This window comes from Cervus canadensis, chromosome 24 (assembly GCF_019320065.1).
Source record: "Cervus canadensis isolate Bull #8, Minnesota chromosome 24, ASM1932006v1, whole genome shotgun sequence".
In the NCBI taxonomy this organism is placed as follows: domain Eukaryota; kingdom Metazoa; phylum Chordata; class Mammalia; order Artiodactyla; family Cervidae; genus Cervus; species Cervus canadensis.
This window is the reverse complement of record NC_057409.1, coordinates 23036405-23180583: the sequence shown is the minus strand read 5'-3', so window position 1 is coordinate 23180583 and position 144179 is coordinate 23036405. Positions and strand designations below refer to the sequence as shown.

General features: G+C 40.7%; 1 protein-coding gene across 1 annotated transcript; it reads right to left on the bottom strand.

Moving 5' to 3' along the window:
* Positions 1–64079: 64079 nt before the first annotated feature.
* On the bottom strand, positions 64080–130725 carry AP1S3 (adaptor related protein complex 1 subunit sigma 3). The gene is made up of 5 exons (XM_043445766.1): positions 130506–130725; positions 83779–83957; positions 81856–81964; positions 73233–73370; positions 64080–66993 (listed from the first exon to the last, which is right to left on the bottom strand). The coding sequence occupies exons 1-5, from the start codon at positions 130614–130616 to the stop codon at positions 66958–66960; spliced, it is 573 nt and encodes a 190-aa protein (XP_043301701.1). The 5' UTR covers positions 130617–130725; the 3' UTR covers positions 64080–66957.
* Between the last annotated feature and the right edge of the window lie 13454 nt (positions 130726–144179).

The following is a 144179-nucleotide window of genomic DNA, read 5'->3' as shown; positions in this document are numbered from 1 at the left end:
CCAACCATCTCATCCTCTGTCATTCCCCTTCTCCTCCTGCCCCCAATCCCTCCCAGCATCAGGGTCTTTTCCAATGAGTCAACTCTTCGCATGAGGTGGCCAAAGTATTGGAGTTTCAGCTTCAGCATCAGTCCTTCCAATGAACACCCAGGACTGATCTCCTTCAGGATGGACTGGTTGGATCTCCTTGCAGTCCAAGGGACTCTCAAGAGTCTTCTCCAACACCACAGTTCAAAAGCATCAGTTTTTTGGCACTCAAAAGTAGATAGAAACTGGCTAACCCAACTCTTACAGGTAAACATTCCAAGACCTTAAAAGGTGATACTGTGACCTCTTTGGGAGTGTGGTGAACTACATATGAGCTCACAGGGAGGTGGTGAGCTACATATGAGGACTAAATTGACTAAATTTATGCTTCCATAAAAATGACCCAAATAACAGGTTAAATACAGATTCCTGGAGTTTATCAGGGAATTGTTTTAAGACTTCCCTGTTAGCTCAGATGGTAAAGAATTTGCCTGCAATGGAGACCTGGGTTCAATCCCTGGGTTAAGAAGATCCCCTGAAGAAGGGAATGGCAACCAACTCCAGTATTCTTGCCTGGAGAATTCCATGGACTGAGGAGTGTGCTAGGTTACAGTCCATGGGTCAGACATGACTGTGTGACTAACACACACACACACATACACATACTACATATTTTAAAGGTGCCCCAGCTTTTAAAAATTAATGGAAAGTCAATTTGCAAACATTGTCTTTGCAAGTAAAAATGTCATAATTAAATCAACTTTTAATAAACTAATCTATAACCATCAAATGACATTTTAGCCACAAAACCAAAGAACATAATCGTTACCTTTAAGCAATCTTGCTACAGAGATACAATAACCATATTTGAAATAGGTAAGATTTAAACAATCTATGAGATATTTTTGTCTTTAAATCAACCAGTTCAACATTTTTTTCAGTCACCTAGCCTACCTAATTGAGCAGCTGTTTTGAGTTATACACATACCACTTCCATCTCAGTTGCAAATAATATAAAATTGAGGAACAGAAGTCAACTGGTATGTGGACTCCATAATGACATATATTCACTATTCATTACTGAACTAATTAGGCTAATTGCCTTCTCAGAAATCTAGACCTGAATATACTGTAAACAGTGACAGTCTATTCCCACATGACTAATGCTACAATTGGACTTTAATCAGCAGTTCCATGATGCTCTCAAATTCAAACCTCAAGTTTGGGCAACCTTTCTGGGCAAAAGCATTAACAAAGTTACAGGTTTTAACCTTAGGTCCTCGCTAAGGGTTTTTCAACTTTCAGTGGCAACATGGCCTCGTGCCAATTGTACTAGAAGAGTTGAAGACCTAGGTCAGTGATTTCCACGGTGTCCTTCTTTCCACCAGAATGGGAATCACCCCCAGGACCACCAGACACAACTTTGAAGTCTGCATTCTCACAAACTACACAGGTAATTCTGATGTGAGAGAGAACACTGCTCAAGATCCTATTTTAAACTTTGTCACTGGAGAAGGAAATGGCAACCCACTCCAGTATTTTTGCCTGGAGAATCCCCATGGACAGAGGAGCCTGGAGGGCTACAGTCCATGGGGTCGCAAAGAGTCGAACATGACTTAGCAACTAAGCTTGCATGCATCATGGCTCATCTAAACATAATTACCTCCAGAAAGCCCTACCTTATAATATCATCACATTGAAGGTTAGGGCATAACTTAACGAATTTGAGGGGAGGGGACACAAATGTTTAGTCCTTGCACTTGCTCATTCTCTTGATAAGAACTAGCTGATGTTTCATAAAACAAACCCTAAGTGCTGCTGGCTCTAGAAGTTGACCATCCCTGAAAACCAAATGTTCATATAGGAAAATCTCAAAGAGAAATTTAAAAATCACAGAAGGTAATCTAAGATATAATTAGTTGCTTATTCATTCATTCTTTTGGCCAATGCATATTAAACAGGGTCAAGCAGTACATGCAAGGGGTCTGAAAATAGTGTTTCATGAAAGATTTCAGCGCAAGAGACTAACTGCTTTTCTCTCTGAAAAACTTCCTGCATGCTGCTGACAATTGTTTGACAACTGACCCTGCACTTTCTCTTCTCCCTCTAGTGGTGAGGAGAAAACAGTTAATTTTTTATTTGAAACCTTAAAACTCCAGCAGATGTTTTATCTTATTCATGTAGAAATATCTCAGCTTGATCTATTAAAATAAATCACTAGTATAATTTAGATAACAGTCATGCTAAGCATCTTAACCAGGACTGCAATGTTTAATATTGGCAAGAAAATAATTGATTTCATCAATAATTCATGTGGACAAGCAGGCCTGGTAGAACTTGTCCTCTTTGGAAACTAAAAATAAGAAAAGAGATGGCTAATATTTTAGTGTCTGGGCTAAGAATGTGAAGCATTTTATGCAAAATAAAATGTTTATCATGAAATAACAAAATAAAGTTCAGAAGAAGTATTAGAAAGCATAACTGAGCCAAAAAATAAGATACACATACATAGTAGAAATGGGGTAAGTTCATATATCCAGTAATAGCACTATCAGTCTTGTCACTTCAGTCGCTCAGTTGTGTCCAACTTTTTTGTGACCACATGAACTGCAGCACGCCAGGCCTCCCTGTCCATCACCAACTCCCAGAGCCTACCCAAACTCATGTCCATTGAGTCGGTGATGCCATCCAACCGTCTCATCCTGTGTCGTCCCCTTCTCCTCCTGCCCTCAATCTTTCCCAGAATCAGGGTCTTTTCAAATGAATCAGCTCTTTGCATCATGTGGCCAAAGTATTGGAGTTTCGGCTTCAGCATCAGTCCTTCCAACAAATATTCAGGACTGATTTCCTTTAGGATTGACTGACTGGATCTCCTTGCCGTCCAAGGGACTCCCAAGAGTCTTCTCCAACACCACAATTCAAAAGCATCAATTCTTCGGCACTCAGCTTTCTTCATAGTCCAACTCACATCCATACATGATACTGGAAAAACCATAGCCTTGACTAGATGGACCTTTGTCAGCAAAGTAATGTCTCTGCTTTTTAATATGCTGTGTAGGTTGGTCATAACTTCCCTTCCAAGGAGCAAGCATCTTTTAATTTCATGGCTGCAGTCACCATCTGCAGTGATTTTGGAGCCCAAAAAAATAAAGTTTCCACTGTTTCCTCATCTATTTGCCATGAAGTGATAGGACCAGATGCCATGATCTTAGTTTTCTGAATGTTGAGCTTTAAGCCAACTTTTTCACTCTCCTCTTTCACTTTCATCAAGAGGCTCTTTAGTTCTTCTTCACTTTTTGCCATAAGGGTGGTGTCATCTGCATATCTGAGGTTATTGATATTTTTCCCAGCAACCCTGATTCCAGCTGTGCTTCAGCCAGCCCAGAGTTTCTCATGATGTACTCTGCTATCAGTCTTGTAAGAATCCTAATAGCTAACTAACTAGCAGTTGATAAATTATGTAATTGTCTCTTATTTTAGTTTTTCTGTATTTTTCAGTGAGGAAAGCTTGATATGGTATGTATTAACTTCGAGGTAACATTCTCATTATTGTGGTCACAATTTGCCATATAGTGGAATTGTATCTGATTGCATTAGGGTGTTAGGGGTGGTAGAATGATGTTTTAGGAAGAACCAGAGTGTCAAGATTGAATTTCCCAAATAGATCATTAGCTCCTTAAAGTTAGAGACCAACTTTCATGTGTCCTTTTATCTGTCACAAAATTAGCTGTGTCTTGATATGTTCTTTAAGTAATTTTGAATCATTTAACTACAACTACATCCCTGGCCTTTCCCAAACAAGATATAATACTATCTAATAAAAGATACATAAATTTGCTTTTAAAAATACATGCTTTTAGGGACTTCCCTCGTGTTCTAGTGGCCAAAATTCTGTATTCCTAATGCAGGGGACCCAGGTTTGACCTGGTCATACATAGAACTAGATCCTGTATGCCACAATTAAGACCTGGTGCAGCCAAATAAATAAATTTTTTCTTTTAAAAAAATAAAAATAAAAAAAATAAATAAACTTTGTCACTAAAGGTATTGGCCAGCATAGATAAAGTACATAATATCTCACATCTTGGTTTGCCAATCTATACATGGAAACGACATTTGAATCTTCCTTTCTCCTGGAAACATTGGAAAAGTAACATTAGGGAATTACACTTAAAAATTAAAACTGAGGATTATGTTTAAAGAATGGCATAACCAGGTTAGCATTAGAAAAATCTGGATCCAAAACCCAGCCTACTGCTTAGTCATTGAATTTATATCTCAATTTCATTCCTGCAAAAAGGAGATAATAATGCCAACCTCATAAAATTACATGTCATTAAAGGAGATATTATAGGCAAATTGCTATCTTGTGATTGCCACATTGTGAATACTCAAAAAAAAAAAAAAGCATAGATATTACTAAAGATGAGGAAAGCTACAAATTTGGTGGGGTTTTGCCAAGTAAGTGGGAGAAATAAAATTACATTGTCATAGCCATTAATATTTTTGGAATGTTTGTTACCAACTGCATATAACTAGCTCCTCCTGACTGATACAGAAGTCACTTGATGGTGGAATGTTTTACTTTTAAATAAAGGAATTGTTTTATTTATGAACTTTGGTCATTATGGGTATAAAACCCTTTAAACTGTGAAAAATCTACAAGGAAGATACACACCACTTCTCTACTTATAAATAGAATTTGCAGAGGCAAACATGGAGAGCCCTTGGCAGGAATACATCTCTTGCCAGATGTTCAGTTTCACGTTTAACCAGATGTCCTGTTGGTTTTATTTTTTAGTCACAATTCATTTCTAATGTTTGTGAAGATGAGATCTTGAGACTCCATGAGAGCAGGCCTCTTTCAATGGGTGGTTTGCTGCTATCCTGGCATCCCAAGCGCTCTAGACAGCATTCTATCTGCCCAGCTCCACCCATGCTTCTACTGAGTTAGACACCAGCAGCTCACTCCCCATTTGTCTGCCAACCCAGCAGCTCTCAACAGTTCCTCTCTGAGCCTGGGAGGACCCCTTGAGTCTTGTCAACATCTGTCGCTGATGAGGAGTTTGTGTAGAAAGACACTGCCTAACATGTGTCAGGACGGAAAAGTGATGATAGGAAACCACCAAGAGTAAATCGTAAAGGCTATTACTGTTGCAGATCAACACCACTTAGGAAAACAGCAGAGGGTTGAAAGAACACAGAATTTAGAGTCAAATAACAGGCATTTGAAAGCCAGTTCCTCCAGTCCTACCAGTAATGTACCTAATATTTATTGAGGACTCTCTGAGTACATTACATGCATCCTCTCATTTAACCTTCACAACAACACATGAGATGAATTCTACTGTGCTCTGCTCAGTCGCTTCAGCCATGTCTGACTCTATGCAACCCCGTGGACCATAGCCCACCAGGCTCCTCTGTCCATGGGAGTTTCCAGGCAAGAATACTGGAGTGGGTTGCCATGCCCTCCTCCAGGGGATCTTCCTGACCCAGGGATCAAACCCACATCTCCTGTGTCTCCTGCATTTCAGACAGATTCTTTAACATTGAGCCACCAGGGAAGCCCCAGTTCTATTGTATCATCACCCTGTTTTTCTAGATTGGGGAGCTGAGGAAAAATGAGGCATACTACAAACAAAAATGTTGCTTTCAGTCCACCAGTTCCTCTTTTTTAAACTCCTATGATGGCGAGTTCTTCTGTGTATCTGCAAACTATATTCAGGGAGCCAGGAGTCTGAAATGTCCTTGTAATTAATTTTTGGTACAATCAAGGGACAGTGGGTCAGTTAGGACATGCCTACCATCACGCAGTGACATTTACTAAAGGTGAAACTTATGACATCAGCAAGTATTAGATAGAATTGGGCAGAACTGGACAGAAAATAAGGCTGCATCATTTTCAGGCTAAAGTGGGTTTATCAGTATCTTCACACTGCATTAAATGAGCATTCCTTCAGAAATTTTCCTCCAAAAGTGTTTCATGAAGATAAAAATAATTTAAATAGCCCTAGATGTCTCACCCTACCCACCTGAAACCTTCAACAGCACAATATCTAAAGGAAAAGGTCCATAACCCTTAACCAGGAATCGCAGGTCCTCACAATGTGCCCCAAACACACCCTTCTGGCCACTCTTAACCTTCCCCCCAAGCATGTACACTGACCCTGGGTCACGCAACCTTGTCCCTCTGTTACCAGAGCATGCCTTTGCCGATTTGTTCATGCTATTCCTTCTACCAAGTATACATCTTTCCTAACCATTGTCTGTCAACACAATATCCATGTATGCTAGCGTGCTATGACTGCTATAACAAAATGTCACAAACTGAGTGGCTAACAATCCCCAGAAATTTATTGTCTCATGATTCTGGAAGCTAGATGTCTCAGATCAAAATGTTAGCAGGGTTGGTTCCTCCTCCAAGTTGTGAGGGAGAATCTGGTCCATGCCCTTCGCCAGCTTCTGGGGGTTTTCTGGCACACCTTTCCTTATAGGTGAATCATCTGGATCCCTGCTTTCACATTCCCATGGCATTCTCTCTGTGTGTCTGTGTCCAATTTCCCACCCCCCTTTTTTTTTCATTTATTTTTATTAGTTGGAGGCTAATTACTTCACAACATTGCAGTGGGTTTTGTCATACATTGACATGAATCAGCCATGGAGTTACATGTATTCCCCATCCCTATCCCCCCTCCCACCTCCCTCTCCACCCGACTCCTGTGGGTCTTCCCAGTGTACCAGGCCCGAGCACCTGTCTCATGCATCCCACCTGGGCCAGTGGTCTGTTTCACTTTAGATAATATACATGCTATTCTCTCGAAACATCCCACCCTCGCCTTCTCCCATAGAGTCCAAAAGTCTGTTCTGTACATCTGTGTCTCTTTTTCTGTTTTGCATATAGGGTTATCATTACCATCTTTCTAAATTCCATATATATGTGTTAGTATGCTGTAATGTTCTTTATCTTTCTGGCTTACTTCATTCTGTATAATGGGCTCCAGTTTCATCCATCTCATTAGGACTGATTCAAATGAATTCTTTTTAATGGCTGAGTAATATTCCATGGTGTATATGTACCACAGCTTCCTTATCCATTCATCTGCTGATGGGCATCTAGGTTGCTTCCATGTCCTGGCTGTTATAAACAGTGCTGCGATGAACATTGGGGTGCACGTGTCTCTTTCAGACAATTTTCCCCTTTTTTATCAGGACACCAATCAAAGTGGTGTCAGAACCCACCCTACTCTAGTTTGACTTCATCTTAACTAATTACATCTGCAACCACCCTATTTATAAATAAATTCACATTTTGAGGTACCAAGCCTGATGATTTTAAAATAGCAATTTGGGGAAATACAATTCAATCCATAATACAATTGTTCAATTCTTACATCAAAAATGACCACTTCATTTAAAAATACCCTCTTCCCAAAAAGTCCCCAAACTCCAAGGCAAGATGTAAGTGTCTCTCCTCTGGATTTATAGGGTTGTATCACCGTTGATGGAACTGAAGCTCCAATACTTTGGCCACCTGATGCAAAGGGCTGAAACATTAAAAAAGACCCTGATGCTGGGAAAGATTGAAGGCAGGAGGACAAGGGTATGACAGAGAATGAGATGGTTGGATGGCATCACCTACTCAACGGACATGTGTTTGAGCAAGCTACAGGAGTCGGTGATGGACAGGGAAGCCTGGAGTGCTGCAGTCCATGGGGTCGCAAAGAGTTGGACACAACTGAGTGACTGAACTGAACTGATCACATTGAATGACTTTCAAGTGTCTTATGGTACATCATACCATATGTCCATATGCATGGTTTTTTTCCTGAAGATGGGCTTTATGTCTTGCTCATCTTCAAATTCTCTGCATGAATAATATCTTGACATAGTCAGAGCCTAATCCATGCTTGCAGAATAGAACTTTAAACTCTTCTTTATTTTCATGTAGTCACTTTTTCATTCCTTACTTTTCTACCAAGAGGTCACACCCCAGAGGGTGTTCATTCCCTTGCAATGTACATCACTATGAAGCTGAGCTGGTGACATACATGAAACAACTAATCACATGATGTTTTAGAAACTTGACCATATCAGCACAGACATCTCTTACAAGTAAAACCAGGTCCAGAATACCAGGCTAGTGTCTTACATAGGTAATTATTATTGTTGTTGTTCAGTCGCTAAGTCGTGTCCTACTCTGTGGCCCCATGAACTGCAGTATGCCAGGTTTCCCTGTCTTTCACTATCTCCTGGAGTCTGCCCAAACTCATGTCCAGTGAGTCTGTGATGCCATCCAACCACCTCATCCTCTGCCAGCCCCTTCTCTTGCCCTCAATCTTCATAAATGATGAGTACGAACACAATATAATAGCAATCTATTGAATGAAATGTATTTTTAAAAGCTTTGATAAGATTCACTGGAATTGAATGATATTGATAAATTCACAGTCCTAACATTATATCATTTACATCCCAATGATGTCATTCCTTGACAAAGCTTTTCAATATTTCTTGTTCTTCAGCTCCCAATCCCTAAAATAAAGGTGAGCATCCATCATGGCTGCCCATCTCAACAGCAATTTGAGATGCTGAATACTTTTAAGAGTGTAGCATGCTTTTAAAAATCACTAAATGCAGAATATAATTTCCATAGCTAAAATATGTTTGTCATTAGCACCAGTTATTAGTTCATCTATTTTAGTAAGTCTTTTCCTTAGAAACTGACTTGGCCTTCATTAAGCACATTGAACCCAAATGAAATTGGGGCCTTGTAATTACCAGGGAAAGGAAAGATCAATTGAACTGATACTGTTCCATAAGGCGGTCCTTTTCATTTCTTTCTTGTGAATCATATGAACTTCAGGGACCGTTCACACCCGTGCTTTTCATTAAGGAACAGGTAATGCATTCATTTAGCTTTCTCTTTATGACTCAGTCCAGGAAACACTCTGATCTAGCCCCTGGGGTTTTGAAATAAACAAACTACTTTCTCATCAATATTGAGATAACCTCAGAGAAGCTGGGAGATAGGTTTTATCCAGCAAAGGAAGAAAACAGAGCATTTTGCAAAGACAAATATATATATAGCTACAGTACGCTGATAGCAGTCATCTGCCAAGGTGTATGACCCCTCTGGGTGTATAGGCCAGGAGGGCAATTCTCTCTGACACAGTAGCTTCTGGGGTCACTCTGAGACGGAGGCTAAGGACTGTTTGACCACCTGAGTTGGGAATACTGATTCTCACTGTTCTCCTGATACAGGCAGTAAATCACCTATATGTAATGTACCCACATTGTCATTTAAGGCATAATTAGTTTCTAACTACAAGCAGAGCAATGCCTGGGACTGGGAGGGAGTGAGGGGCAGAGTGGGACAACATATATGTGTGTGTGTGTGTATATATATCCTCCCATCCCCATAACTAACTACATACTTCTTTCTGTTTCACAATCTTGCTTTATCTAAAATATTCTCAGCATAACCTTCCTTGTTAACACACTACTCTTTTCTTATAGCTTGATTGAGGTATAATTGGTATAGAAAAAACTGCATATATTTAATGTATACAATTTGATGAGTTTGGACATATGCATATACCTGTGAGCTCATCACTACCATCAAGGTAATAAATATATCCATCACCTTCAAAGGGCTTTGCTAATGGCTCAGACAGTATAGAATCTGCTTGCAATGCAGGAGCCCCAAGTTCAATCCCTAGGTCAAGAAGATCCCCTGGTAAGGGAATGGTCCCCACCACTCCAGTATTCTTGCCTGGAGAAATCCATGGACACAGGAGCCTGGCAGGCTATAGTCCACGGGGTCACAAAGAGTCGGACATGTCTGAGTGACGAACACAACAATGTTACCTTTAAAATTTTTCTCCTGCCCCTTTGTGGGTTTTTCCTTTGTTGTTTGTGTGTAAGTGTGAGGTAAGTACACTTAACATGAGATCTACCCTCTTAACAGAGTTTTTAAGTGTGAAATAGAGTATTGTTACCTTTAGGCAACACATTACTATTAAAACGTGAAAAGGAGCTAGGTTTGCAGAATGTGCTCAAGGAGAAAGACTTTATCCTGATCTTCTCCTATCCATGCTTCTGATTGTCACTAACAGATCTTAAACTGTCACTAAGTCAGGTCATCACTGTCCTAAAGAAGGAGAAACTATAGAAAGCATTCTTTAAAATAAATTTGTATGGGACTTCCCAGGTGGTCCAGAGGTTAAGAATCTGCTTTGCAATGCAGGGGACATGGGTTCCTTCCCTGGTTGGAGAACTAAGTTTCCACATGCTGCAGAGCAACTAAGTCCATGCACCACAATTTAGAGTCATGCACTACAACAGTGAAAAATCCCTAATAATGCAACAAAGACCCAATGCAGCCAAATAAATAAATAAATATTGTTTAAAAGTGACTTTGTATGGACTGTTGGAACAAACTGAGATCCAAGCTCTATGGACCCAAAGTCTTATCCTTTCCCAGAGAAGACTTATTACCTCCAAATGGCATTCATTCAGATTAAGACAGCAGGGGTTTTGTTCACTACAAATAAGCACAAATACTGTGCTACAATTGGTGCTTTTGAACTGTGATGTTGGAGAAGGTTCTTGAGAGTCCCTTGGACTGCAAGGAGATCCAACCAGTCAATCCTAAAGGAAGTCAGCCCTGAATATTCATTGGAAGGACTGATGCTGAAGCTGAAACTCCAATAATTTGGCCACCTGATGCGAAGAACTGACTCATTGGAAAAGACCCTGATGCTGGGAAAGATTGAAGGCAAGAGAAGGGGATGACAGAAGATGAGATGGTTGGATGGCATCACCAACTCAATGGACATGAGTTTGAGCAAGCTCCCAGAGTTGGTGACGGACAGGGAAGCCTGGAGTGCTGCAGTCCATGGGGTCACAAAGAGTTGGACAAAACTGAATGACTGAACTGAACTGAATCTATACAATCTATTCTTTGCACGTGTTGAAATCTCTCAATTCCATAAAATCTTGCACACATTGTTCCCACTCTTTCCTTGTCATTCAACCAAATTTTCTCCAAGATTTCCTTTTCTCTAACATAGGAAATGGAGATTGACTCACTCTGCACACAGACATCAAACTACTGTCTTTATTATTCTGATTACAATACAAGAATGAATTCAAGTCATCTACCTCTCAGACTCCTGACTCTGTGTTTTAATCCAGCCACCATGTCCTCTTAGGAATGGCTTTGTCATCCCATCTCATCAACTGGCCCTTGGGACTTCCCTGGTGTTCCAGTGGTTAAGACTCTGTGCTCTCAATGCAGGGGCTACAAGTTTGCTCTCTTAACTTGGGAAGATCCCACATGCTGCATGGCATAGCTAGAAAAAAAAAAAAGCAGTAGCCATTCTTGCTGGTAGAGGATATTGAGACATGACAGAAGAAGAAATTTTTTAGTGCAAAAACTAAATCCAGGAAAGGGTGGGAGAATTGTCTGGTGACTTGAAGAAAGTAACAACTGAAAGAGATGTTGACTCAGTTTTCAAGCTTGATCTTTTTTTTGTTTGTTTGTTTGTTTGTTTGTTTGTTTGTTTTTTGAGGGATTTTTTTTTTCCAGTGGGTTTTGTCATACATTGATATGAATCAGCCATGGATTTACATATATTCCCAATCCCGATCCCCCCTCCCACCTCCCTCTCCACCCGATTTGAACCAGTCCTAATGAGATGGATGAGGCTGGAGCCCATTGTACAGAGTGAAGTAAGCCAGAAAGATAAAGAACATTACAGCATACTAACACATATGTGTGGAATTTAGAAAGGTGATAACGATAACCCTATATGCAAAACAGAAAAAGAGACACAGAAATACAGAACAGACTTTTGAACTTTGTGGGAGAATGTGAGGGTGGGATATTCCAAGCTTGATCTTAATTATGGGAAAATTTCAAATCATTCTAGCTACGAAGTTAGTTTCCTTGGATTGTGTTAGAGGCAGAAAAAGGAATGTGAAAGAGAAAGTTTAAAGGAGGACAAGTGTACAGGAAAGGAAAATGAGGAGAAAGAGCCTGAACCATCCAGTCATTGTTTAATGATAACTCACGGTGCTGCCCATGAGTCACTTATATATTTGAAAGAAAATGGAGATGTACTTAGATACCTTCCTACCTAGTTAAAAAGAACATAAGGTACTTTGGAGTTCATCTTAAAACCTTTTGTGTGGATATGATGAACAAAGAAGAGCTATGACTCAGTGATTAACTAGAGGAAATGAGTCATAAGATGGAATACGTAGCTGTTTGAGCTTCCTCACCAAAATCAGCCAATATGACATTCAGTTTGTAAACTTCCTGAACACTATTACTACTGTTCATATATTGATTTTTCAACATAACATACATTTCTTGATCCTGTAACTTTCAATCCAACTTGGTAATGAAATAGACTCTCAAAAACCAAAGGAGATCTTGGTTTTATTTTCTTCTGTCTTTCCTTCCAAGTAAACATCTGCATTGATCATGGAATTTATTCAAATTATAGCAAACTCATAAACACAATTAAATAATCTATGCTCTCATCCTGTGGGGCACAAAAATTCAAATGTATTTAAAAGAAGTTAAATTAACTATTTCAAAAAGCCAGTCATGGCAACTTCGTGCAGCTGCATCATAAAATGCACAACCTCAGGGTCTACAAAATGTTTCAGTTTATCCAGTGACATACAAAATGCAAAATTTTTCATTTTAAAGGGAAAGATGATGCTAAATTTCCATTGTGTTTGATTATTTTATGTCCATCCAAACACTTGGGTTTATATTCACAATGAATAAACGTTTCTTTTGAAAGCAAAGTGAGATCCTGAAGGTAATGAGAACATATTTTCCTTTTCTTAGTTTTATTGAAGTATAACTGACAAATAGAACTGCACATAAGGTGTAAAAAAACTTGAGGAATTGATAAACTGTATTATATGTTGATAACCATAATCAAGTTAATTAACATATCCATCACCACAAAAAGCTACACTCTGTGGATGTGTGTGTGTGTGTGTGTGATGAGAATGTTAAAGATCTACAAAAATTCTTCAGATTTCAAATATACAGTATGATATTATTAACTATAGTCCCATGCTTACATTAGATCTCTAAAACTTATTCATAACTGGAAGTCTGTACCTTTTGACCAACATCTCCCCACTTCCTTCCCCTACCTCTGACAATCATGCTTCTATTCTACTTTATAAGCTTGATCTCTCTTCCTTTAAGATTCCACATATGAAGATGATCATACAATATTTTTCTTTCTCTTTATGGTTTATTTCAGTTATAATATTATCTAGGTTTATACATGCTGTCACAAATGGCAGATTTGCTTTTTCTGGCTAAATAGTATTTAACTGTATATATTTAACCACATTTCTTTATCCATTCATCTGTCAAGACATGGAGGTTATTTCATATCTTGGTTATGTGAATAATGCTGCAACAAACATAGAAGTGCTTGTTTTCTTCAGATATAAACTCATTAGTGGGTTTGCTGGATCTTACAGTTATTATATTTTTTTATCTTTTGAGGAAACTGTACTGTTTTCTGTTATCATACCTCTACATTCTCACCAACAGTGCACAAGTGTTTTCCCTTTTCTCCTCATCAACACTTGTTATTTCTTGTGTTTTGACAGCAGCCATCCTAAGAGGTGGGCTTCCAAGATGGTACAGTTGTAAAGAGTTCACCTGCTAATGCAGGAGGCACAAGAGACACAGGTTTGATCCCTGGGTTGGGAAGATCCACTGGAGTAGGAAATGGCAAACTGCTCTGGTATTCTTGCCTGGTAGGCGCCATGGACAGAACCTGGCAGGCTACAGTCCATGGAGTCACATAGGATTGGAGATGACTATGCAACTGAGCACACAGCGCACACATCCTAACCTAAGGTGTGAGGTGATACCTCACTGTGGTTTGGATTTGTATTTCCCTAGTGATCAAATTGCCAATATCTGCTGGATCATCGAAAAAGCAAGAGAGTTCCAGAAAAAACATCTATTTCTGCTTTATTGACTACGCCAAAGCCTTTGACTATGCCAAAGCCTTTGACTATGTGGATCACAATAAACTGTGGAAAATTCTGAAAGAGATGGGAATACCAGACCACCTGACCTGGCTCTTGAGAAACCTGTATGCAGGTCAGGAAGCAACAGTTAGAACTGGACATGGAACAGCAGACTGGTTCCAAATAGGAAAAGGAGTACGTCAAGGCTGTATATTGTCACCCTGCTTATTTAACTTATATGCAGTTACATCATGAGAAACGCTGGGCTGGAAGAAGCACAAGCTGGAATCAAGATTGCCAGGCGAAATATCAATAACCTAAGATATGCAGATGACACCACCCTTATGGGCAGAAAGTGAAGAGAACTAAAAGCCTCTTGATGAAAGTGAAAGAGGAGAGTGAAAAAGTTGGCTTAAAAATCAACATTCAGAAAACTAAGATCATGGCATCTGGTCCCATCACCTCATGGGAAATAGATGGGAGACAGTGGAAAACAGTGTCAGACTTTATTTTTTTGGCCTCCAAAATCACTGCAGAATGGTGACTACAACCATGAATTAAAGACTTACTCCTTGGAAGGAAAGTTATGACCAACCTAGATAGCATATTAAAAAGCAGAGACATTACTTTGCCAGTAAAGGTCCATCTAGTCAAGGTTATGGTTTTTCAGTGGTCATGTATGGATGTGAGAGTTGGACTGTGAAGAAAGCTGAGCGCGAAAAATTGATGCTTTTGAACTGTGGTGTTGGAGAAGACTCTTGAGAGTCCCTTGGACTGCAAGGAGATCCAACCAGTCCATCCTAAAGGAGATCAGTCCTGGGTGTTCATTGGAAGGACTGATGCTGAAGCTGAAACTCCAGTACTTTGGCCACCTCATGCGAAGAGTTGACTCATTGGAAAAGACCCTGATGCTGGGAGGAATTGGGGTAGGAGAGAAGGGGATGACAGAGGATAAGATGGCTGGATGGCATCACCGACTCGATGGACATGAGTTTGAGTAAACTCCGGGAGTTGGTGATGGACAGGGAGGCCTGGTGTGCTGCGATTCATGGGGTCGCAAAGAGTTGGACACGACTGAGTGACTGAACTGAACTGAACTGAAGTGATTATAAGGTTGAACACCTTTTAATGTACCCGTTGGCCATTTGTATGTCTTCTTTTGAGAAATGTCTACCCATGTTATTTGCCAATTTGGCTTATTTGGGGTTTTGTTTTTTCTTTTGATATTGAATTGTTTGACTGCCTTATACATTTTGTGTATTAACGCCTTAAGAGATGTATATTTGCAAATATTTTCTCCTATTTTATAGGCTGTCTTTAAACTTTTTTGATTGTTTCCTTTGCTGTGTAGACTCTTTTACATTTGATGATGTCTTGCTTGTTTAATTTTTGTTTTTGTTGCCTGTGACAAGAAGATTTATCTCTATGTTTTCTGGAATTTTTATGGTTTCAGTCTTACATTTAAGTCTTTAATTCATTATGAGTTAATTTTTGTGAGTGGTATAGGGTAGGGGTCTAGTTTCATTCTTTAGCATATGGCTGCCCAGTTTACCAACACCATTTATTGTAGAGATTGTCCTTTTCCCATCATGTGTTCTTAGAGCTCTTGTCAAAGATTAGTTGACTACATATGTGGGTTTATTTCTTGGCTCTCTATTCTGTTCCATTGACCTAGGTGTTTGTTTTTAATCCTGGTACCATACTGTTTTAATTACTATAGCTGTTTAATATATTTTGAAATGAGGAAATGTGATGCCGCCAGCTTTGTTCCTCTTTCTCAAGATTGCTATGGCCATCTAATGTGTCAAAAAAATGATAATGACCCAAAGAATCAATAATCTAAATCAGAAATTGGCAAATTAGCATATTATATAAGAGATCAGATAGTAAAGACCTTAACTTTAACAAGTCTTACAGCCTCTGCACAACTACTCTGCTATTATAACACAAAAGCAGCCATAGATTGTATTTAAAATAATGGAGCATGCTGTGTTCCAATCAGTTCAGTTTAGTGGCTCATTCGTGTCTGACTCTTTGAGACCCCATGGACTGCAGCATACTAGGCTTCCCTGTCCATCCCAGAGCTTACTCAAACTCATTTCCATCAAGTCAGTGATGACATCCAACCATCTCAACCTCTGTCATCCCCTTCTCCTCCTGCCTTCAATCTTTCCCAGCATCAGGGTCTTTTCCAATGAGTCAGTTCTTCACAACAAGTGGCCAGAATATTGGAGCTTCAGTCTCAGCATCAGTCCCTCCAATAAATATTCAGGACTGATCTCCTTTAGGATGGACTGGTTGGATCTCCTTGCAGCCCAAGGGACTCTCAAGAGTCTTCTCCAACACCACAGTTCAAAAGCATCAATTCCTCAGCACTCAGCTTTCTTTATGGTCTACGCTCACGTCCATACATGACTACTAGAAAAACCATAGCTTTGACTAGATGGACCTTTCTCAGCAAAGTAATGTCTGCTTTTTAATATGCTGCCTAGGTTTGCCATAGCTTTTCTTCCAAGGAGCAAGCATCTTTTAATTCCATGGCTGCAATCACCATCTGCAATGATTTTGGAGCCCAAAAAGTAAAGTCTGCCACTGTTTCCACTGTTTCTTCATCCCTTTGCCATGAAATGATGGACTGGATGCCATGATCTTAGTTTTCTGAATGTTGAGTTTTAAGCCAACTTTTTCACTCTCCTCTTTCACTTGCATCAAGAGGCTCTTTAGTTCTTCACTTTCTGCCATAAGGGTGGTGTCATCTGCATATCTGAGGTGATTGATATTTCTCCGGGAAATCTTGATTCCAGCTTGTGCTTCGTCCAGCCAAGCATTTCGCGTGATGTACTCTGCATATAAGATAAATAAGCAAGGTGACAATACACAGCCATGACGTACTCCTTTCCCAATTTATTCCATGTCCAATTCTAAGTGTTGCTTCCTGACCTGCATATAGATTTCTCAGGAGGCAGGTAAGGTGGTCTGGTATTCCCATCTCTTGAAGAATTTTCCACAGTTTGTTGTGATCCACACAGTCAAAGGCTTTGGTGTAGTCAATAAAGCAGAAATAGATGTTTTTCTGGAACTCTCTTGCTTTTTCAATGATCCAGCAGATGTTGGCAATTTGATCTCTTATTCCACTGCCTTTTCTAAATCCAGCTTAAACGTCTGGAAGTTCTCAGTTCACATACTGTTGAAGCCTGGCTTGGTGAATTTTGAGCATTTCTTTGCTAGCATGTGAGATGAGTACAATTGTGCTGTACTTTGAGCATTCTTTGGCATTGCCTTTCTTAGGGACTGGAATGAAAACTGACCTTTTCCAGTCCTGTGGCCACTGCTGAGTTTTCCAAATTTGCTGGCATATTGAGTGCAGCAGTTTCACAACATCATCTTTTAGGATTTAAAATAGCTCAACTAGAATTCTATCACCTCCACTAACTTGGTTCGTAGTGATGTTTCCTAAGGCCCTCTTGACTTCACATTCCAGGATGTCTGGCTCTAGGTGAGTGATCACACCATCATGGTTATCTGGGTTATGAAGATCTTTTTTGCATGGTTCTTCTGGGTATTCTTGCCACCTCTTCTTAATATCTTCTGCTTCTGTTAGGTCCACACCATTTCGGTCCTTTATTGTGCCCATCTTTGCATGAAATGTCCCCTTGGTATCTCTAATTTTCTCGAAGAGATCTCTAGTCTTTCCCAATCTGTTGTTTTCCTCTATTTCTTTGCACTGATCACTGAGGAAGGCTTTATCTCTCCTTGCTATTTTTTGGAACTCTGCATTCAAATGGGTATATCTTACATTTTCTCCTTTGCCTTTATCTTCTGTTCCAATAAAACTTTACAAAAAACATGTGGTAGGCCAAATATGGTCCATAGACATAGTTTCTGACCCCTGTTCTAAATTATCAAAGGTGACTTTGATCACTGAAGCCATGAAATTAAAAGACACTTGCTCCTTGGAAAAAAAAATGCTGACAAACCTAGATAGCATATTAAAAAGGGAAGACATTACTTTGCCTACAAAGGTCCATTGAGTCAAAGCTATGGTTTTTCCAGTATTCATGTATGGATGTGAGAGTTGGACAATAAAAAAGGCTGAGCACCAAAGAATTGATGCCATCGAACTGTGGTGCTGGAGAAGAATCTTAAGAGTCCCTTGGACAGCAAGGAGATCAAATCAGTCAATCCTAAAGGAAATCAGCCCTGAATATTCATTGGAAGGGCTGATGCTGAAGATAAAGTTCCAATACCTTGGCCACCTCATGGGAAGAGCTGACTCATTGGAAAAGACCCTGATCTTGGGAAAGGCTGAAGGCAAGAGGAGAAGGGGATGACAGAGGATGAGATGGTTGGATAGCATCACAAATTCAATGGACAAGAATTTGTGCAAACCCTGGGAGATGGTGAAGGACCTGGAAGCCTGGCATGTTCCAGTCCATGGGGTCACAAAGAGTCAGGCACAACTGAGCGACTGAACAACAACAATGAGAAAATGAAAAATATAAAACAGCAAACTTTAGGCATTAGAATAATCCATAAGACTTTAGTTCTCAAAGAATAACATGCTAAATGTTTTTCCATCATGTTTAACTGATGGCAAAATCTTGAACTAGTAGATGGATTCAAGGTATATTTTGGCAAGAGAACCAACAGCAAATAGGACCCACTAATATAACAGAGGAGTCAAAGATGACTCCAAACTTCTTAGCATAAGTAAATGATGATGCCATTTAATGAAATAGTAAGTAGGAATATACTTTTGGATGGGGGTAGAATTAAAATTCTAGATTGGAATACTGATTTTGAAATATCCATAAAACATCAAAGTAGAACTTTCAGGTAGGCTGTTGAATGTACTCAGAGAAGAGGTTTCAACATAAATTTGGGAGTCATCAGCTCATAGACAGCATTTAAGCCCTAGAAATGAATGAAATTATCTAGGCAGAGGATGTAGAAAGAAAAAGGAAGATGAGGAAATATCTTGATGTACTTTCTGAATCATCTAAGAAAGAGTTAATCATGTTCAGCATAGTTAACCAGTGCCAGGAGAGTTTTATTTTTCCCAATCTTGGTGAATTTAGAATTTGTTAGTGGCAATAAATACACATTTCTATTGTACAGTTTTTTTTCAAATTTATTGAATCACATACCCCTTTTCCAAGAACTATCTTGGGGTATAAGTTCATCTAAACAAAATTTAGAAAGGGCTGATAATTGTGATTAGTATAATACAGTTAATGTAATATTTTTAATAAATTCATTTTATTTTATTCATCACCTCTAGATTTCTAGTCAAAGAGGAACTATTAGCCTTCCCAGCACAAAGAAAAGCAGCTGATTTCAAATAATCTCTGCAATGCAACTTGCACTGTATTTACATATATAACTTTCACAATGCACTACTGCTTGAGTGTTACCTGCCCAGAGATATAGGTAAATTCCTTGTAGTTTAATAATGGGAAGGAAACCAAAACTAAAAGTCATCTTTTAGTTTGTCATCTACCCAAACTTCTGATCCTGTCAGCTCAAATTTCAACTCAGTTCTTTAATCCGTGAGACTGCCATCCTTTAGAAAGTTATAAAAACTGGAATTTTACCCCGTGCCATTCTCTCTTTTTTTTTTTTTTTTTTTTTACAAATATTGACTCCACTCCATTTCTGCCTGCCTTTGTTCAAGCAATGTGTAGAGGAAAAGGAAATAATAGATGAGAGAAGAACAAGAGAGCGCAAATCAATGGATTTATCACAGTCATTCCATTTTCTGGAGAATGGGAAAAGAGGTGGTGTATTCTGCTTTTAATATGGTTGAGTAGCTCCTCTCAGACCAACCCTCCAGTAAATAATAACCACATATTCAGGGCAAAGTATAAAACACTATTAACAGAAGATACTGAAGGGTGAACAAAGGCAGGCAGAAATGGAGTGGAGTCAATATTTGTAAAAAAAAAAAAAAAGAGAGAGAGAGAGAGAGAATGGCACTGGGTAAAATTCCAGTTTTTATAACTTTCTAAAGGATGGCAGTCTCACGGATTAAAGAACTGAGTTGAAATTTGAGCTGACACATACTGCAGGAGAGACCAAAATTTCCAATTCAGTTTAGCCAAGTTACCAGCCTGATTTTTTTAAGAAATCCATATTCTTCAAAAGAACATAATAGAACCAAGAATTTCTATAACACATTCTTCACAATGTTGAGGATACAATACAAAATTGCTCAACATACAAAGAAATAGAAAAACATGGCCCATTCTCAAGAGAAAATATAATAGAGACCAGTCCTGAGAGGATCCAGATGTTGACATTAGCAGATTAGGATTTTTAAAGCAGATATTATGGTTATGCCCAAGGATGTAAAGGAAAATATTCTCACAGTGTGTGAATATTAGGGCATCTCAGCAGAAAAGTAAAAACCATAAAAAAGAATCAAATATAATCTGGAACATGCTATATCTGAAATTAAAGTGTTATCAAATGGGTTTAGCATCAGAGTAGAGATGACAGAGGAAAGATCAGCCAGCTTAAAACCAGATCAATGGAAGTGATACCATCTAAAGTAGAAGGATTTCCATGGAGGTCTAGTGGTTAAGAATCTGCCTTCTAATGCAGGGGATACAGGTTCAAGTCCTGGTTGGGGAGCTAAGATCCCACATATCTCACAGCCAAAAAAACACATCGTAAAACAGAAGGAATATTGTAAAAAAATTCAGCAAAGACTTTAAAACTGGTCCACACCAAAAAAAAAAAAAATCTTTAAAAAAAATTTTAAGAAAAGATGAATAGAAATCAGATGTGAGAGAATAGCATTGAAACATATATATTGCCATATGCAAAATAGGTGACCAGTGCAAGTTCAGTGATGAAGCAGAGAACTCAAAGTTGGTGCTCTGGGACAACCCAGAGGGATGGGGCGGGGAGGGAGGTGGGAGGGGGTTTCAGGATGGTGGAACACGTGTACACCCATGGCTGGCTTATCCATGTCGATGTATGGCAAAAAATATTGTAAATATTTTTTGTAATAATAATACAAATATAATTTTGTAATAATAATATTTTTGTAATATTTACAAAAATATTATAAAGCAATTAGCCTCCAATTAAAATAAATTAATTAATTTTAAAAGAAAAAAAAGAAAATAACAAAAGAAGCAGAGCATCAGGGACTTGTGGAACAATATCAAAAGGGCTACTATACATATAATTGGGAGTCTCAGAATGAGTGGAGGGTAAACATGATGTAGAAAAAATTTCTGAAAAAATAATGCTTTTTCCTTTCAAATTTGGTAAAAGTAATAAACTTACAGTACACACTAAGCAGAATTAATTCAAAAAGAACTATTCCTAGACCTATCATAGTCAATCTGGTGAAAACCAAAGAGAAAATCTTAACACTAGACAAAGAAAAATAACACAGATTACACAAAGGAACAAGAATCACTGACTTCTCATCAGAAGCAATGATCTTTACAGTGTTGAAAAGATGCAAAGTTTTATCTCCAGCAAAATCATTCCTCAAAAATCAAAATCAAAGCCATTTTCAGACAGGAAAAAAACTAAGATTTCTTGACCTGCCAACATGCACTGCCAAAAATGTTAAAGAAAGTTCTTCAGGCTGAATGGAATGAAAACCTAAATCTTCAGGAAGTAATAAAGTGCATTAAAATTGAGAAATGTGTGTAAATATATAACAATTATTCTTCTCTTAAATTTAAAGATACATGTGGCTCTTTAATGGAGGAGGGCATGGCAACCCACTCTCCAGGTATTCATGCCTGGAGAATCCCACGGACAGAGGTCACAAAGAGTCAGACACAACTGAAGCAACTTAGCAAGCACACACAAATGGCTCTTTAAAGAATCACTTTCATCCAAATATTTGAAGACAGACTGAATTTTTCATTCTAAATCTAAATGTTGTCAAGCTTAGATCTTAAAAGATCATCACATTTTTCCTGGCATGAAACTGACATTTGGATATAACATAGTTATTATTTTCTGAAATTAAATACATGTCTTCTATCAACATTTACTTGTCACATTCATTTTATTTGCATTTTTTTCTCCCCTTTGTAGAGAAATGTATCTAGAGTTAATAAGCTTAGCAAGCTTCTAACCTAATAGGATTATTCTCAGAACATCTCTTTGGAAAGGGAGACATTTTCGTAATGGACTATCATTTAAAGAGATTTTTGAGTTGTGAATCAATGAAGCAATAAATAATGAACACACTCCTGTGTTGTTAGAACTCCTAGGTTTCAGGATATGTTTTTCTTCATTAACTCTGCTGACATTTAACTTAAAGTAAGATCAAAGCATGTTCATATATGGGTAAAATTCTTAGAGAAAAACAAAGTTTATGTCATTGTTGTTTAGTCGCTAAGTCCTATCTGACACTTTCTCGACCCCATGGATGGTAGCCTGCCAGGCTCCTCTGTCAAAGGGATTCCCCAGGCAAGAATACTGGAATCAGTTGCCATTTCCTCCTCCAGGGAATCTTTCCCACCCACAGACTGAACTCATGTCTCCTTTGTTGGCAGATGGATCCTTTACCAATGAGCCACCTGGGAAACCCCAATAAAGTCTTCTGAAAAAAACTATAATGTTAAACACTTCCAAAAAAGAAAAGCATAATTTAAAAGTTAAGCTTAAAGTGTGTGTATCACAACAAACTGGAAAATTCTTAAAGAGATGGAAATACCTGCATCTTGAGAAATCTATATTCAGGTCAAGAAGCAACAGTTAGAACCAGACATGGAACAATGGACTGGTTCCAAATTGGGAAAGGAGTATATCAAGGCTGTATATTGTCACCCTGCTTATTTAACTTATATGCAGGTTACATCATGAGAAACCCTGGGCTGGATGAAGCACAAGCTGGAATCAAGATTGCCAGGAGAAATATCAATAACACCAGATATGCAGATGACACCACCTTTATGGCAGAAAGCTAAGAGGAGCTAAAGAGCCTCTTGATGAAGCTGAAAGAGGAGAGTGAAAAAGCTGGCTTGAAACTCAACATTCAAAAAATTAAGATCATGGCCTCTGGTCCCATTACTTCATGGCAAATAGATGGGGAAACAATGGAAACAGTGACAGACTTTATTTTCTTGGGCTTCAAAATCACTGCAGATGGTGACTGCAGCCATGAAATTAAAAGAGGCATGCTTCTTGGGAGAAAAGCTATGACCAACCTAGACAGCTTAGACATTTAGCATAAGCAGAGACATTACTTTACCAGCAAACGTCCATCTAGTCAGAGCTATGGTTTTTCTAGCAGTCATGTATGAAAGGGGAGAATTGAACTATAAAGAAGGCTGAGCACTGATGCTTTTGAACTGTGGTGTTGGAGAAGACTCTTGGGAGTCCCTTGGACTGCAATATCAGACCAGTCAATCCTAAAGGCAGTCCTGAATATTCATTGGAAGGACTGATACTAAAGCTGAAGCTCCAATACTTTGAACACCTGATTCGAAAAACTGACTCATTGGAAAAGACCCTGATGCTGAGAAAGATTGAAGGCAGGAGGAGAAGGGGTTGACAGCGGATGAGATGGTTGGATGGCATCACAGACTCGGTGGACATGAGTTTGAGCAAGCTCTGGGAGTTGGTGATGGACAGGTAAGCCTGGCATTCTGCTGTCCATGGGGTCGCAAAAGTTGGACACGACTGTATGACTGAACTGAAGCTTAAAGTGCATTCAAATACTGGTGGATAAAAGAATGAGATTATATGTCAATGCTATTTAAAATCTTGAGCAAAAATATCAAAAATAAAGTCATCAAAATCATATTCAGAAACTCTTCATAGTTTCTAGAGGCAAGCAAACAACAAAAAAAAATTTTCTGTGTTTTTGCATTTGCCAGCTAGATATTTGGTTTGGATGCTCTACCAACACCTCAGCATCTGTATTTCAGCATTAAAGTTATCTTATGAGGACTTCCCTGATGGTCCAGTAGCTAAGACTCTGTGCTCCCAATACAGGCAGCCTGGGTTCCATCCCTGGATTGGAAACTAGATCCCACATACTGCAACTTAGAGTTCACATGCCATGCAAAGATCCCACATGCCTAAGACCTGGCGCGAATAAACAAGAACTGGCTGCTATTGAAAACACCAGTACCACCAGTAGAAACTACTGCTTTTTTTTTTTTTTTCTGCTCTAGGTCTTCGTTGCTGAGGGTGGGCTTTCTCTAGTTTTGTCTCTTGGGCTCTAGGGCATGCAGGCTTCAGTAGTTGTGACACACAGTCTTAGTTACTGTGTGACATGTGGGATTTTCCAAGACCAGGGATCGAACCCGTGTCCCTTGCATTGGCAGGCAGATTCCTAACCACTGGACAACTGGGGAAGTCCCAGAAAACTATTCCTGTGTGAGATTGAAGATACAGAAAGAGTTGGAGAGGGAAAGGGGAATTTATGGGGCTGTCGGGGCTGTCAAGCCTGTCAAGGAACTTTTTACATTGCTTTTTTTGATATGAACTTTCTTATATCTGAAATTCCTTTTCAAGTGTGCATGAGGTGTGTGGTGGAGGAACTCTGTTCCCCTTTAAATCTGATTATCTTATTCACAGATTGGGAAGAGGGGCCCAGAGACTAGGCTGGGATGGCCTGGAGAACAAGGAAGATTGTTCCCTGCGAGAGTCCTGGGATAGAACGTTTCACCCAACCATCTCTTCATCTCAGCCACCAGCATCAGCAGGGAGCTTTCAGCCGGAGTCACAGCTTAAGGGGCCACACTCCTGGGTGAAGCTGGCAGGATCTGAGCTTTTAGCCTGTCAAGATCCATACTGGCTGGCACAAGAACAGAGATCCCTTCTAAAATTGAACATGTCAGCCAAATTAATCCTATTAAACTCTAAATGACCCTCCACTGAGGGAAGCACATTAAAAAGATTGTTGCTATATTACAATCCCTTCTCTATCATAGAAATCTTCTTAGGAAAACAGAATTTTCAAAAATGTCATAGAATGTCAGAGGTAGAGGTCATCTTAAAAGACTATAGACTGCCTTAGTAATCATCCCATCCTACCATTTTATTTCACAGATGCTTGGCACAAGTAGAAAGAAAATTCATCAGATTCGTGAATCACCTTTTTTCCCTTAATTGAAACATAAAATGCATATAATATATAATTGGGTTTATGAAATAAATTCTGAGCATTTTTAGTTCCTTAAAATAAATCTCAATATAGTCTAATGTAAAACCTCTTTAAGGATAAACTTGAAGTAGATTTTTAGGCAAAATGCTCATCTATACCACTCCTATGTTGATGCAAATGTCTTCTCTGACCAGATTGATCTTTTCCCTGCCATTAGAATAAGCTTTACAAAGCATTATCTCTCTGAGCGCTAACTCATTCTAGATATTTTTTTCACAGCTTGAGTCTACTACCTTCTTTTCTATGCCACTATACATATCTTGACTTCTTTCTTCCTGTTGACTTTATTAGAGGTTGAATTTTTAACATGGTAGAAAGTTCTTCTATGGCAGCTTTCAGGCTTCAATCAAACTCTAGGAAAAACAAGCAAAGTCCAGCATGAGATATGTGCGTGCACAGTCGTTCAGTCATGTCCGACTCTTGCAATCCATGGGCTGTAGCCTGCCGGGATCCTCTGTCCATGGGATGTTCCAGGCAAGAAGACCAGAGTGAGTTGCCATTTCCTCCTCCAGGGGATTTCCCGACCCATGATCGAACCGGAATCTCTTGCCTATCTTGGATTGGCAGGTGGATTCTTTCCCACTGAGCCACCAGGGAAGCCTCCAGCATGATAATAACATTACGTCTAATACGTACAGCATGCCTAATGAGTGTGAGACAACTTACTAAGCAAATTACTTCATTATCATGATACCTGATTTTATCCAGAGTTGAGTGATATTAAAATCTCCATGTTGCTTACAAAGGAAAGAGACTCAGAGTTAGGAAATTGCCCAAGTTCGCATAATTAGAACTAGTAGAACCAGAATTTTAATGCTAACAATTTATATCAGAGCCCTCTCTCTTACTCACTGTGCAAACCTACCTATAAATGTATGACCACCATAGTGAGAGACAAAGCTGGAAAGTAATTTGTGACTTAGACTTATTATGCATGTGCTCTGTTGCTTTAGCCATGTCCAGCTCTTGCGTCCCCATGGACTGTAGCCCACCAGGCTCCTCTGTCCATGAGATTCTCCAGGCAACAATACTGGAGTGGGTTGTCATACCCTCCTCCAGGGGACCTTCCCACCCCAGGGATTGAACTTGAGTCTCCTGTGTCTCCTGCATTGGCAGGCGGATTCTTTACCCACTGAGCCACCTGGAAGGCTTCAAATGTGCTACAGGACTGAATATAAGAGGGGCATCCAACCCATCTGGGGAGCTCCAGGAAAAATTCATAAATGAGTTGCCTTCAGAGCTGAATTTTGAGTCACGTACTATGGCCGACATATTCTCCAACCAGTGGGAAGATCATAGAGGAAAGAACAGAGGTATAAAAGGGTGTGGGGCACTTTTTTGATTTAACAATTATGATTTGTAAGTGTCATCTTAAAAAAAATCAGTCCACTGAATTATGTAGAAATAAATATGCAACAAGTTGGCAAAACAAAGTATACTTTAAATATGTTTCAGTAGATAGCTCATCTGAAATTCTGGATTTTTCAGTCACTTTATTCTGATGCTGTGGGAGCCAACTGATTCTTAACTTTAGCTGGTGTAAGACTCAGAAGCCTGGCTTCACTGCAGATTCCTGCTGCTACATAATCTTCTCTCCTCTGCCCTTCCAAGCTTTCCTTTAAGGTTAATTTGGCTGTACAGGTGGCACCTTCGAGTTCCAGATCTTGGTTACATCTTTTCTTAAGGAGAGTTTTCCCAGTCACATAGTTCTTTCCCATTGATGTGACTTTCCAGGCAAAGTAAGGCCTAGATGGATGTATGGATGTGACTGAAATAAACATGATCGTCCCTCATCATTCCAACAACAAAAAAAAAGAAAACCCTCCAAATGAAGGAACACCACTTGACTGAGTATATCCTTGCGTCACAGAAGTTATGCTCTGGACCAGCAGAGTTGTGACAGCGGGTTCTCAGGAAACAAGATAGTGTTGCTGAGCTGGTTTCCCAGCTCTATGCACCGGCACTCTGAGATGTGAGCTCACGCCACCGCACGTCAAACCTCAGTGCTTGATCATTGCTTCCACGCTGTGTTCTCGTCATTCATCCTACAGAATGGATTTCTGTTTCTTCTCAGTTGCTGATACCATACCATTTACAGCTACAGTTTGCACTGAAGGGATTTTTCCAGCTACTGCAGCCAAAGGGTATTCATTCTGGACAAGTTTAGCAGAAAGGCTGGATGCGGTCAGTGAAAAGTGATAACTGTGCTCCGCCATCTTTACCTGGACAGCACTTTTTTGTTGTTTATAGTAGCTTTATTCACAACTGCCAAAAAATTGAAATAACTTACAAGACCACTAAATCAGTGAAGAAGGCAGAGTGAGTTCACTGGTGAAAATGGGCATCAAATCAATGTGTGTCAAAGTGAAAACAAAAGTGTTACTCAGTTATGTCCAACTCTTTGCAACCCCATGGACTATAGCCCGCCAGCCTCCTCTATCCATGGAATTCTCCAGGCAAGGATAATGGAGTGGGTTGCCATTCCCTTTTCCAGGGGATCTTCCTGACCCAGGGATCAAATCTAAGTCTCTTGCACTACAGGCAGATTCTTTATCATCTACACCACCAGGGAGGCTCCTGGATGTCAAAGTGAAAGTGAAAGTCATTCAGTCATGCCCAACTTTTTGCGGCCCCATGGACTATACAGTCCATGGAATTCTCCAGGCTGGAATACTGGAGTGGGTAGCCTTTCCCTTCTCCAGGGGATCTTGTCAACCCAGAGGTCAAACCCAGGTCTCTAGCACCACAGGGAGATTCTTTACCAGCTGAGCCACAAGGGAAGCCCAGATGTCAAAGGATACCATCAAAAACTCCCAAACAGGGGACTTACATAGTGGATGAGTAGTTAAGACCTCTCCTTCCAATGCAGGGGTTGTGGGTTCAATCCCTAGTTGGAGAACTAAGATCCTACAGGCCTCAAATGCCCCTCCCCACAAAATAACATAAAACAGAAGCAATATTGTAACAAATTCAATAAAGGCTTTTTTAAAAATGGTACATATCAAAATAAAATCTTAAAAAAATAAAACTTCCCAAACCAGAGAGTGAAGATTAAATAATAAAACATAGAAATCTAGGTCTTTCCAAAGTTAACCACAAAAGAATTAGAAAAATAAAAGTCTTAAATATCAAATGATAAATTTTTAAAAATACATCACATAAATAAACACCAAAAAATAAAAAATAAAATAATTTGGAAAAGTTAAAACGAAACACAAAATCTCCATCAATAAATGTGAATGATCTTAACTCACCTATTAAAAAAAATAAATCTCCATTATACTCACAGAGCAAGACCTAACTTCATGATGCATTCAAGAGACACACCTAAAATAAAGTGACTCAGAGGTTTAAAATGAAATGGGCAAAAATATCCTAGGAATATGGAAATAGTAAGAAAGCAAGTCTTCAGATTTTGATGTCTCAAACAGAATTCAAGCCAAAATTCATTAAAGACAAAAGGTCCGTATGAATACCTAGTTTTAAAATTCACAAAAAATATCAGACAGCTGAGTGTCAATACATTAAGTAAGGTACAAACTACAATTATTAATCTTTATTAAGCAGAACCATAGGGGATGTAAAGAGAAATAGAAACATACTAATAATAGGAGACTTCCACTCTCAGTAGAAGATAAATCATGATGACAATAAATATGTAGAAGACCTAAATAACATATTTAATAAGATAGCTCTTATAGACCCATACTGAACATAAACCCTGACAATAGAAAACACAAATTCTTCCCAGGCACACATAGTGTATTTACAAAAGTGATCAAATATTAGGTCACCAGGAAAATAATAGTAAATTGCTTAAGACAAAAAAATAACTCAGATGACAATGCAATAAAACCAATAAATATTAATAATGTATTTTTTAAAAAGCTAAAAGGCCCTTTCTCCTGGAAATTTGAAAGCTACAATTTAACTATTGCAGATCTGAGGAGACTAAGGGGATATGACTTCTAAATGCAGTGTGATACCCCAGATTGGATCTTGGAACAGAAAGAGAACATTAATGGGAAAACTGAAAAATCCAAATAAAGTCTGGAGTATAGCTCACAGCAGAGTGTACCAATGTTGTTTCTCAGTTTTCAGTCAAGTCCAGATTTTTGTGACCCCAAGGACTGTAGCCCAACAGGCTCCTCTGTCCATGGAATTCTGTAGGCAAGAATACTGGAGTGGGTAGCCATTCACTTCTCCAAGGATCTTCCCGACCCAGGGATTGAACCCCAGTCTCCTGAATTGCAGGCAGATTCTTTACTGTCTGAGTCATGAGGAAGCCCCTCAGAGTTCACAGCGCAGTGTACCAGTGTTGGTTCTTAGTTTTGACAGATGTACCACAATAACATTAGATATTAACAACAGGCAAACTGGTTGAAGACTATATGGGAACTCTGTATTATACTTGCCATGGTTCTATAAATGTAAAATCATTTCAAAATAAAAAAGTAGTTTTAAAATCTTTCAACTGAAAAACACTTCCATCAAATAGCTATTAAATACAAGGAGCTACACAATCAAAATAACAGAACTTCTAAAAGTTATTGCATTATTTTTGACTCAGGTATTTATTACTCTCTAAGACATAACCAAATAGGCATACTTATCATTCATAAAATCTCTAAAAATCTATTAAGCTCTTTAGTATCTGTATAGTGAAGTCGATACTATAACCCATGTAATTAAAGAATTACAATAGTAAAATTGAGTGCTTAAGAGATTTTGATATAGAGCCAAAAATATAGGTAAGCAAAGCCAAAAGAAGACTCATTGTCTATATCAATCTTTATAATTGGTTGAAACACTACAATTCAGAATCTGTGCTCTATTTTTAAAGCTGTTAATTGAGGAAAATTTGAAGCCTTAAATACTTTATCAATACAAAAAAAAAATTTAAGCTAAATTCCCAACTCATAAAAGTAAAAAAAAACAAAATCCACCACCATCACAGCAACAAAGTAAACCAAAATATAGCACAAAGAAAGAAAGAATAAATATAAAAACAGAAATTAATGAAGGAGGTAAGAGAAAAATAGCATATGTAATTAGTAAAACAAGATATCAGTTTCTTTAAACATTAACAAATTAAGTAAAGCACTAGCTAACTTAATTGGGAGGAAAACACAAATATACAAAATTAATGCATTGGGGGAAACAATCATTTAAATGTAAGAATTTTTTAAATAAGATTAATTTGCAGACCTCTATACAAATACATTTGGAAAACTAGGTGAAATGAATAATTATGCAGGAAAATAGCTTTCCAAAACTGACTCATTAATATAGAGTTCAGAAGGATAAATTTCTAAATTTCTTGCATAAATTAAAATAAGTAAAAAGAACAAAAAAACTTTTGAATAACTAAAAGGTGAATTCTAATTGTTATTGCTGTTCAGTCGCTAAGTTGTGTCTGACTGTTGGCAACCCCATAGACTGCAGCACTCCAGGCTCCTCTGTCCTCCACTAGCTCCTGGAGTTTGCTCAAATTCATGATGTTCATTGAGTTGGTGATGCTATCTAACTATCTCATCCTCTGCCACCCTCCTCTCCTCCTGCCTTCAATCTTTCCCAGCATCGGGGTTTTTTCCAGTGACTTAGGTGTTTGTATCAGGTAGCCAAAGTATTGGAGCTTCAGCTTCATTATCAGTCCTTCCAATGAATATTCAGAGTTGCCTTCCTCTAGGATTGACTGGTTTGATCTCCTTGCAGTACAAGGGGCTCGCAAGATTCTTCTCCAGCAGCATAATTCAACAACTTCAATTCTTTGGCACTCAACCTTCTTCATGGCCCAACCCTTACATCAATAATGTAATTTCAGGTTACTGTTCTTACATCTAGTCCCAATGACAAATATAACTTCCATATGCCCTTCTGAAAATCTTATTGCTGCTTAAAATATTAATTTGTTAAAGGTTAGTAAAAATTCAAACTCCAAACAAGAGATTTGGCTTTATATTTGAAATATGTCTGTTCATGATCAGACTTGATCCATGTCTTACTAAGAACTATCTTTGAATTCAAACCTGTCATGTTTTCTTTTGAACTTCTAGAGGTACCACCTGATCTCTTCAATCAGAGGCATTTCTCCTTATAAACCATCACTTGAGTGAGTAAACAAGCTTCTTTTGCTCATTTCCCTATTTCTGCCATATTTGACAATACTATTATCCAGTGATACTGGGTTTTTTCTCTGAATTCCATCAGCCCTAGTGAAAATCACTGGCATGAATGATCAAAATCATTTGTATGATTCTTAATGAATTAAAATTATCCTTATTTTAATGGAAATAGAGTACTAAGTGACCTTTGTTATCAAGTGATAAGAAAAAAACATTGCTATTTGATGGTTCTTTTCTTTTTTGAATTTCCTTTTGTTGTTGTTGAGCCAAACTCTTCAGAAATACTGTTAATTGGACTGGTGATATTTTTTTCATTTATACATTTCATGCTGTCAGCATGACCTCTCATTGTATGTGTGTGCTCAATCACTCAGCCATGTCTGCCTCTTTGACCTCTCTTACTACCATTTAAAATTTTAAAGAAAATCAAGTATTTCTTCTAGAGAAAATATAATGAATGTACAGATAACTGTATGAGTCAGATTGTGACTTTTTATTTGCAAAGAGGAAAATGCAATTATTTCTCTTTTTTTTCTTAAATATTCTCAATAGAATAAAAGTTTAAAGATGCTATAAAGTGCCCTGGTTTGATCTTTCACTTCCCACTGCTATCTCTCTTAAATTTCTTTCTTTCTGTGACTTTTCTTTTCTCTTAGAGCTGAAGACAAATTTTGTTTTTCATCATTATCTCGGCTTAAATTCAGTTGGGAAGGAAATGAGAAGCGTGGGAGCTGATAAGCACAAAAACGCAATTCAAATAAAACTGGCTTTTGCATTTTTCAGTCTTCAAAGAAGAATCACAGTCAGGTTTAAAGATGAGATTCATTCTGCGATGGTATGGATACCCTCTTTCTTATTCAGTATTTCCTGCATGCCAAGCATGGAAGAGGTGAGGATACTCCTCTGGGTATCGGGCTCCAGAGATAAAATGGTGAGAAAAACAAGACAGAGACTTCACCCCACAAAGTAGAGAATAGAGTCAGGAAGATTAATTAACAACCATGTAAATTAATGTTAGCTATACAAGATGGTTGGATGGCATCATTGATTCAATGGACATGAGTTTGAGCAAGCTCTGGGAGACAGTGATGGACAGGGAAGCATGGCCTGCTGCAGTCCGTGGGGTCACAAACAGTGGGACACAAATGAATGACTGAACAATAACAATGAAGAATACAAGAAAGGAAACGTAGGTGGCATAATGAGCACATATTATTACAAGGAGATCTGGAGCATTCCATCTGGGTCAGATGAGGCCCTGGGGTTGAGATTCCAAGATGGGTAAAACCAAGGCATGGGGTAGAGGATGAGAGGCATATTCAGGCAGAAAAATGGACTGTCCGCAGCTTTTGTCATCTGAGGAAGTTTGGTTTGAGCCACAAAAAGTGCCTCACATGACTGCCCTGGTGGTCCAGTGATTAAGACTCCATGCTTCCAATGCAGTGGGGTGGGTTCAATTCCTGATTGGGTAACTAAGGTCTCACATTGTCTGTGACATAGCCAAAAAATAGAAATTAAAAAGAAGTGCTTCATAATGTAACTTCACGGTAATTCATCAGTCATTTTGAGAGAAAAAAATAGAAATATGAGTGACAGTACTTAGCACAGAGTAAGTGCTAAATAAACTTGAGCTTCTATTATTATCATATTCCGTTTCAACACACCGCCTCCCACCTCTCTCCACAGCTACAGCTCTCCCAGCCAGCTTCTAAACAAACACCTTCTGAGGATGACATACTGTACTCTCAATCCCCAGACAGGAACCCCTTTTGATATGTATTCTAAATTCTGTTCTGGGAACTTCCCTGGTGGTCCAGTGGCTAAGACTCCACACTCCCAATGCAAGGGGCCTGGGTCCTATCCCTGGTTAGGCAGCTAGGTCCCACATGCTGCAACTAAGACATGGTACAGCCAATTAAATAAGTAAATATTTTTTTAAAAAATAAATTATGCTCTGTATCATGGCAGAAGTCATCCTTGAATGCATAAAATTAATGTATTGGTCATTTAGCATTTAGCATGTTAAGCAAGTATGTGATTGATAATAATGACAGCTAAAATTTGCTGAGGACACACCCTTGGGAAAGGCTGTCTTAAGAATAGTGAGCTCTTCAGAAAAATTTTTGAGGCAGGTATTAAAACTTCTGCAGCCATAATCTTAGTAACAGAGGACAAAGAGGTTAAACATTTTCTTCTAGCAAGTGGCAAAGCTAGACTTAGGAATGCAGGAAATCTCTCTCTAGAATGTGAGAGCGCCATTTGTCTCTCTGAAGACAGACAAGGCACTTGCTTACCTAGAGTTTACAACTTACTTAGAAAGAGGCAGGGAGACCATGGAAATTCAATAAACAAGTAAATAAATAAGCTTGATAATTGCCATTTGTGATTAGTCTTGCAAAGGGATTAAACCAAATGATGTGGTGAATAAGGATTAAGGGTGGGCAGGGGAACCCTGCTTTAGAAAGAGTATTCAGAGGTGACTTCCTGAAGGAGGGGCCTTAGAACTGACACTTAAAAGATGGAAAAGAGATGGCTCTGTGAAAAAGTAGAGAAAAGAATTCCAGTGAAGAAAATAGCAAATACAATTGTCTTAAGTAGGGCAAGACTAGTGTATGGGAGGAGCTAAAGGAGGCCAGAATCTACTTCTGCTTCACTGACTACACTAAATAAAGCCTTTGACTTTGTGGATCACAGCAAACTGTGGAAAATTCTTAAAGAGATGGGAATACTAGACCACCCTACCTGCCTCCTGAGAAATCTGTAGGCAGATTAAGAAGCAACAGTTAGAACTGGACATGGAACAATGGACTAATTCCAAATAGGGAAAGGAGTATGCCAAGGCTATATATCATCACCCTGCTTATTTAACTTACATGCAGAGAACCTCATGTGAAATGCCAACCTGGATCACTCACAAGGTGGAATCAAGATTGCCGGGAGAAATACCAATAACCTCAAATATGCAGATGACACCACCCTAATGGCAGAAAGTGAAGAGGAACTAAAGAGACTCTTGATGAAGGTGAAAGAAGAGAGTGAAAAAGCTGGTTTAAAGCTCAACACTCAAAAAACTCAGATTTTGCATCTGGTCCCATCACTTCATAGCAAACATGGGGGAAAAGTGGAAACAGTGACAGATTTTATTTTCTTGGGCTCCAAAATCACTGCAGATGGTGACTACAGCCATGAAATTAAAAGTCACTTGCTCCTTGGAAGAAAAGCTATGACAATCCTAGACAGCATATTAAAAAGGAGAGACATTAACTTTGCTGAGAAAGGTCCATCTAGTCAAAGCTATGGTTTTTCCAGTAGTCATATACATATGTGAGAGTTGGACAATAAAGAAGGCTGAACAGCTAAGAATTGATGCTTTCAAACTGTGGTGCTAAAGAATCCCTTGTATAGCAAGGAGATCAAGCCAGTCAATCCTAAAGGAGATCCACCCTAAATATTCTTTGAAAGGACGGATACTGAAGCCAAAGCTCCAGTTCTTTGACCACCTGATGTAAAGAAGTGACTCATTGGAAAAAAACCCTGATGCTGCGAAAGATTGAAGGCAGGAGGAGAAAGGGGCAACAGAGGATGAGATGGTTGGATGGTATCAGATATCACACACTCAATGGACATGAATTTGAGCCAACTCCAGGAGATAGTGAAGGACAAGGAAGTCTGGCATGCTGCAGTCCATGGGGTTGAAAAAAGTAGGATACAACTGAGTGACTGAACAACAAATGGTTTTTCCTGTAGTCATGTACAGATGTGACAGTCGGATCATAAAGAAGTCTGAGTGCCCAAGAATTGATGCTTTCAAATTGTCGTTCTGGATAAGACTCTTGAGAATCCCTTGGACAGCAAGGAGATCAAACCAGTCAATCCTAAAAGAAATCAACCTTAAATATTCATTGGAAGAACTGATGCTGAGGCTGAAACTCCAATATTTTGGCCATCTGATGTGAAGAACTGACTCATTGGAAAAGACCCTGATGCTAGGAAAGATTGAAAGCAAAAGGAAAAAGGCAGAGGATGAGATGGTTAGATTGCATCACTGACTTAATGGACATAAATTTGAACAAACTCCAGAAGATAGTGGAGGACAAAGGAGCCTGGCATGCTGCAGTCCATTAGTTCACAGAGTTGGACATGACTTAGCGACTCAATGCCACAACAAAGGAGGCCAGAGCAAGAGGAGAAAGAGAAGTGAGATAAACCAGATTATGTAAGACCCTCCTGCCACGATGGGAGGTTTGAATATGTCACCTGAAAATTAATGCGGAGCCAGTAGACATTTTAAAACAGAATAAGAAAATCTCATTAATATTTTCAGAGTTTCACAATAGCTTTCATATTGGAGAAAAGATTATAGGAGTCAAGGGACAAAGAAGAGAGACCAGTTCAGAGCTAATGCTGTCAACCCAGTAAGGAGAGATCATAGTTTAAACTAGAATGCTAACACTGGACATGGAAAGATAGGGACAGAGCTAGAAATTTAAAGTCTTACTTAGGAGAGATTGTTGGATGGCGTCACTGACTCAATGGACATGAGTTTGAGTAAACTCCTGGAGTTGGTGATGGACAGGGAGGCCTGGCGTCCTGCAGTCCATAGAGTCGCAAAGAGTCGTGTCCATGACTGAGAGACTGAACTGAACTGAACCTATGAATTGGATATAGAGAATGAGGAGAGGGAAATCAAAGGTGACTCCTAGACTTTTTGGCTTAAATAACTACTAATGGTGGTTCCTCAAAGGGAGACAAGGAGAGATCAAGTCTCGGGGGAGAAAGCCATGAGTTTCATTTTGAATATGAAGTCTGAAATACCTATGAAGTCTTCATGGAAAGATGTAAAGCACAAAGTTGTATATGCAGTTTGACCCTAGGGCTAGAGAAAGGAATGTGATCGTCATTGACATGTAAGGTATTTAAAGCCTGGTGGTCTGGTGGTTAAGAATTCACCTTGCAATGCAGGGAGTGTGTGCTCAATCAATGTGTGTGTCAGGGAGCTAAGATCCCCTTGCGCCACAACTACTGAGCCCAAGCCACAACAAAAGATCCCCCATGCTGCAACTAAGACCCATGAATCCAAATCAATAAATACATATTTAAAAAAAAAATAAAAGCATGGAGATCTCCCAAGAGAGTGAAGAAGAGAAGACGTCTTAGACCACAGTTCCTAGGCATTACTGGCTAATTCACCATCCCTTTCTGGGTCTCACATTCCTTACCAGTTAAATGGGAGCAAAGTAATAATGATACATCCTATCTCAGGCTGGAGGAATCTAGGAGTAACACTCTCCTTTTATTCATTCTTGATCACCCTCTACAGTGTTGGTAAGGAAGAAGATATTTTTATTCTATGCCCTAACACGTTCTCAGATAGGTTGAAAGACTGATGAGGGCTTTGGAGCAAAACAAAGAAGAATTCTTAGAACACAGTTCAGTTTTCCTCTCATTGAATGTGGCCTGAAGATAAAGCTCCAGAAAAGTCCTTATTCCTTTTCCTTTTAGAATGCTCATGATAGCAGAGCCAGGGATGTTACTAACTTCTTTACGTAAACCCACTGAATCTGAGCGACATTCCATGCCTCTAAGGAGTAAATAAGCACAAACCTCTGTATTCCAACCACATAATCATATCTGAAAATTCAGTTTCAACACCAGGATTTACAAGAACCCAGCAGATGCTTTTGATAGTCAATCAACAAGTATTTACTGTGCCCTTAGGGCACCTGGTAGTGGATGAGACTGCTTTTGTGAACAAGCAAGTGTGCTCTCTGCTTTGAAAATAGAAATTTAATCACTTGTTCGTCCAAGCATTTTCCTTCAGCTTTTCCAGTATGCTTTTTTGTGAATGACTAAGAGAACAGCTCCTGCAAAGGCAGCCTGTGACTCTCAGCCAGAGTCCCCAAGAGGAAGGATGACTCATGCACACCTGACGTCAAAGCCTCTGCTCCTTTCAGGGTGGTAATGGCCTGGGTCGAATGACCCAGATGCCCCCTGAGTCTGTGCAGGTCATGACGGCTTCCTCCTTCCCTGCCTGACGGTGATGATTTCAACCCAAAGAAAGTGGAAGCTGTGAAAACTCCCAATTTCATTGTCAAGGTGACTGGAAAACCAAAAACAGGAATTTTTCCTCCTGTCAAGTGAAAGCCAAGCTTCATTGTGAGTTTTGTTTTGCTTTGTTTTCTCTTTGGAAAATGCTAAAAGAATACAATCCCTTTCATACTGTGTTTTGTATTGATTTGGGTCTTAGCTCAGGCTACTATATCAAATACTACCAACCTGGTGGCTTAAACAACAGGCATTTCTTTCTCACAGTTCTGGAAGCTGGAAAATCCAAGATCAAAGTGCTGGCAGATTTGGGATCTGACCATGACCCTCTTCCTGGTTCGCAGATGGCTGCCTTCTGGCTATATCCTCCCATGATAGAAAGAAAGAGAGAAAGAGGGAGCTCTGGTCTCTTCCTCTTTTTATAGGGACAACAATCCCATCAGGGGGCATTCACCATCATGACCTCATCTAAGCCTAATGACCTTCTAAAGGCCGCTCTCCAAACACCATCACATTGAGGGTCAGGGCATCAACATATAAATGTGGGAGGGACACACATGTGCAGTAAATAATCATTTACTTACATGTGAGAGGGCTTCCCTGATAGTTCAGTTGGTAAAGAATCCACCTGCAGTGCAGGAGACCCTGGTTCGATTCCTGTGTCAGGAAGATCCACTGGAGAAGGGATAGGCTTCTCATTCCAGTATTCTTGGGCTTCCCTTGTGGCTCAGCTGGTAAAAAAATCTGCCTGTAATGTGAGAGACCTGGGTTCATTCCCTGGGTTGGGAAGATCCCCTGGAGAAGGGAAAGGCTACCCACTCCAGTATTCTGGCCTGGAAGATAGCAAAAGAGTTGGACATGACTGAGCAACTTTCACTGACGTGTTAGAAATGATCAGTTCCAGTGTACCTTTTTCTTTATGATTGCCAAGGACTTTACTAGGTTATGCATAGGGCCATTCCACTACTTACTTATTCAAACAGAGGGTCAAGTACACTGAGCAACCCCTGGGTCACAGTTCAACAAAGCTCTGACAAGAGTCAGAAAAGTTAAACAAATGTGACCTTGGAAACTTTTTGGCCGTGTCACAGTTCAGCCCCCTTTGGCATCGGTCCTGGGGCCTTCCGCCCAGGCTTGCTTTTACTGTTTAATCTCCTGGGTCATCTGATCTATTTCATCGAATCTATTCTAAGTCTTTCTCTTCTTTCCAGGGAAACTGGATGTCTAGTTAAACTGGGTATCAGTTAAACCTAAATTGTTGATGACATCTAGTGGGTTACTTGGTCTTCCTCTGAAGTCTCAATTCAAGTCATATGTCTGTTCCAGCACCCACTGATCACTTAATTCTCTGAATTTTTATTTCATAAAGGTCCTTATCACACCTTTAAGAATTTTTTATATCATATTAACCTTTCATTGTATCTTACAGTTTGCTTTGTGGATCTTGAGAGAGATAAACTTACTATATCATCATCCTAGTTTTTCTTTTACTCAGAGCATCCATCACCACAATGCTTTGCACTGAAGGTTCACCCTATAAGAACTTTTGAGATTATGTAAAATTTACATGATGGCAACCTCTGAAACTAAAGTGAAATGGCATAAACCTAATAGTAGCATTTCAGGTATTATAGTAGGTGGGTAATTAAGACAGTTCAGGGTATGAAGGACTTTGGGGACCCCTTAACATATCCGCATCTATGCTATTGATATGAGAGACTAGTCCTAATGATGCTACATCCTGCACCAGCTTAGGCCTCAGTGTGACATCATCACTCAAATGTACACAGGACCGATTAGTAACAGAAAACCAATTGTTGACATCACGAGAGAAGGACCTAGCCTATGAGCTATGACACTAGCAGAGGGCACTTCCCAGAATATAAGTCTGCTAAGTAAAGCCAATTAGAACAAAAAGTAGATGCCTGATGAATGTTGGATAAGAGTTAAACAGAGATATTCTTAACAGGCTTCAGAAAGCTGATAAATTGCCCTTTCCTTCTAGAAGGGGAACATTTTGGTCTCCGAAAATCGGAACCCTGATCTTTGGGAAATGCCTAGAGCCACCATTGTTGCCGTTGTTCAATCACTAAGTCATGTCCAGCTCTTGGCAATCCTGTGGACTGCAGCATGCCAGGTTCCTTTATCCTTCACTGTCTCCTGGAGTTTAGTCAGATTCATGTCCATTGAGTTGGTAATGCCATCCAAAAATCTCTTCCTCTGCCGCCCCCTTCTTCTTTTGCCTTCAATCTTTCCCAGCATCAGAGTCTTTTTCAATAAGTCAGCTCTTCCCATCAGGTGGCCAAACGATTGGAGCTTTAGCTTCAGCATCAGTCTTTCCAATGAATATATTCCATGACCAAGTCTTATCCTCTGACTCCTTTGTCTAAACTTTACATAAGTCTGTATCTTGTGAATTCTACATCTTCATGTTATCTCAAAACTCTCTGCCTTTCCCCCCTCTCTTTAGAGGGGTCATTTCTGTGCTGGGTATTGTTATTATCACCCTCACTGAGATTCTGCCTTCTGGACTCCTGGGGAACATCCACCTGGTAGCCTCTAACCCTTTGTATTCCATATTCAGTCTGGAATGTCCCAAGTTTGGGGTTGTGTCAAGAAACTGAAGCAGTTCCAGAAGCTCACCCTAAAGAGATCCAAACATTTGGCATCTACTAGGGAAAAAAAGAGCATCATACATGATTATCAGAGATTAGATAAAGGCAGGTGGTTCATGGTTATTATACTGGAGAGTTTTAGGGGAGAAGTGTTAGTCGCTCAGTCGTGTCTGACTCTGTGATACCATGAACTGTAACCTGCCAGGCTCCTCTGTCCATGGAATTCTCCAGGCAAGAATACTAGAGTGGGTTGCCATATCCTCCTCCAGGGGATCTTTAGGGGAGAAGCAGGCCCAAAATGAAGTATGGGAAAGTGCAGGAGTAATATGACACTTCGGTTTTAACTCTGTAGAACTCAATATGTGATAGTGTAATAAAAATCTCAGGGTTTAGGACTTGCCTGTGGTCCAGTGGTTAAGAATTCACCATGCAATGCAGGGGACTCAAGTTTAATCCCTGGTTAGGGAACTAAGATCCCACATGTTGCAGGGCAACTAAGCCCTCATGCCATATCTACTGAACACACACTCACAACACAACTAGAGAGAAACCCGAGTGCCACAACAAAGATCCCACATCTGCAACTAAGACCTGATGCAGACAAATATATATATGTGTGTGTATATATACATAATCTTAAGGTTTAATAGCGTGAGTAATGTCACATTTCTCTTTACTTCTCTAGAACTGCTGCCTCTCAGCTCCAGGAATCAGTGACTGTATTTCTGTTGACTTTCTGCTTGTTTTCTGTAGGCATTGCATCTCTGCCAACATTGATTCTAACATGGAATAAAAGTGAGCTATATCTCCTTGAAATATATCCTACATCTTCTTGAATGTTATCTCATCTCATACACTTACTTCCTCATCCCATTCCTAAAATATATCAAGTTGAATAAATTTCCCAACATAGTAAGTATAAACTGATGTTCCAACACCCTTGTATGAAACTTCATTTTCTGTCCAACAATAGTTCCTATTGTTATTTCTCTCGTTCTTTCTTTCAGAGGAAGGTCTGAATGTCAGTAATTCTGCAGCGCCACAGACCCCGTCCAAGTCCTAAAACTTGTCAGAGACCCAGGCCAGGCTCTGGATTATTCATTTCTCCTTCAAGATTCTAGGTTCCAATAACTCCAGCCTCTTTCCTCTGTTTGCTGAGAGTGCCAACTTCCTCTGTGATACATCAGGATTCAATTTTAACCTTTTCAACCTTCTGTCCTGTTCAAACAATTCTTTATATTACATTCTCTCTGCTAAAATGACTCATATCTGTTTTAATGGCTGAATCCTAACTGATATTATTATTGATACCAGAAATTGGATTTCTTTCCCACCCACTGGCTCACATGTGTCTTAGTAAGATGGCTGATACCAGACCACCTTACTACCTGCCTCCTGAGAAATCTGTATGCAGGTCAAGAAGCAACAGTTAAATACGGACATGGAAAAATGAACTGGTTCCAAATTGGGAAAGGAGTATGACAAGCCTGTATACTGTCATCCTGATCATTTAACTTATATGCAGAGTACATTATGAGAAATGCTGGGCTGGATGAAGCACAAGCTGGAATCAAGATTGCTGGGAGGAATATCAATAACCTCAGATATGCAGATGACACCACCTTTATAGCAGAAAGCAAAGAACTAAAGGGTCTCTTGATGAAAGTGAAAGAGGAGAGTAAAAAAGTTGGCTTAAAACTCAACATTAAGAAAACTAAGATCAAGGCCTATGATCCCATCACTTCATGGCAAATAGATGGGAAAACAATGGAAACAGTGAGAGACTTATTTTCTTGGGCTCCAAAATCACTGCAGATGGTGACTGCAGCCATGAAATTAAAAGATGCTTGCTCCTTGGAAGAAAAGTTATGACCAACCTAGACAGCATATTAAAAAGCAGAGACATTACTTTGCCAACAAAGGTCCATCTAGTCAAAGCTATGGTTTTCCAATAGTCATGTATGGATGTGAGAGTTGGACTGTAAAGAAAGCTGAGCGCCAAAGAATTGATGCTTTTGAACTGTGGTGTTGAAGAAGACTCTTGAGACTCCCTGGGACTGCAAGGAGATCCAACTGGTCCATCCTAAAGGAAATCAGTCCTGAATATTCATTGGAAGGACTGATGCTGAAGCTAAAGCTCCAATACTTTGGCCACCTGATGTGAAGCACTGACTCATTGGAAAAGACCCTGATGCTGGGAAAGATTGAAGGCAGGAAGAGAAGGGGATGACAGAGGATGAAATGGTTGGAAGGCACCACCAACTTGATGGACATGAGTTTAAGCAAGTTCCAGGAGTTGGTGATGGACAGGGAAGCCTGGCATGTTGCAGTCCATGGGATCACAAAGAGTTGGACACAACTGAGCAACTGAACTGAACTGAAGGTTGCTAAGTTAGTTGGTAATTCTGGCTTATCTAGCTCCACTGGGCACAATGTCATCAACATTGTAGCCTAGTGTGTTGTTCTTTGAAATATCAGGATGATCAACATCTCTGCATTTTATAAGTCTTTGAGGTCTTTTTGTGAAAGGCTTAGACGACAAATTAGAGTATATCCTTGTGATTCTCTGTGTGTGTGTGTGTATGTGTGTGTGTGTGTTTAAATCAGTCAGTAATGATATTTTCTGAGTACGTACTATGTATCAGACACTGAGCAAAGGATGAAAAGATGATGAGACAAGAAGGTTGCCCTCAAGGAATGTTGTTGTTGTTTTCTATTTTTTTCTGGAAGAGGCACTCTAGCAGAAATAAATGTACACAGATAAATTGTAATACAATCATTAAGTGGTATGATGTTGTAAAATAGTAAGTGTTGTGGGAGTACTTTATATAAGAAGAAAGCTACCATTTATAGAAAAGATCATTGAGAAGGGTGTAAATATGTTATTTTGGAATTGGTTTGAATCCAGAAATCGGAGTATAATCCAGGTCTTCTTGTTAAGAGTAGGATAACGAGCAGGATTCATTTTCTTTCTTAAAATTAATTTTTTCTTTTCTGAGGTCTCTGTGATAAATTTATACTTGCTTTATAGTTTGACTAAATCTTGTGTTTAAAGCCTCTCAAATAAAAGCCCTATCCTGTGTAATAGCTATGCAGGAATCCTCCTTCATACATAGTACCCAAAGCCAGATGTAAGTAACCAAGGTTGTGACGGTGTTTGTGATGATGAGAATCTGGCTTCACCACTTACCTACCGGTGTGATCTTGTGCTCTCTCTCCACTTCCTCAAATGGAAAATGGAAATGATAAGAATATATGCTTATCATTTGTTGTAAGATTGTTATAAGAATTAAGTGCATGAATACAAAGCCTCTAGAATAGTATCTAGCATATACTAAGAACTCAGTAAATAGTAGCAATACCAACAACAAAGTAATTGCAGCTAGCATCCACTGAGTCCTCCCTGGGTAGTAGGCACCATGCTGACCATCTCAACGGATTCTGTCGTCTGCTCTCCAGCCAGATCTAACTAAGAAGGATGAGAGTTTAATTTCAACTCCTTTAGTTACCCATATTCTCAGTCTTGCCTGAAAAACCCCATGGACAGAGGATCCTGGTGGGGGCCACAGTCCAAAGTGTTGCAAACAGTTGGACACAACTGAGCAACTAAGCATGCACATTCTCAGTCTTGTGTTAAAAAGTGGTGATTGTGCACAAGTGTGAATAATTCATTACTCTATTAGCTACTCGTGTCTATAATTCATTTTGGTCTTTCTCCTTAGAAAGCAATAGGATAGATCACATCTTCACACCATGACCTTGGACCTTTTCCCCAAACTAAATAAAAGCTTTGGACTCTTCCAAGGCAGCACAGACTTGCTTTTACAAGTTGCCCTTTGGAATAGGGACTGACTTCAGCATGGACCTCAATGAGTTAGCAATCTCCCTGTCAAGTGATCTAATTACCGTTGTGGATATATGTCTACTCTTTTAGTGAGGCTTCAGTATTCATGAAGGAGGAGGAGGGAGGGAGGTAAGAAAAAGAGAAAGAGGAAAAGGAAGAAAGAGAGAAAAAGAGGGAGGAAGAGAGGGAAGAAAGGAAAGATGGGAAGAAGAGAGGGAGGGAGGAAGGGATGGAGGGAAAGGACAGAGGGAGGGAGGGAGGAAGGGATGGAGGGGAAAAGGAAGAATGAAAGAAGAGAGAAAAAGAGAGAGAGGGAGAGAAGGAACGGAAAAAGGAAGAGAGGGCAGGAGAAAAGTGACAAAAACAAATAAAACCGGCTTTGAATATGTTCTGCACTGTGAGTCACAGGTGGAGGTACTTTTTAACTTTAAATATGTTTATCTGTAATAAAACGTTTCTTGTTCCTGGTTTATCCAGTTAAACCAGATTAAAAGGGGCAGGCTCAAATGGGAGCTAGATGGAAGAAAACCATGAGATAAACTCTTGGCAATGTCTCCTATGAAGTGCCTGGGGCTTCTGAAGCTATATTTAGTCTTCTGAATCCAAGTTCACGTCATAAATACAATAAGGAAGAAGAGCCTGGTGTAACTGATACACAGGCTGGTGAGTGTCTTTGAAGGGTATAATTCACACATCAACACCAGTTATTCTTGTTTTTCTGCGTCATTCCCTCTTCAGGGACAATTTTAAATCATCTGTGGGTAGACAGTTCAGTCAACTAAAAGTAAATTTTTCAATTTTCATAAAATAAACCGTATACAAAGAAAACAAGTGAGCATAAGGAAATGTTATTCTCCTCTTTGGGGTATTTTTCTCTCTATTTGCTTCTTCCCTTAGCACAATAGATAAATTTATTCATCCCAGAATAGACTGTGCACTGAGACTCATAACTTCAGAAAATATTTAGCATCCAGCGCAATATTCAAAGACTTTGTGCTAAACCCTAGGGATAAAAGGACAAGCAGCCCTGAGCCCCTGGGCTCCAGAAACTTATTGTCTAGAGATGAATACGGATAAATAGACAAGCACAATGCAAGTGCTAAGCCAGGGAAATTCTGGAGAGGGAAGAAGTACCAGGTCTGAGTACATATCACCATTGAGTAGACGGAATCAGAGAAGGCCCTCCTGAAGGTAACACATAGGTTGAGAAGGAAAGAATTTAATATCAGTCCTTTATGCAACAAATATTTATCAAGGGCTTCCCTGGTGATCCAGTGGTTAAGAATCCGCCTTGCAATGCAAGGGACATCTGTTCAATCCCTAATCCACAAAGATCCCATATTCCACAGAGCAACTAAGCCCGTGAGCCATAACTACTGAGCCCGAACTCTAGAGCTGGTGCTCTGCAAAAAAAGACGCCACTGCAATGAGAAGCCAGTGCACCTCAACTGGAAAAGTAGCCCCTGCTTGCCACAAGAGAAAGCCCGCACACCACAACAAAGATTGCCAAAAATGAAATAAATAGAAGTTTAAAAATTAAAAACTAAGTGTATCGAGCCTCTTATCTACACAAGCACCATCATGGACCTTGGGGATAGAGTAATGAATGAGACAAAACCCCTGCTGTCAGGTAGTTTATTGAGAGAGACTGACAGTAAATAAGTAGATAATGAGTCTATACTATCCCTTTAGATACTGATAACTACTAGAAGAAACTAAAGCAAAGTAAGGAAATAGAATTTCTGAAGAAATAGAAAGCAATGATACAAATAAAGCAAAATAGATTTTGTTAAAAAAAATTATAATTAAAAAAAAAAAAGGAAAGTCGGGAACAGCCACTTTGAGTAGGAGACATTCAAATACAAATCAGTAAAGTGAGGAAGCCAGACAATGGATTCATTTTTTTTACATTCTCTTTTTTCAATTGAAGTATAATTGATTACAATGTTATGTAAGTTACAGGTACACAGTATAGTGATTCACAATATTTAAAGGTTATACTCTGTTTATAGTTATTATAAAATATTGGCTCTATTCCCTGTGTTGTAGTAATAGGATAACAGACAATTGGCTCTTTATAGCCAAATGGTGCCTATAAACAGCAAGTATGAAGCCTCTCTGGAGTATAACACTGCGCCTGTGCTTTCCACATGTCCAGGGGCTTAGCTAGATGACCCTGCTGATCTTGGCTGGGCTCCATCACAAATCGGGAGTGGAAATCTGCATGGCCCCAGTAAACCAAAGAGGAGAGTGACCTGAAAGTAGAGGTGCTGGCAGGAGCCAGGTTCATGCAGATGAAGATAAAGTATCTGAGCTTGATTTAACATGTGATGGGAAGCTTTTGGAGGCTTTTGAGAAAAGAAATGCCGAGATGTGTTTATCATTTCTAAAAGATCACTCTTACTGTTACAGGATGAACTGTAGTAAAGCAAGAATGAACGTGACCAGTTAAAGGACCTTAATGATACCCTGGCAATAAATTTTGGTGGCTGGACCGACTCACAGATATATGGAATAAACTAATGGTTATCGGGGTGGGGGGGCAGGGAAGGAAGGGGTTGGGGAGGGGGAGGTACAGACTGTTGAGTGTAAGATAGGCTCAAGGATGTGTTATACAACATGGGGACTACAGTCAACATTTTGTATTAACTGTAAATGGAAAGTAACCTTTAAAAATTATATAAAAATTTTTTTTTAAATCTCTGGTGGCTTGAACTAGGGTAGTAAAGGCAGAGGTGACAAAAATAGTCTGAATTTTTTAAATCTTTGGAAGAGACACCTGACAAATCTTAGAGGTGGGCTGGAGGTGAGGGAGAGGGATGAACCAAGTATAGGGGTAGATTATGAAGGCTAGACTCACCAGTCAGCCCCACAGCAACAGAGAGTGGGTTCCCTTCTTAGCCCTTCTGGACAGTTGTCCAGAGAGGTGACATTGCTCCTCTCCTGCCACTCTGACAGGGGACGCCAGCAGATTAAATAACAAGAGGTGTGTTCCTCACCTCAGGTTGCCAGTGGGAACATTGAGTCCACACCCAGCAGACTTCGGGTCAGGGATTAAACCCTGACTATAGTCTCTGTGAAACTACTTCTCCTGTCTGAGTCTCAACTTCCTCTTTACAAGGGACGCAATCTCTGACAGTCCAAAATGCTGGCAAAGGCGTGGATCAGCAGAAACTCTCCTTCACTGCTGGTGGGAATGCAAAGCGGTACAGTCTGGAAGACAATCTGGCAGCTTCTTTAAAAGCTAAGCATGCTCTTGGACTTCCCTTGTGGTCCAGTGCTTAAGAATCCGCCTGCCTTCCCTGTGGGGCTTCCCTGGTGGCTCAGATGGTAAAGAGTCCGCCTGCAATGTGGGACATCTGGGTTCGATCCCTGGGTTGGGAAGATTCCCCTGGAGAAGGGAACAGCTACCCACTCCAGTAAAGCATATTCTTGAATTTCCCTGGTGGTCCAATGGTTAAGGATCTGCCTGCCTTCCCTGGAAGACTGTAAAAATCACCTAGAAGAGTTCTTTGCTCAAAAAGAAAGTTTTGGGGAGACAGAATTATGAAGTTGCCTGAAAAAATGGCAGAAGGTAGTGGAACAAAACTTCAATGAAGTTCTCAGTGAAAATGAGATTAAAAAAAGAATCCCTCTCCTTTGCAGGCCAGTGCATCCCTGGTCCAGGAAAATCCCACATGCGGCAGAGCAACTAAGCCCGGGAAGCGGCTGTGGCGAGGTCCAAACTCAGCCTTCAGGCTGTCAGAAGGAATTATTCAGAGGACTCTGAGGTCAAGTCCAGGAGGTCAACTATCAGGAAGGCTCTGGAGCCACACATGACTGAGAGGAGAATGCAAACACAGAGCCCGAGATCAGAGGTGGACATCCCACCTCCAAGAGCCCCAAAGCTAGAGGACAGCAAGGACTTCCCTGGTGGTTCATAGATGAAGCATCTGCCCGCCAGTGCAGGGGACAGATTTAATCCCTGCTCTGGGAAGATTCCACAAACCATGGGGCAAGTAAGCCTGTGTGCTGCAGCTCCTGAAACCCTTGCACCTAGAGCCACCGCAATGAGAAGCCCGCACACTGCAGCTAAAGAGTAGCCCCTGCTCATTGCAACTAGAGAAAGCCTGTGCACGGTAACGAAGGCCCAGGGCAATCAAAAATAAATTAATTAATTAAATGTTTTAAAGCTAGGGGACAACAACCGAGAAGAGAGAATATGGAGTAAAGGTTGAGCACAGGTCGACAGAGAGGGAGAAAACGTCAGGCTTGGCTCAAGGCAAGCTTTGTGACTGTGGGGTTGTGGCTCTGTGTCCCTCCCAGATCTTCGGCTGGGCACATCCTATCTGGGCTGAGTCAGGGCCTCTTAAGAGCCAAGAACTGCTTAGATGACTGGGATGTTTGCAGGGATTTTCCAACAGAAGAGAAATGGGTCACTCAGCACCATGGCAGGGTACCTCTGCTAGAGCAGGAAACTTGGAAAGGCCCCTTGGAGAAGGCAGGGGGCAAGGAGGAGGTCCAAGCAGGACTCTGCAGAGAGGAGCTGGGGGTGAGCCCCTCAGTGAATGGCATGTTTCTCAGGGTGGCCCAGGCTTTACTTGAACCCACCTAGAGCAATTTCTCTCGCTCTAGGTCACAAGGCCACAGAGGGCCCTGTGCAGGACATCCAGAACTTGGAAGCACCTGAAAAACACAAGCGCAGTCCTCCCTTGGCCCTCCTCCTCATGGTCAAGCTTCCATCCTTCTGTTCTGAATGCATTCTTGGCCAAACCAGGAATAGACAGGAATCCATTTTTAAAATTACTGTGAGCCAGGAATTTGGCCTTTCACTCAGCTGTTTCTTTGGCAGAGTTGCTCAGTGCATTTAGCATCTACCCACTCACCAGCATCCTGGATCAATTTACTTTCTGACTGTGGTGTGGATGTCTCAGAAGAGGGTCTGTCACAACAGCTCAAGTCCACTCATTCAAGTACCCATAACTGAGTTTACGCTAAGTCACTTCCATTGTGTCCCACCCTTTGTGACCCTATGGACTGTACCAGAGTCCTCTGTCCATGGGATTCTCCAGGCAAGAATACTGAAGTGGGTCGTCATGCCTTCCTCCAGGGAATCTTCCAGACCCAGGAGTCAAACCTGCATCTCTTGCATCTCCTGCATTAGCAGGCGGGGGAAATAACTGGATTTAAGTGAAGTGAAAGTTGCTCAGTTGTGTCTGACTGTTTACAACTCCATGGACTCTAGAGTCCATGGAATTCTCCAGGCCAGAATACTGGAAGCCTTTCCCTTCTCCAGGGGATCTTCCCAACCCAGGGGTCAAAGCCAGGTCTCCTGCATTGCAGGTGGATTCTTTACCAGCTGAGCCACAAGGGAAGCCCCAGACCAAGAATACTGGAGTGGGTAGCCTATCCCTTCTCCAGTGGATCTTCATGACCCAGAGATCGAACCAGGGTCTCCTACATTGCAGGCGGATTCTTTACCAATTGAGCTATCAGGGTTAGTTGACAGTTGAGGTTTTTCTAATTCTCAGGCATTGAACCAAGCTCCTAGAAGCTTTACTTCATTCAATTCCCACAACAATCTTAAATGAAAAAAGGGATTTTTCTCCCCCTCAGTTCCACTGATGAAAAAAATTGAAAACCCAAGGTCCCACTGAGAATAAGGAGTAGAGCTGAGATTCAAATTCATATTAAATATTTAATGATGACCTTGAATAAGGAACTCTAGTCTAAACATGACATTGAATAAGGAATTCTGGTCTAACTTCAGCACTGAACTAGGAATCTGTTCCAAGATGTGAGTTCCGTCTTCAACTCCACAATTCACTATCTACTGGGAAAGTCACTTGCTGAAAATAAGTCTATCTTAAACTTATTTAAAAGCTTTTCAATTATAATAAAGACAGGGACATGGAAAAGAAAGTGTTAAGGGTGAGATAGATAGATTGGGCTTAACTGGTGTAGTCAACAAAAGACTCTCCGAGGAGATGACATATTTACATATACCATACTTGCAAAATTGCAGAAGAAAACCAGAGGCTGTCACATATGTTAGGTTTCCCTGGTGGCTCAGCAGTAAAAAAAAAAATCCTCCTGCCTGTACCTGCCAATGAAGGAGATGCAGGTTCAGTCCCTGGGTCGGGAAGATCCCCTAGAGAAGGAAGTGGCAACCCACTCCAGGATTCTTGCCTAGGAAATCCCATGAAAGGAGGAGCCTGGCAGGCTGCAGTCCAGGGCATGGCAAAGAGTCAGACACGACTTAGCAACAACATCACATGTTGGGTTACATGGGGGTGGTTACTGCAGTCACTGAGGTGGAGAGACTGGGACAAGACTTCAGGCATGATAGAGAATTTGGACATTATTTTACAGGCACCAGGGAACATGGCAGGGTTTAGGGTAACAAAGGGGTAGTAACTTATCTGTGCTTTGCTCAGTCCCAAAGATATCACTGGCACAGAACCTGGGTTAAAAATTAACTCTCCAATTCTTCATTGGAGAGACTGAAACAGTCAACATTGTCTCCTCCCCTGAAAAAGGGCAAACAATGTAAACTATATCTGATGTTTTTCAACAAAACAGAAATATGACCATGATTATATTCCCAGGAGAAGCTCTGAAGCCAGACTTTTACAGAAATAAACCACAAAAGTCACAAGAAATGAGCTATGTGTGACATGCCCTACAGCATCAGTTTTCAAAAAGACATAAATCAATTAAGGAGCATGAGAATCCCATCCACCCACAGCAAACTCTGCAGAGTGTGGAAAAAGGGGTCCTGCAGGCAGCCAGGAAAAGGAGAAGCTTCCTTAAAAGACAAAGAAGCACAGAGTGTCCTGAACTGCCAGGGTCTCTTCCTTAATTTCATCATCAGTTTTTTAAATATATAGTTTATCCAACATCTGCTTTGAGCACTAAAGAGTGGGAAGAGGTCTGTGAGCCATGCAATTTTGTCTAAGATGGACAAAATTCACAATCATGGACCCGTAACCCTCACTAGCCATCACTTTAGTGGTCATAAAATATACCCACATGAATTATTGGGTTAGTCAAAAAGTTCAATTGGAAAAAAAAAAAAAAGTTCAATTGGATTTTTCCATAGACGGGATGGAAACCCCAAACGAATTTTTTGGCCAGTCCCAATACTTGACAGCCCAATACTTAATCTTTAATATTAATATTTAATAACCCAATACTTTGCCCACCTGATGCAAAGAGCCAACTCACTGGAAAAGACCCTCATGCTGGGAAAGATTAGAGGGCATGAAGAGAAGGGGGCAGCAGAGGATGAGATGGTTGGGTGGCATCACCAACTCAATGGACATGAATTTGAGCAAACTCCAGGAGATAGTGAAGGACAGGGACACCTGGCGTGCTGCAGTCCATGGAGTCGCAAAAAGTCAACATGACTCATCAACTGAACTACAACAACAACAAATACTTAATAGCTGTTAAAACATAACTATTCCCCTATCCTGAGCATTTAGATTGGTCCTAGTCTTTTCAACTACTGCAACACTACTGCCAAGATTATCTTTGCTCATTTTGATATTTCATATTTTTAGGAGTAGCCAAATTTGCTGTGGAAGGTTCAGATAGCAAAAATTTTAGGCTTGGTGGGGCACGCAGTCTTCCTCCTCCTTTTTCTTCTCTTTCCTCTTTTAATAATTTTTGAAACATGTACATCCATCCTTAACTGGATGGTTATACAAAAACGGTCCTTAGATTGAATTTAGTCCATGGTCAACCCTGCATTACATTCTCAGAATTCCTCAGCCAAAGGATAGGGTCAATATAATGCCATTTGCATGTACTAACAAATGCTTCTTCAGCAGTGTGTGCTGTTTACCCATGCTCTCCAATATTGGGCATTATTCTCAGTTTTGGGTTTTTTGCTAAATATCACTTATATTTTCATTAAAGAGATTTTGCCAGAAATCCTTATCATTTCCATTTTACTACAACTTTTAAGAGTTTGGAAGTGGAGCTCATGGCCCCAGAGAAATAAAATGCCTCCTTCTGCCATCCTTTTAACTGTATTGTGGAGAGGCAGCCTAGCAAATCACAGAAGTTGCCACGTCACATCAGACCCTCAGTGCACTGAGGATGTTACACTCCATGACTAGCCCGTGGCCTTTTGAAGCTGTGTAAAAATTAGCTTTTCATTTGGGAATTATCCTGAATATGTCAAAGGAAGAGACCGTTTTAAACCTAGAGTTTGCCTATGATTAAAGTTCATCTTGAGTCAAATTTATCCGCTTGGCCTCAGGGGTGATATTAATCTCAGGGTTGCTTTGTCCAGTGAAGCAAGAAATTCATCCTGGCCAGCGGCAGGCCTGCAGCTTCCATCACAATGGCAGGCAGGAGTTCAGAAAAGACCTCGTGGGGAAAAGGGGAGGAAAAGACCACCACGTCTGCCTTAAAGGAATCCTCTTCCTTGAATTCAATATGTAAGAGCTGGTGTGTATGTTTGTGTGTGCTCACTCAATTGCATCTGACTCTACCCCAAGGGTTGTAGCCCACCAGGCTCCTCTGTCCGTGGGATTCTCCAGGCAGGATTACTGGAGTGGGTTGTCATGCTCTCCTCCAAGGAATCTTCCTGACCCACGTGTGTATCTTGCATCTCCTGCACTGGCAGGCGTGTTCTTTGCCACTGAGCCAGGAAGCCCTGTATTCAAGTGCAATTTCTGCAATCAACTTATAGGAAGCTCTAGCTTTCTTCTTGACGCTACCTCCCCCAACATCACAGTTGGGACAGCTTATCTGCTGTTTCTCAGACTAATCTCAGTTCAGTTTGGTCTCTCAGTCGTGTCCGACTCTTTGTGATCCCATGGACTTTAGCACACCAGGCTTCCCTGTCTATCACCAACTCCCGGAGCTTACTCAAACTCATGTCCATTGAGTCGGTAATGCCATCCAACCATCTCATCCTCTGTCATTCCCCTCTCTTCCTGTCTTCAATCTTTCCCAACATCAGGGTCTTTTCCAATGAGTCAGTTCGCATTAGGTGGCCAAAGCACTGGAGCTTCAGCCTCAGCACTAGTACTTCCAATGAATATTCAGGACTGATTTCCTTTAAGATTGACTGGTTGGATCTCCTTGCAGTCTAAGGAACTCTCAAAAGTCTTCTCCAACACCACAATTTAAAAGCATCCATTCTTCAGCACTCAGCTTTCTTTATAGTCCAACTCTCACATCCATACATGACTACTGGAAAAACCATAACTTTGACAGACCTTTGTTGGCAAAGTAATGTCTCTGCATTTTAACAAGCTGTCTAGATTGGTCATAGCATTTCTTCCAAGGAGCAAGCATCTTTTAATTTCATGGCTGCAGTCACCATCTGCAGTGATTTTGGAGCCCCAAAAAATAAAGTCTCTCACTGTTTCCATTGTTTCCACTGATCTCAGGGCCCTCAACAGTTAGTAGCTTGAAGCAGGATCTCAGTTCTCTGACCAGAGATTGAAGCCAGGCTGTGGCACTGGACTTAACCACTAGACCACAAGCTCAAGCCAAATGGCTGGTGACAAGGCCCTAGCTTGTCAGCTATGTATAAATGAATTTCAAAAGGGACAGAAACTAGTGAAACAAGTAAAGTGTTTATTAGGAGGAAAAACAGTACAGGTGGATAGATACATATGGGTGGGTTCAGACAGACTCCTGCCCTTGTGGTAGTTTAAATCACTTATATGGGGCATGTCTTCTGGTTTCCCTCTGGCCAACCATCTTGCTTTGCCTGGTTCTGAGTCCATACTTGGTATAATTCAGGGTCCTTCCCTGTGTATGTGTGCAAGATGGATTGGATTCCAGCATAGAGGACTATGGGTAGGTTGATATCACATATTATGGGGTGGCACTCCTTCCCTTTTTGGCCTGCAGGGACCTTTTCTGTGCACATGTACATAGGAAGGTCTCCTTGACCTTGAAAATGAGAAATATTATCTCTTACCTGGGCAGGACTCAGTTCCTCTTTGTTCTTGCCATTCTCTTCATCTTAGAGGCTCTGTCCATAGGGGACAGATTTCAGTTGCTCAGCCTGAGGCCCATCTATCTCCTCCCTGAAGATAATCCAGAAGAAAAACCAAGACCAGCATTGATGGAGCACTTCCGGGGTTCCATGCCCTGTCCTGAGCATAGATGGGATGCTGAGGCTGGTGTAACATACCTGTCAAAGTCACACAACTGGCAGGTAACAGCATCAGGATCTGAATCCCAAAGTCCAACGTCCAAATAAGACCTTGGGTACCCTCTTGATCAACTCAGAGATTCTAGGTGCTAATGTCAAGAGTTTAGAAAGTGGACTATGTAAAGAGATTAACCTGGCCTTAAAGCTGAGAAGGGTCCCCCTTCCCTTGCTCCCATGCAGGTCAGCCTTTCCTGATTCCCCTGAGGGACCAGTCCCAGCAAGGCTGATAGACAATCTTTGCAGGCAGAGTTAGAACTCCAAGTCAGCCAAATAGTCTGTTTTATACATACTTACCTTTTGCTTATCTCATCCCTTGGGAACATGGAGATACTTTTCATGTCAGAAGAAACAGAACTGGACTTCCCTGGTGGTCTAGTGGTTAAGAATCTGCCTACCAATGCAGGGGTCACAGGTTCGATCCCTGCTCCAGGAAGATTCCACATGCCTCAGGGCAGCTAAGCCTGCGAGCCCCAACTATCGAAGCCCACACTCTCTAGAGCCTGTGCTCCACTACAAGAGAAGCCACCACAACAAGAAGCCCACGCACCACAATTAGAGAGTAGCCCCTGCTTGCTACAAATGAAGAAAGTCCTCACACAACAAAAACCCAGTGTAGCCAAATATAACAAATACATAAATAAAAATTTTAAAAAGAAGGAAAAACAGAGCTGAGAGTTTTTCCCCAGCCATGTCAACTCTGGCTCTGATCATGTAATCCCAGCAAACAGGAATGACTCCACCTCCTCTCCATTCCCCAAAACACCTTCCTAGACTCTCCCCTTCCTGATTTCCATAATGATTTGTTTTCAGTCAGTTCAGTTCAGTCGCTCAGTCATGTGCAATTCTTTGTGACCCCATGGACTGCAGCACGCCAGGCTTCCCTGTCCTTCACTACCTCCTGGAGTTTGCTCAGACTCATATCCATTGAGTGAGTGATGCCATCCAACCACGTCATCCTCTGTTGCTCCTTCTCCTCCTGCCTTCAATCTTTCCCAGCATCAGGGTCTTTTCCAATGAGTCAGTTCTTCGCATCAGGTGGCCAAAGTATTGGAGCTTCAGCTTCAGCATCAGTCCTTTCAATGAGTATTCAGGACTGATTTCCTTTAGGATGGACTGGTTGGATCTCCTTGCTGTCCAAGGGACTCTCAAGAGTCTTCTCCAACACCACAGTTCAAAAGCATCAATTCTTCAGCCCTCAGCTTTCTTTATGGTTCTACTCTCACATCCATACATGACTAATGGAAAGACCATAGCTTTGACTATACTCCTAAGTGATAACATCTGAATAGCCTTGTTATCTGGGGTCCCCAAGACCACCCTCAGGCTGGATGCTTCACTAGGACTCCCAAGGATCAGAAGCTGTGAGAGTGACAGTTACAGTTTATGGCTGTAAAAGGACAGAAAACAAAATCAGCAAAGGGAAGAGGCATGTGGGGCAAAGTCCAGGAGAAACCAGGCGCAGCCTATGTGTCCCACTTGATGGTGTCACACGGGACTGCCCTTAATTCTCCAGCAAAGATGAGCGCAACACATGCTAAGTGCTGACAATCAGGGATGTTCCCCAGCTCAAAAAGTCAGGCTGTTAGGACTTCCCTGGTGGCACACTGGATAAGAATCCACCTACCAATGCAGGGGACACAGGTTCGATGCCTGGTCCAGGAAGATTCCACATGCCACGGACCAACTAAGCCCATGCGCCAAGACTACTAAGCCTGTGTGCTGAAGCTACTGAAACCCATATGCCTAGAGCGTGTGCTCTGCAAAAAGCGAAGCCACTGAAACGCAGAGTAGCCCCTGCTCCCCGCAACTAGAGAAAGCCCATACACAGCAATAAAGACTCAGTGCAACCAAAACTAAATAAATAACAATTTAAAAATAAATAGAAAGGGTACATGAGCCCCAGTGTTCAAAAAAAGACAGGTGTTTACCATCACTCCCATTGTCAGGATAAACTGTCACGCTGTAGCTGCATGGCCCAGCCCTCAGGCATGAAAAACCTCTTATCAGGCAGAACAGTCCAAAGGCTCGGAGGTTTTCTCCCTAGAGCCAGCCAGCTCTGGAGGCAGGCTTTTATTTAGAATGCGCAGGGTTTGAGCAATGCAGACCTGCTGAGTTAACCCTTTCTGTACAAGTTGTGAGAAAAAGAGAGAAAGACCTTCTCAAGTGAATTTATCTACAACATTAAGAAATAAAATGGGACAATAGGGGGACTTTGCTGGTGGTCCAGCAGCTAAGACTGTGCTCGCAGTGCAGGGGGCCTGGGTTCCCTGGTCAGGGAACTAGACTCCACATGCCACAATGAAGATTCTGCATGCCACCGTTAAGACTGTTGCAGTCAAATAAATACATTTTTAGAAATCTTTTAAGAAAAAAAATTATTTTTAAAAAGGGGGAACAGTAGGAGCCTAAATCCTCATGGATTCAGTAGGAACCCCCTGAACAGAGTTTTAATCTTAACTTCCACCAGAGGTTCAAATGTATTTACTTACGGAACAAAGAGTAAGTAGCTATATCTGCCCTGATGACACTTGCTATCTTGAGTCAGATGTACCCTTTTGTCGATGTGTGGTCACGTTATCTGTGAGCCACAGTGTTCTCAGTTCCTGTAGCATCTGATGTCATCTGTTAATGCTGGGGAGGGACAATGCAGGCAGTTTCACAGGAGCTGACCCCCGAACTGGGGCCCAGATGGTGACCGAGAATTGCCAGGTCAACAGTGAGCAGGATGCTCTTAAGGCAGGAAAGAGTTTTCTAGGGTATTCAGGTTAAGGGTCAGGCACATGTATTAAAGACTGAAGAGCTTCAAGCATTGGGGGTTTCCAGACTGTCATATTAATAAGGTTACTTTTCTAAGTCCTCTCTGTAAGGTCAAGTTTGTAAGGCTAGTTATTACTGGGTAGTTTATGGCAGTTTCCCAACCTTTTTACGTCATGGCACTCATAAAAGATGGTCCTGCTTGGCTCTCAGACTTCCTTTACAATTTCTGCTCATTCTAATTTTTATTTTATTACTTTTCAATTTATTAACAGGAGCATGAGATGAAAAAATCAATAAATGGACAACCTTTACAGTTACCATCACAAAATAACCTATTCTCTTTTATGCTGTCTTTACTTCCTTCCCTACTCATCTGTCCTAAATTTTTAAAAGAAATTGCCTTTCTGGTCCCTTATGAGTTATGTCTTAGCTAAGTCTACTGTGAAATATAATTTATTGGTAGCTATCATTACCAAGGTAAATACCACCTTCTGCTACAGCAAGCTTCTTTGGAAGGTGTTTTTCCATTTCCATTATGTGTCTTCATAGCTTTGTTTTCACATCAGTTGCATTAGTACAGATCTCCCATGGTATCTAAAAATCTAGTCAACTCATTTTTTGTAGCAGAGAGCAAAGGAAAGCTGAAGAGACAGAGGGGAACTAGCATATCACTATTTTCTATTCCAGGAATTAGAAAAAAAAATCAGAAAGGGAAGTTCTCTTCTAATAAGAAAGCCAACCTCTGTAATAATCACATAGCAGACTCATACATAGTCTATGTGACACAATTAAAACCACAAAAAGCACATACCTTTGGATAGAAGTTAAATATATATATTTTTTAGGAGGCTCTTCTTTGTACAACCACATCAATAAACCATTAGATTCTCTCATGTTGCTGGTAAGAGCTGACAATGGGTTTACAACTCAGATGAATGACGTCAATATAAAAAAGTTCAGTCACTCACACAAAAGGTATTGAATTAAGACTGACCTGGAAGTGTAATAGGTTAAATTCTGGTTCCAAATTACTTATGTTCTTTCCCAAGAAACAAAACATACCATTATGGTCCCACCACCAAGTACTGTATTAACCTTGGTCACTTTACTATTATCACAGGGACAACCACAACCAATTAGCTGCCATATCAAATTTAGCTTTTTGTCATCCAATTTCATTTAGCTAACATTTATTGATATTTTACTGTGTGTCAGGACCATAAAGAAGGCTGAACACCAAAGAATTGATACTCTCAAACGCTTGAGAAGACTCTTGATATTCCCTTAGACAGCAAGGAGGTCAAACCAGTCAATCCTAACGGAAATCAACCCTGAATATTCATTGGAAGGACCGATGCTGAAGCTGAAGTTTCAATACTTTGGTCACCTGATGAAAAGAGATGACTCATTGGAAAAAGACCCTGATGCTGGGAAAGACTGAAGGCAAAAGGAGAAGGTGGGTAGCAGAGGATGAGATGGTTAGGCAGCATCACCAACTCTATGGACGTGAATTTGAGTAAACTCCTAGAGATAGTGAAGGATAAGGAAGTCCGGCATCCTGTAGTCCATGGGGTCACAAAGAGTCGGACAGGACTTAGCAACTGAACAACAATAACAAGAGGCACTGATAAGCGCTCTGGGTACCTATCTGCAGACAAGCGGAAACAGAAGTGTCACCTGGAGTTTTGGGACTCTACTGTGCTTCAGAAATACAGTAATTTAATGCTATTTCTGAATAGTATCAAGAATTGTAATGAACTGTACCAAGACAACACAAGAGATAGTATAAACTCTCTTGGTGAAAAATGAACTGTCCTGGTGACATACTCTAGAAATGAGCAGACTGCTTGCTGGCCTAATGATTCTCTTAAGATTCTTCAAAAACATTCCCATCTGGAAGTGTTAAGAAAACTCTTTTTATTTCATTTTTGGCCATACTGCGTAGCTTGTGGAGCTTTATTTCCCCAACCAGAATCAAACTGGGCTCGTGATAGTGAAAGTGCTGAGTCCTAACCACTGGACCACCAGGGAACTGCTGAAAAATATACTTTCTTAAAGGGGGAGGTTTCAGGTTTTGGTTTGATAACTATAGGTTTCCTCCATTATGCAAAAGCAGGGTGTCTTATGAAAGTTTTTGTAAGCCATAACGGCATAAATGTGGAGAAGCAATTACCTTAGGACACAGGTTGCTCACAGATGCACAAATAAACGGAGATAAAGCACAGGTACTTAGAGATACAGTTCAAAGCTATCGCTGCTTGATGCTGAGATGCTGGGTATAGCCCTGCAGAAGGAGCTTCGTGGCCCCACTCTCCTGTTCAGGGTGCCTGCTGCCTCTGTACCAGCTTCCCATGAAACACACATGCATGCCTGTTTGCTAAGTCGCTTCAGTCGTGTCTGACTCTGCAACCCTATGGACTGCAGCTTGCCAGGCTCTTCCATCCAAGGGATTCTCCAGGCAAGAATACTGGAGTGGGTTGCTGTGCCCTCCTCCTCCGGGGATCTTCCCAATGCAGGGGTCGAATCAGAGTCTTTTTTTTAAGTCTCCTGCATTGGCAAGCAGGTTTTTTTTACCACTAGCGCCACCTGGGAAGCAGCTCCCCACGAAACACACACAGTATCCTATTTTCGTTTTTTGCCTTTTTTTGTAAAATTGAAAATCCTCTTCAAATTCATTTTGGATATCAACAACAGGTACTAAAGGTCTTTTGTAAAAGCTAAGCGGTATAAAGCAAACTTTTGAAAAGTGACGGATACCTGTATGAGAAATTGTCAGTGACTGTAAGTCTTTAATAGGCCCTTTAGGAGATTCAGAAAAGCAATCTTCCCTGTCTCTGTTTCACACACACATAAACATACACACACACATACACCCTCAGTTCTCAAGGACTGTTCATAGCTGCAAGCGATAGGTCTGGTCTATAAATATTTATACTATTATACTAAAAATGATAAGTACACTGGGAGGCACAATTATAAAACAAAGGGGTTTTAGAGGAGGAAGTTCAGTTGCTCAGTCATGTCTGGCTTTTTGCGACCACGTGGACTGTAGCATACCACGCCTTCCTGTCCATCACCAACTCCTGGAGCTCGCTCAAACTCATGTCCATAGAGTTGGTGATGCCATCCAGTCATCTTATCCTCTGTTGTCCCCTTCTCCTCCTGTCTTCAATCTTTCCTAGCATCAGGGTCTTTTCCAATGAGTCAGTTCTTCATATCAGGTAGCCAAAATATTGGAGCTTCAGCTTCAGCATCAGTCCTTCCAATGAATATTCAGGACTGATTTCCTTTAGGATTGAATGATTGGATCTCCTTGCTGTCCAAGGGACTCTCAAGAGTCTTCTCCAACACCACAGTTCAAAAGCATCCATTCTTTGGCACTCAGCTTTCTTTATGGTTCAACTCTCACATCCATACATGACTATTGGAAAGACCATATCCTTGACTATATGTACCTTTGTCAGTAAACTGATATCTCTGCTTTTTAATATGCTCTCTAGGTTTGTCATAGCTTTTCTTCCAAGGAGCAAGCATCTTTTAATTTCATCTTTTAATTTTCAGAAGGGGAAGGTAGACTGAAATAAGAGAGAAGTCATGAAAGTGATACTTGAGTTGGGTACTAAAGAATCTGGACATAGCGAGATGGAGTAAATAACATTTCCCATAAAAGGAAAAAGCAGAACAAGCAACAGCCAAGAAGAGTAACACATCAACCTGTGGAAGGGTGGGATTGTGTGACTTAGAAGTCAGATCATGGAAGGTCTTAAAAGTCAGAGTAAGAAGTTTCATCAGCAACCACAGAAGCAGGGTAAATGTTTAGTACAGGGTGGCAAGCCCATGTACCATCAGTGAGGTTAGGCGGGTATGAGTTATCAGTGGGGACTGTAGAAGTCTTCGGTGCACTTCCCCCACCTTCTGCTGATTCCTGAATGCAGGCCCTCCCTAAGTGGCCAGTTCTTACAATTTTCTAAGCAAAGCAAAGAAAAATAAAAGGGGGGGGGGAATCTAATTTTTATATGAAATCACGTGATTGATTCCATTCTTTATGCAGTGAGGGCCAAACTAAATTTGTATGCAGGCTCAGGGTAGCCTGTGGCACCCAATTTGCAAAACTGACATGTTGAGTGGATGGTAAGTAATGCTGTTTCTACTTCTTGGCAGACCGTTCTCCCAATCAGATTTATTATCTGATTGCTTCTTCTACATATTTAGTTGTGTGTGTTAACTCTAAAGGGTGCTATACTTTTCCACTCTCTGAAGATAACCTTGATTATACAAATCCTGACCCTGCTGACGGTAGTCCACAATTGTTTCATGTATCAGGGTAGGCTCACTGCTGTAATGAACAAGCCTAAGAGTTCAGGGACTTAACATCACAGAAGCTTATTTCCATCACACATTACAGTCCAGTGTGACTGTTCCTGCTTGGTTGGCTTTCCCAACAAAACGTTTTTAGGTTACTTCCATCTCATGGCTTTGCCTTCTCTGGATTCTGGCATATTTTCCTTCAGCCATAAACCGGGAAAGATGAGAGAATGGAGGGTTACACATGGGAGTGTTTCAATAGCCAGACCTGCACTTGGGAGTATATTACTTGGACCCACATGCCACTGCTTATGATTCCATTATGGATAAATCAAACTTCAAGAAGGGTGGGAAGTGAAGTCTAGCAGTAAGCCCAGGAGGAAACACGAAATGATTTGGTAAATGAACATCTCGTCTCTACCATATCTTCCAAGCAGTGTTTTGATTTCATCCAGCACTGGTCCTTGACTCAGAACCAAATGGAAGGTTTTATTTCAGAGTTAGCTATAAAAAAAGTTGAAATGACATTATGTAACTGAAAGCAGGAAATGTCACACAATTCAGTGATTTTTCTAGATTATTAACCTCTTTTATTCACATTAGCCACAAAATGTATTGCACTTCTGTTCTCTTCTTTCCCCTAAAACACATAAGACATTTCACCTCCAAAATTCAACAACACAACCTTGGTGATTCACTGTCTGTATCCCAAGAGCTGTCCTTCTTTCTGCTCCTATAATGGTATGCTTTATCTAAAGTGCACTCAATAGACTTCACTTGTACCATTTAAAAGGGTGAAAAACATGCTTTAATGTCATTAGGCTTTTATTTCATACCAGGAAACAAACTCATCAAATACTTTCATGAAGTTTAAGATCTTTGATCAAGACAAGGTTTAATTAAGCAAATGACTAGCACTGGGACCTGATCAAAGCATAAATGTCAATGTAATGATTATTCTTTCCTCTTCTGTATTGTGAATGGTTTAGACTAGCTCAGTTCCATGATCCCATTTAATTCTGACATCCATTCATTTCAAAGAGCAAGTTCATGAACCTTGTCAGTGGTACATTCAGAATGAGTATGAAAGCTCCCAAATCCTAGTCCATTTTGATGCTCTAAACATAATCAAGACACTTACTTAGTCTTATGGCTCAGAACATCCTTAGCAGTGAGTGATGGCCCACTTGTTTGCCCTGAGAGACTGACAGATGAAAATCATATACAGAAATTTTAGAAAGAATAAGCAATTATTTCCATCAATTCAAAAGTTCACAAGAGTTTAACTTATATTTGAATAGCATTTGGATGGCTGCCTCAGAAAAATCCAGTAATTACGCTTGTAAGATTTTGAATACAGAAAGCAGAGAGAGCAGAGAGGGTGTAAATAAAATATAAACGCAGGTAACATTCCCTAAATGAGTCTGATTTTTAGTTTATGATTTGTCATTCTTGAGCTTCTTTGCATGTAGGTAAAAATTTAAATTTTCTTGCAACTTAATTTGCTGTCTACTCTTACATTTTTAATGAAGTATTCAACTAATAGAGGAAGTATGTACACATTTTCTTTACCATTATCATCATATAAGATTACATATTTTAAGTAGAGAATAATTTATTTATTTTTCTTATTATGTGCCTTTTTTTATTCACTTGCACATCCATTGTTTCACTTTTAGCTTTAAACATTATAATTAGCTAAACTGACTCAGTAGAAGATCATTAAAAATACACTTCAAGAAATAAAAATGCTTATTTTTAAAAACATGAAAATATAATCATTATGTACAGATTCTCCAAAATTATTTAATTCTACATAAGGCTCCCCTGGTCACTCAGATGGTAAAGAATTTGCCCACAATGTGGGAGACCTGGGTTCAATCCCTGGGTCGGGAAGACCCCTGGAGAAGGGAATGGCAACCCACTCAAGTATTTTTGCCTGGAGAATTCCATGGACAGAAAAGCCTGGAGAGCTACAGTCCATGGGGTTGCAAAGAGTTGGACACAACTGAGCAACTAATACACATACACACATAAGTGAAAGTAATATTTATACTTTAAGACATTTTTAGTTTATTTTATTAAATGGAAATTAATATTTTACTGCTTCCAATATTGACTGCATTCATTTTCAAAATTACATTTTTATAATTTTAAAATTTATTTTTGTGTCATTCTTAAAAGTATAAAAGCCTAAATTATTTTTAAAACTTAATTTTTGACCATAAACCTCTTATAAGTCCATTATTTTTCTTCACATTTATATAGTCTCAAATTTCAGATATTTTTCCACAACAGAGTAAAACTGTTTTTTTAAACTGGAGGCTTCATAAATTCAACAGATTTCTCTCCCTCCAGAAAACTGCATAGAAGAGTTTAAATTACTAACAAAGCAGTATGAGGATTATCTTACACTTGCAACTGAGAGTTCCCATAATTCTTCCTCTTCTTCAGTTTAAATGTCTTATTTACTTCAAATTATTATCAAGTAAACATGCTGGCACCTTTCTACTAAACATCCACTATATACAAGATTCACATTTTAAATATGCACAAGAATAAAATAAGAAGCACAGTTCTTTTTGAAATTAACAATATCAGGTGTAGCTCATAAAGCTAGTTTTAAGGTCATGCTAACAACTGCAAAAGCCCACATTAACTCACAGAATTGCAGACAGCCTTAATGGAAACACTCAATATTTTCCAAAGGAATGAGGAAAAATTACCACTTTTGAATAATACTATTAGTTAAACAGAGGACGTGCCAAAGACCTGAAAATAACTTGGTCTAATCTAGCAGATGGTTAAATCATAAACGTATCATCTCATATTAATCTATTGTTATTAGGAACTGTGCTATTAAGCTCTGAAGAGATATGCTTCCATTATTTATTCTGTAAAGTAGCAAAACAAAGTGGAAGTGAAAAAGCGATAGTAAATTGACGCTTTGAAACAAGTTGTGATGGAAACAATGTGAGTTACCCACCAAGGGCACACAGGAAAGGAGGCTCAGTCAGTTGGATTCAGTCAACATGTGAGTTTATTCACAAAGAGCTGATCAACAGTAAAGTACACCTGACTTCCATACTAAATGGTTGGCTTGAATTCCATTATCAAATAGTGAACCTGACTCAGCCCTGGTTATTACAGTTTTTTCTAGTTTTAGCTTTATGTGACAAAATAGATGATCACTGTTGCATACCCACAGAACATTGTTGAAGGGCAGGATTTTTCAAGAGTTAAAACAAGGATTGAAAAAAATGTATTGACCCTCCCTTTGCAAATAATTGGCTTGCTTACTTACATTCCAGAGGATCTAATGAACTTAATTTAAAATTGCAGGGACCATGTGGAAAAGAAATTAAAACTTTTATCAGTAAAGTTCATTGATTAAAACAGAAAAGTAAAGCTAAACAGTGTGCGTGAGTGAAGTTTCATGGATATTGTAATACAAGTCCTAAAAATGAATTATTAGATGTAGAAGAACATCAGGTGTGTATGTTTGAGGGAAAAGCTTTTCATTATTTTAGGAGACTTGATATGGGAAAAAGTTTGAATTAAAAATTCACTTGACTGGTCATAAGAAATGTCAACTTTACATTCGTTAATAAAAGAAAAGGAGTTAGTAGATTTAAAGAATGATTTACCATACATAAAAATATCAAATTATCAAAATGTAGGTGAATGGTGAGGAAAAAGCCAATGGGTGCCAAACAATGAATTCTCTTCTTTCATTAGCTGTCACCTGCTTATGAAGTTTCTCCTTGTTGATTACATAGAAAATTAAGAGGTTATAAGGACTTCACTAGAAATTGTGAACAGCAATTTCAGACATAAAATCTGATTTAAAAAAATATATATTCATAAAAACACACTCAAATTCCTCATTAAAAAACTTAAAAAATTTTATTTGGAAGTTTTATACAAGTTTAATATTTATTATCTTTCCTTACCCTTAGTAGTTCTATTACATTAAATGATATAAAGAAAACATGATTATTTTCACCAAGGCCCATGTAAGACGCACCCAGGATCCCTCGGATTTACCCCAGAGTGCCATGTCATTATGTTCATGTTCTATGTGTGCTGCAGACATGAACTTTGAGGATTCCCATCTACAGACAGTGTCTAATATAGAATTCTCCAGTATATGTAGAGTATGTATGAGTGAGGTTCAATCAATACCTTCATCCAAAAGTGAACTTCAAAAGACCCAGAAACACTTAGATAATTACATGAAGTTTACCTTAACAAAATTATTCTTAAAGAGCTCTGCCGTATTTAAAAAAAAAAAAAAAAAAGCTAAAGCAAAAAATTAAAGATCTAAAGTAAACAAAGTGATAAAAATGACAAACTTCAATCTGATGCCCTACTTGTAAATACATGATTAAGTTGAGGAAATGTTAGATATTAAAAGCCTCATAATTACTTCGTAGACTAATCTGAGTTATTTCTTTTTTATGATGGCTCTATTTTGGAGTTGCTCAATTTTTACTCATGTTCTTCCACTCCTCTCCAGCCGTTTTTCCCTAAGTATGTCTGGCAAGATCAATTAAATTTTTTCTCTCATATTGGATTCTGCAACAGGAAGCACACTCTTCTCTTAGGAAGAACACTAGAGGGTCCCTAACCACTGCAACATGATGATATTTGACCTCAAATGGACACTGAAAATGCACAGGTAAGACATCAAAACGGCACCAAGACAACAGTAGAAGCTAGTTCTCCCTAGAGGGTCTGATCACTTTATTACCTGGTTATATAGAACTTGCATTTCAGGAAGCATGAATGTGACATAGTCACAATAATAATAGGCAGCAGCAAATATTTCCTTTGGGAGATGAGGAAAGAAAAAGGAGAAAGGCACGTACTATTCAGGCTACAATAATATTCAATGTTCCAAGCAAGCCTAATAAACAGTAAGTCTTCAAATATATTAGATATACATGAAAACATATTGGAAACAAAAACCTCTCAAGCAACTAAGGGTACTTGTAACATAAAAGATAATTAAAATAGCAGTATTAATAACTGTTATTGCCACTGTTATTAATCTTTATTACACTATTTATGATAAGGGGAGTTATAGACATTTTATTTTCAGACATCTCAAAATCTTAATAAATACACAGAGCTTGTAGAAAACACAGCCTTATTGGAATGCCCCTCATATTCAATTAAAAGGTAAAATTAAAACCTCACCTAGATAGCAGCTTCTAAGATATCAAAAACATTTAAGTCCAGTCATTATCTTCTAATTAAAAATAAAATAAAATTTAAAACAACAACAACAACAACACTAAGTCCTATACTATCTTTGGTTGTTTTCCTTAATTCCAGCCCTGAAAGGTTAATGACTTCAGGACATCAAAATCAGATACTCTGTATCTGGATCGAAATGACAGCATTAAGTGTATTAAAAATGTCTAACATCATGTATGAACTCTGAACTACTAACATGTGAATCACTACACAATTTAAAAAGCTAAACATTTAGAAAAAGTATTACTAGTACAAGATAAACTTTACATCAAAATCATGGATTATAATACAGTTTTCATCCTGTCAGAAGAGGATCAAAGGCAACAAAACACGCTGCAACAAATTTATTTAAATTTGCTCAAAAATATGACATGGAGTTAAAACACTGCAAACATTCAGTCTATCGAACTATGAAGCAGTTTTTTAACATCCAAGCAGTCATATACAGTATAATACAGACATGAATAATGATAAATATATTATGTCAAACAACTTTAATTTTTGCTAGTGAACAAAAAATCCCTTTTAAGTTATTTTTGGCATGGTGCCAGAGGCTCTGTCATCTAACTAAATTCAAGGCACTGCTTATTTACAGGTTCAAAACACATAGCACTTGTAGTTTTCAAGTAGATGTATGGTTAAAAGGTAGGCTTGTTCATGTATTCTTCCATTGTCTGAAAGAGAACAACAGATTAAAATGATTTCCCCTTAAACCACATCCTTCAGGAGACTGAAAATTTTTAAAATATCTTCATTCTTTTACTCATTAATTATGCCACTGGTGAAAAGAAGCTTTTGTTTGTTTGTTTGTTTGGGGTTTTTTTTGGTTTGTTTGGTTTTTTGTGGTTTTTTTTGACCATGCCTCACAGTTTGTAGGATCTTACTTCGATCACCAGGAACTGAACCCAAGTCCACAGCAGTGAAAGTGCAGAGTTCTACCACTGGATGGCCAGGTAATTTCCAAAAAGAAGTTTGGGGAAGTGTATGTGGTCATAAATATTTGCATTCTAATCAAGAAAGGTGGTTCAAAGTTTAAGTGTAATTTATATACACATCCCTATGGCTGGAATTAAATAACTTTCAACAGAGGAAAAACTAAGTTTGACTGTAAAATCAATGCCTGATGAGAGAAATGCTTAAGCAACAGCTGCCAAGCATCACTGTTGACTTCAGAAAAATGTACCTGCTAAAATGACCATGAGGACCATTTCCAGGAACAGGTATTGGAGAAATCTGAATGGTATTTGTATGACATATGTATCGTTTTTGTTGTTTAGTCGCTAAGTCATATCGGAGTCTGCGAACCCATGGACTGCAGCCAGCCAGACTCCTCTGTCCATGAGATTTCCCAGGCAAGAATACTGGAGTAGGTTGCCATTTCTTTCTCCTGGGGAACTTTCTGACCAAGGGATTGAACCCACAGCTCCTGTTGCATCTCCTGCATTGCAGGAAGATTCTTTACTGCTGAGCCACTGGGGAAGCCATAGGTATCATTACAGATACAGAATATTTTATTGCCAAGACATGAAGGATAAACAGACCATAATACTTGAAATTTCTTCCATGTATTTTGAAAAGGCTTTCCTCCAAAGTATACAAATTATGTTTCTTCATCCTCCTCATCACTTACCAAGTTTGCTAATATGCCACAATACCATAATTCTTTCCCAGTACTTAAAAAAAAAAAATGTTTAAATGGATTCACAGTTACAGGCAGAGTTAAAAAGTACACTGATGTTGCAAACCTTTATTATGCATGATGGGTGGGCTTCCTCTTCCACTCTGTCCCTGTTATAAACATATACTTATGCAATACCGTGACCTCTGGGTTGAATCAGTCAGGGAACTCAAGGGGCCAGCCTTAAGTAATACCCCTACTTCTGCATAAATCATGTACAATCAGTAACGTTCAACCTGTTCTTAAGCTTGAACTCCAGGGGACATGATTCACATGCACCTGCCAGTGAAGACATCCACCAGAGGGGCCAAACAGACTAGACCATGGCTAAGCAAGATTGCTCAGAGGATATCAGGGTTAGAAATCAAGTTTCCTGTTTCCACTAGCTCTATTTAGAATTCCAGTCCTCCTCTGCTGAAAATACTCATGCGTCATCATCCACACTTTCTTACAAAGCTCTTACACCTCCTGGATGAACAAGCCCACACCTTAAGACCTCTGCCCTGTATCTCATAGCTATTGCCCATATCTTTTTTGGGGGGGGGACGGTGGTGCCTATGCCTTGTGTGACATGGGGGATCTTAGATCCCTAACCAGGCTTAGATACTTAACCAGGGGTCGAACCCATACCCCATGCATTGGGAGCATGTAGTCTTAATCACTGGACCACAAGGGAAATCCAAGATATTGTCCCTGTCTTTAAACCTGGGGTATCACATTGGCCAGAAGCCCATAACTGTCTCCTGGTACCTAGAGTTTATACCATTTAACTAGGTATATAGGCACTTCCCTGGTGGTCCAGTGGCTAAGAGTCTGTGCTCCCAATGTAAAGAGCCCAGATTCGACCCTGGTCAAGGAACTAAATCCCACATGCTGCAACTAAGACCCCAGCACAGCAAAATAAACAAATAAAAATAGATATTAGAAGAGATATAGATGTAAAGAACAGACTTTTGGACTCTGTGGGAGAAGGTGAGGGTGGGATGACTTGAGAGGTTAGCATTGAAACATGTATATTACCACATGTAAAGTAGATAACCAGTGCAAGTTCAATGCATGAAGCAGGGCACTCAAGGCCAGTGCCCTGAGACAACCCAGAGGGATGGGGTGGGGAGGGAGGTGGGAGGGGGGTTCAGGATGGGGGAGCACATGAGCACCCGTGGCTGATTTATGTCGATGTATGGCAAGAACCACCACAATATGCAAAGTAATTGTCCTCCAATGAAAATGAATTAATTAGTAAAATAAATATTAAAAAGAAATAGAAATTTTAAAATAAAGATGTATATAAAATTACAAATACTGAATTGGGTATAAAGTTTAATTAGAATGAGAAAAAGTGAGAGTAGATTATAAATTTTCTAAAAAATTTTCAAAAATCACAAAATCCAGAACAATAGCATATGGGTTTCATTCATTAAATGCCTGACACACTTCTATAATAGCTTACATATTCATTAAATGGCCACAAAGTCACTGCAGCTGAGATACCTTACCTTTGCAAATTTGACCATAGGAGCTTGCAGCCTTGGAAGGGGCCTGGCCCAGAAAAGGCCCTGGAATTGTCACTTCACTGGCCTCACAGTTCATTGGTCTTCAGTCACTGGCACTGGTTCACACCACTGAGGGAATCAGTCTGCTCAAGACTGGCTGCCCTTTCAGAGCTCTAGCTCTGCTGCTACTCAAGTTACATGAGCCAATGACATAGGCGGTTGGTATTTTCTGGAGTTTGTCCCTTTAAAAGTTGGGACAGACTTTTAGGCCACACAAGCTTAAAGAGCTCTGCCCTGGGTATCATGGGACTCCAGATATCTATCCAGCACAGCAGTGCTTCTTGTGCATTCAGCACTGGGAATGCTACAACATTTTATTGTATTGTGGTTTGGTTTAGCAGCTTACTATGGCTTGTGCTTTTCTGGGAGACAGTGTTGAGGTACACCTAGCCAGTTCTCATGAATCCCCACATGCACACACGTGGTATCTCACTGCTTGACTTAATGAGATACCATTTGACCCTCCCTTCTTAACTCACTTTCTTATTCTGTGCTCAGAACATCTGTTTGTCACCCCCACTGGTGATCCCTAGAGTCCCAACCTCTGCATTTAAGGATCTAGACAGTGTATTAAAAAGCAGAGGCATCACTTTGCTGACAAAGGTCCGTATAGTCAAAGCTATGGTTTTTCCAGTTGTCATGTACAGATGTGAGAGATGAACCATAAAGAAGACTAAGCACCAAAGAATCGATGCTTTTGAATTGTCATGTTGGAGAAGACTTTTGAGAGTCCCTTGAATAGCAAGGAGAACAAATCAGTCAATCCGAAAGGAAATAAACCCTGAATATTCATTGAAGGACTGATACTGAAGTTGCAGTTCCAACACTTTGGCCACCTGATGCAAACAGCCAACTCATTGGAAAAGACCCTAGCAAAGACTGAAGGCAAAAGAATAAGTGGGTGGAAAGGATGAAATGGTCAGATAGCATCACTGCCTCAATGGACATGAATTTAAGCAAACTCTGGGAGAGAGTAGAAGACAGAGGTGCCTGGCATGCTACAGTTCATGGGGTTGCAAAGAGTCAGATGCAATTTAGCAAGTGAACAACAATATCATCTTTTTCCTTTCAGAGTTTCCTTTTTCTTCTAATCATTTTGTACCAGTGTCCACAGGTACCTTCAAAATAAGGTACCTCTTAAAGACATCCCAACCAGTTAAACTCTTCCTTCATTCCATATTTTCAACGTCTAGCCCCAGTACACTCAGAATAAGCTTTGAGAATTTAGAGCTTTAAGACTATGCATTTTCTCACTAAAAACATAGAGACAGTCTTTTTATTCTAAAAAACTTTTATTGGGTAGGGGTCAGGGAAAAGTCCAGGGCCTAGTTTGAGATTTTCAGTTGTACTAAAAGTAAAAGGAATATTACAAAGGCCTCCCTTAAACATCAGCAAGTACAAACACATGCTTAGGTCCAAAGGACAGGGAAAAAAGAAAGCAATAATTTTTTCTCTTTACCCAATTATATTACTTGTGCCTATTCATGCTCAGCGGCTCTGACCAGATTACACAAAGTACAACGTCAATTTTTCAACCAGCTCTCAGACATTCACGGACTGAGCTGAAGTACCAGACCCCAAGAGAACACTGATGACTCTGTTTCTATCTGGCAGGTGTTGCTAATTCATTGAGAGTTTTAGAGGACAGTCATGATACTGCCTGCTCACTATGGGGACCAGCCAGCTAAATGCGGGGGCCCCCTGAGATCCACCTATCAAGACCTTCCACTCAGTAACCAGGGATATGAATGACCAATCAATGTTTCATTGTGAAGGGCCTCTCTCGAAATAGCAGACCTTCCCTGCTTCCCAGATTTAACTGGAACAAGAAGCACCAGACAACCGGTAAGCCCTTTAAAACTCTATTTCCTGTGGAGGGGAAACTCAACATAACCTGGGGGTGTCTTGGCCCTAATTCAAGCGGCTTTAATTACTGAAGGCCCAAAGACCCTGTTAAATGCCTGTTTCCCCTGTAAGGTGATTCCACAGTAAGGGCCCTGAGGACAGAATTATAAATAACTCCCCGGCATATTTTAAGGTTGTTCTATGGAATTTCCAAACCAGTGATTTCTCAAGTACCTTGTAAAATTCCCTTCCTGTGGCATTTGGGGAAAGCCAAATGAGCATCAGAAAGTTTAAGTGCATATTTTGAGGTGATAACACATCTAGAGATAAATGCAGCAGCTTCCTAATAGGCAATCACAGAGGCTCAGGGGTACCCTGTATCTTTCTCAGTATCCATTCACCTGAGGACTGGTTCCCTGGATGGGCAGGAGCAAGTCATCAGCTCAAAGATGTGCCAAAACCATTACTTGGAAGTCACTCCTAATGTTGTTTTACTAACTCAAGCAGGCTCTTATTTCCAAACAGCCGCAAGAATGACTTTACTGCCAATTTTTAAAAGATACATGTCAATGTATGGCAAAAACCACTACAATATTGCAAATTAATTAGCCTCCAACTAATAAAAATAAATGGGGAAAAAAAAGGGGGGGGAAATAAATAAATGGAAAAATAATGATAAAAAATAAAAAAGTTTAAATTATTTTTAAAAAAATTAAAAAAAAAAAGATACTTCGTAATGCTCTGAGATGTTGTGACCTGCTGTCATGAAACAGAAAGACATAAGGACTCAACGATGCTGTGAGGAGAAGAACCTAGAAGTGGCAGAGCAGGCATGGAACCCAGGCCCTCAAAGGCATGCTGGGTCAGGGGTTAGGCAGATCATGGGTCAGGGGTTAGGCAGATCATCTCATTGGGGAGGGCAAAGGTCAGTGGGGTGAAGCACTCTTTCTCATAGTGCCTGTGGGCTACTGTAGGTAAATTCCCTTATTAGGGATGATGTAAATCCAGACTGGATCTACAAGAAAAGCCCCACAGTATTTTATATAAGTATCACAGAGTCAGGAGCATGACCAAATGGACGCTTCAGGGCCCATTTATTCCTTGACAGCAAGCTACAGAATTCCCAATTTATTTATGCAAATAGGAACACACACACAGCCTCTCCAGGAAGGTAGGAAATTTTAATTAAAATGATAAATGCCACTTTCAGTAATAAAGCTTTAATAACCTTGGCAAATAGAATAATGATGTTATTCTTCTTTCCCAAGGCAATGCGGGTATTTTAATGCAAGTCTTTTTATACCTCCCATAAAATTATTCTTGAGAAGAATAGCACCAAATATTTAATATCTTTTTGAGAGGGAGGGATCCTCACTGATAAGGTCAAACATGAAGGGCAAAGACTCTGGAGCCCAAGTGCCTGGGTTCAAATCTCTATTCCACGATCACTCACTCTGTGACATTGAGCAGTCATTAAAACTCTCTGTGTCTCCGTTTATTCATCTTTAAAATGAGGCTAGAGAATTTCCTGGTGGTCCAGTGGTTAGAACTCTGTGCTCTCACTGCTGAGGGCATAAATTTTGATGCCTGGTCAGGGAACTAAGATCCCACAAGCTGTGGCAGAGCCAAAAAACAAAAAAAAAACAAAAAAAACCAGTGGGTAACAATATACCTCTTAGAGTTGCAGTGATAACTAAATAAGTTAATACATGTAACTTACTTAGAAACTATACCCAGCACAAAAGAAAACAGTCAGTAAGTGTCAGCTAATACATCACCACCACCACCCCGCCACGACCACTATCTTTTCCCAGGGCCTGAGAAAATGTGTACTGACCTCCTGTAACATGTCAGAATCCTCAATGGCTTTGACGGCAGATTTCTTGGATGTTTCCTGAATTTCTCCACCGATGATAAACTCATCCAGGATAAAATAAGCCTTTTCAAAATTAAAGATAATATCTAGCTCACAGACCTGGTAAGACAAAAGCAAATGTGTTGATAAACATGCAGCAGTATCAGGGGAAACACGTGCCAGGGATTCAAGCTTTGCAACGATGACACCCATGTGGCACAGCAAAGATAAAAACATCAGATGGTATTTTTAAGGCCAGAAAAGCAGAACTAGGGGAATCCGAGCCCTGAAAAAAAAGCAAAACCACATTCTATTAAAGCAGAGCATGTCCATAGATAATACTGTTTAATGTCACAACAGGAAATTTGAGGCTCAGTCGAGGTGGGGAGCTGCCCAGTCCATCCTTCCATCAGCACAGGTAAAAGCTGAGTCCTTGCTGATTTCAGGCACAAGGGCAGCTTTGTTGCTCCTGATCACTGGTCTGTAAATTTGGCTCCTAGCTTTAGAACTCTCAGAAGCTCATTCTTCAGAGGCAAATTAGCTCAATTGTGCTAATTTTCCTCAAAACTATGTCTCAAAAAAGTGGTTCTCAAACTTCAGAGTGTGACCCAATCACGCAGAAAGCTCACTGCACACACACTACTGGGCCCCACCTCTGGAGTTTCTGATTCAGTAGGTTAAAGCCTGAGAGGCTGAACTTCTAACGGGTTCCCAAGTGAGGCTAATGATGCTGGTGTGGGGACCACACGTGGAGAACCACTGCCACCGTCACAGACCAGTGCAGAGGCTGATAGATTTGGTTACATGTAGCAAGTAGCAAGACCCATAATCCAAATAAGGCTCACTTCCAATGCTTCCAACCAGCCAGCCAGCGAGGCCCCATCCCTACCGTTTTCCTTCCCACATAGTCCTCAACTCTCCCTTTCCATACCCTCCAGAATGCCTGCTCACTGGAAGCTTTCAGCCTCTCTCACCTTCGCTGCTCACCAGCACTTGATACACTTCGCCAATCCCCTGCTTGAAAATCTCTTCTTGATGGCTGCCTGATGCTGACAATACAGATCAATGCCTGTTTTCCTCCTCCATCTCTGAGTATTCTTCCCAGGCTCCTTGGATGATTTATCTCTCCCTGAACCTTGCATTCATTCAAAAAGTATTTACAAAACGTTTGAGACACATCAACGGACAAAGCAAAAAAATCTCTGCAGCAGGATGCTCACATCCTAGGGACCTGCTCTCCTCTTAAAGACTGATGCTTCTCAAGAGAGCCTCTTTGCGACACATACATTCTCCTGGACGATCTCATTGACTCTCTGCAGCTGAGTCTTGCATCAGGTGACTTAGCAAACTGAGACGCCTGGGCCTGATCTCTCTCAGCAGCGCTCATCCAGTACCTTCACCCACTGACCAGACATCTCTACCTCCATGTTCCTCCATCCAAGTCTTTGAATCCCAAACTGAAGTCAAGCATATTCCTTTCCCTCTAGTCCCTACTTTGCTTAGTAGCTGCAACCTCTATCTAGTAGCTCAATCTCATTTAATCTACATTTATTCCATTCCCCCTCTCTCCCCCACTTCTCCCTCCCTTGATCTCATCCCTCTCAACTGGATCACCAACTCCTACGGATTCCATCTTGTACATAAGCCCATAACCCTTCCTCTCTTGCCCATTTTCACTGCTGCTGCTCAGACCTGCAACATCTCTTGCTTAGGTTGCAGTGACCTTCTTGGTGGTGTCTGTGCCCACAAGAGGCCAACGACCACTAACGTTTTGCTGAAGTGCTCATCAGGCTCCTTTGCTGTGTGAGCTCGTCTGTCCAGGACAATCTGAATTCCTCAGCATGGCACATAGGAATCTCTCCAGCCCGGCCTGCGGCTTACTCGCTGGCTTCCTATGCTGGCACCCACCCCATGCTACAGCTATGCATTCTACAAACTCACCCTGTTCTTTCCTGCCTTTGCTCTTTGCACATTCCAGAAATTCCTGGAACATTCTCCAAATGTCCTTTCCTTTATTCTGCTGACAAAATCAAGTTCATTTTTCAAGGACAAATTCAAAAGTTATAAGCAAAATGATTCCCCCAAATCCTCATTTCTCCCTTTGAGATTTTGCATCACTTCCTGTATGTTCTCTCTTACATCTGGTGTGACTCAGTATACACTTACTTATCAATCACTTCCCCTTGTCCTGTGAGCTCAGGCACAGACGTTGCCTTAGTCATCCTTGTGTCTCTGGAACCTGGCACATAGTAGGATGCAATAAATGTCTGCAGCATGAATGAATGAATCAGCCACCATACAGGCCTTGCTTTTATGCTGCTGGGGACTAATGGCTTCCCAGATCTACAGTCCTCTGGTTTTTATGACTTTACATAAAACAGGTGTCAATATTTTAATAGATTGCTCCATATATTTATGCTTTAGGTCAATAAACTTGCAGACTCTCCAACTGAACCTAGAAGCATAAGAACAAATAAGTACAAAATCACTATAATATATGGCCAGCTCAGAAAAACTAACCTAACTAATCTGCAAACATTATGGTCTCTTCATTCACTAGAAAATAGCATCAAATCAACAAGTGTGGGACTTCCCTGGTGGTCCAGTGGTCAAGATTCCACACTCCCAGTGCGGGGGGCCAGGTTCCATCTTTGGTCAGGGACAATCCCACATGCCACATGATGTGGCCCAACAAAAGAAAAAGGAAAAAGAAATCAACAAGTGTGTGTGTGTAACACACACATCTAAGTTCCCTCTCCCTACAGGGTCTAACTCTTTGTCTCTTTCCCTCTCTCTCTCTGTCTTTCCACACATATACACAAACATACATATATGCATATATATATAGTTTAAGATGAGAATCTGTTCACTGGGACATGATACTATAATCTAGGTCTTCCCCAGACCATTAGGGTTTCCTCTTGAGAACAACCATCAGAAAAAGGATGGCATTATAAAAGTACATGTTCTCAGCTTATAAATCCATTCTTTTATTTCTAGAACACTTTCACTCCAGGAATTTGAATGACAGTGGAACCAAACTTCTCAGGCAAAAATGTGGAAAGATCATAGTATAGGTTAAAAGTAGAGCACTGGACTGGGGATAATATTTCCAACATACATAATAGAAAGGGACATACACTATACAAGATATAGAAAGTGAAGTGAAAGTTGCTCAATCGTGTCTGACTCTTTGCGACCTGATGAACTATACAGTCCATGGAATTCTCCAGGCCAGAATATTGGAGTGGGTAGCCTTTCCCTTCTCCAGGAGATCTTCCCAAGCCCAGGTTTCCTGCATTGTAGGCAGATTCTTTACCAGCTGAACCACAAGGAAAGCCCAAGATATAGAAAGAATTCCTGTAGATCCCTAAGATAAACACCACAGCATAAAAAATCAAATAAGAGCTGTCAAGAAGCAATTAATAGACAAGGCAAGCAATGGAAAAGGCCAATATACATCCAATGACATACATAGCCTCACTAGTTATCCGAAAAATGCAAATTGAATTAATGACCATCTGACTATTATGAAGAGAGAATACTCATTGCTGTTAAGTGTATGGATAAATAGGTACTCACACTCACTGCTGGTGGAATTTGTAAACTTTACAGGCCATTTTGAAGGCTCAAATTGTAGTGTCCATCAATTTTAAATGTACAAATCCTTTGACCCAATAATTCTGAAAAGAATTTATTCCTATGCTATACCCAAACTAATATACAATAATATGTATTAACAACAAGGATGATGGTAGCATCATTTTTAATAACAACTGGAAACAACTCAAAGTCCAGCCATAATGGAATTGCTTAAATAAAGTATGGTCTGCCCCTACTTGGTATTGTATCATATACCATGGAAATTCTATGTTTAAGTTGAAAAGAGTAAAGTAGATTTCCATGGATAGGCAGGGAAATAGTTTCTAAGACAGGCTAGTAAGAGGAACAACAGAAAGTTGCAGAATAATATGCATAATGCAATCCCATTTTTTTTTACTTAAAAAACTGTATACATCTAGAAGGATACATTAAAAAAGGATACATTAAAAATTGCAATCTTAAACAATACAGATAAATAGGAAGAAAGCACCATAGATTAGACATTCATGCACATCAAAGAAGGTACAAGAAGTAAGCAGTTACCAGAGGTCAGGAGAGGCGGGAGGTCAGGAGTTACAGTAGTAAGAGCTGGGGAACCCCAGAGTTCAAGGCAGGTGTAGACCAGGAGTCGAGGACAGACAGGAACCTCATTAGGAGAAACCAGCAACCAGAATCCTGTGAAGTGAACTTGACAGATACTAATCCAAGTCCTCTGGGAAGGTCTCATACCCCACTCTCCACTCTTCAAGCAGCAACTATCCCCAAGGCTATCGACCTCACCAGCAGCCACAAGGCAATTAATTTAGTGCACCAAGTTTCAAGGGATGGGATAAGGTAAGGTGACAGGCAAAGCCAGATACTCACAACACCCACATACACACACACATGCACACTTTGATTATACAGTTACTTGTTCCAGATCATAAGGGAACTTGTGATGTGCTGCGCAAGTTCTATTGGCCTTAGAAAGAATGTTACAAATGAGCAAGACTCATATACAGCAATTCCAAAATACTATTCGCTATTCTTTGAATCTAACACCAAAGGGTTATTGTACCTGAGAGTAAGACAAGAACTTAAGATCTAATGCAGATTTTTTCAGCTACTGTCTAAATACTCAAACATCACTTCTAATTCTACCTTCAGGGTGCTGCCCCACTATATCAGAAATATACCCTTGATGCTCAAATGAGTGCCCTCCATTTTATGCAAAAGCTCATGGCTTCCGTGTTAATAAACACGTGAGTCCCTTTCCTCATCTTTTCTCATTTTTTTCATGTCTCTGTGTTCTGGAAGAAAGCTTATAAAGGAAGAAGCAGCGGTCATTTAATGTTATCTTTGATCCCCCAGCCTTGTGCTTGACTACGATTTTCCTGCAATTTGGCTTGAGGGACTTCTATTATAGCAGAACACATGATGTAGGGAGAGGATCTCCAGCATTTCAGTAATTAAATCCTTTTGGATAGAATCTAAGAAGACCTTCCCTTACTGAATTCTGTTCTAAAGAAAATACAAAAAGTTCAAGTTACATACAGCAAGTACATAAATGTATATATAAAGCAATAATGCAAAGTGTAGAGTACATAGCAACTGACAGTTTACAAAGTGTTGTTAATTACACTACATCTCTGATCCTCACAATAGCCCCCATGAGCTTTAGCAAAGTAAGTATTTCTATTAAACTTTGTGCGTGTCATTTTTCTTATCTGTGAATCAATGATGAGCCAAATCATGGGTCTGGTGAGAGAGCCGGCTGACACCAGGGTCCAGGAGGACACAGAGCATCCCTCTGCTGACAACAGGAAAACTCCATAAATCAAGATCAAACCTCTCTGGGACAGCAACATCCACACCATCAGTAAAATCTCATGTGGCAGCCTGCAATGGGAAATTGGCAGGTGTCTAAATCCTCAATCTGACCCTTATCTCCTGACCCTAAGAGGCATTGCCTCTTAGCTTCTATAAATTGGGCTTCATGCTACTTAAGGAAGACCAAAAGATTAACTAGTTAATCCCTATAAATCTCTTGGGAATTGAAAAGTGCTAAAAAAAAAAAAATACATAAATAAGTAGCCTGAGATTTTGATTCATCTGTCACAGGAAGGTAATATTTTCTAGGGTTATGAGAAGCTCAATGCAGGTATTTTTCTGGGAAAGTGTAAGGGTAAAATTCAAGGAAACCTTCAATATTAACACAAAAAGAAAAGAAGACCAAAGAGAAATATATTATAACTGAGATGATGTCATGAGACTCAGTATTGCTGGGTTTACTCATCACAGTTAATTAATAAAAACCAAACACCTACTGGGCACAGAACCTTGAGCTGCTCTTAGCTTAATGAAAGATTCATTGAAGTTTTTTTAGTGCATTAAATTTTGGTCCATGACAAAGACAGGGCTTCTAAAGATATGCCAAAATAGGATGAAAAATTAATGTTGGAGAAATTGGAATGCGTTCTGATTCTGCTTATCCTTTAACTGGGTTTAGAATAAGTGAAGGTGATTCAAATTCCCTTGAGAAAGCAACGTGTTCTGAAATATCTGATATTTGGGCAAATAAGATTGAGATCAAAATTCAGTCCCAATTCACATTATCACTGTTGGATACATTTAAGAAAACATAACAGGTTACACCACAGTGCATAAACGAGGGGGAGAAGGCAGGTTATGGGAAAGTCTGAGCCTCAGGAGAACTCTTTTGCAAAAGGCCAAGTCGGCAGTTTATTTCAAAAAAAGTACCGCAATGTCAGAATTCATTTGAATAACTGAAAGCATAAAATTAAATAAACTCCAGTTTGAAAACATGCCATTACATATTTGGAAATATCTCTTTAAAAAATGAAAATAAACTTGGTGAACCAGGAGAGAGCAAAAGAAAAATGGTCTGTCTTATCACTTCTAAACACTGACCAACAAACTGAAATTTCTGAAGCAACATTTAGGTCTTATAACATCATTTACAAAGGAAAAAAAAAAAAGGAAGAACCAAAGACAGAAAGGAAGGGAGGGAGGGCAAATTAATCCGGAAACCTTCCAAGAACTCATCTTCGTGAAAACTGTTGCAACAAATCTTATAAAATCTTAACCAGTACCTCTAATGCTATTCATTCCATTATATAGAATACACTACAGAAAACTCTTAAGGAAGCAAATTCTCCTAACAGTACTTAAAAATCTTCAGTGAACAAGGGGGTGGGGAAGAGAGTATTACTGAGAAGAACACATTTTCCTAGTCTACTAATTCATTTCTTGAGACTGTGAACTAAATAAAAAGTTTCCGGAACATCTGCTATAACTTGATCCAGAGCTTGTTCCAAGTGTCGGAAAAAACAAAAGTGTAAGTCCCTGGTCATGATCTCCAGAGACTTGCAATTTGGTAGCAGGCAAATGGTGTACAAGTTGAGGATAACACAAGGCTGGTCCATGTTGCTGGAGCACTGGATATGCCAGGGATAAAAAGAAGAAAAGTGAGAAGGCTGGAGAAGTGGGGTCTGGGGCCGATGTGTAGAACAAGAAAATGCCGGGCTAAGAAATTTCAATTTTATCCATTAAAGCTGGAGGAGAGTGACTGAGGAGGCATGTCATCTGAGATCGGTGCCTTGGAAGGATGGTGATAATGAACAGGCCAGGAAAGGGAAGCAGAGATGAGACCAGAAACAGAAAGGGGCAAAGAGGAGGTTTAAAAGAAAAGCAAAACTGTAATACCAGTGAGAGTGAAACAAGATGAGCTTCAGTCCAATTTGAATAGATGGAGGGAGACCTAAGTAAAGGGTGGAGAAAGATGTAAGAAACAATGTCCTTTTGCACTGAAAGATCCTGGGACATAATAATTCTAATCATAAGACTGAAGAGGTTTTCAGAAGATGATTTTAGTCCTTGTCACATTAAGGCTGAGATGACCACAAAGAAGCCCAGTGAAGACCGTCACCAGCAAAGTGAAGAAGAGTCATCTGGTGATGGGTTTCCAGGAGAGAAAGTCTAGTAAACACACAGGAGAGGGAAAACAGCAAGAGGGCATTTCAAAGGGAGGGAGGGAGCTGGGGAAGAAATCAAGCTGGGGTCTTGAGAGACACATGTTGAGAGTCAGCAGAACTCAGGGTCAAGGGGAGATAGAGAGGAGTGGATTTAAAGACAGGGTTGTGATGAGCAAGGGTGCAGGGCTGCAGAGACGTGAAGGCGGGTGAAGAGTAAAGAATCATCACTGGTGTTGACCATTAAGATTTCCTTGGAGGAGTAAAGGTGAAGTCAAGCCATAAGTGCAACAAAGTACAAGTTCTGACATCAGGGCAGCTCTGAGAGTATGTTCTAGGAGGTAAATGCATGGAGGCTAGATAGCAACGTGAAGGGTAAGGATTTTGGTCTTCTTTCTTTATTTGTCTTACATACAAATAATATTAAAGAAACACTTGGGTGTTTAGTAAAAGAAACCAGCGTGTATATCGTGTCCAACTCTTTGTGACCCCACAAACTGTAGCACACCAGGCCCCAGGCTCCTCTGTCCATGGCATTCTCTAAGCATGAATACTGGAGTGGGTTGCCATTCCCTTCTCCAGAGGATCTTCCCGACTCAGGGATTGAATCCAGGTCTCCCACATTGCAGGCAGATTCTTCACCGTCTGAGCCACCAGGGAAGCCCCCCCCAAAAAAGAAACCAGAGAGGGGATTAAAAAGTCATAATAGAAAAGAGAAGACAGTCCATGGAGACGAAGGGACAAAATATTAAGGAATCCTTCACAATTAAATTCTAGTTCATGGAAGCAAGGTGTCTAGTTGTGACTAGGGCCTGGAGATACACACGCCACTTGCTTCTGATAAGCTTTGGATCTTCCATTTACTAAGAATTACAGGAAGTAGGGAAAGCCTTCTGTTCTGGTCCTCGGTACAAACACAGTTCATACCTTAGACTTGACAGAGAGAGAGAAGAAATGTGATGACAGACTTAGAACTGAAGTCAGAGTTGGTGTGGAGACCAACTCATTCTAAATACCAGGACACCACTTACATTTCCAAAGTATTTGTCCAGCAACTCCACATAACGATGCACAATCTCTAGGGTCAAGAGCTCATTGTCCTGATTTTCTACTGCACAGCAAAAATATAAACTAGCATACCTTGAAAAGGAAAAAAAAAAAAAGATAACGTAAAATAGGATGACACATTACACAACATGACGATGGTTTTTTCTATGAATATGCAGTTACCTCCTCCTCTCCAGGCAGTCTCCCTGTTCACATTCAAGATGGAAACATCATTCACCACATTCAATATCCTCCCAAAATGTAAAACAGCATACAGAAAAAACATGGTCGTGACTGGATCATTTCCGTTAATTATGTGAAAGATCCTCAACAAAACTGTAGCTTGAGGCGCTGTGATCAGGGGACAGAGTCCTTTAATCAGGGTCTATTCATGCTTCCTTGGTTGGTGAATTGTCCTGTCTAAAGTCCAAACCCCCGACCAAGGGGCCCAGGGGCCCACATTGCCCACCCTCTCACTTTACCTTTACCACAGTATATCCCATCCTTCGCTTGTTAGGTCCTCCCTCCATGTATGTTTCTTCTGCCTGGAATACTCCTCCCCTCCCCATTCATGGGGCTCTCTCCTACTTCTCCTGCAGCTCTGAACGTGGACGTCCTTGCCCTCAGGAAATCTCTGTCCTCTCTGACTGCCCTGGATGCCCCTGCCACGCATTGCTGTGCCTCCCCTTCCCCCAAAGGGTGTCTAGCACCATCCACTCCGTAATTTATGGCCTGTCTCTCCTCCACTAGGTCAGTTGCTTCCCAAAGGCAGGTACTGAGCCTGCCTTGTTCACTGTTGTTTATCCAGTAGCTGTAAACAGTAGCTGTTGAGAGAACTGCTGAAGTCTATTCTTCATGTAATAGTTTAAATCACAACTGAACCCAAAGTTATAGAAACCAGCAGGCAGAGAGAAGCAAATATTCCCTTTTGCCTTTCCATCCCTGAGATGCTTATTACTGTAAGGTGCCTTCACTTACATCTCTCATGATGCTCGTATGAAAAGCTTTGACACAGGGCCCAGCAGAAGAAGCTTTGCCCAGGCACTTCCTGGTAATTTACTCAATTAAATAGAGCCTTCAATGTTACCCTTGTCTTTCCTCTTCTGGTTTTGTAAACATCCCTCGTGAGAGCCTTTCTAATGTGCATTTTGCTTCTGAAAGTTGCAGTATGATATTAGATGCAGGGTCACATCAGTTATGTCCTGGTCCTGGCTTAGGCATCAGTTATCTGGGTCTTTATGTGCAAACGACTTTACCTCTCGGGGTCTCGGTTTCCTCATCCAGAAAGGGAGGTCCCTTTCTAGTATGGTCATGCCATGGCAATCAGGTGCAGTAATGATAAGATATAAAGGCTTTAAAATCAGGGGGGAAAATCTGGATTTTTCTGCCAGTTACCATACAATTATTGCAACTGGGGATTAATTACTTAAATTCTCTGTAGCTTCAGTTTCCTCATCTGCAAATGTGAATAACAAAGAGCTTCTCATCTTTCTAGCACATTAACCTTTTTTTCTATAGCATGTTACTAACTGAAACTGTTTTGTTTACTTAATAGATGAATAAGTTCCAAGAGACCAGGAATGCTCTATGTCTTGTTCGCTACTGCATCTACAGTCATTAGAACAGTGTTGGAAATATAATAGATGCTCATAAAATATTTCTTGAATGTATGCATATATTATCAACATGTAAGTTATCTAAAATAAGTAGCTAGAATCCATCCTGGTACATGGAAAACCGTTCAGTAAATGAGAGTTCTCTTCCATTTAGTCTATTGGTACAAACATTTGGGCTTCAGCCTTCAAAGTTTACAGTAAATGATGGAATTGGTGCTGCAATCTAGAATGCTTAGGATTAAACAAACGAAACAGTAATGAGAAATTCAGTTCTCAAAAAGTTACTCACACCTTTTATAAACAAGTTTTAGCTCCTTCCAGTCAACGAAACTGCTTGTTCTCTGACCACGGGAGAGAATAATCTGAACAATTTCGCGCGTGATCTTTTTCCTTTCCTTGTCAGGGAGAGTAGTATACCATTTCTGCAGCCGTAATTTCCCTTGTCGACTGAAGAGCAATATGAAATGTATCTAGAACAAATAAAGGACAGGGAAAACAAAAAGATGGAATTTGGTCAGATAAATCATTCTACCATAGATATTAAAATTCAGCAGCAGGGTTTTCAAAGGAGTATAAGTTGGAACAGAGGAAAAATACTTACCAGTATGAAAACTATCCCATCTGGAAATGACATTTAACCCAAAAAGAACAAAGAAATGTATACAGTGCAAACATAACTTATTTATACTACAGGAGATACGTTCTCTTAATTCATTTTATGAGTCACAAACTCATTATAGGGATATACCATCTCTCCATTTCTCCCACCTCCCCAATCCTTGCAACTACTGTTCTATTCTCTGCTTCTATGAGTTTGATGTTTCCAGATTCCATATATAAGTAATACCAAGCAGTATCTGTCTTTCTGTGCCTGACTTATTCCACTTAACGTGATGTCTTCTAGGTTCATCCATGTTGTTACAAATTACAGGTTTTCTTCTTTTGCAAGGCAGAATAATATTCCACTGTGTGTATATGTATATATGTATGCATAAACACACACCATACTTTCTCTACCCATTCATCTGACAATGGACACAGTTTGATTTCTATATTTGGACTACTGTCAATAATGCTGCAATGAACATGGGGGTGCGGTTACCGCTTTGAGAAACTGATCTCCTTTCCAATGCAAACATACCTAGATGTAGCATTTCCCTTGGAACTATACCTAGAAGTACTATCATATGGTAGTGTTACTTTTAAATTTTTCATGATGGCTGTACCAATGGACATTCCCACCAGCTGTGTGCAAGGGCTCCCTTTTCTTCACACCCTCACCAACACTTCTCATCTCTTGCCATTTTGATAACAGCCATTCTAACAGGTATAAGGTGACATATCATTGTTCTTTTGATTGACATTTCCCTAATGATCAGTGATATTGAGCATCTTTTCAAATACCTGTTGGACATCTATATGTCTTCTTTGGAAGTATGTCTCTTCAGGTCCTTTGCCAATTTTTTAATCAGGTTATTTGTTCCTTGCTATCTACTTGCTTGAATTCCTTACATATTTTGGGTGTTAACCTATTAACAGATGTATGATTTGTAAAGATTTTCTTCCATTCCATAAGTTGTCTTTTTACTCTGTTGTCTCATTTGCTGTGCAGAGGCATTGCACAGAGTTGGATGCTATCTTATTTGTCTATTTTTGCTTCTGTTGCCTATGCTTTTAGAGTCATATCCAAAATATCATTGGCCAAACCAATGTCGATGTCAAGAACTATTTTCTGTATGTTTTCTTCTAATAGTTTTACAGTTTAACAGTTTCAGGCCTTACATTTAAGACTTTAATCCATTCTAAGTTGGTTATTGTATCTGAAGTGAGATAAGGGTCCAATTTCATTCTTCTGTATGTGGATGTTAGTTTTCCTAACCATTTATTAAAGAAACTGTCCTTTCTCCATTGGGTGTTCAAAGATCAAACTAAATCTCAAATGTAAGTTCTTTGAGGGTTACTTGGCTGAGACACTTAGAATCAAATTGTCTTTGGCATCACAATATTTAACAATTTAGATAGTGTTGACCACATTAGGGAGAAGCCTGATTTTATTTTCAATTAAGTTTCAAAATGTGTATTTGAAATGCTTGTTCCCATTTAAGTGAATTTTGAAAGCTTTAAATGGATAGAAGGCACTGTGATATGTAGAAACTTACTGTGGAACCTGGGGGGTAGTAAAGATTTGTTTTCCAGTAATTGTCAGATGATCTGATCTTCATTTTATAAGAGATTAAGTTTTCTCAGTCTACAGTATGAAAAGATCAATTCCAGAATCATAATTTATTTTGTAGTTTTTTACAAAATAAAATTCATTATTGAGGTTAATTGTGTCATGGAGGGAATAATATATATTAGGAACCAAAATAATTAAAATTCTCAAACTTTACAAATATTCAACTCTTTTTATTAAAGAGATTTGGCTCTGAATGTCACAGCATATGTCATATGTCATACAAACTCAGCAGGTGGAGATATCTGAAAACCAAAAGAAACCAGGCTCTTTCTTCAAGGCATCCCCTGAAGAATTTGAAGTCTTCTTAATAAGTTATATTCTCTCTTAGAAAAAAAAAAAAAAAAGACCTTATAACAAGGTCTTGAAAAACCAAGACATAGAAAATGAATAGAAAGCAAGTTATAAAGTCCTGCTCATCTAGCCGTTTTAAGAAAAATCACCCTCAGTCTGGAATTTTAAGCACCTAGTTAGAACATAGCATTTTCTTAAACACCCATTTCACTATCAGTGCAGGTGTAGATAATTCAATAATGAAACAACCACCACTTTCTAAGAATCATATTGAGAGAAAGATATTTTTAGCTTCTAAGAAGAGATCATCATAAAAGTGACATTCTAAAAGTACGAAATTGAATGGGAATAGAATAATAAAACTTCAGGATCTTGAGAACAAGGTTCAGCTTTGGATTATCACCAGTAGATAAGACTATTCAACCCTATTTCAAGTGAATGGTCAGATCTTTGCTAGAGAAACGAAATTCACATATTTTCTGGGTGTTGACTTTGCATCTTCTGTCAGAACATTTTCTTCTTCCCATGTAACCTAAATCTCTTCTGTTACAATTTAAACCAATTTTCCCTGATTTTATCCACAGAGCATATTAAAGGACAATATATCACTATCCTTGAAATAATAAGTAAGTCTCCACATATTTGAAGACAGGCTTTAAAGTGTATCTGGAGTCTTTTCCTTCCAAAAGAAATTACCTGGTTTCATGTCTTCTTATTGGGTCTATTACCAGATTTCAAAACTGTCATTGTTACAGTTCCTCCAGGACTACTTCACAGATAAATGTCACTTTTAATTTAAAGAGCTCAGATCAATGCCCAAAGTTCCAGTGAGAGGCTGGAATTATTGCTGAGTTTAATTGTGGATTACTTTCTAGTTCTCTTGCAACCTTCTCTCAAGATCAAGTGCCTGCCTTCTTAAACGGATCATCAAGGTAGAAAATAAAGACAGAACTCTTTTTCATTCTAACAATGAATTCAAAGAGAAACGATGATCAAGAATATAATACCCACATTCATAAGGTCATTTTAAATATAAAAATGTGTTTCAGATTCAAAAGAAGCAACAAATAGGTTCAAGTTTTTCCAATCATTGCATTGATTAAGACAGTGTTGAAAGATTTCATTCTCTCAGGTTCTACTCTGAGGAAGAAGGAGCTTGTGTTGTGGTGTCTGGTGTCTGTTACATCTCAAACTGAACAATGCGGCATGAGAAAACTGGTGGAATGAATTGTAGTGACTCACAGGAGTTCATTGCCTCTAGCAATTAATGTTATCCAATTTATCTGCTTAGTCAGTCAAGGCATATTTGGATAATATGTTTCAAGAGATTAATCAAATACCATTTTTGATCAGCATTAGCTTAAAGAGTATGAAAAAAAAAGGCAATTGGAAAGTTGTTTTTTTTTTCATAATATACACAGAGTTGACTTGAATTCAAGTTGATGTCATGAACAAACTTCATCTGACTTCAGAAAACAACACCTAGGCATTTTGTTTCAATAACACTGCTGAGAAGAAGGGAATAATGCAGAGGTTGACTGGTAATCCTCTTCTGGGAAATGCCAACTCCAGAAATAACCCTAAAATCCAATGCAGTGTGATGAGCAAGGCTGACTTCTTATATCGGTGCCAACTGCTCTGGCCTCGGGTGGGCATCTGGCTTCACCGAGATCTCCCTCCCTCATTCAAGGTTAACCTGAGATGATCTGAGAGGAAATAATCACACTGGCAGCTAAATTAACTGTATTTCAGAGACCTTAAAGTACAGATTTATTCACGCAATGCATATTTACTGAGTACCTACTATGTGCACCATGAACCTACAACATAAAACTTCTTTATGTTCTTTACCTTGAACAGCTTTTAATCATGACAAAGAGTCAAAAAAAAAAAGTAAACGTATTTAATTAAACCACAGGCCTTTACGTCTTCTGTTGGTGGTGGGTGGTTTAGTCACTAAGTTGTGTCCAACTCTTGCGACCCCATGGACCGTATCCCACCAGGCTCCTCTGTCCATGGGGTTCTCCAGGCAAGAATACTGGAGTGGGTAGCCATTTCCTTCTCCAGGAGATCTTCCCGACCCAGGGATTAAACCTGGGTCTCTTGCACTGCAGGTGGATTTTTTACAGACTGAGCTACCAGGGAAGCCCTTATCTCTTCTATCTCCCAAAATGCCACTAAAATGACAATAGCAAAATTTCTTTAGTGCATTAACCCTCAAAGGCCAGGAGAATGGCAGGGGATGTGAAAGCAGCCAAGAGATTTCAACAATTCTTCGGAAGATGGAAGGAGACAGAAGACTGATAACTAACTTAGCAACTTAAGGAAAACTGTAGCTTGAGGTAGATTCCAAAGAGGAAACCAGAGAAAGTCTGAGAGCAGCACTTGGGGGTACCATAGCCCCCCAAAGTTCTAAAAACAGGGACACTGGCTGAAGGTCTACCTACAGAGTGGTTGGCATGGACCACCTATGGCATTCCTGGGGGATTACAGTTAAGTGAGAACACTGATGCATGTGTACACACACAGTACACACGCATATACACACACTCCACAGTAAGTTCCCAGCTGCTTTACTCAAGGGTACAGAAATTAAGTGGAACCCAGGTATTCCATCTGGGGCATCTCTTGGCTCAGCTTCCTCGGGCCCCCAGTCAGTAACGGGTGGCAAGCAACTGGCAATGCCAATAAGGCTTGGTTTACCCAACCTGAGAAGCTCAAATCTGTGCAAAGCCATATTTCTTCCCAGGCGGCCGAGTGGTCAAGAATCTGCCTGCCAATGGAGAAAATGCAGGTTCACTTCCTGGGTCAGAAAGAGCCTCTGGAGGAGGAAATGGCAACCCACTCCAGAATTCTTACCTGGAAAACTCCATGGACAGAAGAATCTGGCAGGTTCCATGGGATCACAAAGAGTTGGATACGACTGAGCATGTACACGTGTGCGTGCGCGCGCGCACACACACACACACATACACACACACACACACTACTTCTTTACTTAAGGCTTACGTTACCTCTCTCAGGGGACTTACACAAGTAATCTACATCCACAAAAAGAAATATTTACAGACATCTGCAACCCTCCTGGACCTTAAACATAATTCAGAGCTGCAAAGCTATATATGCATCTTCACCAAGAGAGGAACATGTTCCTCACCTCTACCACCAAACTCTGTTGTATAAAAAAGCTCATCTATTAATTAGGAAACTGAATGATTCCTCCCTGAAGACACTAAATGGCAGAGAAAAGATCTCTAGGTACTAACAACAGAGCCTCCCAGGCCACCTGACTATGCCCCCAGAACTGTCTAGTAGCATCTTAGCACCCGCTTTTAAATATGAGTAGAGGCCAAGGATTACCTGACATCTGAGAATAGTCTCTAATGTCAAAGAAAGAGACTAAAACGAACAAATAGAAAAAAAAAGTACAGTGGATATAGTAAGAAAGCATGGAGCAGGACAAACTGTTACACACACACACAAACATGAGTATGCTCAGAGAGTTCAAAGAAGATGGAGTTCCTATATCAATAAAACAAAAGCAGGATTCTATGGAGGAAAAAAGAGATAAGAAAAAAACTCTTGTGAATTAAAAAGTACGATAACCAAAATAAAGCCAAAGGACAAACAGAAAAACAGAAGGAAAATTAGAGGAAAAGATAAAACTATTGAGGAGTCAACCCAGAAGGTGCAAAATTCAGAGAGCTAAAAGAGAGATAATGGGAGAAAATCTCAAAGAAAGAATTCAAAAAATGTCCTAGGTCTAACAAGATGAGACGTCAGATTAGATAGGCTCATCATGTGCCCAGCACGAAGAATATTAAAAGGACATTGCAGGAAAGAACTCTCATGATAAGGAGAATAGCTTAAGAGATTCCAGGAGGACAAAAAGTTCACACTCAACAGATCAGCAATCAAAAGAGGACAGGACTCCTGACCTGCAGCTGTTAGAAGACTAGATGTCTACATCCAACCAAATTATCAACTCAGTGAAAGAGACGAAGAGTCCTTTGGTTTTCACCCTTGCATAGACTAAAAATGAAGAGAAAAATAAAGAAGACATTTGCATCTAGCTTCCCTGGAGGCTCAGTGGGTAAAGAAATCTGCCTGCCAATGCAGGAGACACAGGTTCCATCCTTGGGTGAGGAAGATCCCCTGGACAAGGAAAGGGCAATTCACTACAGTATCTTTTCCTGGGAAACCCCATGGACAGAGGAACCTGGCAGGCTACAGTCCATGGAGTGGCAAAAGAGTCAAACACATCTAAGCAACTCAACAACTATCTTCCTTAGGAAGCCACTGGAAGATGTCTCTAAGCAAAGTGTAGGAGAGAGTTAGATATGGTTACCTAGAGTACAGACTTCCCAGGTGGTGCAGTGGTAAAGAGTCCGCCTGCCAATGCAGGACCCGTAAGAGACACAGGTTTGATCTCTGAGTCAGGAAGATCCCCTGGAAGAGGGCATGGCAACCCACTCCAGTATTCCTGCAGGCATCAGAGGATGAGATGGCGGGATGGCATCACCGATGCAATGGACATGAACTTGGGCAAACTCCAGGAGATGGTGAGGGACAGGGAAGCCTGAAGTGCTGCAGTCCATGGGGTTGTAAAGAGTTGGACATGACTGGGCGACTGAACAACAAGAACCTAGAGTACAGGGAACCCCAAGCAAATGGTGGCGAAAGGAAAGACCAGAATAACAGCCACATGCCAGATCAAGAAAGCAACCATTTTGGATGGAAGTGGTGGAGGCTGGAGGAAGAGGTGGGGAAGGGAGTGACAGAATTTATAGATCATTTCATTCCTTTTTATAGTTGGAAAACATATCAATAGTCATCTGCAAGATCTGTCAGATGACTGGGGGGAAAAATAATGATAGCTATATAGAAAACCAGACAGTGGAAAAAATACTTACCAACTTCAGAAAAAGAAATGATACAAGCAAGAAATCATAATCTTAGTTCTCAAAACTACTTCAGGAGAAAGAGAAGTGAGGAAGTATGTGTGTGAGCAAAAGAGAAGTACATGCTCAGTTACCATTAGTCAGGAGATAATGTAAAGAATTCTGAGTAGAAAACTGCCAGCATAAGCATATTACTTAGAAATATAGATGGAAATACACAAAGTGCTTGGTTACCCAGTCGTGTCTCTGTGCGACCCCATGGACTATAGTCCACCAGGCTCCTCTGTCCATGGAGTCTTCCAGGCAAGAATACTGAAGTGGGTTGTCACCAAAGGAAAGGCTGCAATTATTGAAACTAATTGCCTCTAGGAGAACACAGTAAAGAAGAAGAGTTGCTGTGTTTCATTACATAATCCAAGCAGATCTTTTAAAATATGCACATATATATATTTAAAATTTTTAATGGAATTAAAAATCAATAAATAAGGGATAGTAGATTACCTATATTTAACAGTGACGTTAAAAATATATTCTGAGATATTTTCCCCTCTCCCAATATTAAGCCCCAAGTTTGAAGGGGAAAATCCATAAATACATTAAATGTTCTAAACTATCATTTATGAGCTCTCATTTGATTTTATCTGATGAAGTTTTATTTTTCAACCTCATGAGTAAGAGTGCCACTAGTTTACTAGCTTCCAGGTGGAATAATATATTTTATGTCCTGATTTTACTTCAAGCACACGACATTTGGCCAGAATTCTACTGTTCCTAATACAACTTTTTAATATATTTTTTATACTTATTTATTTTGGGCTTTCCTTGGGTCTTAGCTGCAGTGGTTCACACACTCTCTTGTTGTGGCACATGGGCTTAATTGCTCCGTAGCAGGTGGAATCTTCCAGGACCAGGGATCGAACCCACATCCCCTGCATTGGAAGGCGGATTCTTAACCACTGAATCACCAGGGAAGTCCCTCTAATATAATTTTTAAAAATGGAGGATAGATGAAATTTTTTGGAGATTCTGGCTTATCCTTCATGTACTAACAATTCCCTACACACACACACCCCATGCCCACCACCCCACCCCCGCCCCCAGGCTCTTCCCTGTGGAGCAAAGACATTTGCCTCTGAAGCTTCTTTTCATACTATTGGCTTCTTAGTTCTCTTACCATTTTGCATGTTTCTTCCTAAATGATGTTTAACTCCAAATTTTTCTTATAACAAGGACTCAGTAAATACAGGCGGAACTGTTGAATTTTGAGAAATGGGGACTAGCTCTGTCTTAATATTCTGAGTAGAGAACTGAGTTTTCTACGAGGGATGGAGAACACTGTGGCTTGGGGTTTTATTGAGCATCATGAGCTTGAAACTGGGATTGTATTTCTCCAGATTCAGTAAACTCAACTATCACTTGTTTTTGCCAAATCTTCTGGTTGTTTATCCTGACCAATTTAATAGTTCTCTGGCCAGAAGGGTGTAATAGCATTTACGCACCAAGAGCTCCAGCCACTCTGCTCTCTCTGCTAGGTCAGTTACACAAATGTTACACACAACTGGCCTGGGCATTCATTTCTTCAGGGCCCCACTTCATACCTGCACGTAAGAATGATCCCTTTAACAATGTGCCTGGGAACTTCCCTGGTGGCCAGTGGTTGAGAATCTGCCTTCTGCTGCAATGGACATGGGTTCAATCTCTAGTCGGGGAACTAAGACCCCACCTGCCATGGAGCAACTAAGCCCAAGGGCAACTACTGAGCCATGCTCTGGGACCTGCACACCACAACTAGAGAGTCCATGAGCCACAACATAAGACCCCACGTGAGGCAAAGAAGATTCTGCATGCCGCAACCAAGACCTGACAAGGCCAAATAAATTAAAACAACTAGCCTGATTTCCTTCCTCTAAGCCTTCTCTAAATATGACAAGACCAACCCCCTAGGACTGCTGCCTCTCAGGCATCTCCCTTTGGTCTATCAGAGGGGTTTCCAGAAAATAGAAAGACGGACTATCCACTGCTTCTTCACCAGCCTCATTTACTCACTTTCTCACTGAGCTCCAGTTCTCTCTTCCACAAACCAAGCTGCCTTCTTGGTAAAAAGGTAATTTGCTAAAGCTTCCAGTGATCTACCTTAGCTGGATGAAGCACAAGCTGGAATTAAGATTGCCGGGAGAAATATCAATAACCTCAGATATGCAGATGACACCACCCTTATGGCAGAAAGTGAAGAGGAACTAAAAAGCCTCTTGATGAAAGTGAAAGAGAAGAGTGAAAAAGCTGGCTTAAAGCTCAACATTCAGAAAACTAAGATCATGGCATCTGGTCCCGTCACTTCAGGCAAATTGATGGGGAAACAATGGAAACAGTGGCAGGCTTTATTTTTGGGGGGACTCCAAAATCACTGCGGATGGTGACTGCAGCCGTGAAATTAAAAGACACTCCTTGGAAGAAAAGTTATGACCAACATAGACAGCATATTAAAAAGCAGAGACATTACTTTGCCAACAAAGGTCTGTCTAGTTCTAGTCAAGGCTATGGTTTTTCCAGTGGTCATGTATGGATGAGAGAGTTGGACTGTGAAGAAAGCTGAGCACCAAAGAATTGATGCTTTTGAACTGTGGTGTTGGAGAAGACTCTTGAGAGTCCCTTGGACTGCAAGGAGATCCAATCAGTCCATCTTAAAGGAGATCAGTCCTGGGTGTTCACTGGAAGGACTGATGTTGAAGCTGAAACTCCAATACTTTGGCCATCTGATGCAAAGAACTGACTGATTTGAAAAGACCCTGATGCTAGGAAAGATTGAAGGTGGGAGGAGGAGGGGATGACAGAGGATAAGATGGTTGGATGGCATCACTGACTCAATGGATATGAGTTTGAGTAAACTCCGGGAGTTGGTGATGGACAGGGAAACCTGGCATGCTGCAGCCCATGGGGTCGCAAAGAGTCAGACACGACTGAGCAACTGAACTGAACTGATCTACCTTTATTTTACCAGCAAACTCCAGGTAGAAATAAGAAGATGTATCAGACCAAAGTTTCCCAGAAGTCAGTTACCCATGTTTTTAGGACAAAGGTTCATTGACAACTGGCCAGTTTCCTAATTTAGTGACCCTTTGAAACTAACTAATTGCATGCTGGAAGTGGTTTGTTTGGGCCATGTCACAGAACTTGCAAGATCTTAGTTACCTGACCAGGGATCAAAGCCCCCCTATCCATGAAAGTACCAAATCATAACCATTGGACCACCAGGAATTACCTGGAAATTTAAATTTTAGTTTTATCAAATTATTATATGCCATTTAGTCAAAATTGTGTTACCTCAACCATTGTTTCAGACTTGATCCAGGACATGCTGTGCACTTACCACTGTGTATATGTGTTTATGCTCAGTCACTTAGTCATGTCTGACTCTTTGTAACCCCGTGGTACACTGTAGCTCCTCTGTCCTCTGGGATTTTCCAGGCAAGAATACTGGAGTGGGTTTTTCATTTTCTTTTAGGGGATCTTCCTGACCCAGGGATCAAACTCATGTCTTCTGCAGTGGCAGGTGGATTCTTTAGCACTGAGCCACCAGAGGAGCCCACATTTACCACTAGGTCAACTCTCACATCCAGCAGTAATGTACAGATGTGAGAGCTGGACCATAAAGAAGGTTTAGCACCAAAAAATAGATGCTTTTGAACTGTGGTGCCAGAGGAGACTCCTGAGAGTCCCTTGAACAGCAAGAGATCAAACCGGTCAATCCTAAAGGAAATCAACCCTGAATATTCATTGGAAGGACTGATGCTGAAGCTGAAGCTCCAATACTTTGGCCACCTGATGTGGAAGCTGACTCATTGGAAAAGACCCTGATGCTGGGAAAGATTGAGGGCAGGAGGAGAAGGGGATGACAGAGGATGAGATGGTTGGATGGCATCACTGAGTCAGTGGACATGAATTTGAGGAAACTCTGGGAGATAGAGAGGGACAGGGAAGTTTGGTGTGCTTCAGTCCATGGGATCACAAAGAGTCAGACACGACTTAGCGACTCAACAACACAACTCAAATTAGACTCAGGACATGAGGGGCAATTATCACTAGGCCAGGTCACAACCTTAGCCAGGGCCAGGGGCAGTAGAGCAGGTTGGTTGTTAAGTGGGAAGATTCTGGTGACAGGCAGCTTGAGAGTTTGTATTTGCATCCTGGTTCCATCATTTGTAAAAGTTACCTGATCTCTCTGTTTCTCAGTCTCTCCATCTATGAACCAGGGATGACAACAGTAAATGACATCAGTCATGTTAGAGGATACTATCTTTTAGTGAGGAGCTTAGCACAGAGTAAGCTCTCAGTAAATACTTACTATGGCTAAGGAATCATCGGGGAGTCAGCCCCACTCACTTACAGTCCCATTTATCTTCACTGAGGAAAGCAAAAAACTCCCCACTTCTGCCTTTGGAATCATTCCACATCTCCTCCATCACTTTTCCCATGTTCTGATGGAAAGTGCCTGTGACAGTCATTTCACAGGTACCCAGAAAGGCAGTCTGCTGTTTCTTTGATAATATTAATTAATGGATAACTTGCTATCTTGCCTTCTCAATCCCCCAGTCTCATCAATCACCTTCCTAATGCTTAAACAATGAATTTCTTCCATAGACAGCCCAAAAGTGTAAGTAAGTTCTTTAGAGTTCCTTTCTACCTTCTGATACCTGACTAGTGGCGTTCTGATCATGTATTTAAGAATTCTCTCCAAGTTCCCTGTAAAGTGTTTACTTTAGGGTTCCTCATTTCTTCACTTGTGTGTGCGTGCGGCTCTAGTTTCTTTTTCTATAATTGAGTAAGAGCAAGTCACATTTTCAGCTTCCCTCCTGACTCTTTGCTTGAACCACATCACTTGTCTCTGGTGGGTCACACTCACTCTTGAACCACCAGTTTCTCTTTCACAGAGGAAATCGAGGACAGGTGCGGCACTCAATCAGCTGCCAGCTCCCCTCTGGGCCTCATCTCTTCATCTAAGAAGCAGGAGAGCTGGGTCAGGTATCCAAATACCTTTCAGGGGATGGGCAGAATCTGGCAACATTTTCAACAAGGGTGAAGGTTCAGTGTAATTCAACAGGAGAATGAAGACACAAAGTCAAACTGTAAATCACAAGTTCCAACTGAAGGGACAGCCTCAACTCAGCCATAGTAAGGTTTTGCCAAGAAAAACATTCAGCCAGTATCGCCAGGTCTTCAATTTTTTTTTTCCCCAAAAGAAGCCCGAAACCTGGATGATTATGTGAAATACTGGGATTATTTTAATATTGGCAATTAATAGGGATAATGACACAAAACCCTGTGCAAGTCAAACAAGGCACATTGTGAGTGGCTGTGGTCATGAGCTGCATTTGGGCTGCAGACCTCGTTTGAAACTGCTAAATTAGGTGACAGTTGAAGGCTCTCATTTCATGAATGCCTTTTACAGCTTTATTGCACTCAACGTGCACGCTCAGTCGTTCAGTCATGTCCTAGTCTTTGTAACCCCATGGACTGTAGCCCACCAGGCTCCTCTATCCATAGATTTCCCAGGCAAGAACACTGGAAAGAACATTTCCTTCTCCAGGGGATCTTCCCAATCTAGGTATCAAACCTGAGTCTCCTGCGGCTCCTGCATTGGCAGGCAGATTCGTTACCACTGAGCCACCTGGGAAGCCCATGGCACTCAACTGATTTCCCCTTTTCTGTGGTTTTGGAACCTGTTTGAGGAAGTAGACCTCGGACCTCAGAGCCGGGCTTGCACCTTTCAGCCTAATATTATTGTTGAATATTATTGAAACTATTCTTAGATCAGTGACCTATGAACTCTGATTCACCAAATTTTTAAACATTTTTGCCCTTAAGATTTCCAGCTCAGGTTTCTGTTTCCACAATTACAGGAAGAGAAAAAGTGTATATAGAGAAGCAAAATCTACACAACCTCATTTTTTAGCTTATTATGTCAACCTTGTTCCTGAGATAAAATGTTGAAAAGCTGCTACACTGGCCAGTGTGCTTCAAATCCTTTCCCAATTCTTGCACACCATCTGGTGGTGGAACTATCTATTTATAACAAGTGAAATGCTCAGGGAAAAAGGAAAATTAGGTGAATTGGGTGAGGAGGAAAGAGGAAGAGGAGAGGAAGAGGAACGGTAAGAGAAAAAAAAAAGAAGGAAATAAGATGGAAATAAAAGTCATGAGTAATCCATATATTAAAAGGTCAACTGCTGAGAACTAGCTAGAAGTCATTTATGTAAAGCTTTAAAGATGCTCCTAAAATTGTCTGTTATGACTTAGAAAAGGAACTTATGGTTGCCAGGGGGGAAAGGATAGTTAAGGACTTTGGGAAAGTCATGTACACACTGCTATATTTAAAATAGATAACCAACAAGGACCTACTGTATAGTACATGGAACTCTGCTCAATGTTACGTACCAGCCTGGATGGGAGGGGGGTTTGGGGGAGAATGGATACATGTGTATGTGTGGCTGAGTCCCTTTGCTGCTCACCTGAAACTCTCACAACATTGTTAACTGGCTATACCCCAAAACAAGATGGTTTTGGTGTTAGAAATAAATAAAGAAAATTGTTATCCATCCACCTGCCTTGCACAATACTGTTTACTGGAAGAAAGCAAGGAAGGAAATAAGGATGGAGAGATGGATAGTTATATGAAAAGGATAGGACAAGCAGCCTGTGAGGGGCTGGATTTGCATCACCCTAAGATTCACATGCTGAAGTCCCAACTCCAGTACCACAGAATGGGACCTTGGTCACTGAAGATGTAATAGTAAGTTAAGATCATACGAGAGCAGGGTGGGCCCCTAACCTATCAATATGATAGGCTTCATTACAAAAAAGGGAAATTTGGAGACTTCCACAAGTAAAGTGGTTAAGGCTCTGCGCTTCCACTGCAATGAGCATAGGTTCGATCCCTGGTCAGGAAACTAAGATCCCACATGCCACACCACATGGCCAAAAAATAATAATAATAAAGGGAAATTTGGACAAGACGTGCATATGGAAAGAACACTGTGTGAAGATAAAGGCAGAGAGTGAGGCGATGCAGTAGAGGCCAAGGAACACAAAAAGTTGGCAGCAAAGCACCAGGAGCTAGGAGACAGGCACCAGTATCTCAGGATCCCCAGGAGCACCAGCCCTACTGAAACCTTGATTTCGTACTTTCAGCCTCCAAAACTGAAACTATCCATTTCTATCATTTAAGCCACTCAGTGTATGGTACTCTCTACCAATAGCCCTAGTATAAAACTTGTCTCTGGCTTTTAATCTTATGTCTTTTTTAAAAAAAAAAAAATCTCAAAATCACCACCATTGTTTTCCATGTCGGTTACAATTCAAAATCATAAAACCAAATTGTCTATATTCGAGATAAAGTCAGCAGATTCCAATCAGCTTAGCAAATATTTATTCAGTGTCTGTCCCAGTGAGGTATTTAAAATGAAACCACCACTCATTCCTAGACTCACAAAATGACATTAGGAAGTAATGTAGTAACATTAGGAAGGATAACAGAGGTGATTTGGTGCAAATCTCATTTTAACACAGATTGCCGGTGACTGGACCCTCGGTTGCATAGTTAAGAAGAAGCAGAGTTAAAAACCACCTCCTTCTCTCAGCCCAAGGCTCTTTGCACTTGGCACCTTAAAACCACTTTTATCCAGCAAAGCTAAAACTACTACTTTTTTTTTTCATTTATGCAAATAATGACAGTCAAATCTCATACTAATGCCAGAGACCTACTTATAATGACCAACGTGTTGAAAAATGTGCCAACACCACACTGAGCACATCACATCACCTCATTTACCTTCATTAAAACTGTAAGATATAGATACTATTGTTACCCTCACTTGATTGATAGGGAAACTGAGGTCCAACAGAGTTATGTACCTTGTTCTGGGTTAAGCAGCAAGAAGGTTCCAAAGCTGGGTTTTCATTTTAGAGCCCACTTTTTGTTTTTTAAGTAAAAAAATTTATTGGTATAAAGATTTTTATAGTAGTTTTATTATATTTTAAGATGGTATCTATATAATATAGATATATCCTTTCTTGATTCTCTCTCTCTGGATCCATCTTTGCCTCTATTATGTGGATATATATTATATCTCAGATACCCACTTTTTAAATTGCTCTGCAACATCACCCCGTGGGAAGACAGCAAAGATACAGACACTGGCACCAGTGAGGCTGGATCCGCCCACTTTTGAAGTCAATATGATATCGACCATCTTTGTAACTAGAAGGTAGACCTTGAAGCTCTCCCTGCCCTATCTGATACCAAAAGCTCCTGTAACAAATTTTTTTTCTTTGTGTCTGTCTGTCTGTGTTCAGTCCTGTCTGACTCTCTGCAGTCCCATGGAATGCAGCTCACCAGGCTCCTCTGTCTGTGGAATTTTCCTGGCACAAATACTGGAGTGGTTGCACTTCCTACTCCAGGGGATCTTCCCGACCCAGGGATCAAACTCCTGCCTCTTTCGTCTCTTGCACTGGCAGGCAAAGTCTTCACCACTAGAGCCACCTGGGAAGCTCCTTTTTTTCTGGAACAATTTTTAAATTCAGCAGGTAGGGTCAAAAGGCCTGTGCTTATATAAATTAAAATAAGAGAAATAAACACTCAACCAAAGATAATAATGCCTTTAGCACTGCACCACTCTGAGTCACTCACTACTATTAAACATCACAGCAGTGACATCAAGGCAGGTGAAGAAAGTATTAAGAGAAGTTTACTAGTACAGCCACTATGGAGAATAGTGTGGAGATTCCTTAAAAAACTGGAAATAGAACTGCCATATGACCCAGCAATCCCACTCCTGGGCATACACACCAAGGAAACCAGATCTGAAAGAGACACATGTACCCCAGTGTTCATCGCAGCACTGTTTATAATAGCCAGGACATGGAAGCAACCTAGATGCCCATCAGCAGACGAATGGATAAGGAAGCTGTGGTACATATACACCGTGGAATATTACTCAGCCATTAAAAAGAATACATTTGAATCAGTTCTAATGAGATGGATAAAACTGGAGCCCATTATACAGAGTGAAGTAAGCCAGAAAGATAAACACCAATACAGTATACTAACACATATATATGGAATTTAGAAAGATGGTAACGATAACCCTATATGCAAGACAGAAAAAGAGACACAGATGTATAGAACAGACTTTTGGACTCTATGGGAGAAGGCGAGGGTGGGATGATCTGAGAGAATAGCATCGAAACATGTATATTATCAAGTGTGAAACAGATCACCAGTCCAGGTTGGATGCATGAGACAAGTGCTCGGGGCTGGTGCACTGGGATGACCCAGAGGGATGGGGTGGGGAGGGAGGTGGGAGGGGGGATCAGGATGGGGAACACATGTAAATCCATGGCTGATTCATGTCAATGTATGGCAAAAACCACTACAATATTGTAAAGTAATTAGCCTCCAACTAGTAAAAATAAATGGAAAAATAGATAAATAAATAAGAGAAGTTTATTACACTGGAAACGTCTCGCTAGCAGAAAAAGATCATCTGAACCCATCTATGCAGTTAGGTTAGATCAAACATGGACCCTTAACGCTTCTCATATAAATGGGGAGCAGTGAGGAACTTGAACTTGGGAAAAAACTCCCTTAGATAGCTCTATTAAGGGTCTACAACATTACTGAGAGAAAAGGCCATTATTTCCTTTGAGGTGATAACTAAAACAGGGCCTGTATTGGCAAGGAAGTCCCTGTTTCTAACAGAAATGGGGTAAGAGGTAGAGAGAAGGATGTCAAGAAAGGAGAGGAAGAAGGTACAGCTGTGCCTGCTGGGCTTGCTTTCTAACTGAAAATGCATAGAATTTTACCTTTCTTCCTTTCTCTCCTTTTTTCATGTATTTATTCAGCAAGTATTTATTGAATATCTAGAAAAGATATGACAAACCTAGACAGCATATTAAAAAGCAGAGACATCACTTTGCCGACAAAGGTCCGTAGAGTCAAAGCTATGGTTTTTCCAGTAGTGAGAGCTGGACCATAAAGGCTGAGCACTAAAGAATTGATGCTTTTCAACAGTGATATTGGAGAAGACTCTTGAGAGCTCCCTGGACTATGAGATCAAACCAGTCAATCCTAAAGGAAATCAACCCCGAATATTCATTGGAAGGACTGATGCTGAAGCTAAAGCTCCAATATTTTGGCCACCTGATGTGAAGAGCAGACTCATTGGAAAAGACCCTGAGGCTGGGAAAGATTCAGGGCAGGAGGAGAAAGGGGCAACAGAGAATGAAATGGTTGGATGGCATCACCAACTCAGTGGATGTGAGTCTGAGGAAACTCCAGGAGTAGGTGAAGGACAGGGGAGCCTGGCGTGCTGTCCAACTTGGACAGCAAGATAGCATTAGTTACATCCCTAGTGTTGCTCATCTATTTCTTTTAAAATTTTGGATTCACTTTAGAAGAGCATTTCAAAATAACTCAGGAAAAAAAAATAATACTATGTCGATTAGGAGTATCTCAGAATTTTACAATAATGAACCACTTCCCAATAATAAGCCATATAATCAGTGATGCTTATATGTGAGTGAGTGAAAGTCGCTCAGTCATGTCTGACTCTTTGTGACCCCATGGACTGTTTAGTCCATGGAATTCCCCAGGCCAAAATACTGGCCCTTCCCTTCTCCAGGGGATCTTCTCAGCCCAGGGATCGAACCCAGGTCTCCCGCATTTCAGGCAGGTTCTTTACCAGCTGAGTCACAAGGGAAGCCCAAGATTACTGGAATGGGTAGCCTATCCCTCTCCAGAGGATCTTCCTGACCCAGGAATCGAACTGGGGTCTTGTGCATTGCAAGAGGATTCTTTATCAACTCAGCTATCAGGGAAGCCCAGATGCTTATGCGGACGGTCCCAGTTAATTTTTTTTTAAATTTTTATCTTGTATTGGGGATAGCTGATTAACAATGCTGGGATAATTTCAGGTGGACAGTGAAGGGACTCAGCCATACACACACATGTACCCACTCTCCCCTCTCATCCAGGCTGTCACCCAATTAACATTAACATGTAAAAAAAAATAGTGATTTATTTTCTATATAGTTTTAACCATTTCAAAGTTTTTAACATAAACAAATAAAAGTACCTTCTCATAAAACACAATGCAAAAATTACTAATGGTCTTTTGCCTTTTTGATTCCCATTAATGAATCCTGTTTTTTAAAAGTGATTTCTAAAATTACAAATTACATTCTTAGGCAATATGCAAACTAGTTAAAAAAAACAGTACCACTTACACAATTTTAGCCCCAAACCACACTAATCTCAAATGCAACAAAGGCAAACCATTTTATTCTTTGAACCACAGTGTCAGTAAGAAGCATTTTTTCTGAAGTTTTGAGTCCTCTCTGCCATCACAGTTCTCAAAAACAAAACAAAAAAATCTTTCTGCACACTATATAATCCAGAAATATATTTGAACAACTAAGCATTTTTATAGATGAAATTGCAATAAATAAGTGTCTGTATCCTTGGCTATATAAGCCAGCATAAGTTGGAATCAAAGTAAGATAGTTTTGCAATTATTGCAATCTACTTAATTTTGTTAAAGTCTAAACATTTCCATCAGTCGAAATTTCTGTACCAGTTGATAGTTCAGACCAAACATTTTCTATGGCTGCTAGAACCCCACGTAGAGTCACTTTAAACGGCACTAATGTCAAATGCAAACAAGCACATCGATCAGCAGTCAGGTTTTTTCTCTTTGTAAACCGCTAGCTTTCAGTGAAGACAACCCACCCAAACTCCAAGATCTTCTCTCTTTGAACAGGTCATAAATTCATTTATCAGTCTTCCTCTTTCAGAAAGCTAAACCTTTATTCAAAGCTAAATGCAACCAGTTATGCTTTTCAATTTACACCCAAGATGATCAAGAGGAGCCAGAATGGCATGCAAAAACTACAGACTGTGGTGCAAGTTTATAGTGTCACTAAATGTTACTGCACAGAAGTCCATATGTAAATGCTTTCACTTCATACAATAATTAATGAGTTCTATCCTAAAAGCATGGCACCTAAGCATGAGGGTAAAGGTAATAGAATAGACTCAAGGAAAATTGTTCTTAAAAGTCCCAGGATGGCAGGTCACTTATCTTTGGTGTGAAAATTAGGTATCCAAAAAATAACTTAAGAATGAACAAAATTTTCCTGACCTTTGAAAGGTGGAATGGACTGTACAAATGTGTAGTGTAAGGATGTCTATTCAAACTCAAATAGAATGATGAATTTTTTCCCAACCTACCCTGCATCTTCCCTTTTCCATAGGCTGGATAATGGCCCTTTAACAAAAAAAAACAATGTGTGACGCAAGCCAGGTAAAGCTAGACACAGAGAATCTCCCAATTGATGCCTAGATTCATGCTCCTAATTTAGGTCCCACCCATGACTCTGGCATGACAGAGTAGCCAGTGGCTAGGCACACATCCCAAACCCAAATTAGTGGGTGCACACAACCAAATTAGCAGCTGCGGATCTACGCGATCAACACAGAGATGGAAGCACAAATTATCTCCACAATGTACTTTCAAGTGTGCATGCCTGCTTGCCAGCGCCATAATCACTTTTCCTCCAGTTTTCCAGGTCACTAATTCCAAACTAGGGGAAGCTGGAAAAGACTAGAATCTTCTGAAGGAAATGAAAAGAAGGTGAGTTTCGAAAGGAAGGATATTAATGGTAAAATCTGAAAATTGTGCTTGCATGTCCATCGTGAATACTGAATCAGGAGAAGACTAAATTTTGCAGCAGTGCTGTAGGGAATGAGCACTCCATTTCTAGTTAGTTGAAAACCACCTTAAACTGACAGCTGAAATTATTCAGGATTTAAGCTCATACATGTACAACAATAAGCCAAGGAAAACAAACCTGTGAGAAAACATTCCTGGAGAAACAAGTTCAGAAAGAACTCTGATGGCCAGCAAAGAAAAGGCCAGTGTTGAACAGAAGCCTTTAAACCCATCAGTGGGGCATAGGAAGTAGGAAATAGTGACCATTACAGTTTTACCATTATGTTGATGCATAGTCTTCCAAAACAATTCTGAATATTGTACCTTTAAATTTACAATATACAGTGCTAGATTTCTGGTGTCAAGACAAAATTAGTCTCAGAATTCATTCTGCTTGGCAAGTGACTCACTGGATACTTTTAGATGTGTATCCAATACCATTCCAAATTACTTTAACAAGTATAGGCTAATACCTCATTGTCATGTAAATCCATGGCTGAGTCATGTCAATGTATGGCAAAAACCACCACAATATTGTAAAGTAATTAGCCTCCAACTAATAAAAATAAATGGAAAAAAATAAAATAAAATAAAAAAGGGAAAAAAAATACCAACTCTTTGTTGAAACTTTCAAAAAAAAAAAAAAAGAACCACATCTAACCTCATATTTCTAAGACAATGCATTTTGGTTTCTCACAGGCTATATCTCAACCTATTTAGTTTTGACACCTCAGAATTTTTGTGTCCTTTTTTGCTTTGTTTTCCCCAAGTAGTACACATAATTTATTATAATTTTTTCCAGACTTTTACAAACAATGGTGAATCTGAGATTAAATTTAAATACTTTCTGTGCCTTCATTACTCCAAGTAGACCAGAAATCTCCATTCCTAACACTGACTGATCAGGTACAGAATCCAATGTTCCAGGGGAGTTGGTTCCATACTAAGTAGAGATTTTACCAAATGAGAGACAGAGAGAGGATGTCAAACTTTTAAGTACTAAAGAAACAAAAATAAAGACAGACTTGAGTATAAACACTAGAAAAACTGCACAGCTCTCTAGCAGGTATGCCTGCCAAGTTAAAAAGCAACCAGACAGGTTCCAACTGAGTGAATGCTTTCACCACTCACTGACAGTGCCAAACCCAAATAACCCAAATAATCCCCTGGTAACCACACCAGTAAGGGCAAAATGCATCTCTTGTGAAATTCATAGCCATATTTCAGTGTTTCATATAAATGAAGAATTCTTTTTCCATATGTTTATTTTCATATTATTTAGCTGACTATTTTTATACCATTTTATATCACTCAGCTGTTTTTATATCATTTTACTGCATATCATTTTATATCATTTAGATTCTCCCTTTTACTTTTCTTAGTTTTGAAAATTAACTTTATACTTTCAGCACTCAAAATGAATGCAAATATTTATATATATATGTATGCTGAAATAGTGTTCATGTTTACTTTTTATATTTGAAGAAAAAAGTAATTGTATAAATAACATTGCAATGATTCTCCAAAGGCATCATTTCAGGTAGTTTTCATTTTCTTCTTTACATTTCTACATTTTTTTCCAATTTTTCTATAATAATTATGTATTAGTCAAAATTTTTTAAAATTTAAGTTATTCCTAAGAAAATATAGAATATAGTAGCTCTCTCAATACCAGAAGGTTCTGGAATAGTACATAGTAGGTTCTGGAATAGCACATAGTAGGTCCTCAAGATTCCTGGGAGAAATATCAATAACCTCAGATATGCAGATATCTGAGATATGCCATACCACCCTTATGGCAGAAAGCGAAGAAGAACTAAAGACCCTCTTGATGAAAGTAAAAGAGAAGAGTGAAAAAGCTGCCTTAAAACTCAACATTCAGAAAACTAAGATCATGACATCTGATCCCATCACTTCATGGCAAATAGATGGGGAAACAGTGGAAACTGAGAGACTTTATTTTCTTAGCCTCCAAAATCACTGCAGATGGTGACTGCAGCCATGAAATTAGAAGACACTTGCTCCTTGGAAGAAAAACTATGACCAACCTAGACACCTAGACAGCAACCTAGACAACCTAGACTAACCATATTAAAAAGCAGAGACATTACTTTGCTAACAAAGGTCCATCTAGTCAAGGCTATGGTTTTTCCAGTAGCCATGTATGGATGTGAGAGTTGGGCTATAAAGGAAGCTGAGCTCTGAAGAACTGATGCTTTTGAACTGTGGTGCTGGAGAAGACTCATGAGAGTCCCTTGAACTGCAAGGAGATCCAACCAGTCCATCCTAAAGGAGATCAGTCCTGAATATTCATTGGAAGGACTGATGCTGAAGCTGAAACTCCAATAATTCGCCGACCTGATGGGAAGAACTGACTCATTGGTAAAGACCCTGATGCTGAGAAAGACTGAAGGCAGGAGGAGAAGGGGACGACACAGGATGAGATGGTTGGATGGCATCACCAACTTGATGGACATGAGTTTGAGTAAACTCTGGGAGTTGGTAATGGACAGGGAAGCCTGGTGTGCAGCAGTCCATGGGGTTGCAAAGAATCAGACATGACTGAATGACTGAACTGAGGTCCTCAAGAAATGCCATCTGAATGAATGGATGAAGTTCCTTGGCAAATCAATTCTTGTGTGAAGACAAAGCAAGGATTTACTTAATAGTAGTTCCCTAATACAAAAAAAGAAAACATAACACGTAAAATGTAATTACCTAACTAACTTACAATGAAACTGTAAGAATTGAGAAGATTAACATTTAGAATACTGATGGGTTTTGAATTATGTCTAAATCCATCTCTGTGTCACATTTTAATAGCAGATTTTGCCTGTGGGATTAACTTTTTCTGGAAATAAAGCATACAAGTATATTTGGTGTCAATCTATGATAGATAATTCTAGGACAATACACTAAAAGCAACATGAAAACACTATGAATTTTCCTTCCTGTAAATGTCATTGTAAAAAACAAAAAGATGTAATGATCCATCATAGTAACGTCCAAAAAAAAAAAAATCTCCCTTGGCCCATTTATTGGTAAGGCTAAGAATCATAAAGTAACTGCCATGGGGACTTAACATTTAGCTGAATTTTAAATAAAGAAATGAACATTTAACTTTCTGACTGGCTACCTAATATCTGTTCTTCCAACATATTCAACATTACCCCCCTCCCAGAAAATAAGACAGAGATAATAAACAATCAGAAAACAAAATAATGGCCAAAAGAAATGTCTTGACAACACAAAAGTAGACTGGGCTGAGCATTTAACATTGTAAGAATTACCAAGGTACAAAAGCAGAAAACAAACCTCTACCTAAGGACCCTTGAAGCTGTAGGTGGGGATGAAATTTAAGGGTTTTCTTAAAGCCACGGGTAGCCATCTTACTTTTTTGTTTCCTGGAAGAACTTAAGTTTTAATTTACAAGCCACTAAAGTCAGTATGAGGATCCAAGCCTTGGTCATCATCCGTCCCTTTCTGTTCTCCTTAGGATTTTTTCCATGGGTCCTTCAAGTCACAGAACAGCAGCAATGTCCACTAGATGCAGAACTCTAGAATGAGTGAATAACTGACTCCATCAGCTCTAGCATCAAGGGCTTCATAACAGCTTTCCCAATAATGCTTCTATGCAACAGAACACCTTCTAAAATCAAGAGGCCTTTACATCTTCAACCATGGCCTTTCTCAAGTCAGGGCTAATAACTGAGTCCACAGGATCTCCTATAGTCCATTCAAAATGAACCTTGGAGGAATTTTTTTTTTTTTTTTTTTTAGAAATTAGAAAAGATCTATATGGATCATGAGCAGACAGCAATATTTTTAAAATCTGTGTATGCATTAAAAATCCCAAAGTAAAAATAAATAAATAAATAAAAATCCCAAAGTAATAGGAGAGTTCACAGAAGACTAAAGCAGGATAGAATTTTGGACAGAATCTAATAGATAGTCAGTTTTATAGAAAATGCCTCAGCCCAAAGTCACAACGCTGTTAAGCTGTTGAGAGCCTGGGGATCTTGACCCAAAACACAGTTGTCTTTTGACCAAAGCAAAATGCAGCTGGGGCAGTGAAAATTTAGATTAAATAGATTAATCTATGACAGAGGGAAAAATAAATTATACCTGACCCCACCCCAATCCCTTCTCTCTTTTTTAATTTTCTAAATGCATTACTCTTAAGTTTGCACCTGACCCAAAGAAGCAGTATTTTTTTCCTTTCTTGAAACAGCACATCATATAATGTAATGTCTACTTGCCTAAATGCAAAGATGTGGTCCTGAATTTAAAATACATATATACTTTACAGAAACACTCAACAAATCCTTAGTGATGGGTACAAAGTCCTGATAATTAAATCCTAAAACCCTTTAAGATTCCTCCCTTACAGACCCATTAACTGCAATATTCTTTCCAGAAGTACATTATCTTTATACTGTGGCTTAAATTTTGGCTCATTGTTAAGGTTTTTTTAACCTTTACGTAAAAAATCTACATGTAAAATTGTCATTGTAATCATTTTTCAGTGAACAGTTCAGTATTATTAAAGGCACCCATAATGTTGTGGAACCATCACCACCATCCAGCTCTAGAACTTTTTTCATCTTCCCCAAAGGAAACTCTGTACTCATTAAACAGTAACTCCTGGCTCTTTCTTTCCCTAACCCCTGGCAAACACCATTCTACTTTATGTCTCTATGGATTTGACTATTCTAGGTATTTCTTAAAAATGAAATTACACAGTATTATAATTTTTGTGACTCACTATTTTACTTCACATAATGTCTCCAAGGTTCACCCATGTTGAAACATGTCAGAATTTCCTCCCTTTTTAAGTCTGAATAATATTCCACTGCATACAAATAGTCCATCTTATCCATTCATCCATGAATGGACACCTGGGCTGCTTTCCCCTTTGGGCTACTTGTGAATAATGTTGTTATAAAGAGCATATATAAATATCTCTTCAAGTCTCTGCTTTCAATTCTTTGGGGTACACACTCAGAAACAGAATTGGTTAATAATATAGTAATTCTATGTTTAATATTTTGAGGAATTGTCATACTATTTTCATAGCAGCCATGCCATTTCACATTCCTACAAGCAGTGCACAAGAGTTCCAACTTATCCACATCTTCACCAATACTTATTTTCTGATTTTTTAAAAAAATAGTAGCCATTCTAACTTTTATCCTTTTCGGGACACCACCTCTTCTGCTAACTCTCCCTTTAGCAAACTTTAGACATTCTGTGTAGCTTTGTTGGCCTTTGAATTTCCTTTAAAACAGGGCAGCAAGTTCAGAAATTTTCATGGCCCACTGATGTGGATAAATGCTCTTGTAGCCTCCTGATTGGTAAATCCTTGGAGATTATGTTGTATGCAATTTCACTTGTTCATTGACTCTATTTAATGAAAAAAAAAAAAACTCTGTCATTGGATTAAACAAAAATAGCCATTCTAATGGGTATTGAATACTATCTCATTGTGCTTTGGATTTGCGTTTCCCTAATGAATTTTTTCCCTAATGAATTCCAGCACAAGCTGGAATCAAGATTGCTGGGAGAAATATCAGTAATCTCAGATATGCAGATGACACCACCCTTATGGCAGAGAGTGAAGAGGAACTGAAAAGCCTCTTGATGAAAGTGAAAGAGGAGAGTGAAAAAGTTGGCTTAAAGCTTAACATTCAGAAAACTATGGCATCTGGTCCCATCACCTCAAGGGAAATAGATGGGGAGACAGTGGAAACAGTGTCTGACTTTATTTTTTTGGGCTCCAAAATCACTGCAGATGGTGATGCAGCCATGAAATTAAAAGATGCTTACTCCTTGGAAGAAAAGTTATGACCAATCTAGATAGCATATTAAAAAGCAGAGACATTACTTTGCCAACAAAGGTCCATCTGGTCAAGGCTATGGTTTTTCCAGTGGTCATGCATGGATGTGAGAGTTGGACTGTGAAGAAAGCTGAGCACTGAAAAATTGATGCTTTTGAACTGTGGTGTTGGAGAAGACTCTTGAGAGTCCCTTGGACTGCAAGGAGATCCAACCCGTCCATCCTAAAGGAGATCAGACCTGGGTGTTCATTGGATGGACTGATGCTGAAGCTGAAACTCCAGTACTTTGGCCACCTCATGCGAAGAGTTGACTCACTGGAAAAGACCCTGATGCTGGGAGGGATTGGGGGCAGGAGGAGAAGGGGACAACAGAGGATGAGATGGTTGGATGGCATCACCAACTCGATGGGCATGAGTTTGAGTAAACTCTGGGAGTTGGTGATGGACAGGGAGGCCTGGTGTGCTGCGATTCATGGGGTCGCAAAGAGTCAGACACGACTGAGCAACTGAACTGAACTGAACTGAATGAATCGTGATGGTGAGAACTGTGAGAGTGTGCTTATTGGTCATTTGGATATCTTCTTTGGAGAAATGTCTATTCAAGCTCTTTGTCCACCTTCCTCTGAAGCTGTTTTTGGCTTCATCCAAAAACACTTCCATCTATATACAATTGTAAATGCTGGGGCTTTTCAGTTTAATGGTTATTTGGAACATGAGAATCATGTTTATGTCTTGGGATGCCTTGAACATAAGCTGTAGAAATTAAGAATATATGATCTAGTAGTTTTCAGGTGTCATAAAGTTGTATGTGTGTGTGCTCAATCAGTAAGTCATGTCCAACTCTTAGCACCCCATGGACTGTAGCCCACCAGGCTCCTCTGTCCATGGAATTTTTCAAGAATACAAGACTACTAGAGTGGGTTGCCATTTTCTCCTCCAAGAGATCTTCCCAACCCAGGCATTAAACCCGTGTCTCCTGTGTATAAGTAGCTTAAGACCTCTTTATTCTCTGTCTATTTACTACTGACTCAGTAGAATAAGTGAGTTAGCAGCAGCCGCAGCAGCAAAACAACCTTAGGAAAAGCAATATGGCATTGTGGCTTACCATGTGGTTACGAGTCCAGATTTTTGCCAAAAACCAGTTCTATATGACTTGCAAGTTGACCAACATCTCTGGAGTGCTGGACCTGCAATACTTTCTAAGGTATTTTTCACCTCTAAACATCTGACACTAGCCATTTATCACACAAGACAAAGATAACCACACATTCTTTAAAATAATGGGATACAGAGAATGATTCTCAGATCAGCAGTCATAAAGCATTTTTTACATATTTCTCAGAAACCAAACATTAGAGCAACACAGATACCACATTCATTAGTCAAAGTCCTCCCCATTTATGCCTGGCGATGTGAGAGCCATTGTTTATCTGCTGTGAGGGAGGTGTAGTAAATTTTGGTTCCCTTGCCCCGAGAGATTTTTCTTAAACACTGAAACCCTGAATCTAAATAAAAGTTAATTACAAAGTAAAAGGCAAAATCTGAACAACTCTGGTTAGAGAGAGTCTGGAGGCATCAGAGAACTCCATGAAGCTTTACTTGAGTGACTTTTCTATGACTTCCAAAGCCTATCTTTTTAAATTGATGCCTAGAGATGGAGCATCTCCACACGGCATATTCATGGGCCTTCATCACCTGCCTGAGCCCAAGAGCAAGAGAACAAATAAACTAAAGTCTTGGGAAGAAGAATGAGCAATACAACAAATAGGAATTTATTACCATTTTGCATAATTTGGAATACCATTGCTACCAGTCACACCCTGTGCTAAGTATTTTACATCATATAATTTCCACAATGAACACAGGAGATAGGTATTTTCTACTTCTTATGTTGGGGTAACTGAGAGACAGAGAGGTTAAGAAATGTGTCCAAGGTCACACAGCTACAGGTGATAGTATTGGACTTGGAAGCCAGCAGACTGGCAGCAAATCCCTGCCTCTGAATATTTTTGCCTTCTATAGCCTTGTTTGGAAGACACAGCCTGGCTAAGCCCATTCTGACCCAGCCCCTGCATCATTCCTACAAGCCATTTGCCAAAATATGGATACTTCGAGTGCTGAGTGTTGGATGCAAAGAGAGACAAATCAGCCTCAGAATCAGAGGAAGCCCCACTGAATGAAAGGGGTGAGAAGGAAGGGGCAGGCCTCACACCCACAAAGCATCTCAAATTTAGAATCGTGCATCTCTCAGGCTGTCACAGAAAAACCCCAATGAGGCTGAAAGACAAGAGATATTCTTTGTATGGCTATAAGCCTGTGTCCCACTACCAGTTCAAGATCCTGGCATACACGGTGAATCAATATATTTTTACAAATTCTTAAAAGACTTTGCAAATGGCACAATGAAAGTGCACAGCATTTTATGAACACTGCATGTATTATCTTGTCAAACATAAGGCTTGAAAGAGGGCCACAATATTTATAGCCTTGTTTGGACACTTCATTTTGTCACATGCCAGTGGCTTTAGAATATGGAAGTGGCCTGGGCTTCACGCCCTCTCCACCCCGCAGTCTCTGACCCTTTGTGACTCTCATTGTAAGCAAGACCGTGCTGAGCAAGTCAGAGAAAATCAGAGACGAGACCGCGGTGTACACGGTTGGCATCACTAAGTGTCTCACACTCTGTTCCGTGTTTAGTCCATTAACAACGGGAAGCAGCTGCTCCCTGTGACTCTTATTCTGTTCTGCAGTTTCTTTCATAGACTAGGAGCAGAGACCACACCCATCAGTACTGAGTTTGCTAACAAAGAGGCAAAAATAACAAAAGGCTGGGCTTTCTGCTTCTCAGACATCACCTAATTCTGAAACTGAATCTGCTGGTAAGGTAACATTTAAACCATCCCTGGCCTCTCTCTAGGCCACGATAATCAGGGGCGTGTGGCCAGGGCTAATTTTCCAATGACACTACCCAATACCGGGGGAAGTCCAGGGGGCTCAGTGATAAAGAGTCCACTTGCAATGCAGGAGACGCAGGTTCAACCCCTGGGTCAGAAAAATCCCCTGGAGGAGGGCATGGCAACCCTCTGGTTTTCCAATGACCCTACCAAATATTACAAACAAAATTCTCACTGATCATGGAAACGGCCACCATTTGAAAAATATGTAGTTTCATGTTTCCAATGTAGTTATACTTCAGTCAAAACGAGGCTCATACACTAAATGAAAAAATTATAAGGGTCCTAAGGCTGTAGAGGAGAGATTATCAGGCTGACAATGATAACAAAGACCCAATCTTTATTTTAAAAGAATGAGATTTGGTTTTTCACTCTGATTTTTGTACTTTTAATTCATTCTACCAAGAGGATATACAGAGTTAGAATAATACCATTGATTCTGAAAGTCAGTATTAATGTTCTATAAACCAGAACCTATGGTTTTCTAGAACCATAAGGTTTCTAGAACCATATGGTTTTCTAAAAATTCTGCAAAACTCATGAGACTCTTTAGCATTGCAACAGCCATTGGTTCTCCTTGGTTGGTAAATTCCAGCCATGGCCTCCAGTGTAGGACACATTGTCTCTGACAGGAAGAGCCTGAAGGAACTAATTCTTGCAGAAACCATCCCAGGTTGATTCTGGGTATAATCCAAAGGAAACAGATTGGGTTAAATTTTAGACAGACTCAGGTAATGATTCTTTAGGGTCTGACTCAAAGATAACAATCACTTTCCCTCCTAGTTTATGAACTAACTTCAAATTCCTAAGGACTGAGGTAGAAGTGAACCCAAGATAAATGTTGCACATATTGTAAAATCAACCTAGCATTTGAACCTTGTAAGAAAAACTAAGGCAATGGGTCCTTGTCAACTAAAATCTAAAATACTCAAAATTCCACAGCAAATAACCCAAGTACATAAACCATTCTTATCTATACATTACTCCACATTCCATAGAACACAATACCACCACAATGAACTTTGTTGTGATCTAGGACAATCGGTTAAACTAGGAATGTAAGTAATACATGTACGTGCGTGCTAAGTCACTTCAGTAGTGTCGGACTCTTTGTGGCCCTACGGACTACAGCTCGCCAGACTCCTCTGTCCATGGGATTCTGCAGGTAAGAATACCGAAGTGGGTTGCCATGCCCTCCTCCGGGGGATCTTCCCAACCCAGGGATCGAACCTGTGTATTTTGTGTCTCCTGCTTTGGCAGGCAGTTCTTTAACACTACTGCTACCAGGGAAGCCCTGTAAGTAATATATTCTATGATAAATCTCCATGACAGAGAGTGGATGATTTTTTTTCCACTCCCACGCATTTGAAAAAACTACTTCAGCTGGTCACTTGTCAGAAGCAAATCAACAGATCCAATGGCCCTTTTTTGAGCAAAGCCAAGCATGAACATGTAGCATTGCTAAGAGAAGCAGGAAATGTGAGCAGCCACAAGCCATCACAATCAAGACAATCATCAGCAGTGAACAGACAGTGAGTGCTCATCTGAGGCCATGGATAGATGTACCATAATACCTACGTTAACGACTGAGCTGTAAGGATAGCAAACAACAGGGATTCCAACACAGCCCTGACTGTAAAGCCTAAGGTCTTCCCATCATCCACACAATTGAAGGCAATCTACACATATGCACAGTGGAGATAGGACCGCTGTTACACTACACAAGTCTTTGGAGTCTCTGTTAAATGGATGCGTGACACTAGAATCAACAGTACTGCAGACTGCTCACAAATGACTACAGGCCATCCCCCAACTTGGAAGGTAAAACAGCCATAGGAAGCGTGACTACTCCTCTGCAGAAGACACGTTCCGGTCAGCACAACTGTGGTATGGTCAGAGGACGAGATGGTTGGAATGACAACGAGAATGTGGCTCCAGGATCTACTCTACGGTAGCCTGCCTGAAGAAGGCCGTCTTTACAGCAGTGCCTGCTTACAGTCCTCAAAACAAGAAGACAACTTGGAAGAATTTGTGAACACATCTCCAGGGGCAAAGGAGTCCCATCTGGCCTCTTTAAGAGTCTGCTGCTGACTTCTTTACCTCAAGGGGAGACAGATGCAAGAGCTATGAGTCAGATGACACAGGATACACTGGCGCTGGTGCACCAACTCTGGCTACTCCAGTCCTAAGATCCCCACAAAATCTTTTGATCATCTTCTAACTTACCTGGGAGTCTTTCCTCCAAGGAGACACAAACCTGCTGACCAAGTAATATGAATGCAGTATTCTACACGACATCTTTATTTATCAGTAAAAATGGCCCACTGCATGGCAGGCAAAATGCTGGGCACATTTATATGCATTAATTCACACACCAAGGTGAGGTACCAACATTGAAGACAATAATAAAAATCATAATAATAAATTACACTGCTGACACTTAGAAGACTCTCCTGGAGTGATCAAGCTATAGATGGCAGGGCTAATTATTGAATTCACATAGAACTCTACAGCTTGACAAGAAATGCCCGATGTCTAGGGATAATCTGGAAGAGAAAGGGGTATTGGTAGACTTCCTAAAAATACATTTTGGATTTATGAGCATTGCTCTAAGGAAAAAGTCCAGAAATTTTAGCAGATTTTTGAAAGGATTCTTATCCCACAAAACTTTAATAACCATCAGCTGCTTTGAAGATGACATTCTTTAATGGTCACAGATTCAGTCACAGGGAAATAGTTTATATCTATTTTAATTGCCAACAGAGTAATTTCAGGGCTAATTACAATGATAGTGAATCTGGCCTTCTGTTCAAATCTCATTATATTTAGGGCCTTTTTCTATTCCTATGATGTGATGTGAGTAAGGGTGGGCAGTATTAACAAATAAATATGCACTGGCTAGAGTACACCTGTTCTTTAGCTGGTGGCTTCCAGCTCCCTACACAGCTCAGGGAACACCACACCACACCCAGGGCTGGCCTGGCCCATCTTAGGGTCAGAGCAATTAGTCATCTGCAGAGAGGGCTGAAGATGGACTTACCATCTTCAGTTTTGAACACTTGTTTCTTTTTTCATTAGATCTACCAAGTAGCATGAAATTTTTTTAGGGGAGGATACAAAAGATATTTGGGGTTCACTTCTGCAGGAAATAACCATTCTTTACATCACCTGGTAGAGAAATAGGCAATGAAAGAAAAGGACACTCTATTTTCTCATTTCTTTCCCTTGCCCAACATTTTAAGTAGTTACTTCAAATTCAGAAATCTAACCTAATTTTAGCAATGTATAACTACAAAATAAACTATAATGTCTCTGGCACCCATAAATAAATATGGCAATTGGTGATAAAACTAATGTTCAATTATAGATCTTTCAAGGCTATTACCAAAAAAATACCACCCCAAGGTGCTTTGGTCTATTATATCTCAAAAAAGTTGGAAAGAAAAAAGATGCTTTGTAAAGAAAAGTTCTTTTTCATTTGTGATTATCTTATTTCACAGTTAATTAAAAGAATTTATGTCTTTTTTTTTTTTGGTCACTCTTTCAAGGCCCAATTTTTAGCTTCCATATCCAAGACTCTAGCACAGAATATAATTCTAAGTTGGAAGTATATTATGGAAGCATTCATGTTATGAATATTTGCTAAAAATATAATGATTATTATAGTTAGTTTTCCTTAAAAAATGACCACAGATGTTAACTAGACTTATTGCAATGATCATTTCACAGTTTATACATATACTGAATCATTAAGCTATAGACCTAAAACTAATATATTATTATATGCCAGTTATATTTCAAAAAAATTTACAGCAGTTTGGCATTGCTCCAACAATCAAGCTCATGATCAGGAGGTTCATCCCCAATAAAGAGGAAGTGAAAAAAATACAAAAGATAGATTCAAGTTTTTCTGAGATATGGGCACGGTTGTTCAACTTACGTCATATGAAAGAAAATGAACATAAAACTTTAAATTTCACTTTAAAATCTTTCTGAACAATAAAAAAGCCAGACCTTTCTGGATTGTCCTCCTGACAAATGACAGGAAGAAAATCTTCTCTGTCATTCAACATCCTCCACCAAATACCTCCACAAAAGTGGAGAAAAATCTAAGGGACTAGGTTTCTAGGAGGTTTCAGTCTGTGTGCATATGTGTGCCCCAAACCCATTCCCACAGGCAGCCACACCAATCTGCTTGCAGGACCTGAAACACATCTTATTAGGATTCATCTCACACCCCAGCTCCTCCTTCCTCCCCCATGCCTGAAATACACTCTTCACCAAACCAGGCCTATAACACCTTTTCAGGATCTCCCATAAAATTTACACTTCCCCATGTACTTTGTCCTTTCCCGACTACATCTCTATTTTCAACATTCTTAAAAGAAACCCATACTTTAGGGTAGCATGCAACTTGCTTTATTTATACATTTTCCCTCCCTGTGCAATCAGAAGCATAATCATTTCTGTCTCTTCTCTCTTAATCATCTCCAATTCCAAGTACAGGACACAGTTGATATTCAGGAAATATGTACCCACAGCAAAATAATAATGCTGTGTTTCTTTCACACTTGACTTGATTGAAGCCCAAACTGTACTTCCTCCTGTGCCTAAAATGCACACATAAACTGACGGGCCAGCAGCGCAGTGACTCCTTATCCAGTGACATGAACTCTGCTGGTAGAGCTGCTCCACCGTCATGGTACATGACAACCCCACCTGCGGGCCGCACTTAAGACAAGCCCAGATCCTGATCTTCAGCAACACAAGAACATATGGATCAATGATTTAGAATAAGGCCTGCCTTGCTTCTGAATCTGACACATGCAGAAAATAATGTATACTGGGTTTGGGGAGACAAACAATTTTCTTGTAGCTGATACAAGTTGTGAGAGCCAGAAAGGATTTTTAAGATTCTTTCTCGGGCCCATGCTCACCTCATGTAACAGCTGAGAACTGGCCCCAGAGAGTTAGGTAATCTGGTAAATAAAGGTCATGGTTACGGGCAAGGCCGGGAACAGGACCCAAATTCCCTTATCTTCCAGTCCAACAGTCCTTCGAAGCACCATGCTCTTCTGTCTTTCTAGTGATGTTTGCCTAATGTTTCTATGAAAAGAAGATGTGGTACATATATACAATGGAATATTACTCAGCTGTTAAAAAAGAATGAAATAATACCATTTGCAGCAACATGGATGGACCTAGAGATTGCCATACTGAGTGAAGTAAGTCAGAGAAGGAGAAATATTGTATGACATCCCTTATATGTGGAATCTAACAATAAATGAAACAAATGAACTTACAAAACAGAAAGAGACTCACAGACTTAGAGAACAAACTGATGGTTGTGGGGTGCAGGGGGGAGGGACAGTTAGGGAGTTTAGGACTGACAAATACATGCTGCTATATTTAAAATGGATAACTAATAAGGACCTACGGTATAGTACATGGAACTCTGATCAAAGTTATGCGGCAGCTTAGATGGAAGGGGAGTTTGGGGGAGAATGGATACATGTATATGTATGGGTGAGTCCCTTCTCTGTTCATCTGAAACTATCACAACATTGTTCATAGGCTATCCCTCAATACAAAATAAAAAGTTAAAAAAAATAAGCTTTCATTTTCAAAACAGTCATTAAAGTGATGGAGAAAGGTAACAGCAGATGGTTTCTTAGAGATACATAAGGAATCTAGCCCACTCAGAGACAAAATATTAATACATACACACACACACATCCCTTGCAACACACTTGCAACTTCAGTAACATTGTTTCTTGGCTGCTAAGAAGGCAAGTCACCTCCAAAACCATGCAGTTGAATGAGGTGAGGTTCCTCCTGACTCTGGACAAGCCTCAAGCTACTTTTGACCCATTTCCCTAAATACTTAAGGAAGATATTAATATTTTTAACTCTAAAATAAAAAGTTCATCCGTTTTCATTTTCCGGAAAGTTCCTATGTGAGAAACGTCATTCTGATAATACTGGATAAAGAATTTCTTAATAGGGGTGACTAGAGGGCAGAGCTAGAGATGGGACAATCAATAAGAAACCAGTTTGTTGTAGCAGACCTTCAGCAAGCCCTCCTCCAGGACTTCGATTTCCTAATACTACCTTTCCGTGTTGTCTCCTTATTAACCCCTTCCCACTCACATACATACCAGATATACACAGTCTTCCTGAAAAGCTAATGGCAGGGTCACCTGCTTTTCCAGCCTCAGGCCCTCCCCTGTCCTCCACAGTATTCCCGCAGCAATTATGTAATCTGAATTACATACTTCAGAGCTTAATTACATACTCCCATATTCATCTAGGTTTGCTATGCATGTGAGAAATTTCTTCCCAACACCAGAAGTTCCTTGGAATCAAGAAACAGATACTGGCGGGGTTTTCTTTTCTAATAACCTCCACAGTTAAGAATACAAGGATTAACAAATGAAGAAGAAAAAAAAAAAAAAAAAACTCTGAAAAGTGATTCGTGTATTCTTTTTCCCTTTATCTTTTCCTCTGGACAGAGTAATCAGCTTAGGGTCTATCAACAACACCTGTCAGTAGTTAAATTTTGTCTTATAGTCAATACGTTCCTAATTAGATTCTCTCCTGGAATCTCTCGGAGAGGCAGACTGGCCTCTGGTTCTGTTTCAAATCATTCAAGGAGAAAAAAGATCCTAGAAACAGGGAGGAGAACGTCCAGACAATTTTCAACATGACTTTGAAGTTGAATGAAACATTAACAACTTGGGACCCTATTCATATTTCATAGTGATGCTTATTTGATCTTTCTTAAAGTGAATTTTTTTGTGGTCAGGAACTACTTTGTTCGGAAGGCTATCATTATGCTAAACTCAGCGTCCTGCATGGTAATGACCACTTAAACGTTTATTAAGGACCGTCTTTTTTCTTCCTACTGCAGCCTACTCAACACTCATTAAAAGTCTGTCCCCAGGGCCTTTCTACCTTGACAACCATGTCGACAGTTGTGAACAAAATTTAAGAGATGGTACAACCGTCACATTTTTTGAAAGTTTGGGTTCAATCTGAGAGACAGACCTGCCTTCTTATACAGTCAAGCCTCCCTCTTTCCCTTTAGTTTTGGCAAAGATTGTCAACACAGGCTAGATTTTCTGAATTCTTAAGGTATCCAAATCTTGAGGCCAAACAGATTTATAAAGGTAGGACTCATACTCAGGGCACTTAGAATTGAGAACTTGTCTTCTTATAAAGAAACTGAGGGCAAGTACTTATTTCAGACACATACACTGAGTTTAGAATCACATGTTTTAATATGATATCATTGTACAATAACTCTTACCTTCAAAGGTTCCCAGATGGCGCTAATGGTAAAGAACCTGCCTGCCAATGCAGGAGACATAACAGACGCCAAGTCCAATCCCTGGGTCAGGAAGATCCCCTGGAGGAGGGGATGGCAGCCCACTCCAGTAGCCAGTATTCTTGCCTGGAAAATCCCATGGACAGAAGGGCCTGGGCAGGCTACTGCCCACAGGGGCACAAAGAGTCGGGCACGGCTGAAGCGGCTGAGCACGCACATACGCACAGCCCTTACCTTCTCCCACCTCCCCAATCTCTGCAATCTATTTTTAAGTGTTGCCTTAGTTAGCTTTTTCCTATTTCTCTTAAAAATATCCTGGTTACCACTGATGGAATGTGTGCCAGGATTAGACTGGCTCATTCAATCTTCAGGGAAATTTAGGAAGTGGGCCCAGTTACGTCAGCAAAGAGCACAGAAACCCAGATTAGGAAGCCTGCATACAGGGGCCCAGGGCCGGCGCCTTAGCACAGTCTCCTCCAACCACATCACGCCCGTGTCCCATACCTGCCTTCAGAATTGATGCAGACAGCCTTCCTGAAACGCTGGATGCAGGTCACCCCCACAGGGACATGTAGCTCAGCATTTACATAAGCCCAGGGAAGTTGTGACACGTAAACATTTATCTCTTTCGGGCCTCTAGTAGCTTCACCTGCATAAGGAAAAGTTGCTGCCCTGATATTTTTCAAGGAAGCCAAGGGAAGCTGTGAGTGGGCAGCAGACAGTAAAACTGGGGGCTGAACTATTCCGTGCCATCTGAATCTGGTTCCGGCCTTGACTAACCCTTCCTGACTCTTTCAGAGACAGGACTTCTCAATCTTGCTAGAACGTTCCACCAAGGCCAACCCGAGACCATCAGATAAACATCTCTGTGCTTTAATGCTTCCGTCTGCTGAAGTGACTGGAAATATTATTTTATCTTATGACCAGAAGTTTTCAGAGTCATTTCAGTGAGAAAGTTGGATCACATTTTTTTCCCCTCAGCTATTCTCAATTCTCTTTCAAAAGCAACATAAAAAGAGGGGTCCTGGAAGCCTGGCCAAGAGCCCAACTTAAAGAGAAAAGAACAAAGTGTCTGTGTGTGTGCACGCATGTGTGTGTACATGTATGTGTGTGTATATGCATGTGTGTCCGCGTGTGTGTATTTTAAGGAAACTTATTCTGCTTCCATCCCAATTCCAGATACATCCAAGCTTAAGAAGTTATAAAACATGGGGAAAAATAGTTTTGCTGAAGAAGTAACACAAATGGAAATATTTTTGAAGTCATTTTTCATATAATTTAAAAGGTATTACATTCAAATATAAAAAAACTGAAGGATCTAACAGAACACAATAAAAAGTGAATCTTTTTAAACACCAGATGCTTAAAGTTCTTCCCCAAAACAATCAGTGTCTCTAGCATACTCTTCTGAAGTTTTCTGCTTATATGTAGGCATATGTGTGTCCTGACTTCACACAGATGGGGAAATAACGTATAGGATCTAAGCTGACAAGTGACACTACACCTGAAAATCAGGCAGAACTGGGAGGGGCTAGAGGAGACATGGCATCTGTGCCCAGGCCTCCACGGGCATGCAGAAGTGACGTCAGCAGCAGAAGCACCAACCTAAGGATTGAATCTGCAGCAGATGCGGGGGCACAGATACGGCTCTGAACTCTCCATCCAGTCGGAACGTGTACATGAAGTGACCGAGCGCAGTGTGAGGCCGCTGGACGAACGGCCCCACCACCTCAGGACGAGAAGGGACAGGGTGGCAGGATGTGTTGGAGCCGCCAAAACCAACACTGCTAGGGTCCCCGTGCCACCTGCCTCGGAAGCACCTACAACGTTCACCAAGTAAAAATGAGATGATGACTAACAACTGCTCTGGGAGTATAACTCTCTTCTGTGTGCTTGATACAAAATACATATTAAAAAAGCTTACAGAACCCCCCTCACCACCACCCCACCCAGAAAGTGGCCTCCAGGAGAGTTTCCAGGTTATTCAATACAACTTCTGTGGCCCAGATCCAGGGCTGGTTTCTGTGGACACTGGGACCATAGGTTCACAAAGGCGCCATCCTTGATTTAACGCTCTGCAGACATCATCTTGAAATTCCCAATAAATTCTGAACAAGGGCTCCCACATTTTCATTTTGCACTGAGTGCCACAAATTACGGGCTTCCCAAGTGGGGCCAGAGGTAAAGAACCTGCCTGCCAATGCAGGAGACATGAGATGCAGGTTCGATCCCTGGGTCAGGAAGATCCCTTGGCGGAGAGCATGGCAACCCACTCCAGTATTCTAGCATGGAGAATCCCCAAGGACAGAGGAATCTGGTAGGCTACAGTCCAAAGGGCCACAAAGAGTTGGACAAGACTGAGTGACTTGGCACGCACACACGCACCACAAATTACACAGCTGGTCCTGCCTGGATCATTGCTTGTCATAGGGCAGGTGTTCATTCATGTGAATGAACTTCCCTGGTGGTCCAGCAGTTAAGACTCTGGGCTTCCAAGGCAGAGTACCCAAGTTCAATCCCTGGTTGGGGAAGATCTGCACATCTTGCAGAGCGGCCCCCAAAAGGGAAAAAACTACACACGTGAGTGAATTAATGGAACCTGAGGTAGGACATGAGTCTACAGATTAAACCACAGCCTCCAGGCCAATTCTGGCTCTCCCACCTGCTTTGGTAAATAAAGCTTTATTAAAAAGCAGTCTAAGCCATTTGCCTCCTGCCCACGGCTGCTTTCATTCTGCAACAGAAGGGCTGGTAATAGGGACAGAGACTATTGGGCCCAGAAAGCCTGAAATATTTACAATCTGGCCCTTTACAGAAAAGATGTTTCAGACATCTGCCTGAGAACACTGCCTCAAATTTCTCTTCCCAAATAACTGTAATAGCAGAAAAGGCAGGTAGGTGTGTGAGACCTGGAGGGCTAGCCTTAAGCAACTGAAGCTTCAATACTCTGGCCACCTGATGCAAAGAGCTGACTCATCATTGGAAAAGATCCTGATTCTGGGAACGATTGAAGGGAGGAGGAGAAGGAGGAAGCAGAGAAAGAAATGGTTAGAGAACACCTTCAACTCAGGGGACATGAGTTTGAGCAAACTCCGGGAGATAGTGAAGGACAGGGTGGCCTAGCAAGCTGCAGTCCATGAGGTCGTAAGGAGTCAGACATGACTTAGTGACTGAATAACAAAAAACCGTCAGAAACAAGCTATTTCTTAGGGTTCTATTTTTAAAGTTTAGGTGAATTTTGGACCCAAATACATTGATGTTTTAATGCAAAAAAGAAAAAAGATTCTTTTAATCTACAATGAGTTGGATGGGTTGTTTTTATCTCTAGAAGTCCCTCCTTGACAAGGGTGGTTATATAAAAAGGGCAGACGCACCAGTTTGCAGACCACATGTGACCTTAGTTCCTCCTCCTTAATAGGCCCAGCATAGAAGGAAGCCTCCTGGAGCATTTCACTGGCCACTGAACCTTGCCACACACCCATCATTTCTTATCATCCCAGAAGCCCTGCTAGAGAAGATACAGCAAGGATATCAAACACAGAATCCCACACACCTGTGTTCTTGACTGAACATAATATAGGTCTATGCTCCATCACACTGAGGGACTAACGAATGGTAATATTCTTTTTCCCCAGGCAGTTTCTAGAAACCATTGAGAGAGAGCTATTTCAGAACCTAGTTCTTCCTGTTGGGAAGTTTTCAGACTTTGGACTTTGTGGGAGATTTTTTGAAGGCCAGCTTCCTCATAATGGTCAGCAGCATTTCATTTCTAATCGAAACAATTTTCAGTACCCCCTTTCCACTGTTAAAATTCTTAAGTTATCCCATGTTGGCAAGAAGTTCATTTTCTCTAGCTACTCAGAATGCTGGCAAGACAGCTCAGTACACTTCAGAGAGGATTTTAGGGGCATCTGCCTCTGATCTCTGCCTGCATTCTTTAAAATCACAGGATTTGGGGGCTTCACACCATGGAAAGGGAATTTCTCCTGGGCAAAGTATTCCATCAGAGTAAAACTAGATACACCAGAAAGGGAGACTCTAGGAAAGAAGGAACCCCAGTGAAGCCTCAGCTCACTGGGAGAATCTCTGTATAGTAACAAGAAAATAAAATTGAAGGAATGATTTATAGAGATGTCAAGGAATGCTAATCTTTGAAGACTCAGGAGGTTTCTTTTTTTTATTTCCATGTAGGATCTTAGTTACCCAACCAGATATTGAACCTGTTTCCCCAGCATTGGGAACACAGGCTCATAACCACTGGACTGCCAGGGAAGTTTCCACAGGAGGTTTCTTTACTTGTGTTAGGGGTTATTTTATCCATTATGTCTTCATCTGTAATAAAATAATTCATGGAACCTGAAAGGACAGATGTTAAAAACAGCTGTGTATTTGTGGCAAATACACAATCAGCTGACCACTTCCTTCCTGCTGTCGTTAATAAAATACCACACAAAAATTGTAAGCTGTTGACAGTATTTGTCACAAAACCAGTCATGGGAATTCAGAAGTAACAATCCCAGTGAGGGGTAAATACAAGTCTCATTGGTGTTGCTGGGAGACACATGAGAAGGGCCTATTGTAGATGAACCCTCTTGGGAGAACAGAACATCACAGAGAGTCTATTCCCAAGCCCTCTACCCACAGTAAGTACTGGCCAGCAGTCAGATCACACCACAGAGGAGCGTGGTCACTACTGTTAGGCGTCCTCACCCTCAAAGTGGAATTTTCTTTAGACATAAAAAGCTTTTTTTTTTTTCTTTTTTTTTTTTAATATGGACCTAGCAGAAGTAGGTTTTAGAAAAGGCAGAGGAACCAGAGATCAAATTGCCAACATCCGCTGGATCATCGAAAAGGCAAGAGAGTTCCAGAAAAATGTCCATTTCTGCTTTATTGACTATGCCAAAGCCTTTGACTCTGTGGATCATAATAAACTGTGGAAAATTCTTCAAAGGATGGGAATACCAGACCACCTGACCTGCCTCTTGAAAAACCTGTATGCAGGTCAGGAAGCAACAGTTAGAACTGGATATGGAACAACCGACTGGTTCCAAATAGGAAAAGGAGTACGTCAATGCTGTATATTGTCACCCTGCTTATTAAACTTATATGCAGAGTACATCATGAGAAATGCTGGGCTGGAGGAAGCACAAGCTGGAATCAAGATTCCCAGGAGAAATATCAATAACCTCAGATATGCAGATGATACCACTCTTATGGCAGAAAGTGAAGAACTAAAGAGCCTCTTAATGAAAGTTAAAGAGGAGAGAGAAAAAGTTGGCTTAAAGCTCAACATTCAGAAACCAAGGATCATGGCATCTGGTCCCATCACTTTATGGAAAATAGATGGGAAAACAATGGAAACAGTGAGAGTCTTTATTTTTCTGGACTCCAAAATCACTGTGGATGGTGATTTCAGCCATGAAATTAAAAGATGCTTGCTCCTTGGAAGAAAAGCTACCTAGAGAGTATATTAAAATGCAGAGACATTACTTTGGTGACAAAGGTCCATTTAGTCAAAGGTATGGTTTTTCCAGTAGTCATGTATGGATGTGAGAGTTGGACTATAAAGAAAGTTTAGCACTGAAGAACTGATGCTTTTGAACTGTGCTGTTGGAGAAGACTCTTGAGAGCCCCTTCGACTGCAAGGAGATCCAACCAGTGCATCCTAAAGGAGATCAGTCCTGGGTGTTCATTGGAAGGACTGATGCTGAAGCTGAAACTCCAATACTTTGGCCACCTGCTGTGAAGAACTGACTCATTGGAAAAGACCCTGATGCTGGGAAGGATTGAAGGTAGGAGGAGAAGGGGATGACAGAGGATGAGATGGTTGGATGGCATCACCGACTCGATGTACATGAGTTTGAGAAAGCTCTGGGAGTTGGTGATGGACAGGGAAGCCTGGTGTGCTGCAGTCCACAAGGTCACAAAGAGTAGGATACAACTGAGCAACTGAACTGAACTAATAGTTGCTTTACAGTGTTGTAAAACTATGGCATCCCTCTTCGGTCAGTTGGTAAAGAATCCGCCTACAATGCAGGAGACCCCGGTTCAATTTCTGGGTTGGGAAGATCCCCTGGAGAAGGGATAGGCTACCCACTCCAGATTCTTGGGCTTCCCTTGTGGCTCAGCTGGTAAAGAATCTGCCTGCAATGCGAGAGACCTTGGTTCGATCCCTGAGTTGGGAAGATCTCCTGGAGAAGGGAAAGGCTACCCACTCCAGTATTCTGGCCTGGAGAATTCCATGAAATGTATATGCCATGGGGTTGCAAAAAGTCAGATACAACTGAGCAACTTTCACTTTCACTTTCCAATGTTGTGTTAGTTTCTGCTGTATGATGAAGTGAATCAGCTTTATGCATACATATATCCCCTCCATCTCACTTCCCCACCCCATCCCACCCTCTAGATCATTGCTCAGCACCCTGTTGAGCATCCTGAGCTACACAGCAGATTCCCACCAGCTATCTGTTTTACACATGGTTGTGCATATCTGTCAATCTCATTCTCTCAATTCATCTCACCCTCCCACCTTCTGTGTTCACACATTCATTTTCTACATCTGTCTGTGTATCTATCTATTCCTGCCCTGCAAATAGGTTCATCTGTACCATTTTTCTGGATTCCACATATATGTGTTAATATATGATATTTGTTTTTCTCCTTCTGACTTAACTTCACTCTGTATGACAGACTCCAGGTCCATTCACATCTCTACAAATGACATAATTTCATTCCCTTTAGTGGCTGAGTAATATTCCATTGTATATATGTACCACCAACCAAAAGAACAATACATTCTAATTCAGTTCAGTTCAGTCACTCAGTCGTGTCCAACTCTTTGCAACCCCATGAACCGCAGCATGCCAGGCCTCCCTGTCCATCATCAGCTCCCAGAGTCCACCCAAACTCATGTCCATTGAGTCGGTGATGCCATCCAACCATCTCATCCTCTGTCATCCCCTTCTCTTCCTGCCCTCAATCTTTCCCAGCATCAGGGTCTTTTCAAATGAGTCAGTTCTTTGCATCAGGAGGCCAAAGTATTGGAGTTTCAGCTTCAATATCAGTCCTTCCAAAGAACACCCAGGATTGATCTCCTTTAGGATACACTGGTTGGATCTCCTTGCAGTCCAAGGGACTCTCAAGAGTCTTCTCCAACACCACAGTTCAAAAGCATCAATTCTTCGGTGCTCAGCTTTCTTTATAGTCCAACTCTCACATCCATACATGACTACTGGAAAAACCATAGCCTTGACTAGATGGACCTTTGTTGGCAAAGTAATGTCTCTGCTTTTTAATATGCTGTCTAGGTTGGTCATAACTTTCCTTCCAAGGAGTAATGGTCTTTTAATTTCATGGCTGCAATCATGCTAATTACAATATATTTAAACCTGAGACAATAAAAATGGTGGGGAGGGGGACTCACAGCAGGGTCTCCAGGTTCTAAGTTAGATATCTCCACCCTTACTCTTGGCAACTCCTTCTCACTGTTCCCATTTCTCTGTAATACAATGAGATTATGATGCACAAGGAAGCTTGGAATTACCCTATTTAGGAATAGGAAGGACTTACACTGATGCAAACATGAATTCTGATAAAGGAATACCTTTACAGTTCAGTTTGGGAAGGTCTCTCTCTCAAGTCAAATGCAAAATCACATCAAAAACTCCTTGACTTTTTTGTAACCTAAGTCTATTTTACTTTAGATAAATAACATATATTATGAGAATTGGACTTGCAACACAAGAAGGTGCTTACTGATGTTTCAAAAAGGGTCACCATTTCAGATTCTTTCAATGGGTAATTTCCCAGTTTTGTTCACAAAGTGATGTTAAAAGTCACCTCAACTTTTCAGAAGCACGATGACTACATAAAACAAAGTCCACATGCATTTTTATTAAGGGTGTTCCCAAAGCCTTTCAAACTTCACCCTGTAAATCCTCACTGATATCTGCTTGGTGATGGTGGTGGTCTACGTTATGTCCAACTCTTTGTGACCCCATGGACTGTAGCCCACCAGGGCTCCTCTGTCCAAGGGAAAACAAACACATAAAGGAGCAAAGTTTTAAAATCCTCCTTCTTCCATCAACACTGGCAACCATGTAATAGTAAATTCTCCCCAGTTAAGTGTTTAAGTGCACTGGGCTCACAGCCAGTGGGGATCTCTGAAAACACAATAACCCTAGCTTTATTTCCCAAGGTAGAGATTTCTAAAACAAAGGCAGGGTGCAAAAGTACAAAGCTGATGCAAACAGAACTATCCAGCTATAAGCACTGCCCCTAGATGCAAAGTGTATGAGATTTCTGCCCTTGAAATCTAGATCACTGGCCCAGTGGAACCAAGGACCATTTTATGTGTGTAGGTACCAGCAGGATGCTGTGGGCATCTTCCAGTTTCCTAGCAGCAAGAGTCAGGAACGAAGCAGAACTAAAACAGGGAGTCACAAAGCAACCCTCACGAAAAAGCCTAGAGATGCTGGGCAATGGGGAGGGCCACTTATGCTTCTCTGCCAAGTGACAGTAATAAAAGATAGGAAGTGACAGTCACTGAGCACTTACAATGGGCAAAGCTGGTCTACCAGCTTTCACTTGCATTCATGCACAGAACCTGTCTGGGACTCTTTTTACTCTTAAAAACTCAGCCCCAAATAATAAAAATAAGGTATTAATTAAATAAAACAAGAAAGCAAAACATGTATATATATTTTTAAAAATTCAGCCCCAAAGACTTTTTGTTTATGTAAGTTGTATTGATGTTTACTGTATTGTGAATTTAAGTACAGAAAAAATTTAGATACTTATTCATTCACTTAAAAACTATAGTCAACCTGTTACACATTAACAGAAACTCTTTAACGAACAGTAACAATATTTTCCAAAGGAAAAATAAATGAGAAGAATGGCATTGTTTTACATTTTGGCAAATTTCCTTAAAGTCTGGCTCAATAGAAGACAGCTGGACTGGCCTACTGCTTTTGCATTCACTCTGCTGCACTCTCCCAGGTCAGGTTAACCTTAAGAAAACACCATGTTCACTCATGTAGGAATGAACATGTAAAGGGCAAATAATACCTTTGTGCTATTATGAAAAGAGTTTTGGCCTTCTGGACTTCTAAAAAACCTTGGGGACTCCTAAGTGTACCCAGACCAAACTTTGAGAACCACTGCCTTATGAGTTAGGATCAATTACTATCTCCACTTTATAAATGAGCAAACTGGCACAGAGAGGTCAAGGCATGATCCAAGGACATGTTGCTGGGACAGGCCAGAGCAAGTAAAATGCAAAGAGCATAACACTTTCATTTGATTGCTTGTTGAAAGAACCAACTGAGATCATGAAGGTAAAGAGCTGAGAATCCTGCTTGGTTATCACAAGCACTCAAAAACATCAATATCTCCCATTGGGCAAGGTCTGATGAAAAAATAGGGAAACTGCACATTTTTTATCAACTCATCATTGACACCAGCAAGAAAAAATACAACTCCACTGCAAGTGTTGTCCAGAACTTGTACCAGCTTTCTGGATGGAAGATTTTTGCAACTCACAGACTCCGGGGCCTCACTCCATTCTTCGTGAGGCAAATGATGCATCTGTCACTGTGTTCCTTGGGAAACCTGAGCAAGCCAGGAGAGTTGCTCCATTATTTACAGGTTCCTTTTTGCACCATGCTGTATTTACAAGGAACCCTCAACAAACAACAATGGCGCCTCCAGTCTATGCAGTCAAACCTAGGAACCACCATCTGTGATCTTCTGGACCAGGAGCTCAGCACTCCGCTGCCCTCCTTGTCCATCAACTTTTGTAACCCTTGGCGCCTTCCTGCTCCGCCTGCAGCGGGTACTCAAGTCCAGAGTGCGGGCCACTTTTGTTCCTCCTTTGATTTGGGAAGTGAGCTCACCTGGGGAAGTGGAACTCAGTGCTGTTCAGGGCACTGCACGCTCAAAAGAAAAAAAAAAAAAAAACTACCCTGAACAGAAGGCAAGAACGAGAGGCGCTTGAAGCTATCGCTTCCATCAACAGCAACCAGGATCTCTCACCTGGATCACTGCAGACTGGTCCCCCTCCACTCGATTGGAATAGAATCCAAACTCCTTAACTGGGCTTATGAGGATGTCTTATCTGGCACCTGCCTACCTGTCCCACTAGAAGCAAGGGTTCCTCCTCTCTGGCCTTTGCTCTCTCTGCTCCCAACACCTGCAATGCCCCCCGAGGACTTCCAACAGCTCAGATGTCACCTCCTCAGGGAGGCCTTCGCTTCCTGCCCCTCTTTTATACCTGCCTCTCCATCCTTGCATCCGGTTGTACTTGAGACTTCAGAGCACTTACTCTCGGAAGTTATCTCGATTTTACTGGTCTATTACTCATCTCCCTCCTTCCTCATCCTCCTCCTAGAAGATAAGCCTCCAACAGCCAGGGCTCCACCGGGTCCCCACGACGTCTCCGCCGCCCGGCACCGCGCCTGGCACAGACTGAGTGCTCAGCAAAACGGTCGAATGAATGAAGCAGCGGCGCTCGGTGACCGCGAGGGACCCGAGCTGGCGTCCCCGGTGTCCCGGGCCGGGGTCGGGATGGCAGGGTGGGGGACCGCGGGGCGCTACGGGGCTGCTCCCCTACCGGCCGCGCGCCCGGCCCGGCGCGGCAGGTGCTCGGGGAGGGCGCCCGCACACACCCGCCGGGGTCCGCGCCGCCGCCCCGCTCTCCCGCACTCACCATGGTGGCCGGGCCGCCGCCGTCCTCGGCCGGCGAGGAACGAGCGCGGGGGACGCGAGGGCGAGACGCGAGCGCTGGAGCCGGCGCGGCTGACAGGTGAGGCGCCCGCATCAGACCATGGCTGCTTCCCACAATGCCCTCGAAGCGAAAGTTTGCAGACTCCGCCCCGCGCCGCTGCCCTCCCTCCCCTCCCGCTCCTCCCGCTCCCTCGCTACCGCACTTCCTCCCCGCCTCACCTCCCACCTTCCCCTCCTCCTCTCCCTCCTCCCGCTCTTCCCCTTTCCTCATCCCTTCTCACCCTCCTTTCTCCTCCCCTCTCCTCCCCGCTTCCCGACTCCCTTCTTTCTCCTCCCTCCTCCCGCCCCGCCCCTCCTCAGATGGCCCCGCCCCGCCTCAGATGGCCCCGCCCACCGCAGATGGCTCCGCCCCGCCCCGCCCCGCGCCGCGCCGCGCCGCGCGGGCGGCCCTAGGTGCGAATACACCTGCGCGCAGACCTCGGCATCCGGCCTGATGTGCGGTGCGCGGAGCACCAAGAGCTACGCGGGTTCCGCACTGAGGAGCCCTGCGCGGGGAGCGCAGAAGGAACTACTTCCTTGATTCACCCGCGCCGTGAATATGATTTCATTCATTCCGCAAACGTTGATCAGACCTAGCTAAGCGATTTCCCCAGACACTTGCGGCGGGAAGTGTCACTGGTTGTCTTCTCCTGAACCACGTAAGGGAGGGAGCATTTGGTCGAGCCGGAACCAGAAGCGATCTCTTGCCGCCGAGTTTTGTTTTTGTTTTTGTTTTTGTTTTTTTCGAGTGTATAAAATCCAAGAACATAGGTCACTTTAAGCAGACCCGATTTTAAGAACTCTCTTCTGAGACTCTGGCGTGGACTTCCTGATCTTTCTTCTCCCCTTGGTTTTTCTCAAGTCTGGAGTTTCCACCTGGGGCGTTAGGAGTCTCCAAACCCTAAATTGTAAGTAGTGTTTTTGAGTGCATTTTTATGTTCTTTTGGTTGAGTCGGTTGGTTTTACCAAATACCTAAAGAGATCTGTGACCCTGAAAAGGTTAAGAACCTTTGCCTGAGTGGTTTCTGGAAGTCAAAACTGGTGAAAATCCTCCGATCTGCCTAGCACGGTGTGATCCAGCCCAGGTGACCTGGAGATATAAGCTCCATATACCCCATGTGCTTGCTCCTTGGAAGAAAAGCTATGACAAACCTAGACATCGTATTAAAAAGCACAGACATTGCCTTGCCGACAAAGGTCCCATAGTCAAACCTATGATTTTTCCAGCAGTCATAGAGGGATATGAGTTGGACCTTAAAGAAGGCTGAGTGCTAAAGAATTGATGCTTTCAAACTGCGGTGCTGGAGAAGACTCTTGAGAATCCCTTGGACTGCAGAAGATCAAACAGTCTACCCTAAAGGAAATTAACTGTGAATATTCATGAAGAACTCATGCTGAAGCTGAAGCTCCAATACTTTAGCCATCTGATGTGAAGAGCCAAGTAATTGGAAAAGACCCTGATGCTGGGAAAGATTCAGGGCAGAAGAGAAGGGGCAACAGAAGATGAGATGGTTGGATGGTATCACTGTCTCAGTGGACATGAGTTTGAGCAAACTCCAGGAGACAGTGAAGGACAGGGAAGCTGGGTGTGCTGCAGTCCTTGGGGTTGCAAAGAGTTGGACGTGGCTTAGCAACTGGAAAACATCAAGCTACCTGCGTGCATTGCTGAAGCCACATTAATCAGAGCCCTACACAAGGAGCATGGGGGATCCGGCTGGGAACCAGCAAGACACTTTCTTCAGAAGCTTATAACCTCTTTTGGCTCAACAAATAATAAACAAGTAAATAAATCATTACAAAGTAATGAGTAAGCAGGTGAGAACATTACCAAGAAGATGAGTACAGGTTGCTGGGACAGGAACAGGGGAAGCTACAGTTATTTAGCTGGGGCACCTGGGAAGGCTTCCCCCGGGGAGGTGACATGAGATGTGGTGATGAGATGTCAGTGCGCTAAAGAAAAGGAAAGAAAAGGGAAAAAAAAGGATTGTCCTTCTCAAAGATCTCAAAGAAAACCTCTGTGGCTGGAGTTAAGTGACAGGAAGTTAAAAGGTGGGCAAGAGGCAATGGGTCTTTCCTACCTTAAGGCAACTCGTGTACTAAAACCCCCAAGACAACTGCAATTTCAAACCTGGAAATTCTCAACATGCTCACTGCCTCCTTGTCCTGATGCCTTCCATCCCTGGTGTGGTGGCATCTGCCCAGAGAACTCTAGAATAGGATTATTTAAGAAATAATTAAAACCCAGGCTATGGGATGAGTTTGCCCGCAATTTACTGTAAATTTAGAAGAGCTGTTTTCTAAGCAAATTCTACCCCCAAGGTTCATTTTCGTCCTACCTTGGGCATTTTGGGCTTCACTCTAAACTTTGTCTCTCCTGCTTGCTATCTGACTTCAGGGCTCACCCCTGTCCCATTTACCTTGACCATTCTGCAAATCTTCTGCTTTAAAGATGTTGCCATTGGAAAGAGATGGGAATGCTAAAGGTGAGGCTTAAAGTTAAAGAAATCTTGATGCTTTTGTCATGACAGTTAAGTAAAAGATAAAAGCAGAAGAAAATTCGCTTACTATGTGGCCCAGACTAGGAAAGCTTTGGTTTGAGAATAAGAGCATCCTTCGTCTTCCCACATGACCTTGCTGAGAGGGGCAGAGGATGCTCTCCTGGGCTGTTGCTCACTAATGTTCTTCCCTCCAGATTCCCACATCACACCCTAAATCACTCTTGGGGCTGGACACTTTACATAAGTGGTCTTATCTGGCCATCAAAGAGCCTCCGAAAGAAGGAGTTCTTTGCCCACTGTATAGATGAGAACCTGAATCTCAGAGGCATTGAGACCAAAGCAAGCACAGACAACTAATCAGAGGCAGAACTGAGCCTTGAATCAAGGCACTGAGGTTCAAGTTGATTCCCACTGAAGTCTCACACCGGTAGAGCCACATGGGACACACATTGGGGAATAAACAATGTTTATCCAGAACACCCATGGGTCTTAGTGGAATAGCATGCATTTTTGAGTCTTGATTTCCCTGGCCCATCTTTGCTCCCTTTTGACCTCCACAGCAGGTCCACTATTAAGAAGGCCAACCCCAGGGAGTACCCAGAGGCCCTGTAAATCAAGATGCTCTACTGGGGAGATGGTCCTGAAAGTGCCTTTGATTCTAAATCCGCTGTCATAAGCAGAAGCCAGGAAGCATGGTACATGACACATGATTCAGATCAGGTCGTCTGTGAGCTGATTCGTGTAATTCTGTGCACAAAGCCCTGGTATTAGGTCAACTCGATTACATCCCCAGTAATCCCCTCTGAATTGTCTAGGAATTCACCTCATCATGGGGAAACTTGTGGTCTGAGGCCTTATGCTTTTAGAAAACGTTTCTTTTCAAAACTGGACTATTTTATTCCAAATAAAATAACCTTATGCAATGTATCTCTTAAGAATATTTTCAAAACATTTTCAGTTAAAAAATAATATAGGTTCAGTATAGGTTTGGAAAATATAGGAGAGGGTTATTTTAAAGCCTCATTCCTAATCTTACCGTCAGGAAATAAACACTGTTGGAACTTCCCTGGTGGTTCAGTAGTTAAGAATACGCCTGCTAATGCAGGGGACGTGGGCTCGATCCCTGGTCCAGGAAGATCCCACCTGCAGCAGGGAAACTAAGCCTGCACACCGCAACTACTGAAGTCTGCACACCCTGGAGCTTGTGCTCTCCAACAAGAAAAGCCACTGCAATGAGAAATTCACAACTAGAGAACAGCCACTGCTCATTGCAACTAGAGAAAGCCCTTGAGCAACAACGAAGACCCAGCACAGCCAAATGTAAAATACATTGATTAGTTAATTTTTTTGAAAAGAAATAACCACTGTTATAGTTGGTGTATTTCCTTTTAGATTTGTATTGTACAGGCATAGAGGACAAGAGTGAAATTTAGTTTTTAAAACAAACATGGGAATCCTAGCATATGTACTGTTTTATATTCTACTGATTGTTTTTTTTGTTTGGGGCTTTTTGGGGGGTGAGGGTAACAGTTGCTGAACAAATATTAATTGATCATCTGCTTTGTGCCAAGAACTATGTTGGCCCTTGGGCATAGAACAGTGAGGCAGGGGGAAAGATAAGAATGGTCCCTCTCAAGATGAGTATGCAGTGCTATAGGGAAGCAACTTTTTTTAAGTAACATACATAAATATATAATTATCAAAAAGAGAAAGTGCTATGCAAACCTGTAAGAAATCCTGATGGACATTTACTTTCCTCTCCAGGATCCATTCTGCCTGTTTCCTGAAATCCCAGTTTGGGTTTGGAGACCCAACATATACATAACTCTTCCCTTCAGGAATAGCACATGGCCTGACAGCATCCTGGCAGATCAGAGTGTTGTTCCCCAACAGAGACAGTGGCTGGTTCTGAAACAGGCATATGCTTGGAGTTAAGTAACCCAAGCCATCAAGACCAAATTCTGGGGTATTAATTGGAATCCTCTTGGAGAAGTATATCCACTCTTCCCACTAGGTTTGAAGTTAAAGAGGAAGCTGGAGCCATTGCAGCCATCTTAGCACCATGAAGAGTGAACATCTCTTTGAAGCCATCACCAAAGAAATGGGTCCAAGAGACAAGAAGATAATCAGGTCCTCATGACACTTTTTGAGTCCTAGATCAAGCCTGAATTTTGTAGTTACCTGAACCAGTTTGGCTGGTTCAGTTTGGCTGGGTAAGAGAATTCAAGGCATAAATGAGTCAGGCAAGGTTTCTCTGAGGAAGGGAGGTATAAGATGAGACCTGAGGTCTGGAGCAGGAGACAGGATGAGGAAAGCAGTTGAAGGGGAGAAACAGCATGCACAGGGGCCTGGAGCAGAGGAAGCATTAGAACACTGGACAAAAAAGCTTGAGTACATGCAGGACCTCAGAGGTTGGATTAAAGATTCAAAATATGAGATCAAGAAATGAGAAGCCATTTAAGTCTTTCAAGTAGAGAAGGGTCAAAACTGTGGTTTAAAGATGTTTATTAGCAATCCCACTTGCTGTGGTTTGGACAGCTGAACGGGTGGCAGACAAGAGATGATTCAGAGAGACTTAAATGGTCTTTACAATGTTTCAAGTGAGAGATGATACAAGCTTCAACCAGGAAACTTGGTAATACATTTTTATGTAATATTATTTTGTGAGAATCTCTCAATATCAATTTCTAGTTAAACATACACATATACAGTGAATTCTCTGGTGGTCCAGCGATTAGGACTCTGCCCTTCTACTGCAGGGAGCATGAGTTGGATCCCTGGTCTGGGAACTTAGATCCTGCATGCCACAAGACAGGGCCAAAAAAAAAAATTAATGAAAAATACATAATACTTAATAGTCCATTCTTGAGCTATTCATGTTCTAGTCCCTTATAAGAAACCCATCATGAAATTCTAGAAATCTAAGTCCTTACAACTAAATACTGAGATTGTTTCCACTTCTTATGTTATGAATATTATAATGGAAACCTGTATATAAAATTTTTCTCCAAGTTTCTGGTTACATCAGGATAAATTCATAAAATTCAAACTACTGTTATAAAGAATAAACCTTTTGAAGCCTCTCTCCATATATCCATTAAGAAAGAGTGTCCCAGTTTATACTGGTCTACATTCCCACCAGTAACAAACAACCCAGGTAACTCTTGAACTAAGAATAAATTTCAGAACTTCCCTGGTGGTCCAGTGGTTAAGAATCCACCTGTCAATGTGGTGAACACAGTCCTGGTCCAAGAAGATCCTATGTGCTGAAGGGCCACTAACCCCTTGCGTCACAACCATTGAAGCTCTCACTCTGCAATAAGAGAAGCCACTGCAGTGAAAAGCTCTCGTATCACAACTACAGAGTAGCCCCCATTCCCTGCAAAAAGAGAAAGCCTACTTGCAGCAACCAAGATCCCAAGAAGTCTAGAATAAATAAATAGATAAATAAAATAAAATAAAATAAAAGTTCAGTTTAAACAAGGTTGGGGCTTCCCAGGTGGATGCTAGTGGTAAAGAACCCACCTGCCAATGCAGGAGAGTTAAGAGACACAATTTCAATCCCTGGGTCAGGAAGATCCCCTGAAGGGAATGGCAACCCACTCCAATATTCTTGCCTGGAGAATTCCATGGACGGAGGAGCTTGGCAGGCTACAGTTCATGGGATCACAGTTAGACACTACTGAGCAAACAGCATTAACTTACCTAGATCAGAGTCTGGACCTCTCTCATCTTCACGCTCACTTCCAAGTTTAACTGAGATGTGGCGTGAGTTAAGGTAGTGAGTGTTTCAAAGCTGCTAGTGTGGTTTGGCGCCAGTTTTTGAAGGGCACTAAATAGCAACCCACTCCAGTATCCTTGCCTGGAAAATCTCATGGACAGAGGAGCCTGGTGGGCTGCAGTCCTTGGGGTCGCAAAGAGTCAGGCACGACTGAGCGACTAACACAACAATGTCAGTCAAGGGCTTCCCTGGTAGCTCAGCTGGTAAAGAATCTGTCTGCAATGCAGGAGACCTGGATTCGATCCCTTGGTTGGGAAGATCTCCTGGAGGAGGGCATGGCAACCCACTCCAGCATTCTTGTCTGAAGAATACCCATGACAGAGGAGCCTGGCAAGCTACAGTCCATGGGGTTGCAAAGAGTCGGACATGACTAAGCACAACACAGCACCATGTCAGTCAAATAATTCCTGTTTCCCTTTTAGACAACAAGAGTCTATTGATGTTTTTTTAGCGGGGGCGAGGATGTCAGGAGTGGGTGCAGTGGAAAAGGTTAGCAGCGTGTGGCTGGAACAAAGCTGTCCTTGAAAGAGATAAACTTGAAAAGGTATTTGGCTGCAAGGCATAAGGACATGCTGCCAGAAGGAGTTGTTCAAACTACATCCCAATCACGTGGGACCGTAAGTGTCCTTGTTGAGATTTGAAGAGAAACTAGTAACTTGGCCAAGAAATTCAGTGTGTGAATGTGATTTAATTTACTGACATGCATGTGAATTAACACACATATGCATACACACACACACACATATTCCAATGAAAACAAAATTTCCACAAGCAGTTCCTTCAGGTAATGTCTTTTATTGATTACTGAGAAAGCAGTACACAAACTTTCAAGTTGTTTCCATTTCTATATAAGTGTGTTTCCAACATGTTTTTCATGCAGTAGGAATTTATGGAAAGAGGGTGTAAACTCCAGAGCCAGAGCTGTAATGAGGTTAGGACAGATCCTTGAGGAAGATGGGAAATCCAGCAAGTCAGATGCTCTAGGTTCACTGTCACCCCTACAAGTTCTTGGTGGGGGTACTTTGCATAGGCTCCTCCCTCTTCGGGCAAAGTCCTAGACTGCCAAGCTCTATTGGTCCCTCCATAAGTTAATTACATCTATTTTCTCTAGAGACCACAAATGGGCTTTAAAAGCATAGCTATGTGCATATCACTAAGAGTGGGCTGCTCTAACATCCCATCTTGACATACTGAAGGATTCGTGCAGACATTGCAAATCCCCGAGAATGTGAAATTATTAAAGAATGAGGCAAATATCCCTGTGGTTACCTGCATCTCTGCCTTAGAGGTTTAATGGTACTTAACTAGATGATATATTAATATATATTGATTAATACTATTCAAATATTTCTTTATCACACGGTAAATTCCATATTGTCTTTAGAAAAGAAAAAAGGTACAAAGTATGCATTTGTGTGTGTGTGTGTGTGTGATTAAGCAAAATGCTTCCTGATGGCTATTGAATTCTTAAAAGTAATCTTTGGAATCTGTGAATAAATGACTTACTAATGTCATCAAAGAAGATTTGTCAGGAAATGAATAAGGTTATTCTTTTTTTTCTGATCATAATGGCAATTTGGTTAAAGGCTAACTAAAGTAAAAATAAATGGAAGGGGAGGAGTAGTTCCTGGGTTTCTCATCTTGTTAATCTGTTCAAATACAAGATACTTCAACTAGAGTAGGCTGATGGTTATCACTGCTTCACTGAAGGAGAGAAGAAAATGGAATGCGGATACAACTTGACATTGGCTGGCAGTTACAATTACCATTAAAAGTGCAGCATATGTCACTGTAATGGATGCCAACTAAGCTCAAGAGCCTTTGAAACAATTCCTTGAGAGCTGGCCTTTAATCCTCCAGTCGTGTTCAGAGACTTGCCTTCCAGGTCTTGGTTACAAAGGATTGGCATTATTCCTGACAACAACACTGCACTTTTGTCTGACTTATGCCACCATTTTCTCCTTACTTATTCCCACCCTACTTTGGAATTCTGAATGCTCAAACAACTGCCTTGCTCCAGGAAGCCCTTGTGGCCGCTCGTGATATCCAGTGGTATAATGCTGAGGAGTTGCCTAAGGCATAGATGTGATGTTTGGGCTCAGATTTCTAGCTGGGGAGGAGGGGCCTTCACTGAAGCTTAATGCCACAGTGGTATCATCATTGCCAAGTGAAAGTGTTAATTGCTCAGTCATGTCTGACTCTTTGCAACCCCATGGACTGTAGCCCACCAAGCTTCTCTGTCCATGGGATACTCCAGACAAGAATATTGGATTGGGTTGCCATTCCCTTCAGAGAATCTTCCAGATCCAGGGATTGAACCCAGGTCTCTTTCATTGCAGGTGGATTCTTTACCATCTGAGCTAACAGGGAAGCCCATCATCATTGCCAGTCTCCTCTGAAATATACTGGACTCCATGGTTGATATTTAAATTTCATATCAAGCAGAGAATCCTTAGTCCTGATGTTCCTGATAAGCAACAACCTTTGGTTTTGTAGGATTTAGTCTAACTCCCCAGGTAATCCTGTGGTCATGTGTAGGCTGAGCATACCTACAGAGTCATTAGATCCATGTATATGTTGGGCAAGGGACTGAACCTCAAAGTCAATGATTTCAAAATCCAGGTCAGGTAGTGGGGAGGGTGATAAAGACTCAGAATCACCTAGTCCTCAAGTGAGTTGGGACAGAAAGAGTGGAGAATTAACATTGCCCAGGGAAATGTGCTAGGATTGTCTTACAGAGGAAGAGTTTCTGCAATCAGATGCCCTAAGTGCAGGTCTGATCTCTCTTCTGACCCGCCAGGTGAATTTGGGCAAGATGCTTAACCTCATTGCACCTCATTTGCCTCATCTCCAAAGTGCAGATAATCATCATCATGCCTCCTAAAGGGATTCATAGGGAGTTGGGATTCCCTGGTGACTCAGATGCTAAAGAATCTGTCTGCAATGCAGGAGACCTGGGTTCAATCCCTGGGTTAGGAAGATCCTCCAGAGCAAAGGGAATGGGTACCCACTCCAGTATTCTTTCCTGGAGAATTCCATGAACAGAGGAGGCTGGCAGGCTATGGTCCATCGGGTCACAAAGAATCGGACATGAATGAGTGACTTTCACTTTCACTAAAGACACTGGCTATAGACCATGGGGTCGCAAAGAGCTGGACACAACTGCGTGACTGGGCATAGGATTAAAAAGTCCACACTCAATAATTATAGTTGCTGCTACTAGTAGAAGTAAATTTAATTAGTGTTAACTGTATCTTTTTTTAATTAATTAATTTATTTTTTATTTCTGGCTGGGCTGGGTCTTCATTGCTGCCTGGGCTTCTCATTGCAGTGGCTTCTCTTGTTCTGGAGCATGGGTTCTAGAGGGCAGGCTTCAGTAGTTGTTGTTCATGGACTTAATTGTCCCAGGGCATGTAGAATCTTCCTAGACCAGGGAATCAAACCCAGGTCCCTTGCACTGGCAGGCAGACTCTCAACCACTGTGCATGCATGCTCAATCACTTTAGCTGTGTCCAACTCTTTGTGACCCCATGGACCATAGCCCACCAGGCTTCTCTGTCCATGAGATTTTCCTGGTAAGAATACTGGAGCAAGTTGCAACGTCCTCCTCCAGGGGATCTTCCCAACCTAGGGAGCAAATCCAAGTCTCCTGCATCTCCTGCATTGCCAGCGGTTCTTTATTGCTGAGCAATGGGGAAGCCCCTCAACCAGTGTACCACCAGGGAAGTCCAGCATTAACTTTATTTAAAAGCTGCCTTATTTCCTCACTGATCAAGACACCTTTTCCAAAGTCTGATGTGCCTTCTTGAAAGCATGTTTCACAGGAAAAAAAAATTAAGTTTAAAAAAAGCATGTTTCAAAGCCATGGAGAGAGCTGAGTGGGGTGGCATGGTAGCTCCGTGTCTCCAGCCGGCTTATCCCCAGCAGTGCAAGCCACACTTGACTTTCACACAAAACTCAGGCAATAAGCAGAGTAATAATCTGCACACACAAGCAAGACTTGGGTGATCACATGGTCTAAGAGTCTTTAGGGTCAGTGATGTCAATTCGTAGAGGAAATGATCACCTAAGAAAACGTCAGCTCACTGTCTGTTACATTCAGGAACTTGTGAGAGAATGCTTTCCTTCCTTTGTTGATAGAGATCAGGTTCTCTGCCTTCTAATTTCTGTCCTTATAATATTATGCCATCAAAATACCTAATTACATGCTGGCTTTCTTTTAATAATAATAATAATTAACATTTACTAGCTGCTTTCTGTGATTTCAGTAGAAGGCTTTAAATGTATTGCCTTATCTAATACAGTTATCCATTGATATGGGTTATATGTTTATAATTGCATTTTTATTGAAGTGTAATTGATTTACAATGTTGTGTTAGTTTCTGGTATACAGCAAAGTGATTCACCGTGTGTGTGTGTGTGTGTGTGTGTGTGTATTCTTTTCCATTTTTGGCAGTGCCTCACAGCTTGTGGGATATTGTTCCCTGACCAGGGATTGAACCCGGGCTTTCAGCAGTAAAAGCACAGAGTCTTAACCACTGGACCACTAGGGAATTTCTGTTTTTCACATTCTTTTCCATTATGGCTTGTTACAGGATATTGAACGTAGGTCTCTGTGCTATATAGTAGGACCTTGTCATTTAACTATTTTATATATACTGGTGTGTATCTGTTCATCACAAATTCCTAATTTATCTCTCCCCTGCTTTCTCTAACATGTGTTTTCTATGTCTGTGAATCTATTTTCGTTTTGCAAATAAGTTCATTTGCATCATATTTTAGATTCCACATAAAAGTGATATCATATGATATTTGTCTTTGTTTGACTTACTTCACTTAGTATGATAATCTCTAAGTCCATCCATGTTGCTGCAAATGGCATTATTTCGTTCTTTTTTATGACTGAGTATTATTCCATTGTTTATGTATACCACATCTTCTTTATCCATTCATCTGTTGATTAACATTTAGGTTTCTTCCATGTCTTGGCTATTGTAAATAGTGCTGCAATAAACATTGGGGTACATGTATGTTTTTGAATTAGAGTTTCTTCTAGATATATGCCCAGAAATGTGATTGCAGGATTGTACATTTAGATTCTGTTTTACACAGTGGCTGCACCAGTTTACATCCCCACGAACAATATAGGAGGGTTCCTTTTTCTCCATACCTTTTCTAACATTATTATTTGTCAATTTTTAGTGATAACCATTCTGAGTGATGTGAGATGATACCTCATTGTAGTTTTGATTTATATTTCTCTAATAGTTAGCAAAGTTGAGCATCTTTTCACCTGCCTATTGGCCAACTGTTTGTCTTCTTTGGAGAAATGTCTTTTCAAGTCTTTTGCTCGTTTCTTGATTGGGATGTTTTTATTGTTGTTGCTCTTGTTGATTTGTATGAACAGTTTGTACATTTTGGAAATTAGGCCTTTGTCAGGCTTTTTTCTATTATTCATCAGTACTCTAAATATAGTGTTAGTAGGTACTAGATAATGGCTATTAATTTTGTCTTTAATACAAACATTCGGCCCTTTTGATCTAGTATTTCAAGACATGGGTGAAGCAAACAACTAGCCGGAATTCATTCAGCCGTGAGGTTTTCTATGCAGGCTCACTCCCTTCTTTATCTGTTTTCTTAAACCACATGCTTTTCCTCTCTGGCTACTCATTTCCTCTCTGGTCACATTTGTTTCACTCTTGTTTCCACCCTGGTCATACATTTTGAAAAGTACTGAGATTGCTCCAGATAGTGTGTATTTTGTTATCTCTCCTTTGTACATGAGGACACTGAGGCTCAGAATGATGAAAAATTGTTAATATCACCTCAGTGGTAAAGTGCAGATCCGGGGTTCAGATTGGGGTAACTGTGGCTTCTAAGTTCATCATCTTTCCACTAAGGTGCTCTTTCAGTGCCCAGCACGTGTTTTATCCAGACTTGAGCCTTCCTTTAGTCTTGTCCCCTTCATTCCCAACTCCAAACCTCCCAGTGTTTTAGAGGACAATTTTTTTTTTGTTTTGCCATGCCACATGGCATGTGGGATGTTAGTTCCCCAACCAGCGATCGAACCTGCACCCCTTGCATTGGAAACTCAGAGTCTTAACCACTGGACCATTGGGGAAGCCCTCAACCACAATTCTGAAGAGGCTTCCCAGTCCTGCACACATCGTTCATACCCTTCTTCAGCCTGAGGTATGCAGTCACCACCTTAGACGTGAGTCAGAGTCCCAAGGATGGGAAGGGTGAACTCAAACCCATGACAAAGGTCCTGTGGTGGGAAGCTGTGAGAACTCTGGCCCTCCTCACTAGAGCCACTAAACTCCAAATTTCGGTGGCACAGAAGAAGTGAGGAGGGCCCATGCTAATTCTCCCCTGCCTAGAGAAACGCAGACTCAGGATCTCTGTTCCAAGGCCTAGAGTGAGGGCTCAGATTCTACTACAGGCTTTGATTTCAGTCCTGGTCTCACCACGCACTAGCTCTGCCACCTTGGACTGATTGCCAAGCTTCTCTGTGTCTCGGTTTCGTCATCTGTAAATGGAGATATAACATCAACATACAATTCAGTTTTGTTGTGACCATGACCCACAATAATCATACCTGAAAAATATCTAGTGTGGTGCCTGGTACATAGTTGTTGCTGTTTCAATCACTAAGTCATGTCCGACTCTCAGGGACCCCATGAACTTTGGCATACCAGGCTCATCTGTCCATGGAATTTTCCAAGCAAGAATACCAGTTGTTGTTCAGTCACTAAGTTGTGACTTTGTGACCCGATGAACTGCAGCACACCAGGCTTCCCTGTCCTTCACTCTCTCCCGGAGATTGCTCAAATTCATGTCCATTCAGTCCATGATGTTATCTAACCACCTCATCCTCCATCGCCCCCTTCTCCTCCCGCCCTCAATCTTTCCCAGAATCAGGGTCTTTTCCAGAGAGTTGGCTCGTCACATCAGGTGGCCAAAGGATTGATGCTTCAGCTTTAGCAGCAGTCCTTCCAATGAATATTCAGGGTTGATCTCCTTTAGGATTGACTGCTTCCCTGGTGGTTCAGATGGTAGAGAATACTGGAGTGGGATTACCATTTCCTCTTCCAGGGGATCTTCCTGCCCCAGGGACTGAACCCAAGACTCCTGTGTCTTCTGCATTGGCAGGTAATTCTTTACCACTGAGCCACCTGGGAAGCCCGTGGTACATAATTCAGTTCAGTTCAGTTCAATTCAGTCACTCAGTCGTGTCTGACTCTTTGTGACCCCATGAACCACAGCATGTCAGGCCTCCCTGTCCATCACCAACTGCCGGAGTCTACCCAAACCCATGTCTATTGAGTCGGTGATGCCA

Coding starts and splice junctions, on each gene's coding strand:
- AP1S3 (XM_043445766.1), bottom strand. CDS start 130,616: ATGCGGGCGCCTCACCTGTCAGCCGCGCCGGCTCCAGCGCTCGCGTCT. Junction 83,958..130,505: donor GCGGCGGCCCGGCCACCATG/GTGAGTGCGGGA, acceptor TATTTGTTCTAG/ATACATTTCATATTGCTCTT. Junction 66,994..73,232: donor ATTCTGACATGTTACAGGAG/GTCAGTACACAT, acceptor GTTCTCTTTCAG/ACAATGGAAGAATACATGAA.